This window comes from Odontesthes bonariensis, chromosome 22 (genome assembly GCF_027942865.1).
Source record: "Odontesthes bonariensis isolate fOdoBon6 chromosome 22, fOdoBon6.hap1, whole genome shotgun sequence".
Classification (NCBI taxonomy): domain Eukaryota; kingdom Metazoa; phylum Chordata; class Actinopteri; order Atheriniformes; family Atherinopsidae; genus Odontesthes; species Odontesthes bonariensis.
This window is the reverse complement of record NC_134527.1, coordinates 30,223,843-30,358,467: the sequence shown is the minus strand read 5'-3', so window position 1 is coordinate 30,358,467 and position 134,625 is coordinate 30,223,843. Positions and strand designations below refer to the sequence as shown.

Genomic DNA, 134,625 nt, shown 5'->3' with positions numbered 1-134,625 from the left:
TCCTGTTGTCCCAAACGCTCCATCTGTAGAAGATGTCATTCAGTCTGTCTGTTCTCTCTGGTGTCAGATGGACAATGAGCCCCCCCCCCGCGACCCGATCGACGGATTCAGCGGGTATAATGGATGGATGGATTAAAATATGAATTTAACTTTTTTTCTGGTTAAAACCATATTAATGACAAAATAAATGTGTCATTTGTGAAAAAAAATAAACAAAACAGATTTAAACCAAACATTTTATTATAAAATGTCATCATGGAAAATGTAAAACAAGCCATAATAAAGAAGTTATTTTACTGCTATTTATACTGTTGGGTAGATTAATCTGCAACAATGAACTGTATTTGATCAAATTCAAGGGTTTGGACATTGTAGAAAAGTTCTGAAGTCCTAATGAGGGTTGATCCATGACAGCAGCGAGCACCACATCTGCTGACCTCCCTGACAACAACAAGAGAAATTAATAAATTCATTATCACAGCTGCAAAGTCATGCTGAAAAAAACTTACTTAATTAAAGACCAGTCAGCTAATGCCTCACTATGCCAAAAATGTTGTAATTTAATCAATTTACCGGAGAAAATACGTCAGAAATACCAAAAATGTATTAAATATTTAGTATTTTGGTAATGTTTTAAAACCTAACAATCAAAACAACTTTACACAATGTCACCTGACAATAAAAAGTTAACGAACTTTAGTGAAATGATCACGTTAAGTACCTCACGTTAGCCTCCGTTACCAAGCTTTAAGCTAGGTCCCTAAATCCATTCCATTTTTAACATCAACATCGACATTTCATGCTAACCAAATGTAAAAATAACAATGTCTAAGAGTATACTTCTGATAGATAATGCTTAAAAATGTAAAAAACATTTAAAATACTGTTATTTTATTAACTTACCAGTAATTGTTCTTGACGAGCAATTGAGGTTAACGGAGTCTATGGGAGTGTCGCCACTCTCTTTTTACACCACTCTGGGCGTAGGCAGAAAGCAGAGGCATCTGATTGGTTTTTTGTAGGCGCTCCAATTGGATTGGTCAGCTTTTTCTCAGTCCTGCAGCTGCCACAGAGGTCTGATTATTTTCGTCCCTTTTTCTAAATACATCTTGTATAGATTTCTCTCAGGATAGACGGACCATTTCACCCAGTATTACAAAATGTGTTTCTGAACAGGATTACCAACCATGTCTTTAAGGTAGAAATGTTACATAGTATTGCTTTAACTTCTCTAAAGTATACAGTCTGTTATATCCCATCTTATAGACAGCCTCAGTGTTGTATCTCCAGTCCAGTCTGCAGTCCAGGTAAACTCTCAGGTAGTAGTCCTCCATCACCTTTACCTCTTCTCCTAGGATGGAAAACCTAGGATGAAAATACAAAAACCTAACCATGACTATGAAAAAACTTGACTTAGGTTAAACAAAACTAAAAAAAACCTGACAAAGACAAACCTGATTCCAGCATGAGTGACGGTGGCATGGATGACGGTGAGGATATGAACAGACTAAATACCAGGTAGGACCAAGTCATTATTTTGCAAGTCACAAGTAAGTCTCAAGTCTAGAGTCAAGTCCCAAGTCAGTATTAGCAAGTCCAGAGTCAAATACAAGTCCTCAACACTAGGTTTCAAGTCACAGCCAAGTCATCACGAGCTCTTCATCAAATACAGGTTTTTTAAGTAATATTGAAATTTTAAGTTTATTACCATTTATTCAAGCAGAGTATTTCATCAATTAACATATAAAAAGCTGATGTTTTGTTACTAATTTAATGACAACAACTTAAACAAATTATGACTAAAAGAGTTCAGATTTGTACAAATAAGAAATCAAAAGATTAATCTTTTATCAAGATTACTAGTAGCATTGCTGGCATTGGCTTTGAGGTGGGTTACACTCTTGATCTGTACACCGAACCATTAGCACTCCGCCTGCAGCAATTTAAATCACATATGACCCTGACATGCATGTCTTTGGAGTGCAATATATTTGTAAAGTTAAGTTACTGTCAGCAGTGACCGTGTTTAACCATCAAGTCACAAGTGGTAAGCTAACAGCTGGACATTTCTCATTAGTATATAGAACTACCCTTTAGTTCAGTTAAAGTTGAGAGTCTTCTGTCACATTTAAACTTTGAATGATTGTTCTGCCCTGAATATGTTTAAAAGACACTCAAAACGACTTTGAAATGTTGATTGAGTTTTCTTTCTTTATATGCATTTGCGGCGCCTTTATTTTGAAAATCTCGCGACGAACCGGATGTAGGAAGTCAAAACGTAAACGAAGAAAAAGTACGTGTGCATCGTGTTACAGCCGCATCAATGCAGTTAAACTCCCAGAAAGCAATGGTTGCAAGTGTTACAAATTGTTTACAGGTTTGATAAGATGTGTTAAGGACTTTTAAGTATTTTGTGTATGAAAGTAACAGTATAATTTCGTGGCTTGTGGGACAGCGGTGTCTGCTAATTTGCCTCGTTTTTTAGCATGCTGTGCTAATACTTGTTGAGTTAAAATTAAGCAGTTGATACTGATATTTACAAGGCTGTTTATTAAGACATTTTTTTGTATCTGTCTTTTCTAGTTTTACACCGAATTCAATGCAGTCAGAAATGCTGACTTATGTGTGAGAAGATATTAAAGGAGCAAGCCGCTCACTTCCTTGCTCTTTGAATAAGGAGTTTGGCTGGCTGTTTATCTGTGTTCACGCAAGAGCAAAACACATAGAGAGAACAGTACAATGATATCTTTATGATGTTGTATGGCTGAGTTATGAGGCCTCCAAAATAGGGCAGTTTTTGGCATTTGGCGCAAAAGTGCCTTCTCTTTCTCTCCTTATGACCTTGAGTTTTATTACTGATGCGTCTACCTGGAACAAACCCTTTAGTTCAGTTAAAGTGGAGAGTCTCCTGTCACATATAAACTTTGAATGATGTCATTGCACACCGATGGAGGTCGTTGCGCACGCAGCGGTGGGCTTTTTATGCCGGTCGGACCATCGGTGTCAGACTAGTAGCGCGCCGAAATTCATGACGGAAACGGAAAAATAACTAGAAAGAGCTGTTCCTGCGAAACAGCTGTGAGAATGCAAGAGCTGAATTACCATGCTAAAATATCTTAAGAAGCTAAAAAAAAAGCTAAAACAGCTGAAGAAGCTAAAGCTGAAGTAGCTGAAGAAGCTAAAGCTAAAGGAGCTGAAGAAGCTAAAGCTAAAGGAGCTGAAGAAGCTAAAGCTAAAGGAGCTGAAGAAGCTAAGAGCTAAAGGAGCTAAAGAAGCTAAAAGAAGCTAAAAGCTGAAGAAGCTAAAATAAGCTAAAACAGCTGAAGAAGCTAACAGCTGAAGGAGCTAAAGCTAAAACAGCTGAAGAAGCTAACAGCTGAAGGAGCTAAAGCTAAAACAGCTGAAGAAGCTAACAGCTGAAGAAGCTAAAGCTAAAGGAGCTGAAGAAGCAAGCAGCTGAAGGAGCAAAAGAGTTAGAGTTAGAAGTTAGCTAAAGAAGCTAAAAAAGGCTAAAACAGCTAAAGAAGCTAAAAGAAGCTAAAAGCTGAAAGAGCTATGGAAGCTAAAAAAAGCTGAGAAGAAACAGGAGTTTGAAGTTGAAATGACATTTAAAAGATGAAAGTGTAATGATTTCGAGCTAGAAACAGTTGAAATGGCTGAAAGTATGCTTAAATAGTTACAAAAAAACTTTTTTTTTTAAATTTTGAGCTAACATGCTGGGGATTGAACCCGGGCCACCTGCACGAAAGGCTGGTAGTGTTACCATTAAGCCATTTCGTTGTGTTACACCGGAAGTGCATTTGACCTAGTTAAAGACTACACAGACAGACACAGAGCTAGCTGCTGCAGCCGCGGGACAAATCTGAGGCGCAGACTGTCTTCTAACGCGTCTTGTGAGAAAAGTTGAGCAGCTAGAAAAATAATTTGAACACCATTAGAAGCAGAAGGCTTAGAGGAACTTAGCAAAGTAGTTTTACATCTGTGGAGTCAACTATATTTAAATCGAAGCAGTTTGAAACACTTGAAGCTGATTCAAAAAGGGCAGATTTCCTCAGAATTTGACAAGTTGTTCAAGCTTAAAGGCTCATAGTTCAAAATCTGTCCATGTGAGCTCTTTAAGAGTTACATTGGCTGAAAGAGGACAAGTTTTCCTACATTTTAAGGTATAATTTGTTTCTCTCAGTTAAACTGTATGAAAGTTATAGTAATTTGTTTGAAAAGTTGAAACTTATCAGCACTGCTGAATGTCTCACTCTAAAATCCAAGAAGGAACTTCATTTTCATATTTTTTAAACTGTCATATTTCAAAATTGGCTGAATATTTTTAAAAGATGAAACAATTGGTAACAGCTGAATGTCTTATGAACATTTTAAAATTTGAATGGTGTCTCTAGGTTAAAGTATGCTGAAGCAGTTACGATTTGAAAAGATTTGAGGGTTTTGAAGGATTTGAAAGGATTTAAAGATAAGGATTTGGAGAACTTAATTTTCATATTTTTGAAACTGTCATATTTCAAAATTGGCTGAATAGTTTTAAAAGATGAAACAATTGGTAATAGCTGAATGTCTTATGAACATTTTAAAATTTGAATGGTGTCTCTAGCTGAAAGTATGCTGAACTAGTTAAGATTTGAAAGGATTTGAAAGGATTTGAAATGATTTTAAAATTTAACATTAGTTTCAATGGGAAAAAAGTTGAACAAAAAGCTTAATATCTTAAAAAGTTGAAAAGTTACAAACACCAAAAATAATAGCAGGAAAGAGCTGAATGAGCTGAACATTTTGATACCAAATTTGTTGAAATAGCTCAAAGTATGCTGAAGTAGTTAAATGCCGAAAAACGGCGGAAGAATAATAATAAAGAGAAACAGAAATGTAATAGTGAGAATGCTTAATGCATTCTCACAATAAGAGTCTGGCAACAGATTAGTATGTGTGTCTAATGCCTTCGGCATTGTGATGCCTCTGACTTTCTCACATATCTCAAAGATATGTCTGCGGAACAATCAATTAGTAAATTAGGCTACCCAATAGGCTATTCATGCTTTGATAGCACTGCAGTGATATTGTTCAGTATTAAGACTATTGCCAGTCACCTAAATATTTATCCATTTGTAAATAATATTTCTCACTTTACAATGATGGACTGCAGGTAGATTGGAAATGATCTTATAAGCCTTCCCAGATTGATAGACAGCAACAATGTTGTCTGTTCTTTCTGGTATAGTGTTTAAATGAACAAGCCCTCCCACCGTAGTTTTTTCCTCAAAGTGCTTACAATCCACATTCACACTCACACAGCATACCTCATTCTATACAATTTCATAGCTACACTGTGCTTTTTTCCACTATCATGCATCGGTAAGCAGTCTAGGATTCAATGTCTTGCCATGGAAAACTTTGACATGTGGTCAGGGGTGATTTGATGAAAAAAATGTGAAGTACTGAAGTATTTTTTCTCCAGCCAGGAAGTGAGATCACTTCTCCAACTGTCACGTCTCCTATATCCCAACTTTTAAGACAACACTTTACAAATTTGCAAAACAGCAGCTACAATTTGATCAGGTTATTACTGTTAAAAGCTACCATTTCATGAACCACACCAACAGCTTTCTCTTCATCAGACAACAGTGATGTTATTTGTTGTTTTTTTTGCAGTTATTTATTTGAAAAAAGCATGGGCACAGATAATTAATGCAAGCACGGATCACCCCCTGAAAACACGAACGTAAAGAATCTATCCAGCTGAACAGTTACAGTTTAATATGTCCATTAGCGAACTAATGGCTGGCTACATTAGCAAAACGACAGACGTGACCACAAGTGCTAATAACACCCCTTCAAAGACGCCCCTTCACGTTATTAGATGAAAAGGCATACACATTTGTGTGACATTCTATGCTTCCAGACAGAGGATAAAAATGTAAGGCTTACTGTTCACTTCACTTCACGCCGGAGTGAATGGTCGCTGTGTTGGACAGGTTCAAAAAGTCTGCTACCAGGACGCCTTTTCCCTAATCAATCGATATCAAGGAGAGTCTCCTTAGTGCCTGACAAATTCGTCACGTTCCATTTCATTGCAGCAGCCAATGAGCGCAAGTGGATTCTGATTACTCCGCATGAATGTCAGACTTAAATTCTAAAGTGGTAGTCTAAATATTTTTTTATTATTATTATTATTTAAATGCAAGCATGCAATCTGTAGATTTCCCCATATGTCAGACTTAAATTCTAACGTAGCCTATTTTTTAAAAGATAAATAAATGAATAAATTAATTAAAAAATCAGTGACCCTGGCATACCGGGGCACCTCAGGTCTACAGGGGGGCACGTGCCCCCGTGAAAAGGGTCTCGTGACGCCGATGGAGCCTCAGCATCTGGATGCAGTTCACTTGCAGTCAGAGCATCTGCTGGGATATAGGGGAGCTTTGCTTGATCTAGCGGCTCAAGGCATTTCTTGCAGGAGTTAAGGTAGCCTTAGAAAGTGGATTTATTCTTTACCGTCACTGGCTATACAGAGGTTTATACTTTCTTCATCATGTAGTGATAAAAGTCGGTTTTGACCTGTATGCCAATCAAATATTCAGTCAGTGCTGTCTTTAAGTGTATCTATTGAGTACAGTTGTTAAGCACATTTATGGCTATAGTTAAAGTTATAAGCTTTTTCTTAAATGTGCGGCAAAGAACATTTTAGGGCTATTTGATTTGCGCAAAAGGGTAAAAAGAACAGAATTGACACTCCAATCCAGTCATCTATTCATTGGAAATCTGTTTAGACTGACCCCATCTTTTCATCAATATTCCTGTCTTACTCTCATCTGGTTTGTATGGTCAATCCATGCACTAATTTAAAATGAATTTCAGCTTCTTACTTCAGTCCCTTCAATAGTCACTGGAGTTATGCCTAAAGCAGAAGGCCTGCCTTGTTTGTTTACACATGCAGAAAAGCCATATTTCTATATATATATATCTATATATATATAGATATATATATATATATATGACATACAGGATACAAATTTGATTTATATTAAGGTTATAACAAGATATAGAAATTACAGATGGATATAGAGAATATACAAAACAGATATGTGCAACAGCATATGAGAATATGGATACTGTACACTGAAAATTATTAATTATTATTAATTACGCACATGGCCATAAAATGTAAATGAGACTAAAATGACTGGCTAGGCGTGAGTTAAAAGACTGTAGATTGTAAAGTTTTGTGCCAAATAAGTTGCAGCGGCGGTGGACTGCATCAGTGCCACAAGATGTCGACCTGCAGCTGGAGAACTTAACCTCGACCAGAAGAAGTTCAGCTTCTAAAACCTAGAATCAGCCAATGCTGTGTGTGACATCATCATCTAAGTTTTTGCCAAGCTACATAAACAATACCTCGGTCTATTCATGTTGATATCTGAAGATTTCAACCACATCTCTCTTTGCCCCATTTTGACTTTCCAAATTTTGTAAACTGATTTTTGCTATATCAGTAGCATCTGTACACATTTTATTGTTCTTCTCTATCTGTACATAGTCTTGCACATCAGGGCGAACATGGGGCTCATTGTCTTGTCCAATGACATTTTGAGATGAGGAGAGACTGGGGAATCAGTTAGTGGGCGATCAATCAATCACTGAGCAACAAAGTGGACTACTGTCAGTCAACATCTGGTGAAAATGAATCAGCATAACTAAAATTCAATTAAATTCAATTCAGTTTTATTTATATAGCGCCAAATACAACAAATGTCATCTCAAGTAGTGCTGGGCGGTATGACCAAAAATACATATCACGGTATTTTTTCACAGTATCACGGTATATCACGGTATTTTTTTTTCATGCATAATTAGGTGTTCACAGCATTTTCTACAGATTGAGAACAGAATTAAAAATTAAAATAAAAATTCTTCAAAATAATTCCTTCGTTAATAATTGGTCACACAGAACTTTATTGTATTAATATTCACATCTTCATTGTAAACAAATGAATAACATTAATTACACTAGTCGGACTGTTCAGCTCTGTTTCAGACTGATACCTCCGGTTCAGGCTGCTCCTCATCCTCAACACGTCTCTTTTTCAATCGCGGAAAATATTTTTCAATACTCATCTGGATTGAAGCAGCAAACATTCAGTGTAATAGTTTAAAAAACCTACTGTTGGGGCGGTCAGTTTCAACTGGAGCACAAATGCGTTTGCAATGCCCGCGTGGAGGGAAATGTGTCCTTTTGGGCAACGTAGACAAATGACAAAAAAATCATGTGAACTTTATATTCAATATACTGCACCACCACCAGAAGTTTGTCTTGTGGTTAAGCAGTGCTGCAGATTAGCTATGATCTATAAAAAGTAGCTAGAACTGCCCTTTTGCAATATGAAATTAGCCATGAAGACACATTTTCTGAAGATCAGCGTGTTGTGTATGATATGACGTCATGCGGAACATCATGACGTCATCTAACAGCTTCTAGCAACTTTTCAGAAAGCCAATAGCGACTTTCTTTGGGTTTTTTTCAACACTGGCAGCACTGCAGATTAGCTCAGATCTCTAAAAACTCACTAGCACGGCCCTTTTGCATTATGAATGTAGAAACATTTTCCAGAGATCAGTGTGACAATGTGACGTCATGAAAGTTGGCCATCCTGACAGTGTTGGCCTCCAAATTTGTTAGCGGTTCGTGCACCTATTTAAGTGTTAACACGCAAGATTTTGTGCAAATCTGCTCAATCATTTGGAAATCATGGCTGAAACAAAATGCTGGCCATCTTGTAAGTCGGCCATCTTGAAGGCGTTGGCCTCCAAATTTTTAGCAGATCATGTACCTACCATAGAGTGTTAGCACACAAAATTTGGTGAAAATCCATTCAACCGTTCAGAAGTTATTGCATTGACACAATAATATAATATAATTTGGACGCCATCTTGAATTTCTCAGAAAGCCCAAGGTGGATTCCCGGGGACTTTTAGTATGTTGTTCCTAAAGGTATTCTGAACATATTCTGAGAAATCCAGCTTGTTATGAATTTGTTCCGGGTTTGACCTAATTTTGAGCTAATGTTCTTGGACTAATTTATAATATAGTCCAATTCAAGCCAATTGGAATTCAATTAATTGTAATCATAATTATTCATAAATAATCCAATTCGTTCATATAGAGCCAATTCAAAAACACTTTCCTAGCTAAGGAAACCAACAGATTGCAGTGAAACTTGTCTTCAGTCCAATCTCCCGTCCTGAGCGTGCCTGAGGCGACTGTGGAGAGAAACGACTCCCTTTGAACAGGAAGAAACCTCTGGCAGAACCAGAACCAGGAAGGGTGGCCATCCGCCTCCACCAGCTGGGCTTTGAGAGGACAGAAAGGGGGGGAGGGGGGACTGTAACACCATTCAAAGGATATCTGTTGCAGAGTCCTGCAGCGGGTCGGGTACCCACGGGTACCCGCGGACACGGGTAAATAGATGCTGAAACGGGTGGGTTTTAAACATACAGAAATTTCACGGGTGGGTATGCGGGCGGGTAAGTTAAATACGGGTGGGTAGCACGGATAGCACGTGAATAAAAACAGTGGTCCTTTTTAGTGGGCTATTATTTGCTAACCGTCCCTTGAAATATGTAATTGTCCAGCAGGCTATTTACAAACAAAAATCGTTCGATGTCCTTTTGTGGTGGAAAGAACATCAAGAGGATTTCCCCAACCTGTCAACAATTGCGTGAGGTGTCCTCTCAATCCCCGCATCCAGCGCTGCCAGTGAGAGAGATTTTTCCTCCGCTGGATTTGTGATCCAAGAGCGCAGAACGCAGCTCAAACCTGGGACTGTGGACGATATATTGTTCCTGCACAGTAACCTAAGATAGATGGCCTTTCCTCTTGTACGAAATTTTAACCAAAAAAAATGTCTCATGTCAGCAGTAAATAGCTTGGCACTTATTTCCTATAGAAGCCTCGTTGGTGCCACGTTGTTATTTTTTTTAGAAGCGCATTTAAAAATAAAGTGCTCTATGGGAATACGTTCGATTTGTGTGATTTTTCACGGGCATGGGTGGGTAACGGGTAGAATGTTAACGGGTCCGGGCGGGTACGGATTTAACTTTGAAATAACCACGGATTCGCGGGTGGGTGAGTGCTGTACTCTGTGGATATGGGTGGGTGCGGGTCTCAAAAACGGACCCGTGCAGGACTCTGATCTGTTGGAACAGGGAAATACGAGTTAATGACCACAATAATGTCACATTTACATAAAGAGAGTAAAGTGAGGAAAGGTGTGACAGATGAGGCCCCCCAGCAGTCTGGGCCTATAGCAGCTTAACTATGAGATGTTTCAGGATCACCTGAGCCATCCCTAACTATAAGCTTTATCAGAAAGGAAAGTTTTAAGCCTGGTCTTAAAAGTGGAAAGGGTGTCTGCTTCCCGGACATTTACTGGCAGCTTATTCCACAAGAGAGGGGCCTGATAACTGAAGGCTCTGCCTCCCAAACTGACAGCTGGTTCCACAGAGAGGGGCCTGATAACTGAAGGCTCTGCCTCCCAAACTGACAGCTGGTTCCACAGAGAGGGGCCCGATAACTGAAGGCTCTGCCTCCCAAACTGGCAGCTGGTTCCACAGAGAGGGGCCTGATAACTGAAGGTAGTGCTGGGCGGTATGACCAAAAATACATATCACGGTATTTTTTCACGGTATCACGGTTTCACGTATATCACGGTATTTTTTTTTCATGCATAATTAGGTGTTCACAGCATTTTCTACAGATTGAGAACAGAATTAAAAATTAAAATAAAAATTCTTCAAAATAATTCCTTCGTTAATAATTGGTCACACAGAACTTTATTGTATTAATATTCACATCTTCATTGTAAACAAACAGGGGCGGTCCTAGGGGCGGGGGAGTCCATCCATCCATCCATCCATTATCTTCCGCTGGTCCGGGGATCGGGTCGCGGGGGCAGCAGCTTGAGCAAAGAGACCCAGACGTCCCTGTCCCCGGCCACTTCCTCCAGCTCTTCTGGGGGGACCCCGAGGCGTTCCCAGGCCAGTCGAGAGACATAGTCTCTCCAACGTGTCCTGGGTCTTCCCCGGGGCCTCCTCCCAGTGGGACGGGCCCGGAACACCTCACCGGGGAGGCGTCCAGGAGGCATTCTCACCAGATGCCCGAGCCACCTCATCTGACTCCTCTGGATGCGGAGGAGCAGCGGTTCTACTCCGAGCCCCTCCCGGATGACCGAGCTTCTCACCCTATCTCTAAGTGAGAGCCCAGACACCCTGCGGAGGAAACTCATTTCGGCCGCTTGTATTCGCGATCTCGTTCTTTCGGTCACTACCCACAGCTCGTGACCATAGGTGAGGGTAGGAACATAGATTGACCGGTAAATCGAGAGCTTCGCCTTCTGGCTCAGCTCCTTCTTCACCACGACGGGCCGGTGCAGAGCCCGCATCACTGCAGACGCCGCACCGATCCGCCTGTCAATCTCCTGTTCCATTCGTCCCTCACTCGTGAACAAGACCCCGAGATACTTGAACTCCTCCACTTGGGGAAGGATCTCATTCCCGACCCGGAGAGAGCATTCCACCCTTTTCCGGCCGAAGACCATGGTCTCAGATTTGGAGGTGCTGATGGTCATCCCAGCCGCTTCACACTCGGCTGCGAACCGCTCCAGTGAGAGCTGAAGGTCACGGCCTGACGACGCCAACAGAACCAAATCGTCCGCAAAAAGCAGAGACCCGATTCTGAGGTCGCCAAACCGGACCCCCTCAACGCCCTGGCTGCGCCTAGAAATTCTGTCCATAAAAATTATGAACAGAATCGGTGACAAAGGGCAGCCCTGACGGAGTCCAACCCTCACAGGAAACATGTCCGACTTACTGCCGGCAATGCGGACCAAACTCTGACACCGGTCATACAGAGACCGAACAGCCCATGTCAAGGAGTCCGGCACTCCATACTCCCGGAGCACCCCCCACAAGAGTCCCCGAGGGACATGGTCGAACGCCTTCTCCAAGTCCACAAAACACATGTAGACCGGTTGGGCGAACTCCCATGCTCCCTCCAGGATCCTGCGGAGGGTATAGAGCTGGTCCACTGTTCCACGGCCAGGACGAAAACCACACTGCACCTCCTGAATCCGAGATTCGACTATCCGGCGGATCCTCCTCTCCAGTACCCCCGAATAGACCTTACCAGGGAGGCTGAGGAGTGTGATCCCCCTATAGTTGGAACACACCCTCCGGTCCCCCTTTTTAAAGAGGGGGACCACCACCCCGATCTGCCAGTCCAGAGGCACTGCCCCCGATGTCCACGCGATGCTGCAGAGGCGTGTCAACCAAGACAGCCCCACAACATCCAGAGCCTTGAGGTACTCAGGATGGACCTCATCCGCCCCTGGGGCCTTGCCACCGAGGAGTTTTTTGACCACCTCGGCAACCTCAGCCCCAGAAATGGGAGGCCCCAAGTCCGAGCTCCCCAACTCTGCTTCCTCATCAGAAGGCGTGTCGGTAGGATTGAGGAGGCCCTCGAAGTATTCCCCCCACCGACTCACGACGTCCCTAGTTGAAGTCAGCAGAGCCCCGCCCTCACCATACACGGTGTTGACGGTGCACCGCTTCCCCCCCCTGAGCCGCCGGATGGTGGACCAGAATCTCCTCGAGGCCGTCCGAAAGTCGTTCTCCATGGCTTCCCCGAACTCCTCCCAAGCCCGAGTTTTTGCCTCAGCAACCGCCGAGGCTGCGTTCCGCTTGGCCTGTCGGTACCCATCAGCTGCTTCCAGAGTCCTGTTAGATTCGGTTCTTTTAGTAGGAGGCTCAAGAACGGACCGCAGTAATTCAAGTGAAAATGAAGTGTTTATTGGTAGTCACACATCAAAGCATATCAGCGCTGGGCTCAGTGGAACAGAGCTCCCGCAGGAAGTCTGTCAGACTGGCCCTGATTTCCGGTTATCATCTGTACTTATTGCATAGGTTGGACTCACATTCGACCGAGTATGATTGGACATGAGTAGGTTCAACATGCTTCGTCATATTCTCTGGATCAGCCCAAACCAATGTGTGTGTGTGAATCTGCCCTTGCTTTCCCAGGCTTTCCTAATTGTTTTGTCTTTCTACTCCTGGATCACTTTAGGTCATATGGAAAAGTACTGAGACCTATTTCATTCATAATGTCTAAGAACAAAGCCAATTTTAACAGTCCCACTGGCCAAAAAGGCCCGATAGGACTCCTTCTTCAGCTTGACGGCCTCCCTCACCACTGGGGTCCACCAGCGGGTTCGGGGATTGCCGCCACGACAGGCACCGACCACCTTGCGGCCACAGCTCCGGTCGGCCGCCTCAACAATGGAGGCACGGAACATGGCCCATTCGGGCTCAATGTCCCCCACCTCCCCCGGGACATGGTTGAAGCTCTGCCGGAGGTGGGAGTTGAAACTCCTCCTTACAGGGGATTCCGCCAGCCGTTCCCAACAGACCCTCACAAAACGTTTGGGCCTGCCAGGTCTGACCGGCTTCCTCCCCCACCAGCGGAGCCAACTCACCACCAGGTGGTGATCAGTTGACAGCTCCGCCCCTCTCTTCACCCGAGTGTCCAGGACACACGGCCGCAAGTCCGACGATACGACTACAAAGTCGATCATCGAGCTGCGGCCTAGGGTGTCCTGGTGCCAAGTGCACATATGGACACCCTTATGCCTGAACATGGTGTTCGTTATGGACAGTCCGTGACGAGCACAGAAGTCCAACAACAAAGCACCACTCTGATTCAGATCGGGGGGGCCGTTCCTCCCAATCACGCCCCTCCAGGTCTCACTGTCATTGCCCACGTGAGCATTGAAGTCCCCCAGCAGGACGAGGGAGTCTCCCGGAGGAGCACTCTCCAGTGCCTCCTCCAGGGACTCCAAAAAGGGTGGGTACTCTGAACTGCCGTTCGGTGCATAAGCACAAACAACAGTCAGGACCCGTCCCCCCACCCTAAGGCGGAGGGAGGCTACCCTCTCGTCTACCGGGGTGAACCCCAATGTACAGGCGCACAGCCGGGGGGCAATAAGTATAACTACACCTGCTTTACGCCTCTCACCGCGGGCAACTCCAGAGTGGAAGAGAGTCCAACCCCTCTCGAGGAGGCTGGTTACGGAGCCCAAGCCGTGCGTCGAGGTGAGTCCGACTATATCTAGCCGGAACCGCTCAGCCTCGCGCACCAGCTCAGGCTCCTTCCCCAGCAGAGAGGTGACGTTCCACGTCCCAAGAGCCAGCTTCAGTAGCCGAGGATCAGACCGCCAAGGTCCCTGCCTTCGGCTGCTGCCCAGCTCACACTGCACCCGACCCCCATGGCACCTCCCACGGGTGGTGAGCCTGTCGGAAGGGGGACCCGTGTCGTTTCTTCGGGCTGTGCCCGACCGAGCCCCACGGGCACAGACCCGGCCACCAGGCGCTTGCCGGCGGGCCCCACCCCTGGGCCTGTCTCCAGGGGGAGGCCCCGGTGACTCGCGTCCGGGTGAAGGAACACGGTGTCCAATTTTCTTTCTCATCATAGGGGTTTTGTGAGCTGTTCTTTGTCTGGTCCCTCATCTAGGATCTGTTTGCCATGGGTGACCCTACCAGGGGCTTAAAGCCCCAGACAACATAGCTCCCAGACTCATTGGGGCACGCAAACCCCCCCACCACGGTAAGGTGACAGCTAAAGGGGGAGGGCAGGGGAGTGAAAAAAAAAAAAACAAAAAAAAAACGAGGGGGGGTTGTGTATTCGTGGTTACGTTTAGGCAGAGCGGGCGGCGCCCCCATCTTCCCCTCCTCCCCTTGGCCAGTCTCAGACTCAGATCACACATCATCAATACACGTTTCGGCCACAGTTGTTTTTCGGCGCCCCCATCTTCCCCTCCTGAGACTCTCACCTCTCGTGTTAGGTGAGCAACGCAGCACAGTGCAGAGTTTGTGCAGGGGGGAGGGGAGATGATTCAATATTTAAAAAAAATAAATTATTAATGAATAGTTTTGAATGAGAGTGCATTATTATTATTACTGTTATTATTATTATGTTTTTTTTTCCTTTTGTTGATTGTATTTTTCCCCTTGGTCGGTCATTTGTGATTTCAAGCCTTCCATTCACTCACAGGGTGATAACAAAAAAAAGTGTCAAGTGTAATCATTATCATTATGACACAATAAAGTATTAAAAAAAAAAAAAAAGATTTGTTCTTGAATGTTTGTACTTTACCGTAGCACCTGATTGTATTTTAACTGCCTTAACCCCTTAGCATTCCTGGTGATTTGCCTGAAGGAACGCCTGCAAACTGCACTTTTTCTTAAACGATCACTGTAGATTATTCTACAGGAAAAACTTCATATGAGCCTTTTCCTCATGGCTTGAAGGAAGCCTCTCTTTGAGCTGGGCTCCGTTGACCAATAGGAAAGAAATGCGATGGAGCGAGGGGAAGCGCTTTACGCAGGGCCTGGCCATCATTGGCTGAAGCTGTTGTAGAAATCACCCAGCAACCTGACTGCTGAAACGGGACATGTTTAGTGAGGGGGATGAACGCGCGCGGCTTTCAAATAAACACAGAAAACAGGATGTTTGATGGCATTTCGTGTCGTGTGGATGGAAATAATTAATTACCCAAAGAAACGTCGTGTTATTTCGATGCAGCAACATTTACGCTGCATATTCATGCCTTTGGTGGACCTAAAGTGAGGATTTTGACCAAAACATTTGTACTGGGCTCGTTCTCCTGATGGATACGGACAGAAAGATATTGGAGGTGTTTCTGTGCCAGAGGGCGACGAACGTGGTATCAATAGTAGTACTAATGGGAAAGTGAAGAAGACAGAATGAGCCAGCACAGTATTAGGCTACAGGTGGTGATGGACCAAACGGGTGAAAACGGACGGAGAAGGAAATAATGACAGGTCAGTCTGCTAACCTAACACTACACTACACCGATGCTCCCACCACGACGCACAGTGAAGTGCAACATCTCTCTGTGAGCAGTAGGGGGGTTGGGGGTGCCAGCTGTAAATCAGTGTCGGACCGCGACTGCGTTGCGGCCACAGAGGTGCCGACAACCCAACTACATTTTTTTTTTACGGCAAACTTGCGACTAGTTAACTTTATAAAGAAGGCATAATCGCTTGTTTGCTATGGGTCGGGTTGGGACGGGACAACATTGTATTAAAAATATAAAATATTTTTATAGGACTTTTAAATGTGTGATTTTATAAAGTTGCACGTGATACCAACCTTTTGTGAATTTCGCCAGCCGTCTTCTTTCGGTTGAGCTAATCTAACGCGACGCTGAAGCTAGCAAGCTTCCAGGGATGATCACAGCCCTTTTACAGACAGCCGTTCCACTTCCTATTCGCCCCATTATAAAAAATTTGGCTGCAGTTCAGTTGATTTTCTCTGGGGGCGCTGGCGAGCGAGTGCAGAATGACCATTGGCCATAGGGCTGGCGCTAATAACTCAAAAAATGTCCCCGCTAGCGGCTGAAACCTGAAAATATTACTGTGATTTCTGACAGAGGGATTTAGATTTATATCAAAAGTACAATAACCTGGGAGTTATATCTTTCTGTTTTCTTACAGGTCTGGCATTTGCGAGTCAGTCTCCGCTAGCATTTAGCTAACGGAATCTGAAGAACGCACGGCAGATTACGACCGGCTGCTTTACGGCACTTGTCCACTGTGCCAGAGTGCTAACCTGGTGCTGCTAACAACAACCAAAGCTAAACCAGAGGCTAGTCAGAGAGTATGTAAAAGGGCTGTGCTGAAATCTGTAACTATTTGAGCTAACACCCAGGGGTGTATCAAGCTTTCCAAAAGTGGGGGTGTTCTGGAACAGGCGAAGAAATCATTCCAAATAGCGATGATCAATTATATAAACTTTTACATATATCAAGGCCTACAAAATGGAATAAATGCGACTGGCTTTAAAAACTGGACGATTATATTAAGATAATACATTAATACACAGTGTAAATAAAGATGGTGTGTATTATTAATATTCATGTCATTTTCAATGTGTAATAGAATTGTCATATATCATTTTGAAATCACAGCTTTCTTTAAAACTTGACATCCATTCTGGTCCAGAAACTGAAGTAGGCCTAGTGTTCCCTCCATATTTATATTTTTTAATTCTCCTCTAGACCTACTGTCTTTTTGTTGCCGCTGGCTCTGTTGCTGTTATATAAACTATTGGGGTATTGTGCTGTTGCACTTTGTACAACCAGTAGATGGCAGTCACAGACCACACATGAATCGGAGTAGCACTTTATCTATGTCAGTGGAGTAGCCTGTTCAAGAAAGGGATGTGACTTGACGAACACGAAATCTACGACACTCGAATAGAACGCACTTGTTCTAAGAGAACGAAGAAATGTAGCCTAGTCAAACCTGTGCATCCCAACGGCGGTAGCACTCGACACAGACAACCAGAGACACGCTTGCAACTTGCAAGCATGTCAATGTCTGCAGAGGGGGAGTGGAGAAGACAACTTACTTGTTTTTTCTTGAAAAAGCTGTCTATTGTCCCGTCTTTTCCTTTTCTGCATCATTGGCTATATTGCACGAAAAAAGAGGACAGTTTTAAAACTAAAGTAGGCTATATAAGTCAGGCCAGTTAGAAGAATGACTGGGAACTTTATGCTAGTAGGTAAACTTAGCCTAACTGTCATGAACTAGCCAGGAAACTTGTGTCTGTTAATGGCTTAACCTATGATGCCTGAAAATTTTGCCTTTATGGCAGGCAGTGAATTTTGCTGATCTAAAACAGTGATTAAATTCTACCTTTTCAGCGACTCTTCATTGAAGGCGTCAAGTGGGTATATGCAGCACCACGAACAGCACAACGACCTGTGAGAAATTGTTTGAATGACTGCGCTGAGCTCTCAGCACTCAGACTCAACACCAGTGTTGCCAGATCTTCAACGCGAAATAAGCGAACGGCGTCCTGAAAACAAGCCCAAAAGAAGCGGCCGAAGACTAATAAAAAAAATAAAAATGAAAACGTGGGGTATAGGCTATGCCGTCAGTTGAGTGGCTGTTCAGAGACGACCTTGCTTGTTTGGTAGCTAAAATCCACGTTTGTGCAGACATAGAGAGTGGGACTTTGTTAATAGGCTAACATTGTTAATAATAATGTTGTAGGGCAACTTGTAAGGATGAGTGAGAAAAAACGAGTTGCCATTGAGAAACATTAAGTAACAAACATCCAAACACATTCAAATCACCGGCAGAGCAGAAACAAACATCAAGCCCATTCCAACCCTTAAAACAATAAGCCCCAAAAAACGCAACCCGCGACTGTACAAAATTGCCTAGTCGGCAATTGGCAACCCTGGTCAGCACCGCCGCAGCGCTTTCGGCAGGATGCGCAAGCTGTTTAGGCTATCCTAACCTCACCTGTTGCGCTGGGATTTACAGAGTGATATAGGCCTAACGACAGCAACTATTTTTAATTTCCTACAACAGACGAACGTTTACTATTTTATTACAAAAGTAGATTTTAGTGAGGTTTTGACGGACAAAAGTGGGGGGGTTGGAATGGCCTTCCAGTAGAAGTGAGGGGGATGCATCGTACTCATCCCCCCCGTCGGATATGCGCCTGCTAACACCTCTCTGCTAGCTCAGCGCTAGGACTGACCATGCCGTAAAGTGATGCCACATGCGTGACGTCACTTGTGAGGCAATACTGACAATAAATGTGTATTTTAAACAAATCTAGTGAGTCTAAAAAATCAAACCAAGTGCCGTTTGAAAGGATAATTTATCCTGCCTTTAGGAAAATTAAAATGAAAAAATATAAAAAATTCTATCCAAAGCAATGGCTGCATCTAAGGTGGATTTCATAGTACCACCATAGAGTTCGGTGTGCTCTGCACTGCTTCGTTGGCGCCCCTAGAGTGCAGTACCACCCGGAAAAAGCCGCCAGCTTTCCCTCTCCTCATAATAGAGACTCTCTGGGATGATCTCGCTGATGGAGACACACGCGGTGTGCACGGAGAGGAGGGGCTGTGTGTGTGTGTGTGTGTGTGTGTGTGTGTGTGTGTGTGTGTGTGTGAGTAGGCTATGCGAGAGAGACGCATGACTGACAGAGACGGAGGGAGAGCAGGGAAAGGAAATGCAGCTTAACGAATACGAGTATTTTTTGAAAAGCGTTAAAAATAGACGGTAAACATGCGTATTTAGAAGTGCAACACTGAAAAGGGTCCCGTCTCAAACAATGTCGCGCGACGCAGCGTTCCCCCCGTTGTGTAATCAAATACACCGGTATGGCGGTATATTAAAAATTAATATCATAATGAAATTATAAACCGGTATTCGGTGTGAACCGGTATACCGCCCAGCACTAACTGAAGGTTCTGCCTCCCAAACGGACAGCTAGTTCCACAGAGAGGGGCCTGATAACTGAAGGCTCTGCCTCCCAGACAGCCCAATAATAAAGAATTACAGTAGTCCAATCCTGAAGTAACAGATGCATGGAGCAGTTTTTCTGCATCACTCTGAGACAAGATGTTCCTGATTTTAACAATATTACGAAGATGAAAGAAGGCAGTCCTAGAAACCTGTTTTATATGCGAGTCAAATGATAAATTCTGGTCAAAAATAACTCCAAGGTTCCTCACTGTAGAACTAGAAGCCAAGGAAATACCATCTAGAGTAACTATATAGCTAGACAGTTTCTCCCTGAAGCGCTCAGGTCCAAAGATAACGACTTCAGTTTTGTCTGAATTTAGAAGCAGACAGTTCTGAGTCATTCAATGCTTATGTTGCCTTTATTATTTTACATTCACGAAAGACAGAGTACATTAAATGATCTGTGATTGTTCAGGCCTTTTAAGGGGCCTGAACTTGACTGTTAAAACTCTATTGTCAAGCTAATTTTTTGTCATGAGACTGGCAAAACACATACTGCGATCCATACAATGAGAGCAAAGTACAACCCACGAAGTGAAAAATACGGGAGTGCGTTTTTATTTATTCTTCATTGTAATTGCTTTGGTAAACTAAGAAATTGAGAAAGAATTAAAAAAAAAAAGCTAAATTTGAACACATTTTTACTTGCCCTTTATGAATGCAAAAATATTTTTAAAAATCCTATATTTATGAGAAGATTAGGGTAATTTCCAATCAATATCAGTCTTACCCAGCATTATCAAACATTTTGATTTCCAGGACAAATACCTTTTTTTTTTTCTTTTTACATTTTCACAGAACAGACTTAAATATAAACTGTACACCAACAACATTTAAAAAGAAACCTGTGTTCAAAAGATATTGTACTTCTACTTTTAATTAAATTAATTTAAGTAAAAAATTCAACAGTTTGTGAGAAACCTTTTCTTTCAGCAACAAGCTTCTCCATTTTCTGGCTTACTAAGATGTCTCACGGACGGTTATTAAAATCACAGATCATTTAAAAAAAAATAATACTTGTCATTTTAACCACCTGAAGCAAACAAAACAGACTGTACTGAAATTTTTCTTGTGTGATCAGCTACAACTGTGGTAATGGTTACACCTGGTTCTTATTTGTTTGAGCTGTTAAAACTCTCTGTTATTTGAGAGTTATTATTACAGTAATTTTTACGTTTACCTGTTGGTAGAAGGACAACATGGCCTTGCTGCCAGTCAAAGCTAACTGCGAGTTACAAGAAGTTTTAAATTGAACACTTTTCACTCTTCCTATTTTGCATCTCAAAAGGAACTTTTCCCTTTTTTATCCCAAGACATTTTTGCTTATTCCCCAAATAATAACAAACCATCGAATACAAGGTGCAGATTTAATGGAATTGAACCACGTGACTGCACTAGAATTCAACCTTTCTGTGAGAAGACACAGCTAACCTGAAATACTTCAAATGAAAAAAATAAACATCTTTTATTCATCAAGACCACATGACGTCACAGTATTTTCATGCCATATATTTCACAACATATTTGTGTCCTTCGCACCACTGAGGTCACAGGTTACAGCGTTGTCACGTTGCCAGAACAAGTGAAGAAGGAGGAAAATCAGCGAGAGACCAAAAATTTACTTTACAGAACACTCCTCTCCCAGTTCGCCGCAAAACCCAAGGTGGCCAGATGTGACATAAGCAGTCTGGCATGAGCCTGAGTTTTTTGTGGGGACTGAGCTGCCACCCTTGGGCTTAGTGAAAGGCTGAACGGGAGCACCAAATACTCGTACGTTATGCCCTGAAAAGCAAATCGGAGATATTTTCTGTGTGGGGGGTGAATAATGATGTGAAAGTATGCGACTTTCAGGTCTATGGACATGAACCAATCGCCCCGGCGCACAAACTGTAACAGAGCCGTGTGGGTCAGCATTCTGAACCTGTACTGTCTCATGTATCTGTTCAGAGCGAGCAGGTCTAATATGGGCTGCAGACCCCCCCCCTTTCTTCAGGACCAGGAAGTACCTTGAATGGAAACTGCTCTGTCTCTCTTCTGAAGGCACTATCTGGACAGCTCATTTGTTCAGCAGGGAGTCTATCTCCTGCAATATGCAAGCTTTGTGCCCTTGCGCCTGTGATTGCAAAACTCTGTTGAATCTGGGCGGAGTGGACGCGAACTGAATCTCTGGTTACGGTCTTCAACACCCAATCCGATGTCACGCACGCCACTGCTGGGCCCGCTCCGTCAGCGGACCTAACAGTGATCCCGCCACCATGGTATCTGTGGACAGCGACCTGGGTGGTGCCTCGCTTTTTCTTGCCCTCGTGAGTGACTCCCGGGGCAGGCTGGCTCCCCTGCATCACATTTGGAGTAAACGGCTTCTAAGCACATGCGCCTTTCGGATCTGGTGGTTTGCTCTGGGCAGACGTGGAGGTCTTGGCGGGGGTTTCCGGCCAATCAATGCCCAGCTTTGCAGCTGCCCTCCTGCAGATGTCGTGCAGGTCGGTACCATCGGGCAGGTTTGGGGAGCCGCCACTCACTTCCTCCCTGGGGGCCGACTTTGCAGTCGACGAGGGAGCAAAAGAGTCCTCCATGTCTGAGTCGTCTGAGTCGGACCCCAGGCTGATGGACTCACATCCACGATGTCCTCCTCTGCCGCCAGCAGGCATGCTCCGGGGACATCATGGACTGACAGCGGGGCAATGGCATCAAGCTGGTCACCCCAGCTTGTGGCCCCGGGGATTGTGTCTCCCCCGGGGCACTCCGTCTCTGACTCCTGTGGTGGGGGGTTGGGTATCTCCAACATATGGTCGGTAGTTGACAGGCTGGCCAGCCACTTTTTTGAAAGTGACTGGGGTTGCCAGGGCGGCCTGAGCGTGTTGTAGCCCAAGGCAGGCCGAGCAGGCAGTATCCGCCCCGGATATTTTCTTGCTGCACACGCACAACTTGGTTGCAGATGTGGACGCCTCCATGGTGAAAAGCAGCAGCTACTGTTTGGGGACAGACTAGCTCTCACTGTTGGAAAAAACAGCTACTGTTTGGGCACAGTCTAGCCGGCTCTCGTAGTTTTGCAGCTGCAGGGGAGCTAACGCGTTAGCAGTCGGCGAACGAGAGTTGCTTCCAGGACCGAGAAGAGGTTTTAGACTGAATAGATGACGGTCTTATAAGGAGGAGGAAGTCCCTCCTCCAGGGAGCGAGTGTCACATCTGTCTGCCAGTCAGGACTGGCGTAGTAGAAAATTGCTTGACAAGCGCAGGGGGCATGTCCCATAGTGGGATACCAAAACAAATGTTGATAGAGAATACTGGCTCTAGTCCGAGCCCCTCCCGGATGACCGAGCTTCTCACCCCATCTCTAAGGGAGAGTCCAGACACCCTTCGGAGTAAGCACATTTCGGCCACTTGTAGCCACAATCTCGTTCTTTCGGTCACTACCCACAGCTCGTGACCATAGGTGAGGGTAGGAACGTAGATTGACCGGTAAATCGAGAGCTTCACCTTCAGGCTCAGCTCCCTCTTCACAAGTTGTTAATGTTGCTGCAGACAGGTGGCAGCCATCTTTAATGTTTAAACTCTTTTTCTTGTGTCCTGCTGATGTCATCAGAAGCCCACTGTTATTAATGAACATGGTCTGGCAGCTGGAGTTTAGGTTTCACCGCAAGTTCAGACCAAAAATGATTCCATAGCTTCCAGTGATCTCAGTAGAGGGAAAGAAGGAGCTCTACATAAAACAATAAACAAACCAGAGTCATGAATGAGGGGGAAACGGCTCATATTACAGGCCACTGCAGAGACATGAAACTTACTAACTGAACACAAGCTCTACAGTCCAGTGTTAGTTTTTCATAGTCATTACACAGTTAAAATGCAATTTGTGCCTTTTAAATTAAATAGGAAAAAAAACGTTTTGTTCAGTTCAATTCAGTTTGATTCATATTGCGCCAAATCACAGCAAATGTCACTTCAAGGCACTTCAAAGATACAAATACAAATACAATACAATTATCTGAAATACAGTCATAATTCAATTCAATAAATTCCAAATTAGTCAGATACATACAGAGCCAAGTTAAAAAAAAAGTAGCCAATCTAAGGAAACCAACAGATTACACCGAAACTTCTCTTCCAATCTCCCGTCCTGAGCGTGTACGAGGTGACAGTGGAAAGAAAAACTCCTTTTAAACCGGAAGAAACCTCTGGCAGAACCAGACTCAAGGAGGGCGGCCATCTACCTCGACCTGCTCGGGATTAAGAGGACAGGAAAGAGGGGACAACAAGCACCATAATACCAGACCATGGATACTTGCTGAGAAAGACACACAAGTTAATGACAACAATAATGTCAAATGTACTGTTACGGGTCATGAGAAAGAGCAGGAGGTTGAGGACCCAAATGCAGGACTTCCCGAGGGAGGACAGCAAGTATTAATGAAGGCTTTTATTTGAATAAACAACAGGCACTGCCAAGGCAGGATGTAATCCAAAGGATCCAAAGACAAAATGTAAAATAACTTCCTAACAAAAACCAGCAAGTTGACTGACTGGATGGAAACAGAGGAAGGAGACGTCAATGAACTGGCACAGAACAAAGGAAAACCTAGAATATATACTAAGGGAGGTGATACCAGATGAGTTTCAGTCGTGGCTGAAGACCTGAACTGAAGACCCGGTGTGCACAGAAAGTAAATACAACTGAATACACCAGGGGTTAAACAAAATAAAATAGGAAACAAGAAATTAGAAAAGTAAACCAAGAAACTAAAAGACACAAAAACTCATAGACCATGACATGTGCATAGAGAGCAAAGTGAGGAAAAGTGCATCATGGGAGGTCCCCTAGCAGTCTAGGCCTATAACAGCATACCGATGGGATGTTTCAGGGTCACCCCTAACTATAAGCTTTATCAGAAAGGAAAGTTTTAAGCCTGGTCTTAAAGGTAGAGGGTGTCTGCTTCCTGAAGCCAAACTGGCAGCTGGTTCCACAGAGAGGGGCCTGATAACGGAAGGCTCTGCCTCCCAAACTGGCAGCTGGTTCCACAGAGAGGGGCCTGATAACTGAAGGCTCTGCCTCCCATTCTACTTTTAGAAACTCTGGGAACCTCAAGTAAACCTGCAGTTTGGGAGCGAAGTGCTCTGTTAGGAAAATATCTTATAATGAGATCTTTAAGATATGATGGAGCTCGGTTATTAAGAGCTTTATATGTAAGGAGAAGAATCTTAAATTCTATTCTGAATTTAACAGGGAGCCAATGAAGAGAAGCTAAAACTGGAGAAATATGATCTCTGCTGTTAGTTCTCATCAGAACTCTGGCTGCAGCATTTTGGATCAGCTGAAGGCTTTTCAGAGAATATGTGGGACAGCCCAATAATAAAGAATTACAGTAGTCCAACAACTTCAGTTTTCGTCCGAATTTAGGAGTAGAAAAATTCAGTCATGTATGTGTCTATGTCTGTTTGCAGGTTTTTATTGAGTATCAGCCACTAGAAACATAATGAGAACAACAGTCTGGTTTCACACTAAAACAACAGCATGGCTTGTGTCACTGAAATGTACTTACACAACATATGTTAGCATTTAAATTAGAATGCCCTCAAGGCTGTAGCAATGATGAGACTCATAAGAGATTATTTCTGGCAACACATAGGTAACCGTCTATGTTATCCATCTCACCCCATACACAGTGAAAGATTTTTGATATTCAGCAAATGCAGACAGACTTACTTTCAGTCCTCCAAAAAAACTAACAGTGCGCAGGATTTAGAGATTATTCTAGAGCAAATGTTAATTTGTTTAAACTTAGCTTGAGATTCAAGTGGCTGACAAACAATGTCATTACAAGGAGGATGAGGTACCAGAGAGGATGAGGGCCCATTCTATTTCCAGTATCTTATTATCCTGAATTATTATTAGCATTAATATTATTTTGTTGTGTCATTTTCATTCTCATTCTAGAATGCACAGGACGGTAGTGGCAGCAAGTTGCAGAAGCGCAGATTGTATTGTGTGTAAATATTGATTTACTCAGAGAGAGAAGCTGTGCTGCTTAATGCTGCGTGTACACCAAGAGCTACCAGGTAGCGGAGGTCGCTGGAGAAGCTTCGCTTGAGAATTTGCTTTGGTAGCTTTGGTAGCTCGTGACGTCACATTTAGAATGTTCAATTCTTAAAGGCCCCGCAGCTGTGCAGCACCCCCGCGGAAAAAAACATGAGGAAAGAGAGATCAGGGACACGAATAAACGTGTTGTTATTTACAATTTGTAATATCAAATCAAATCAAATCAAATTTATTTGTATAGCACATTTCATGTACAAACAGTTCAAAGTGCTTTACATAAAATAAAAGCATTGCAGCAGGGAGTGCAAGAAGCATTAAAAATACATAAAAGAATATAAAGAGAAACAAATAAAATCATTTAAATGAATTTAAAATCAGGCAACAGTCTAGATAAGTTAAAAGATATTTCATGCATAGACACATGAGAAAAGAAATGTTTTTAACCTGGATTTGAAAATGTCTACATTTGGTGAAAGTTTAATCTCCACTGGCAGTTTGTTCCACTTATTTGCAGCATAACAGCTAAATGCTGCTTCTCCATGTTTAGTTTGGACTCTGGACTGGACCAGCTGACCTGAGTCAGTAATACAAGATATACATCACGTTACAAATTATGTAAAACTACATTAGGTACACCTAAAGAGCAGGAATAGTGAACTGTGAAAAATAAAATAAATTCGAAATAAAATCCGAAATAAAAAAATCACGCTGAAACTATGAAGCTTTAACATTGGCTTTTGCCTCTGTGTCCAGAGCAAATTAAATGCTCTCCCGCTTAGTGGAGCACGCGACGTGTTCCATAAATTCAGACTCGCTGCTCCAGTTATCATCATTCTCAACATGGAAGACCAGGACATCGTTGCTTGCGTCGGTTTGCTGTACCTGCAGCATCTTCAGAGCACTCGCCGCAGGAGGAGGAGGATGTGGGTGCATGACATTATTCAGGCTCGTGAGCAGTATGGCGAGGGCTACCGTCTGGTGCAGGAGCTGCGGCTGGACGGGGGTAGGTTCCAGGGTGCCTTCAGGCTGACAGTGGAGCAGTTTGACAGCTTGCTGTCAAAGGTCGGACCGCTGATCACGATGCAGCGGACCAACTACCGTCGCCCGATACCCCCGGATCAGCGCCTGTACATCTGCCTGCGGTTCTTGGCCACAGGAGACTGCTACCAAACGATTGCCAACAGTTACCGTCTGGGGAAGAGGACGGTGGCAAATATCGTCAACCAGGTGACCCGGGCCATCTGGGATGCCCTGGTGGAGGAGTACATGCCAACACCGACAGCCGAGGACTGGAGGAGCATCGCGGAGGGCTTCCGGCGTCGGTGGGACTTTCCCAACTGTGTCGGTTCCATTGACGGCAAGCACGTCGTGTGCAAGGCCCCGGGTAAGTCCGGTTCCTTGTTCTTCAATTACAAGGGCTCGTACTCCGTCGTCCTGATGGCTGTGGTGGACCACAAGTACTGCTTTCGAGTGGTGGACGTGGGTTCCTATGGGAGGACCAGTGATGGTGGCGTGCTCGCGAACTCCAAGTTCGGCAAGAAGCTGCAGAAGGGACAACTGGACCTGCCCAGGGATGCGCTGCTGCCGGGAGCGGAGCACCTGGGACCACAGCCTCACGTATTTGTGGGTGACGAGGCCTTCCGTCTGCGCCGCAACCTCCTGAGGCCGTTCCCGGGTCACCAGACTGGCAGCCACAGAAGCATCAATTTCAGGCTGTCGCATGCGAGGATGGTCGTGGAGAACACCTTCGGCATTCTCACGTCCCAGTGGCGTATTTACAAAGGCGTCATTGAGCTTAGTCCACAGAATGTAGATGCCTGCGTTAAAGCAACCTGTGTGCTGCACAATTATCTGCGGCGCACCGCCTCTCACGACCTGGCACTGATGACGGCTTTACCCACGGATGCAGACAGCGATGCAGCTGGCCTCCAGCCCGTATCCAGAGTAGGCAGCAACAACGCCACTCGTGAGGCCATTCGGGTGAGGGAGACGTTCCTGGTCTACTTCGCCAATGAGGGGGGCGGTCACCTGGCAGCCTTGACACCCGGCACCACAACGGCACTTTTAAGAGCCACACAACGGCTCTTTTCAGAGCCACCAAATGCATTTAAGGCATATTCCATACTTCCATGTCATTAGCCATAAAATAACCTTTCAGTTCTTCACAGGAGCGCAACCGATGCAGTTCTTCACAAGCACAACTTTAGCAGGTGCGGGTTTACTGTATATAATTTGTCATAATGCATAATTCGTACAGATAGTACTAATGATAAGATAACATAGTGATAAGATAATGATAAGATAACATAGTAGGGCCTACTAATGATAAGTGCACTTAACAGACTATAGGAAGTCTACAAAAGGTGTGGGGAACCTTTTTCATTCGAGGGGCCACTTCAAATTTTACAAGTCCTCCCTATAGGCCTACAATGAACACAAACCAGGATACAACAACACAGGCATAAATTAGACATTTGGTCAACCAGTAGACATTTGGTTATAGATGCTTGTGTGTATGTGAAAAAAACCTACACTTAATGTGTACAGGTTAATGTTTTGTGCACATTTATGGCTTGATGATATTAATGGGAAAATTGTACAATTAATGTGTCCAGGTTAGTGTTTAATGCACTCTCTCCTTAAGTGCACTCTAGAGGATCTTGCAACTTTCTCTGGGTTGTAGTCTACACCAATAACACTGCCATGCACATGGATGGATGGATAGGTAGGATGGAGATATGAAAAACTCCACAATATGGCAACTTCCCAAGACCGTTTTGCTAATGCATTACTTCCCATACATTACTGCTAATGCTTAGTAACTTGTGATTGTGCATCAGGACGCGTGTGATTTCTAGAGCTACATTTCGTCTCTCACCAGACTTACCCATTTCATTGAACCACTCCAATTGACCAACTACAGTGTTTCCCACTATACTGAAAAAACGTAAGGGCAATCAGCATGAACCAGTTTAACTATAGTATAAAGAATAACCACAATAACATGTTTGCAGATTGTAAGTAGTGAAACTGGATGTGTATGTGTATGTCATCACATAACAACAGGAATTATTTATAATATTGTTTTATTTAACAATACAAATTAACTCACTCACTCACTCACTCACACACTCACTCTCTCACACACACACACACACACACACACACACACACACACACACACACACACACACACACCTCACAAATTTCTATACTCTGGTGCCTCACCCCAGCCCTCCCTTTGCTTGGCCTCATAGACCATTCGGTAGAAATTAAATTTCAGATCCTGTCTGGTTCTTTCAGACAGGGGGCGGATCTCCTCCAGGAGGCTTTTAAAAAAAAGCGCATCTGCATCCTCACATACTGGAGGTGGGGGAGCAGGCCTCCTCGCTATTGCCTCCGTCACCTGCAGCATTCTTTCCTGCAGGTTCTCCCCCTCCTCAGCAGGCTCCTGCCGCTGCCTCTTCCTCGCCCCCTGCCTCTGCCCCTGCACCTGCACCTGCTGCCCCTGCACCTGTTGCTGCTGCTGTTGTGGAGGCTGCGGCTGCGGCTGCGGCCCCTGCTCCTCCCTCTGGCCCTGCGTGTCCTGCCCATTTCCCTCCTCCTCCTCACTTTCGTCCCCCTCCATGTTGGAGGACGTCTTCCGGTCCTCCATAAAGGGGACCACAAAGGCCATCAAAGTAAGGTACCGCCACTGCCTACTGGGACCCCCCTCAGCTCCACTCCTCCTCCTGTCTCTCTCCTTCTTCCTCTCCTTCCTCAATGTGTCCCTCAAACCTTTCCATTTTTTTTTACATTCTTCAACTAACAAACAGATACAAACAGAAAATGTAATGTAAGTAAAATGTAGGCCAACAGAATGCAAATGACAACTGACACACACACACACACACACACACACACACACACACCATAAAACGCTGTTCTTTACTCATCGTACATACACATACTATATCATTTTCAGCAAGCATGCCAGGCTGTACTCAGATTATTGAGATCTAGCAAATTCACATCAGTAACATTAAACAACATACACGTGCATGTTCTACATTAAAGTTAATTAAATAAAAAAACAAACGATTACCGATTAACACCACCTTGCATCAGTACTTTGCTTTTAAGAAAGGAGAATGCATTGACAAAAGAATGCAAAGTATGCATAGACAAAAACTGGCGGCAAACTACGTGGCGCAAAATGAATAAATCGTTTCATCAAAAACAAAAATAGCGCACAAACAAACTCACCACTCCACTCTCCAACCACCTCACTAACTCTCAACCATGCGTGGGTTTTTTTGTTGTTATCCCTGTAGGCAAATGCTGTGGGGTTGTATAATATTTCGTTGGCGGACACCGCGGCGATCAATTTTTCTGTGGCCATGTTTCCAGGACGTAGGAACTAGGAAACAAAGTTTACACGTCTGTTTCTCAATGAGATGAAGAAAACTGCTGTGGACATTGGAAAGGACTCAGAAAGGGTTGGAAAAGTTTAAATCATGTAAGATCTGTCTATCAAATTTTGGTGTCTTTTGCATTTGTGCTTTAACTTTTGCTTTTTTATTTCCTTGCTTCCGGTTTCATTTTGTAGAGTTTACCCCCTCATGTTTTCAGTTGTGTTTACTTCCTTGTCACACCTGGTTTCCATTGCTAATTGCCTCTCGTACCGCTCATTTTGCAATCGCTCTCTCAATATATAGTCTGCTTGGTTTTCAGTGTTATTGCCAGTTCATTGACCGTCTTCCGCCATAATTTATTCGTAAGCTCATCTATGTCTTTTGCTTTGGTTTCAGTTAGTTTGTCAGCTCCCCCATTGTTCTTTTTCTCTTATTCTTCGTACTTCTTAATTTCTTTTCTGTTATTTGTTCTTATCCTGCCTTGAACGCACTTTAGTTTTATTCTATTAAAACCTACTTAGTTCTACATCTGCCTAGGTCCTGTCTGATTTCTGCCTTTGGGTCCTCCTTTCACGAACCCAGTGACCTGCAGACTATTCTGTTCGAACTCATCAGGTCCCCACAAGGCCAGGACACAGTAAACCAGCTCACACTTTAGGAATTCCACGTTGTACATGTTACCGTAGATGTTTTCACACTGAGATCCGCTAACATCGCGGGTCCAAATTGCCACTTCATCCCGCGTCGAGCAATGTGAAAGCTTGGCGTATTAGGTGATCCGTGCCGCCTGAAGCCGAGTTACCATTCTGATGGGGGACTCTATAACACAGCATGTCAGAATGGCAAAGACGGAAAATAAAAGATATCTTGCCGACCATTCTGTCTACACATCCAGATGGCACGAGGATCATTGTCCACATAGGGTCTTTTAATATTCTGAGAAGGAAGAGACTGAGATCCTCTGAGATCCTGAAGAAAGACTTTTCTCTGCTGTTGGAGAGACTGTGTCACTATGGAGCACACCGGGTCTCCATTTCAGGCCCCATTCCTACTGTAGGTAAAGGAATTGAACTTTTCAGCAGACTTCTTGGCATAAACACATGATTGTCAAATGCATGCATCGCCCATTGGATTAAGTTAATTGATAACTTTAATATCTGATGGTGTGCATCCCAATCGAACTGGATGCAGATTACTTGGTGCACACTTAAGTCATGCTGTTGGGTAGTCAGACTACTGACAGCTGTTCTGAGAACAAGCTGGGGCCCAATAGGATTCCTGTATTAGTTAGTAAAAGAAGGAATCGAAAACAGTCAGCCTGCTGGGTGAATCTATCTAATCTGTTAAAGGGGAACTCCGGGGCATTTGAAGCGCATTCTCATTGCTAGAGGTTGTCAAATACTGACAGTAGGACACAGACTGGTGCAAATCGGCGCTCCCTGTGCAGCGATTGCGCTGTTCGCTCAGCCTGTCATGTGAGGCTAATACGTGGTGGCTAAGGGGCAAGTGCTAACCCTTCCACGTAAAACAACAACTTGCACACAGCAGAAACGTCACACCACTTTATAAACCATCCGACAATAAAGTCACAAGCCTTACCATCAAAACCATATGCATGGTTCTCACATTACTGGCATGGGGACGTTACAAAACAACTTTATAAACAGCATGTCACTTACCTCTTGTCGGTAGGCGCGCGCATGTTAAAGCCCAAAACAGTCAATGGACGATAATCCCATTTACAAAACAATTATCTTCTCTAGAAAAACTGCGTTCAAGTATTTAAAACATTACAACAATACATGCCCAGTAATATTGTTGTAATGTTTTAAATACTTGAACGCAGTTTTTCTATCGAAGATAATTGTTTTGTATTTTTGGTTTTGTATTGTATTTCCATTGACTCTTTTGGGCTTTCACATGCGCGAGCATACCGACAACCGGTAAGTGAGATTCTGTTTATAAAGTTGTTTTGTAACGTCCCCATGCCAGTAATGTGAGAACCATGCATATGGTTTTGATGGTAAGGCTTGTGACTTTATTGTCGGATGGTTTATAAAGTGGTGTGACGTTTCTGCAGTGTGCAAGTTGTTGTTTTACGTGGAAGGTTTAGCACTTGCCCCTTAGCCACTACGTATTTGGCTAGCATGACAGGCTGCGCAAACAGCGCAATCGCCGCACACGGAGCGCCGATTTGCACCGGTCTGTGTCCTACTGTCAGTATTTGACAACCTCTAGCAATGGAAATGCGCTTCAAATGCCCCGGAGTTCCCCTTTAACGGTACCACGTACAACTCAGAATACATCAGAGACCAGTGTAAACTCCACAAAGCTGGCATTACTTAATATTAGATCTCTGTCCAATAAGTCACTGTTAGTTAAGGACTTCACACAATTTAGATTTCCTTTTTCTGACAGAAACATGGTTAACAGAGAGCACAAGTGCTACTGTTCTTAATGAAGCAGCCCCCCCAAACTTTAGTTTTATGGATAAATGCTGAAATGGGAGGAACGGTGGGGGAGAAGCTGCCTTATTTAAAGATACATTCCAGTGTAAAGAGATCTCATTTGGTGAATTCACTTCTTTTGAATATCTTAGTTTTATTTTAAAGGGTGTTCCTAAAATCCTGTTCTTAATCATTTACAGATCTCCAGGATACTGTGCAAGTTTTATTGATGAATTTTCTGAATAATTGTCTGTTATCTCGACTGATTTGAACCATTTTATCTTGATTTTAACATTCACATAGATAATATGACGGATGGTGATGCCAACAACTTTTCTTCTGTGCTGGACATATTTGGTTTGTGGCAACATGTAACAGAACCTACCCACCTTCCAGGTCACATTCTGGACCTGCTCATTTCTGAAGGTGTTGATATTTCTTCTGTTGTGGTTATTGATTTGGCCTTTTCTGACCATTTTTGTATTTTATTCGATTTATTGATCACTCAGAATCAGCCGCGGCTATTCAGAGACAACACGGGAAGCCGGACAGCCTCTCCCATTCTCTGGAGAAACTGCTCCATCTTCAATGTTAAATTGACGATAAAACAGTTATTCACAAAACACAAGATATGCCCAATACTGCATTTACTTTCATAACTACAACATGTTGTCCTGTAGCTTAATGAAGTGATTTGTTCTGAAATCGCCGCCGTTCACTGAGGAAATCATGTTATGAAGCCGCCACTAACAGCCAGGCTTCCGAGCCGAGGGCTGCCCGGCTTCAGGAGGGGGCGGGAGAGTCAAGTTTTTTTCTACAATTCTAGGTCCTCATTGGCTAAATCGACAAAAACTCATCACTTCCGAGGCTGCTCGGCGTCTCTGGGGGTAGATTAGACGTGGGCGTGTCAATATGGGGGGCTGTGTCGTGATGATTGGAGTTAGCGTTTGTCCATCATGAGAGATGTTGTGGCAGCCGAATTTTTAAGTGGGGAGAAGCACGCTGGAACTTCAGTCCCAAAGCGGATACGAAAAGACACTGGTTGTCTGTGAAAGTGCTGTCGGAGTTTCACTCATTTCCCATCGTTTCCATTTCCATTAAAGGTGCACTGTGTAATACTTTTAGTTGTTTCTTTCCAGAATTCATGCTGCCCATTCACAAATGTTACCTTTTTTAAGAATACTTACCACCACCATCAAACTCTAAGTATTCATTATGACAGGGAAAAATGCTCCACAGATTCTGATCCAGCCACAGATCCAGCCATTTACAGGCCTTAGATTCCATCATACTTGATTTTGGCCTTGCTGTGTGAATTTTCAAAGTCTATACCTTCTTTCTGTGTAATTGCTGAGCATACTTGTCATACTAGACACAGCTATGTTATAACTAATTCTTTTTAACTTTGCTATCTTCTGCTTTGGGACGGCACGAGCCACTACAACCCTGAACGCGTAATATGGGCTTCCCCTGTTTTAAAAGTCAGCAGCAGCCACTGCTCAGAATGTTCAAACAACCAGCTTCTCAGTTAAGAAGAGGTACATTAATGAGAAAACAAGCGCTCAGTTTAGGGAGGCCATAGCTATGTTACCAACAATGAGCGCAGAGTCTGTGGAAGGACTGCTGGATCATTTCAACTTGAAAATTTTGAATGTAATGCAGACCCGGCGGCAGAGACAAGCTATTGGACGGGCATTTAAATGAGTAGGGGGGGCCCCTTAGCGGGGGGGTCTGGGGGTCCTCCCCCAGAAAATTTGGTATTTCTTAGATGCAATTTTCTGCATTTTAACCGAATTGTGGGCCCCGTTTCAGCCCAATAAGGAACTGTCCTTTTGTTACTAAATACGTGACGATTCCATTATTTCAAGGGACAGTTGGCAACTCGTTTAGGCAGCCCTGGCAAACACGCTTCCTTTAAAGTAGGCATTCGGAGACATCTCGAATAGCCTGCACAGTTTAATCCACTCTGTATAATCATCGGTGCATAAATTGAACGCAAAGCCCAGATCACGTTTGCCCCTTTCTAGTCGCCATTAATACTAATACACACAACGAGCAAACAGGAGCGCAACAACAACAACAACGCCCACGCACGGCCACAGTGAATTCAGACTGGCATTGAGCCGACATCAGAACGCATTTGAACATGTAGTTCAGGGTCGGACTGGGAAAAAAAATCGGCCCTGGCAATTTTCCCCGGGACCAGCCCCCCCTCAGTATTAATTAGTATCTCCAATCTAATTAGATAAAAATAAAAAACGAGCACAGACCGCTCAGTCAATGGCATGTACCCATAGAAAAAATACACACCCAACACACAACCTGACTATCGGCTAACAACCATGATCAGTAACCTACACAAACCCAGACACATAATGGCTCGGCGGCCAGCAATCGGATAAACCAATGAAATGAATCAATCCTGTGAAAGAATGAAAACAAGTGAATAAAACCTGCACTCACCCATTATGAAGTTATAACTTCATAATGAGTGGCCCCATAATCTTGCCCCTGCTCAGCCAACTCCTTGACGTCGGGTATGGTTGGTAACGTTACGGTGGCTAGCATTAGCAACGAGGCTGCTAGGCTTGCTAAATCGGTAAGCATTAGGCTACTGAAGAAAGCTAGTCTTTTTAGCTACGTTATATTATTATCTTTCTTATCGGCTATAGCCTTTGTTTACGGCCACTGGCCCTAACCTGACGCGTTAGCTTAGCTGTCAAATCACCGGAAGTTTTCACCGGAAGTACTGGCGCACACACAAAAGCTCTCTCCAGACATATCATTCTTTCATTCCGCCCAGATGAAATTTAATGCCACTCTTCGAAAATCAGAGAAATTTAAAACATTTTAAGACCTTAAAAAACGTATTTTTTATTTAAGACTTTTAGATCGTGTCCCCTCAGTGTTTGAGGCAATCTCCGGTCAAACGTCAAAGTGAACCCAGGGGGGGCACACCGGGGTGGATGGGGGGGCAATGCCCGCGAGTGCCCCCCCTTGGCGCCGGGGCTGATGTAATGGAAGCTGTTGCACCGATAAGAATCAAGAGCACCTTTATCAAACAGAAAACACCAAAGCCTGCGTAGTTATAACAATGAGCTGCATTTATCTAAAATGATTAATAAGAATGTCAACAATTCTCAAACTCTGTTTGCTATGATTGAAAAACTCACAAATCCTCCTAAACAGTCAAACCCAGACCTCCTCTCTCTTAGAAATGCAACGAATTTGCCAACTTTAGACAAAACATTCACGCAACACAGACAAACAAGAAAACTAATCTGTGTCTAAAACCTAGAAATAACTCTGACGTTATGTCACAATTTAATATTATTGATTTAAAAATCCTAGAGGAAACAGGCTTTCGGTTTGCACCCGACATGGAGAAGCTGCAAGTCTGACACGCTCTGTATATCTTCACTTATTACTTTGAGTACGAGATGACATTTTAAGATTTTGGATGCATAACTCTGCGGCGCATATATTGTAGAACCACTTGTGTGTGTTATGGCGAATAAAACTCAGAAGAAGTTGGCCCAGGCAGCGGCGCAAAGTTTAGCTAGCCCCTCACACTCAGGCAAACGCTCCTAGCTAATGCTGTTCCATCCATCCGACCGGTCTTCCCTGTGATGCGGAAGTCTCTCCTCGGAGACGTAGGAAAACTTTGCCGGTGTCTCGTGCTATATGCGGATCTCTCCCAATGGTACTGTAATCTATCTGGATGTATATTCTTGCTGCCCTGAGCTGATTTGAGTTTAAAAACTATTTAAATAAAAAACTTTTTTATCCATTTATGTCCTTCTCTCACCGAGGCAGCTTTTTACCATCTCAGAAACATCAACAGAATTAAAGGTTTCCAGGAGAAACTCATCCATGCATTCATCTCCAGTAGACTCCATCACTGTAATGCTCTTTTAACTGGACTTCCCAAAAAGAGCATTAAACATCTGCAGCTCATCCAGAACGCTGCTGCTGGAGTTTTAACCCGGACTAAGAGATCTGAACACATCACAGCAGCTTTAAAATCTTTACTCTGGCTTCCAGTCAGTCACAGAATAGATTTTAAAAGCCTGCTGATGGTTTACAAATCCCAGAACGGTTTAGGCCCAAAATACATCTGTGATATGTTCAGAGAATATAAACCCAGCAGAGCTCTTAGATCCAAGGACCCAGGTCAGCTGGTCCAGTCCAGAGTCCAGACTAAACATGGAGAAGCAGCATTTAGCTGTTATGCTGCAAACAAGTGGAACAAACTGCCAGTGGAGATTAAACTTTCACCAAATGGAGACATTTTTATATCCAGGTTAAAAACATTTCTGTTCTCATGTGTCTATGCATGAAATCTGCACGCTATCTTTGAATTTATCTGTTGCTTGTTTTTAATGATTTTATTTGTTTCTCTTTATATTATTTTATGTATTTTTGATGGTTCTTACACTCCCTGCTGCAATGCTTTTATTTTATGTGAAGCACTGAATTGTTTTGTACATGAAATGTGCTACAAATAAATTTGACTTCACTTGACTTGACATGTCACTACTCCACTAAGAAAAACTAAGGCAGTATTTCTGTAAATAGCGATTGAATAAACTGTCAGTATTATGTAGTAACCAAAAATCTCTTGATTAATGGTAAGTTAAAGTGAATGTTTGCCACAGAGCCTCACAGTTGCTCATTGTTTGTTAAAAGCTTACTTTTCTCGGCCATTCAAACCTTGAATTCCAGAGCAGTCAACGTTAAAACCAACAAAACTGTTCCACAACTGCATCACAAATGAACTCTTTGGACTTAAACCAGTCTCAAAAATATTTGTACTGACTGGAAAAAGTGTTCTCAGTCCATCTCACCACCCTCAGCTTGCCACACGTTTAACTTGAACAACAGATACCAGAAGGTGGAGCTCTGCCATTAACATTGAAAGGGAGCTGCTTCTACGGATACCACAGACTTGTCTTCACTCTTGCATTCCAACCTGTCTGATCTTCCTTATCTTTCTGTTCATTTCTAGTAATTTCTTCTGTATTGCCATCACCTCTTTTGCTTTGCTTATGTTCTAATTGAAAAGATTAATTGGAAGTTATATATCCCACTGTAATGCGCAGAGACTGGAGCTGCTTACTACCCTCTATGCATTTTGACATAAACAATGGGCCTCATGTAAGAACCGTTCGTATGCACAGAAAAGAGTGGTGGAACTGTTAGCTGGAGGGGTGTCAGTCCACCTCCTTGTCTCAGCTGAGGTGCCCTTAAGCAAGGCACCGTGCTCCCCGGGGGCTTCATGGCTGCCCACCGCTCCAGGTTGGATCTGTCTCTGAGTGTGTGACCCTGTGCATGTGTGTCAAACAGGTGCCAACCTGGATGGGTTAAAAGCAGAGGACAAATTTCGTGTGTATGCATGACAATAAATCTGATCTTAATCCAGACCTGCTGTTATTTCAATCACGTTTGCTTGACTAATGGATTGTATATTTATTTACTTTGAAGCAATCATAGATAGATAAATACATTATACCCCATAATGATGCTGACATTATTCTGTTTGACTTACATTATGCACTAATTGAATGTTATTTGACTCTGTATATAACAAGGTCAATGGGAAGCGTAACCAGCGGCTGACTTGCTACTTTTGGATGCCTTAGCGTGTCAGGCTCAGCTCAGAGCGTGTAGATGTCCATGTGGAGACAGACAAATGGCCGACATCGCGATTAAGATTCCCAAGCACTGTGCTGCTGCAGATATGCAGCTTGCTGGAGCCACAACTCCAGAGAGAAACACGCCGATCAAACCCAATTCCACCACACATCCAGGTCCTCACCACCCTTGGATTTTTGGCCACTGGAACCTTTCAGAGGGAGATTAGAGACAGCTCGGGGGTGTCCCAGTCCTCTGTGAGTCGTGCGCTCCCCTTGGTCATCAAAGCTCTCATCAGTTTATCACCCATGGTACATCAGATTCCCATACACCGCTGTCCAACAAGTACAAATTAAGAGGGACTTTCATGCCGTGGCTGGACTGCCAAACATAATCGGAGCAACAGACTGCACACACATACGCATCAAAGCACCACTGAGCTGAAGGCCAGGTGGGTGTGTCTCCATACAGCGGGGGGCAAACTGCTCTATAGCCCAGAGAAGGCATGCCAGATTTGCACAATATTGCCATGAACGAGGGTCTCCACCTGAACCAGCCCAGGCAGACCAGAAGGTGTGGTGCCAGAAGACCCCCCTCATGGACCACCCCATCAAAGAGCCATCATAATGAGGCAACAGCTGATTGCACGGCTTTAGTTGCAGTCATCGAGCGCCTGGCCATGGCGAGACGTTTTTTTAAGCCATTTTCATATCAAACCATTTCTTCTTTATTTCGGTGACATTATGAACTACAGGTGACACAGAATTAACAGCACTCATAATAACTTCCCATTTCTTGGCTTTAGCAGGTCCTGTAATTCCACTGCTGACACTGCTAAAAATGACAGATTTTCCTTTCTGGATCTCTGAAAGCAGAACTTCAGTCTCAGAACCCGCAAAGTTGTTCTTTTTGCGTCTTGATGCCATTCTCATGACTCAACACTTCCTGGTACAGGAGAGAGGAAGCACAGCCTTATATGGTATCATTTTGGGCGTGGAGTATGCAAATCTACTATCCTCGTGCACGTGCACTTAAATACGCACGGGTGGCATTCATCATTTACACAGGTCGTTTACACACTTTTTCCCAAGTTATAAGCGTTTGTTGAATCTGACGTGGCGTGTTCGTACGAGACCTTCTTACGAAAAAAGTGAGAAATTTAGAAAAAAAATACGAAAATGTTCTTACATGAGGCACATTGATTGAAAAGTTTATCTTTTTTTTTTTTAACCCTGTCCTGCCCAGCATCATGGCAAGCAGAAGGATGGTCCGAATGCCGTGTTGTGCCAAACATAGCTTTGTGGATATCGACCTCCTCTTGATGCTTAAGAACTATTTCTTCATTCATTCATTTTTTTTTAGTACATATTAATGCCAAACGTGACAGGGGGACCAAGGAAAGGGTGAAAGCAAAGAAAAGAAAAACGAGACAGCATTGATGGAAGAAAACAATATTATAAGAAAAACAAGACATCCCCCACAATAGAGGAATGGAAGGATATAGTTAATGAAGTATACATTATGGAAAAAATGACTTTTTCACTTCGCCTACAAATGAACAGATTTATTAAGTTATGGTCAGAATGGGTCCCCTATGTACAACAGTCACGGCCAGATTTCATGGAGTTCACAAATTGATAGATTTGGTTTTTATGGTGGTGTTTTTTTCTTTTTGTTTGTTTTATTTATTTGTTTTGTTTCAGTTTCTCATAATCTGACACACAGCTCTACTGTCTAAGGAAAAGGTTGCTTGGTCTCCTCTTTATTTTATTAAATTGTTTAAAGAAACCCAGATGTTAATGTCCCAACATACCATGTGCATTTCTGTTACATCCCTCTGTTCTTTTTATTTTAATAAAACAAAAAAAAACAAACAAGACAAAACCGGACAACCAGCTAGAGAGAATTAACAGGATACAATCCACAGCATCTGTGGGGAAACTAGGCAGAGAACCATCAGGAGCACCTATAAAAAGACAAACTACTGATGATAAAAAATTTAAAACACAGCCGTGGCTGAAACAAAGTGCTGTTCATGAATAACAACACGAAGTATAAGACATAAAACATGTAAAAACAATAATAAACAATAACAATATTAAAACAAAAGCAAAAACAAAACAAGCAAAAACAGAAACAGAGTCTCATGCTGGGTTAAAAGCCAGGGAATAAAAACAGGTTTTAAGACGAGTTTTAATAATGGGCAGTGAAGGGGCCTGTCTGATGTGCAATGGGAGGTCGTTCCAAAGTTTAGGACCGGCAGCGGAAAAGGCTCTGTCTCCTCTGAGTCTCCGTTTGGCCCTTGGTACCTCCAGGAGCAGCTGATCAGCTGACCTGAGGCACTGGGCAGGAGTACTGGGATGGAGCAGCTCAGAGAGGTAAGGCGGGGCGAGACCATTTAAAGATTTAAAAACAAATAAAAGAATCTTAAAATGGACTCTAAAATGCACAGGCAGCCAGTGGAGGGAGGCTAAAATGGGAGTAATGTGCTCCCTCTAACCTGTTCCAGTTAGGAGGCGAGCGGCAGCATTTTGGAACAACTGGAGACGTGCCAGGGAGGATTGGTTGACTCCAAGATAAAATGCATTGCAGTAATCCAGCCGAAATGTAATGAAGGCGTGGATTACAGTTTCAAAGTGCGTATATGTGCAAGGAAGGGCTTCACCTTTGCCAGCTGCCTAAGATAAAAAAAAGCTGCACCAATTTCCATATATTCAAAGTTTCATTCAACATATTCAAAGAATAATTTCCTGAACGGCATGACAAAATATATATACATATATATATTGGTATTTATACGTATCTATGTATATATCTGCAAATATTTTAAGAAATGTTCTTAAAACATGTTACCTTTTGATTTTAAGTACGCCATATCAAAACTCTCAATCATCTGTAAAATGTTTGCCTGTAACTCCGAGGCCAAGTGTGCCCAAGTTGGGGGGCAGGTTTCCAAACTGCTGACATCTGTCCCAGCCTGTATCTTCTACCTGACTGAACTCAAACCACAAGCAGTTTTTGTGTGCTGCTGTGTAAACGAGTTACTTATTTTACGATCAATTGTTTGGCAAAGAGGCGACTGTTTGTCTTTCACCCAGCAGCTCAGCGGCCTGGAACAAATGAAGTTATTCCACTCAAGTTCACCCACAGCTCATACAAAGAGGAGGATGGGATTTGTTGCTTAGTGAGTAAATATTGCTACTTTCTGTCAGTCATGAAATCAAATTAAGAGATACAGAACAACATATACTGTTTAGTGACCCTGCATTTGCATCTCATGTCACGTATGAACTTTACAATCAAAACAGCATTTCCTTCAATGCTGAATTCATATCTGAGGTTGCAGAAGCCATATGAATTGTGTGGTTCATTCTTTACTGTGTACATGCAGGTGTGTGCGGATGTGTATTGTGTATGAGCTGTTTGAGGATCAAATGTTTTGAGGGTCAGAGAGTGGAGAAACATTCGCTAAAAATTAAGATTAGGCTTGGTCTGGAGTTCAAATAAAAAAACTCTTAGACTAAGGGTTAAAGGGATAGTTCGCCTCTTTTGACATGAAGCTGTATGACATCCCATATCAGCTTTATCATTTATGAACATTGAGCTACCCCCTGCTGTGTCCTGTGAGCAGAGTTCCAGCCTCGTTTTGGTGTTGATGAAGGTAGTCCGGCTAGTTGGCTGGGGTTTAAAAAATAAAGCGTTTTGCTTCTCAAAACATTATGCGTTCAACAGAGTAATACATTTGCATCACAAAATCGTTGTCCAGGAAAAAGTCAGACCTCACAATCGCTTGGCACTATTTTTGCCTCCCTTGATATCAATGCGTCCGATGTAAACTGTGCAGACCGAAGAGCAGACCGAGCAGTCCCCTGCTTCCGAGCAGCAAACACCGTAACAGGTGCAGCTGTCGCTAGGCTGAACGCATTGATATCAAGGGAGAGAAAATAGCGTCAAGCGTTGTGAGGTCTGACTTTTTCTAGATCGACGATTTTGTGATGCAAATGTATTACCCTGTTGAACGCATATTGTTTTGAGAAGCAAGACGCTTTATTTTTTAAACCCCAGCCAACTAGCCGGACTACCTTCGTGGACGCCAAAACGAGGCTGGAACTCTGCTCACAGGACGCAGCAGGGGGTAAGTCAATGTTCATAAATGATATTGCTGATATGGGATGTCATACAGCTTCATGTCAAAAGAGGCGAACTATCCCTTTAAGTAACAGTTGGTCTGTGTTGCTAAAACTTTTAAGATTTACATGTGTACATTTGGCCATTCTTTTATCCAAGCGTCAACATTTCACCAAATGTCATCAGAATAGCCTTCAAATATATTTATTGCTAAAACGTATCTTGGCTGCACAGAGGTGTGATGGTTAGCACATCACTTCACAGCAGGAAGACATGTTGTCCCCGAGTATGGGTGGAACAACCGCCCAAAAACATGCATGTCAGGTTAAGTCTGGGCAGGTGAGCCTAAATTGACGAGGAGTGAGTGATGAGTTGTAGACTGGCGACCTGTCCAGGGTGTACCCTGTCTCTCGCCCAATGACAGCTTGGGTAGTCTCCAGCCCCCCGGCGACCCTGAGATTGATGATGTGACAGATGGATGGCACATGTATCCACAAAATAAAACAATGTCAACACTATTTGCACAAAATGCAGCATGCAATCTTATATCATGCTATACCCACAGGATGAAATATATATTCTATGTGTGTGTGTTTCACAGGCCACGGAGGGCCCATCTTGAGATGTTCTAAATGAGATGTTGTTCTCCATAGCAACAATTTCCTGTTTGCTAAGTTCTGAAAAATGTCTACAATGACACCGCGGTTGATAGGAATATCCTTCTCAACTGACAGCAAGAGAAGATCTGATAGCCTATCCTCATGACAAAGGGTGGAGAGATTTGTCTTCACCAGCTTCAATTTTGAGAAAGCCTGTTCCACCATCCCTGCAGACACAGGTTCAATTAAATTAAAGTAATTTATATAGCGCAAAAGCCCAACAAATGTCATCTCAAGGCACCTCAATGATACAGTCCAATTCAAGCCGATTGGAGTCCAATTCATTGTAATCATAATCCAATCAAATCCAATTACATTTATTTAAATTAATAATAAGTAATTAATACAATTATTAAATTAATTCAACATTAGTCCAATTCATATATACTAAGTCTAAAACAGTTTCCTAGCGTAGGAAACCAACACATTGCACCAAAACTTCTTTTCGGTCCGATCTCCCGTCCTGAGCGTGCCTGAGGCGACTGTGGAGAGAAACGACTCCCTTTGAACAGGAAGAAACCTCTGGGAGAACCAGACTCAGCTGTGGTTTGAGAGGACAGAAAAGAGGGGACAACAAACACCGTAACACCATTCAAAGGATACCTGTTGGAACAGGGAAACACGAGTTAATGACCACAATAATGTCACATATACATAATGTCATATGAGGAAATGAAATAAAAGGGGGAGAAAAGAGAGCAAAGTGAGGAAAGGTGTGACCAGTGATTGGCAGTAACGCGTTAAGCCTGATTTATGGTCGGTGACGCAAGACGCAATGCAAGACGCAACACAAGCCCTTGCACGGTTGCAAGCCCCCCCTTGCGTGCTTGCCTGTGTCACCTCAATTTTCTAAACTTCACGCAAGACGCAAGACGCGAGCGCAAGCCACTATCTACATCACATCCGGCGGCGTGTTCATCTTCCGGTTTCATCCCCTAATAAAAGACCGCTGTTTTCAAACGCCAAGGTAGAAAGCGAAGAAGAAGAAGAAGAAGCATGAATCCCATAGACATAATATATATAATATATCATGTCTATGATGAATCCACTCGAAGAGAGACTTGCCGAAAAGGTCCGCAGGTACGAACATCTTTACAACCCGTCCTGAAAAAACCCACTGCTCCACCTACTGTCCTGGCGGTGAATCGCCACGCAGCACACGCAACCGCCGACAAAGCAAAATGAAGCATAAACGCCTCGAGCCATTAACGCAAGCGCAAGACGCAAGCGCAAGGGCGGTTAAAAGAGGTATATATCAGGCTTTAGAAGTAACGCATTACTGTAATCCGATTACTTTTTTCAAGTAAAGAGTAAAGTAAGGGATTACAATTGCAAAAACAGTAATTAGATTACTGTTACTTTCCCGCAAGCAAGCTGCGTTACTGCACGACTAAACCGTGATTTTGTTTGTGAGAGTGTCTCATGACAATCACGTATGAGCGGTGCGACCTCAGTGTGTGTAGATCAACAAGAGATAACATGGAGCGGGAGAGAGCAGGACCATGCAGCATTTAATGCTTGGAAGTACCGACATAAAAAGTGACAAAAAATTCCGCTGTGCACTCTATGTGGGAAGAATTTTTTTATCAACAGCGAAAAATTCCACTTCAAATCTGAGCAAGCACCTAGCAAGCCGGCACAGGAACGTGAAACTCATTGAGAAACCCCCGGATCCCCCCACTGGCATGACCGCTGCGGCTACCACATCCAGTTCCACCGGGCAAACCTCCGACAGCCCCTCTCCTGCTAAACAGGTGAAAATAGACTTTAGAGCGACAGGACTTAGTGCCACTGAACTGAAGCAGCCAGTTGCTGGCTATATTGTCGAGGACATGTTGTCCATTTAATTTCCACTGTAGACTGAATCATTCCGACGGATTGTAGAAAAAATACCGACCAAAAGCTACAGCAGAGCGAGCAGAGAAAGTCATTTGCAGGATACCTTGAGAGAGAATACGACATAATGGTTGTTATGTTTATTATTAAGTTATATTTTTTCAATTCTATATGATGGAATATGCAGAAAGAATAGAATTAGGGGGGCGGTCGGTGGCGTAGTGGGTTAAGCAGCTGCCCCATGTACAGAGGCCACAGTCCTCACTGCAGCTGGCCCCGGTTCCAGTCCCGCACTGGACGGCCCTGTGCTGCATGTCTTCCCCATCTCCCTGCCCCTGCTTCTTGTCTTTCTCCAAACTGTATATCCATTAAAGGCATAAAAAGCCCCAAAAAAATATTTAAAAAAGAAGAATAGAATTAGGCTGAAAAGTCTATTGCTTTTGCTATTCAGGGTCCCCTGAGCCATCCCTAACTATAAGCTTTATCAAAAAAGAAGGTTTTAAGCCTAATCTTAAAGGTAGAGAGGCTGTTTGCTTCCTGAGGCCAAACTGGCAGTTGGTTCCACAGAGAGGGGCCTGATAACTGAAGGCTCTGCCTCCCAAACTGGCAGCTGGTTCCACAGAGAGGGGCCTGATAACTGAAGGCTCTGCCTCCCAAACTGGCAGCTGGTTCCACAGAGAGGGGCCTGATAACTGAAGGCTCTGCCTCCCAAACTGGCAGCTGGTTCCACAGAGAGGGGCCTGATAACTGAAGGCTCTGCCTCCCAAACTGGCAGCTGGTTCCACAGAGAGGGGCCTGATAACTGAAGGCTCTGCCTCCCATTCTACTTTTAGAAACTCTGGGAACCTCAAGTAAACCTGCAGTCTGAGGCTACGGCTACACGAAAACGTTTTTCACTGTAAATGATACTTTTGCTTATCGTTTGGCTGTCGCGGCCACACGGAGCCAGCGTTCCCACTACCCCAAAACGATAGTTTTGGAGAACGGGTTCCAGAGTGGGAAGATCTGAGAACGGCGTCATTTCGTTTCCATTGTTACAGCCAAAACGGATTTGTTTACATCTGCGTCATAGCCACATGGCCAACGCCAGTGACGTATACACATACGTCAGTGACAGAACAAAAAGCGGCTTCCATTCAAAAGCCGGAAGAAGACAACACAACAAGGACAGATAACGATCATCATGGACCCCACAACATTGATAGCAGCACTGCTGCAGACACTGCTAACTACAGCGGCGTTGTTGAAGGAACAACGTGAGCTTCGCGCTGGTAGAAGTAGGGGCGTACACGCATGCGCATTGCTTCTTCTATTGTTCTGGTGTAACCGGTGGGGGTGGCTTACAGCGCACCTAGAGGTGTGGCGTTTGTACTGCATCGTTTTCAGCGTTTTCATTGTTTCCAGCTTTCCTGTGTGGTCGCAATAATTTTCGTACCCGTTTTAAAAAAAAAACTTGTTTCGTTTCCGTGTAGCCGAAGCCTGAGAGCAAAGTGCTCTGTTAGGAAAATATCTTATGAGATCTTTAAGATATGATGGAGCTCGGTCATTAAGAGCTTTATATGTCAGGAGAAGAATATAACACACTGTGGCACTTTTATTTGCTTATTTGTTTCCATGCCTGCAGGTATTTCAAGTTGAGCTGATGCTCGTTTTTATATTAGACACTGTTGCATTGAACTACAATGTGAAGAATTTGTTTATTACTTGATTACTTTTTTTGTTCCAGCTACCTCACAGAAGTGCTCTGTTTATAAGTGTTAAATGATAAAATAAGTGAATAAAATAAAAAATCAGGGACATCCTGGATCTGTTTCTTCGCCGTTCTTCATTTTTCTAATGTACTGTGGAACTATCGGATCAAGACTCGGTATCGGCAGATACTCAAAATCAAAGGACTCAAACTCGGGGGCAAATAAACCTGATCGGGACATCCCTACTGACAACTGTATAAATTAATGTCTTGCTTTATTTCAACAGCATTTATTGGCATTATAATCTATTACAAGTCATTTATATTTTTTTGTATTTTTTATGATTATGGCAGTTTCAGTCGTCCATACAGCTCAATCTTATAAAGTTGCCAGTCTCACAACTCCTGTGTTTTGGGGTATTGTTGGACTATACAGGGCTTTTTATTTAAATTTTATAAATAGAAAAATATCTTTGTTATCATTTCAAAATTTCCTGTCAGAATTTTTTTCTGGTGATTTACCAAAACAACACCAGAATTCAAGAGAATGCACCGTTTATTTGAAGAACAAACAGATTTGGTAAGTTGGCAAATTCAAAAGGAATCCTTGATTATGTCCTGAAATAATAAATGGAAAAATAAATAGCAAAGCAATACTAACTTGCACAGACATACTTCAACACAAATACTGTGACAAATAGTTGAAGGACATTTCTTTTTGTACTTTACAACAGAGCCCCATGGGCAATTAAACAGAAATGTTTTGGTTTATTGTACATGCAACAATGGCTGATAGTGAGAAATAAATACTTACTACCCATATTAACATGCAAAACTGGACGTTTCTCAAGAATGGTAAGTACAGTTGGAGCATTATTTACAGTCAGAAACAACTGTTTGATTGCTCAGAGATTGTTTAATTTCTATATCAGAAAGGCTTGGTAGTTAGCTGAAATCACATAATCAAAACTGTATTTGCCTGATTTTCCCAATAAACAACATACAATTTTACTCATTTACCTATTCTTAAAGCAATACAATGTAACTTCTCAAAAAGCCCAATTTGGAGCTCCCCCTACAGGCTGTTCCGAGAGCAACTCCAGTCCGGTCTCTTGCTTTGTCGGCCTCTCTCTTTCTCTTCCTTGCTTCATCAGTCAACGTCTTCTTCTGTTTCTTCGGTGCCTCTGCCATGATGATCGTACTGACAATGTCGCGCTAGCTTAGCCTTATACCTGGGAGCGTGAGAGGGTTCCATTTGTTTTTGCGGTAGGTGTGCCAGAAAGCAAGTCGAAGTACTTCCGCTCAGCTCCCGGGCTGCTACCGGGCCGCTCCAGCAAAGTTACATAGCGCAGTTTTTCCAACTCAGACCCCCAAAGGGCATAGGAGACAGGCCAATCGTAATATTAAAACTCATTCTAGCACAATTTTTTTCAAGCTGTTATTTTAAGGTAGAAATGTTACATAGTATTGCTTTAAGAGAATATTAGAAACTAAGAGAAACATCAATCCTAATGTTGAGAGTTTTATTAAGACAACATCTTCAAAAGATCCGAGTCAGTCCCACCTAAAAACACTTGGTATTTATACAGACATTGACTGCTATTTGTCAAAAAAACTTAACCCACCTGAAAAGCCAAATCGGCTGCATATAAACTCCAAAACTTATGTTTCAAGTATTCCCTTTTCTTTGGCAGGTAGAGGTCAGTTTGATCTTCTTGATTTATCATGCCTTGCAGGTAGCCTGGTGTCTTGTGTCTGCACAATTGTATGCTTGCTGCCAGTGGTTTGGAAGAGGATATGGTGGGCGGCATGTCACCAATGATGACAGGGGTCTCAGGAAGCAAAATAGGAGCTTTGCATGGAGTAAAGGTGGTCAATGGGGTTCCCTGTCGGTGCCTTCAGGGAACCTGCATCTGAAGCAGCCATGAAGCAGTCACTTACACTTGTCAGAGAAGTATCACTGTCAATGTCACGAAAGATGGTGTCAGTACCTGATAAGGTTGGAAAGAACAGAGATAGAGAAGTCATATATGACAAATATATGATAACATATTGATAATATGACCCTATTCTGTAGAAGAACACTTAATTACACTATCACTGCCTTTATTACAAATGATACACTAATTACATTGCAAAGACGCCCTGTGAAGCTAAGTTGTGTGATACATTGTAAAACAAACAAACTTCCCGTTGCCATGCTGAGAAAAACTATGATGCTGTTTAGGAAGGGGGAATATTGTGGATGTTGATGAAAGCAGAAAGTTAAACATTGTCCCAGACAACAGTGTGCAAACCTAATCTGATTTGTTTGGTTTGTGCTTAGATGCATTATGCAATTTGTCTAGAAATGTGAAAATGAAGGCAGCATTGGAAGGATCCAAGTTGACATAATGGACGAAGATGCAATTCTGTGAGATGGTAGCGCAAGCACTCTTACATGCTAAAATGACAATAGCCTCGGAACATAATGTGTCTTATGCTGCGTGTACACTAAGGGCGACCTACGATACCTGGTAGCGGAGGTAGCTGGAGAAGCTTCGCTTAAGAATTTGCTTTGGTAGCTTTGGTAGCTCGTGACGTCACATTTAGAATGTTCAATTTTTAAAGGCCCCGTGGCTGTGCAGCACCCCCGCGAAAAAAACACATGAGGAAAGAGAGGGCAGGGACACGAATAAACGTGTTGTTATTTACAATTTGTTATACAAGATATACATCACGTTACAAATGATGTAAAACTACATTAGGTACACCTGAGAAGAGCAGGAATAGCAGAGGCAGCTGTGAAAAATAAACTAAATTCGAAATAAAATCCAAAATAAAACTTAATTGCAGTGAGAAAGGTATGCGTGGGGTTACTACACTATTGTATTGAAGCACTCGAGACGGCAATTGCAACAGTCTCAGGATTAAACGACTATTGTTTGGATAGGAACCAAAGTTTACACGTCTGTTTCCCCAAACCCCGCGGATTGTCGGACCCCTGCAATCTGTGGATTGTCATTGGTTTTCGCCGAACCGCGTCATAGCTCATTACCATAATATTAGCTTGAGTTTAATCGCTGGAATAATAACAATAATAATAATAAATTTATTTGTATAGCACCTTTCACAGAAAATAAAATTCACAAAGTGCTTCACAATATGATGCAAGTCAACATTTCATATACACATCATATACACACATAAGAAAACACAGTAATTGCAGAAAAGCACGAGGCTACAGAGCAGATGGGCACTTTAAGAACAGATATAAGCTATTTTAAATGGGTGAGTCTTCAGATTCTTTTTGAAAATGTCTAAAGAAGTTGCAGACCGTAGACAGAGGGGAAGAGAGTTCCAAAGAGTTGGAGCCACTACCTCAAAGGCATGATCACCCTTTGTCTTTAGACAAGAGCGGGGGACAGTCAATAAGCTCTGGTCTGAGGACCTAAGATACCTGGTTGTGTAATAGGGGTGGATCAGGTCACAGATGTAACCGGGTGCCTGATGATTAAGGGCTCTGTATGTGATGAGAAGAATTTTGAACTGGATCCTGAACCTTATAGGCAGCCAGTGTAAGGAAAGTAGAATGGGTGTGATGTGAGTCATCCTGTTGGATCTAGTCAGTAACCTGGCTGCAGTGTTTTGAATAATTTGTAGACGGTTCAGAGATGATATGTTAAGACATGTGAATTACAATAATCTAACCGGGAAGACACAAATGCATGAATAATCATCTCCAGCTCAGGCCGGGACACAATGGACCTGAGTTTTGCTATGTTTCTGAGCTGGAAGGAACAATTACGTGCTAATGATTTTATATGCTCCTCAAAGTGCATGCTTCGGTCGAAGGTAACCCCAAGGTTTTTTAGCTTTGACTGAGCAGCTGATGAAACAAACCCAATACTCTGGGCAATTTTGGGGGCTGAGTTCTCAGGTGCAATAATTAAAACCTCTGTTTTTTCAGTGTTCAGCTGGAGGAAGTTATTTGCCAACCACTCACTAATGGCACCCAAACAGTCTTGTAAAACAACAAAGTTGGATTGGTTTTCTGGATTGCAGGAGATATATAACTGAATGTCATCAGCATAGCAATGATAAGATACACCACTGAATTTATTTATAATGTGCCCTAATGGAAGCATGTATAGAGCAAATAACAATGGACCCCAGACAGACCCTTGGGGTACGCCACAGGAAAGAGGAGTATTTTCTGACGTGAAAGGCCCAACAGATACAGAGAAATTCCTATCAGAGAGATTGGAGGAAAACCACTTTAGGGCAGCCCCAGAGACCCCAACCCACCGTCCAAGCCTATCAATCAGAATTTTATGATCGACTGTGTCGAACGCTGCACTAAGGTCCAACAAAACCAGAACAGAGCATTCACCTACATCAGAGGACATCAGTATATCATTTGTGACTCTGAGAAGCGCTGTTTCTGTAGAATGCATCTGACGGAAACCAGACTGAAATTTATCTAAAATGTTATGGGCAGACAGAACTGCAGTGAGCTGATTGGCGACAACTTTCTCTAAAAAATTTTAAATGAACGGCAGTTTTGATATAGGCCTGTAGTTATTTGGAGCAGATGGATCAAGGTTTGCTTTCTTCAGAAGTGGTTGGACAACTGCATGTTTAAAGTAAGTTGGGACACAGCCTGATAACAGGGAATTGTTTATGATGGTGACTAGGCTTGGACCAATAGCTTCAAGAGTATTTTTGAGGACAGATGTAGGTATGATATCAACTGAACTGGTTGAGGAGTTAAGGCTGCCGATTAAATCAGTGAGGTCTTGCAGGGAAATCGGGGTGAAGGCATCCAGAATCGATGGCCCAAATTGATGGCTGGAGAGGGGGTCGGAGGAGGGTATAATGCTATCCCTGATATTTTTTATTTTGTCTACAAAAAAGGAGAGGAAACGATTGCAGTCCTCATTTGACAGAATTGGCAAATCAGGAGGTGCAGGAGAGACAATGTTGTTAATGGTGTCAAATAGGACTTTAGGATTGAGTTTACTAGTTGCAATGAGATTGGCAAAGTATGAAGCCCTCGCATCTTTGATTCTGTTGTTTAGTTCAGTTAGAAGATCTTTGTAAAGGAGCCGATGTACTTGGAGGCCAGTGGATTTCCATTGACGCTCCGCCTTCCGACATTTACGCCGAAAACAATGAATAGAATCGTTTAACCAGGGGGATGATTTGACAGAGGAGCTGAGCCGAGATTTTATAGGGGCCACAGAGTCTAGCACAGATAGGCAGTGTGAGTTGAAGGACTGAACTAAGCAATCTACATGTGCATCATGAGGCAACACTGTATTTGGTTCAAATGCTGCTGAAAATTTTCCAGCAGTAGAATCCGCTCTGGTCGCTCAGTTCGCTTCGCCCCTGGCGAATCCGCTCTGGTCGCCCAGTTCGCTCACCCTCCATAGAGAAATAATGATTTCCGGCGCTCAGGGAGCGTAGGTCGCTCTTGGTGTACACGCAGCATTACTCTTCCTCTGATGCCTTTACTTTTTGTTGAAGACTTGGTTTATCTTCCTGTTGCCTTTTTATAGACCTTAAACATGCCCCTATGTGTCTGCACAGTTGGTGGTTGTGTTCAATCAATTAGTTAAAAATTTAGTCATTTAAAGGATAGTGCTTTGAAATGGCAAGGAAGTAACACCATGATATATTTCTTTGTCAAATCTATACAAGTGTTTAGTGTTTTGCAGATCACTGTGTGTAATGTTTTCTAAAACGTGAGGGGGTAGAAAGCAAAAATGAACTCTTTAACCCCTCAACGCCTATTGTCGCATATATGCTACAAACCATTTGACTCAATCAACCAGCTGAGATAGCATCTTTTTTCCCCCAATGCCGGTTAGTCCATATTCACTACGGACCTAGGAACCTTTATATAAATAAATATGTAAAAAAAAAAGGGTGAATAAAAAAACGTTGTTTTTTCACTGTTATATTACTGTGTTGTTGTTATCTTATTATTGACCAGGATGCCTGTTGTCACAAATTTGCAACATACCAAAATTTCTATTTATTTTTTGTGCAAAAGTGAAATTAATAATCTCAGCATTATTTACCATCTACTTAACCCTCATACCTGATTTAAAACACAACTTAATTTCTGAAAAGGGACATTTTTGTCCCCTTTTAAAACGACCTAAAAACATCATATGTTAATATTTTTTTCCGCTTTTTTTTTCATAAATCTTTTCTTCCACTTCAGTTCTGATCATAACTACCAAGTTTTCAATTGTTTTAAAAAATTTAACCCTTTAAATACCGGTTTATATGACGTAAACGCCAATTTCTGTGAAAAAAACTCACAAAAACTGCTATATTTTCAAAATATAGAATGCAAAGTGGAATTGTTGAGGGGGGATAATTAGGGTCTGGGATAAGTCAATGATTAGCAACAACATTGATTTTTAGGGATTTTTAATTTTTTTTTATGCCTGATTTAAAAAAAAAACTCCTTAATTTCTGAAAAGGGACATTTTATTTTTGTCCCCTTTTAAAACTACCTAAAAACATCATATATTAATATTTTTTTCCACTTTTTTTTTCATAAATCTTTTATTCCACTTCAGTTCTGATCATAACTACCAAGTTTTCAATTATTTTCAAAAAAATTAACCCTTTAAATGCCAATTTGAACTTTTTAGCCCAATTTTGAAGCCTTTAGGTGCCAGTATTTTCAAAATATGGAATGCAGAGTGGAATTATTCAGTAGGGATAATTAGGGTCTGGGATATGTCAATGATTAGCAACAACATTGATTTTTAGGGATTTTTAATTTTTTTGTTATGCCTGATTTAAAAAAAAACTCCTTAATTTCTGAAAAGGGCCATTTTTGTCCCCTTCTAAAATGATCCCCAAAATACCATATGTTAATATTTTTTTCCACTTTTTTTTTCAGAAATCTTTTCTTCCACTTCAGTTCTGATCATAACCATCAAGTTTTCAATTATTTTCAAAAAATTAACCCTTTAAATACCAGTGTATATGAGGTAAACACCAATTTTTGTTAAAAAACAGACACAAAAACTGCTGTATTTTCAATATATGCAATGCAAAGTGAAATATTCTATGGGGGATTATTAGGTCTGGGATATGTCATTGATGAGCTACAACATCAGTTTTATCAGCTTTTTAGTTTTTCTGCAATGGCAGATTACAGAAACGGCTCCCATAGACATCCATTATAATGAATACAGCATTAGTCTATGGCACACACGCACGCGCAGTCCAGGATTAGTTGGGGTTTTCGGTGCTCATCCTCGCTGACCACTGGGTCCCTGTGCGCTGTGCTGAGGAGGAGAACATTTTCCACCTCTTCGGCACATATGACATGCGATATGCAGATTACAGAAAGTTTGTGTTGCAGTGAAGGCCAATGTTGAGGAGCGCACAGGTCTGTGGCTCGCCTGCAGATGGACTGGGGGAAGCTCAGGCTTATTCCTTCTAATGGTCCCAACCATGGCGAGTTTTCATTTGAGCAGATCTTCATTCCAATACTTGAAGATAGAAATTTAGCTTATTATTTATATATTATTATTTAGCTTTTTAGCCCACGACGTAGGCCGATACATTTTAACACAGCGTCTAAAGCTCGCCACTCCCAAACCCTTCATCGGTAAAACGGCCGATGTACGACCGTACTGAAACATTCATATCATTAGATGTCTTTGGAAGGCTATGAGCTGCGCACGTCACAGGCAACCCACACTTTGATGCCATATTTTGGGGGTTTGCTGGGGATATACTGCAGAAACGCGCAGCGACCCTGAAAGGCCTTCAGCTGCTCATCGATGCAGACTTCTCTGCCCGGGGTGAAGAGGTGGGCGAGTCGGCTCTCCCACTTCTCCCAGAGAGCTGCAGTCGGAGCCAGTTTGCCCTCTCGCTGTCGATGGTCACGTCAGCTGGTCATCAAACAAGGGATTCAAATCTTGTGTGTGCCATGGTTTGCCTGAACATGGCCCATCCAGTGCATCCCACAGACTGAGGGTGCTCTCACCTCGTGAGTGATGCACTGCGGCGAGGATGAGCGGCCCGAGGAAGGCCTGCAGCTCTCCTTTGTCGGTGTCCCTCCAGGCCTCTGTGGTGCGTCTGCCTTCCAGGTTGGTGAATTGAATGATCAGCTCATCAGTCAGAAAAAGATCCCAGGTGGGCTTCACATCGGTTATGCGGGCGCATGCGTAGGTGGTCGGTTCAGGGCGAGCACAGGGCGCAGGCAGGTATCGGAGGGTTTTGGCGTGGTTGTCAGACCAGGATATCTTGCCATTTTTTGACACCAACAGAATATCCAGGCCAGCAGTCTCATCAGTTTCATCCTCCGTGCTGTTATAATCAGAGCTGCTAGAGGGAGGGTGAGTTCCCATTCTTCATCTGAGGAGTCATCAGAGGAGGATGAATAGAGAGAGTCGCTGTGCCCTGGTCTGAGGACTTCCTCCACGGCTTGGGCAACGCTGAATTTTTGTGCCATGCCTTCCAACCTTCAGGAGAATGAGAAATGTGCACAGCTCTCGTATTCTCATGCTGGTGGATCTGTCGTTGACAAACGAGGGTGCTTTCATCATGTTACCTCAAAGACACCTAAATTATTTTATTATGTTACCTCAAAGAAACCCAAACTATTTCTCAGTCTGACGACCTCATAACATCACTGGGGTCACACAGGTGTCCGTGTGTGTGTGTGTGTGTGTGTGTGTGTGCGTGTGTGTGTGTGTGTGTGCGTGTGTGTGTGTGTGTGTGTGTGTGTGTGTGTGTGTGTGTGTGCGTGTGTGTGTGTGTGTGTGCGTGCGTGCGTGCGGGTGCCATAGACTAATGCTGTATTCAATATAATGGATGTCTATGGGAGCCGTTTCTGTAATCTGCCATTGCAGAAAAACTAAAAAGCTGATAAAACTGATGTTGTAGCTCATCAATGACATATCCCAGACCTAATAATCCCCCATAGAATATTTCACTTTGCATTGCATATATTGAAAATACAGCAGTTTTTGTGTCTGTTTTTTAACAAAAATTGGTGTTTACCTCATATACACTGGTATTTAAAGGGTTAATTTTTTGAAAATAATTGAAAACTTGATGGTTATGATCAGAACTGAAGTGGAAGAAAAGATTTCTGAAAAAAAAAGTGGAAAAAAATATTAACATATGGTATTTTGGGGATCATTTTAGAAGGGGACAAAAATGGCCCTTTTCAGAAATTAAGGAGTTTTTTTTAAAATCAGGCATAACAAAAAAATTAAAAATCCCTAAAAATCAATGTTGTTGCTAATCATTGACATATCCCAGACCCTAATTATCCCTACTGAATAATTCCACTCTGCATTCCATATTTTGAAAATACTGGCACCTAAAGGCTTCAAAATTGGGCTAAAAAGTTCAAATTGGCATTTAAAGGGTTAATTTTTTTGAAAATAATTGAAAACTTGGTAGTTATGATCAGAACTGAAGTGGAATAAAAGATTTATGAAAAAAAAAGTGGAAAAAAATATTAATATATGATGTTTTTAGGTCATTTTAAAAGGGGACAAAAATGTCCCTTTTCAGAAATTAAGGAGTTTTTTTTTTACACAATGAAAAATTGCATTGTATATGATGTGTGTTTGAAATTCGAAAAAATAGTCAAAAATACACAACTGGACCAAATATGATGAGTATCACTATCTACAGTGTGAAATTAGAGGAGAAAGTTCACCCCAAGTGGACAAAAATGTCCCCAATCAGGGATTGGGGTTAAAGGCTAAAACACACACAAAACATTTTTTTTATATACAGCTATATAAATTCAGGCGTTAAGGGGTTAAATGGTCTTGCTCTTGTGTTTATTCCTTTATTTTCAATATCTGGACCTATTGTAGAGATACAACTGTCAGATGTACAAACTAGTTTCCAGAAAATTCCAGACAGTTTGAGAGAGGGTGGTTTGTGAGAGAAGTCAAAGAAGCCATCTATGTTAAACTAAAATGTTTATATATTGAAAATATACTGCTTGCAAATTCAGAACCATTTAAAGACCAGCTAACAGCTATACATCTGTTGGCATTATAGAGTACAGATGAACATTTTGACAAGTGTTCAGCGGTGGCACTCACTGAAGTCTCCAGCCACAGTCATGTGGGTGAAAATCAGAGGAATGCAGAATAACACCTAGAATAATGCCCACACTGCAAAACATGAAACAGTGGGTGCTGTGTATGCTAACCATATGGGTTCATGTGGTCACCAGGCATCTGTGGTGGGGTAAGGCCCTGCTGGAAGGGGTCTGTGTTGTAGCCACTGTACTTGATGGTCACCAACTGCTGCTGGCTTGAAGGTAGAGGCCCAGAGTAGGAGCTGAACAGGCCCTCCATACAACCAGACACCACCTCTGTAAGAATAAATGGAAAAAGTGAGAGCCTGTTTCATCCTGCACCTTCTGCATTTGTGAGGGCATCTTACAGATTCATTTACCCATCTTTACCAAACAGATATTAAACTTTTACATTTTAGCCATTTATCAGTGTTGGGCAGGAATCCATTACCTAAATAAATGTTAGTCATGCCAAATCTGACCAGTGATGACATGTTTAGCCGCATGTCCTCCTTCAATCGCTGGTTGTCTAGATGGTGTCCAGCAAACAACGTGGGCTACAGAGATAATTGGCAATCTGGAGAAAACCTGGTCTGATGAAGAGAGACGGCATCCATCCCACTTTGGATTTCTAAAAATATGGACGAATTTATTACTCATCCAAAAACATGACAACCCAGGGTTGAGGATGCAGAGTTGTAGTCTTACACACTTCTCTGCGGCTTCCCACCTGCTGCTAACCCCCCAATCAATTAACACAAAAGGAGCTAATCCTCTTGTGCAAAAAAAATTAAAACAAAAACTTTCACTGAACAAAAACATCAAACTATTAAATGTGATTTGCTGAATATTAGATCTCTCCTTTCCAAGTCTCTGTTAGTGAATGACTTGATTTGTGATCATCATATTTAAGGTAAACACAAGAAACTTCTGCTAAAGTAAAAACATGGACCAGACTCAGTGAATAATTCCATATAATCCCTATAATATAGATCAGTGAGCAATGCTGACCAACATCTCATTGGGGTCATCACGTGGGAACCTCCGTTCATCAGTGTTTCGTCTAGTTGGGCCCACGACACCTCCAGGAGACTAGACAATGATCACTGGCGTCCCAGAGTCACCCCCCTAATGCCAGCCAACACTGCCCCTAACACACAACAACCATCTTTTTTTTTTTCACAACCACAAGCTACCCCAGCCTCTCACCAACTGCACACCAGTCACAGCGGGGTGGGGGGGACAAAACCTGGTTCAGGTAGGGGGTAATGAAAGTATAGAGGGTGACCGAGGTGGCGGCAGGACAAGACACACAAGCAGATTCAGAAGATGAGCTCACCTAAACAGTCCTACAGTCACTAACGATGCCAGCAAAAACAAAGCCATACAGGCCAACTCACCTAAAATGGCCGTCTGGTTTCAAAAGGCTCACATGGGCCACAACCTCCACTTAAATATCTTGAACTTCTTCTTTGCTTTTTCAAGAGTCTGTTTACCCAAGTGCTCCCCCTGCTGGGCCCCCAGCTGCTATTGCTTCTTCTAATCCAAATCCACTGGCTGGACTTTACTGCCTCATCTGACACTTCCTTCACTATTTTCCTCACACTCTGTCCACTTACACCCAGCTCCCTCAACAATGAGACAACAGACTTTGCAACAAATTCTCTACATCCTACTTCCACTGGACAGATTCTAACTTTCCATCCTCGCTGCTCTGCTTCTGCCCCCAACTCCACACACCTAAGCTTTTTCCGTTCATATGCTTCTGCTACTAATTCCTCCCAAGGAACAGTCAGCTCTATGAAATAGACTCTCATTCTACTCCTAGACCACAAGACTATATCAGGCCTTAGGTTTGTAGAGGCTATTTCCTGGGGAACAACAAGCTTATTTCCTAAATCTACCTGTATCTCCCAATCACAAGCATCCTCCAAGCTGCCGTGCCTCCTTATCGTCTTTTTAACTTTCTCCCCCTCTTGAACAAACGGAATTGCCCTTCTCTTCACCTTAGACCTTCCTAAATGTACCTGCCTTTGTTTATCTTCTATACCTGCAGCTAAGCTTCTTAATACTTGGTCATGTCGCCATGTATACCGGCCTTGTGACAGACTAACCTTACAACCTGACAAAATATGCCTTAGAGTTGCAGTACTTGAACATAACGAACATAACGGGTCTCCATTTACCCAGAGTTTTAGGTTCTGGGGAGTTGGCAATACATAATTTGTTGCCCCTATCAAAAATCTAATACTCCTTTCGTCCATACTTCACAGCTCTTTCCAACTAAGCTTTTTCTTCTCTACACCTTCCCAATTCAACCACCGTCCCTGCTTAGCCTGAGCCACTGCCTTTGCACCCCTTAACATTTCCTCCTGTCTACGAACCTGCTCAACAACTAGCTTTCTCTTCTCCTTGGGACCTGCTCTACTCCACACTGGTTTGCCTGGGCCAAGCCCCAAGCCTCCCCGGCCTATTTGCACATTACCCACAATCTCTGCATGTGTAAGAGTTGCTTCTGCCTCCTGAGCTGCCATTCTTGGATTCTACTTCCTCCCCTTAGTTAGGTTTGGAACCACCTTATATGACTAATGCCCCTTTTCCACCGAACATTTTTGTACCAGTGCAGCTCTACACGGTCCCACTCTACCCTGATTGGGAGCTTTTCCACCGTGGGTTGAAGGTGGGACCCGTTACAATTTTTAGCCCCGGCTAGTACCTGTTTCAGAGGTGGGTCTAGTCGGTACTAGTCGGTGCTAAAACGTCACGTGTTCAGTGTTGTCCACTGATTGGTCAGGTGAAATTACGTCATACACGCAACGAAGCTCGGGGAGCTTTAAATAATCACCCGCCATGTATGAAAACACACCTGCGAGAGCAACAGAGAATAAACAGAATTGCAAATATGGGAGACCAGAGAAGGAAAGCCAACCCATGGACGATGAGCGAGGTGCAGACCTTTCTGTGTGTGGTGGCTGAGGACCGCATACACAGGCGCGAAACTACCAGGGTGGCACGGGGTGGCAGCCGCCACCCCACCTGCCACCCCAGTAAAAAAATACCAACTGATGATTTATTGGATAATTATTATTAATATCGTTTTAAGATCAAATTAAATGGAAAACAATCCGAAACGGTGTCAAACTGCAGAATGTTAAATTTGAAAAAGAAAAACGTTGGTCCACCCCCCTCCCCCCCATCACGAATGGTTGCATCCATATCGCAGAATCTCTTTGCCTTGACGTGGAGTCAGTGCGTACACAAGCTGTCAGCCTGTTCACAGGTGGGTAACATGCATCAATGTGTAATATGGTTTCGAAACGTTTTTAGTTCCTCATAGATGGAAGGCGCTGTACAAAATAAAAGTATTGTAACGACCCAGAATTAAGGTAAAAGCACACGGACTGGCTTGTTTCCTCCTCTCCCTGTCAATCACTGGACCGCAGGTCGTGATTGAAGGGAGAGGAGTGGGCGTGGGCCAGTCTGTGTGCAGGTCTGGTGCTCTCCTGGGGTTGGTTGTGGAGCAGGACTGAGAGTCACCTGTGTTCTTTGATTGTACTGCTAGTGTGAAACTTAATAAAGAGCAGTTCGGCAACCGCCGGTCTCAGAGCCTCCGTGAAGTCACTACAGTATTATTATTATTATTTTCAAGCCAGTTCGGGTCTCATTCATGAAACGGATTTGCACAAAAAAATCTCCAGATAACCGCTAGCTACGTTTTACCTCATGTCACGGTTAGCCACAAGATAGCTTTTCAAGCCAGTTCGGTAACTAGATAGCTGGCGCTACCTAACTGAAAAATGTTGATAACTAGCTAGCTACTGGCTAGCCTTTGACATATTGAACTGAAACCAATTGAAGTTGTGGCATTTCATATCATTGTTGTTCTATGAACCATTCTTAAAAGGTCTGCTAGTTGGCATTGGCTAGTATGCTAGTGGTGGCTAAGGCTAGCAGAATTTCTGTGTTTTTTGGAACCATACAGAGGAGTTTTTCAGCTCTTAAACTCATCAAAAATCACCTGCGTTCAACTATGTCAGAGAACAGACTCACAGGTTTAGCAATTCTCAGTATTGAGTCTAAACGTGCAAAAAATTTAGATTTGGATGAGTTTAGATTGGATAGTTTAGATTTAGATTGTTCTAGAATGCGCCGCTGAGGGTGGCAGCACGTTGGAGTAGCTCTGTACCTCAAATTGAGATTTTCTTTTTTTTCTAAATTTCACTCCTGTTTTTTCTTGGAAGAAATTGCATTTTTTGGACAACTGTTCCTTCCTGCCTTGGATGCTGTGCAGCTGGATTGATTTTTTCCCAATACTTTTGTATATTTTGCTCTTTTGTTATGATGCATAACCATAGCAACAGGGTGGTTTACAACAGGGAGCAGCTGATTAACATTGGAAAAGCAGAAATAATTCGACAACTGAAGCCAGAAATCCCACTGGAATTGAAAAGGAGGCGTCGTGGATGCAGAGCAGGAGCAAAGAGGAGAGAAAGAAAGAAGAAATTCAAACCATCTCTGCCATCCGTCATCATGGGCAATGTAAGATCGTTAACTAACAAGTTGGATGAACTTCTAGCCTTGACAAGGACTCAGCAAGAATATCGGGAATGTAGCATTATGTGTTTTACTGAGACATGGCTGCAGGATCATATCCCCGACTCCAGCGTCTCTCTGCCGGGCTTCCTGACTGTACGAACAGATCGAGATTTAAAGAGTAGCAGGAAAAGGAAAGGGGGTGGATTGGCAGTGCTTGTCAACAACAGATGGTGTCACCCAGGACATGTTACTGTGAAGAGTCGTCTCTGCAGTCCTGACATTGAACTATTGGCAGTAAGTTTTCGTCCATATTATTTGCCAAGAGAGTTCACCAGTGTTGTTTTGGTGGCTGTTTACATTCCACCCTCAGCTGTTGCCGACACTGCATGTGATGTCATCAGTTCCGTTGTTGCTAAGATACAAACACAACACCCCAATTCTTTTGTGGCAATATCTGGTGATTTTAATCATGCCTCACTCTCTGCTACACTGCCAACTTTTCAACAGTTTGTCAGCTGCTCTACCAGAGAAAACAAGACATTGGATTTGTTTTACACAAATGTCAAGGATTCATACATTTCCAAATCAAGACCTCCCCTGGGTAAATCAGATTACAACCTTGTTTTTCTCTGTTCAGCATATAACCCCCTTGTCCAGAGACTACCTGTCACAAAAAGGACTGTTAGTGTCACACCCATGGACTCACGTTTTTAGTTTCATGTTTTAGGTTATGTTTGTGTGTCACTCCATGTTTAGTTTTTGCCATTTTAGTTTCCCTGCACTCTGTTTATCAGTTTCACTCACTTCACCTGTGTTTTTCCCTCAGCTGCACTCACTCCCCAATCACTCTCACTCCCTATTTAGTTTACTGCCTCCCCTGTCAGTTTGCCGGATCTTTGTTTAATGTCAGTTTGTATACCCATGCCAGGATTCCTGCTTCCCATGATTACCACGTTTTCCAAGTTTTCCAAGCTTTCCAAGCGAAGTATTTATTTTTCCATGCCGTGTTGAGTTCCTTGTTTTTGTTTTCAACTACGTTTTTTCCGGCTCAGCCGTGTTTTATATTGATACTTTGTTTTTCTTAGTAATAAATCTACCTTTTTTGTAAGTCCGCATCCGTGTCCTCACTTCCACACCACCATCCTGACAGAAAGATCCGGCCACCAAATGGACGCGGCGGACTACTCAGCCTTCTGGGAGCTGGCTGGGAACCTCTGTTGCCTCTCATCGAGCTGCACCTCCTGGGAGAAACTGAACTCTGCCAATGACCTAATTGACTTTTTTGTACAAAAGCAGGTCCTCCAGCAGATGTCAGGAGTGACGCACATCTGGGCAGAGGTGAGGTGTGTACAGCGCGCTGCTATGCTGGATATCTTTGGCATGGAGCCACAGAAGGTAGCTGCGCTGTACACACCCTCCCTCACCACTCCAGCATCCCAGTCCAGGGTCCCAGCCGTTCCAGAGTTGGCCCCAGCCGTTCCAGAGTTGGCCCCAGCCGTTCCAGAGTTGGCCCCAGCCGTTCCAGAGTTGGCCCCAGCCGTTCCAGAGCTGGCCCCAGCCATAGAGGCTGCGGGGCCTGACCAAGAAGCCACAGAGGCCATAGGGCCTGACCAAGAGGCCGCAGGGCCTGACCAAGAGGCCACAGAGGCCATAGGGCCTGACCAAGAGGCCATAGGGCCTGACCAAGAGGCCATAGGGCCTGACCAAGAGGCCACAGGGCCTGACCAAGAAGCCACAGAGGCCATAGGGCCTGACCAAGAGGCCATAGGGCCTGACCAAGAAGCCACAGAGGCCATAGGGCCTGACCAAGAGGCCGCAGGGTCTGACCAAGAGGCCGCAGGGCCTGACCAAGAAGCCACAGAGGCCATAGGGCCTGACCAAGAGGCCGCAGAGGCCATAGGGCCTGACCAAGAAGCCACAGAGGCCACAGGGCCTGACCAAGAGGCCGCAGGGCCTGACCAAGAGGCCGCAGGGCCTGACCAAGAAGCCACAGAGGCCATAGGGCCTGACCAAGAGGCCGCAGGGCCTGACCAAGAAGCCACAGAGGCCATAGGGCCTGACCAAGAAGCCACAGAGGCCACAGGGCCTGACCAAGAGGCCGCAGGGCCTGACCAAGAGGCCGCAGGGCCTGACCAAGAAGCCACAGAGGCCATAGGGCCTGACCACGAGGCCGCAGGGCCTGACCAAGAAGCCACAGAGGCCATAGGGCCTGACCACGAGGCCGCAGGGCCTGACCAAGAAGCCACAGAGGCCATAGGGCCTGACCACAAGGCCGCAGGGCCTGACCACTAGGCCGCAGGGCCTGACCAAGAGGTCGCAGGGCCTGACCAAGAAGCCACAGAGGCCATAGGGCCTGACCACAAGGCCGCAGGGCCTGACCAAGAAGCCACAGAGGCCATAGGGCCTGACCAAGAGGCCGCAGGGCCTGACCAAGAGGCCGCAGGGCCTGACCAAGAAGCCACAGAGGCCATAGGGCCTGACCACGAGGCCGCAGGGCCTGACCACGAGGCCGCAGGGCCTGACCAAGAGGCCACAGAGAACGCAGGGCCTGACCACGAGGCCGCAGGGCCTGACCAAGAGGCCACAGAGGCCGAAGGGCCTGACCACGAGGCCGTAGGGCCTGACCACGAGGCCGCAGGGCCTGATCCCGACCAAGAGGCCTCTGGGCCTGACCCCGACCAAGAGGCCGCAGGGCCTGACCCCGACCAAGAGGCCGCAGGGCCTGACCCCGACCAAGAGGCCGCAGGGCCTGACCCTGAACCCGACCAGGAGGCCGCTGGGCCTGACCACAAGGCGGCAGGGCCCGACAAAGCCTCAGAGCCCATGGGGCCCCAGCCCATGGACTCACCTGTTCGAGCCCCTCCCTCCCACCCCCAGACTTTGGGGATGTCTGGGATCCATCCCTTGAAGGGGGGGCTCCCCCCCCGTCGGAGGTCCGGCCGACCGTGGGACGGTCCCCGGCTCCTCCCGCCACGCAGACGGAAGTCTGGGTGCCAACCAGACCACCGCCTGCTGCCACGTCATCGGGGGTCTGGGCGTCCGCCGGACCACCGCCTGCTGCCACGCCATCGGGGGTCTGGGCGTCCTCCAGACCACCGCCTGCTGCCGCAGCGCCAACGGAAGTCTGGGTGCCAACCGGACCACCGCCTGCTGCCACGCCATCGGGGGTCTGGGCGTCCTCCAGACCACCGCCTGCTGCCGCCGCGCCAACGGAAGTCTGGGTGCCAACCGGACCACCGCCTTCTGGCACGTCATCGGGGGTCCGGTTGGCACTCACTCCCCAATCACTCTCACTCCCTATTTAGTTTCCTGCCTCCCCTGTCAGTTTGCCGGATCTTTGTTTAATGTCAGTTTGTATACCCATGCCAGGATTCCTGCTTCCCATGATTACCACGTTTTCCAAGCTAAGTATTTATTTTTCCATGCCGTGTTGAGTTCCTTGTTTTTGTTTTCAACTACGTTTTTTCCGGCTCAGCCGTGTTTTATGTTGATACTTTGTTTTTCTTAGTAATAAATCTACCTTTTTTGTAAGTCCGCATCCGTGTCCTCCCTTCCACACCCCCATCCTGACAGTTAGAAAGTGGTCACAGGAAGCTGAAGAAGCCTTACAGGGTTGTTTTGATGCAACCGATTGGATTTCTCTTTGTAAGCCACATGGAGAGGACATTAATGCCATGACTGAGTGTGTGACTGACTATATAAACTTCTGTGTGGACAACACCATCCCCACCAGAACAGTGAGATGCTTCCCTAATAACAAACCCTGGATCACCAGTGAGCTAAAGGAACTATTGAACAATAAAAAAAGAGCCTTTAGGGAGCGAGACAGGGATTTACTGAGGAGTATACAGAAGCAGCTCAAAGTCAAGATCAGAGAGAGCAAGGAGGTGTATAGAAAGAAGCTTGAGAGTAAACTATAGAGGAACAATATCAGAGATGTGTGGTCAGGAATGAAGAAGATCACAGGCCTCAAACAGAGCGAGGATCGGATGGATGGAAGTCTGGACAGAGCAAATGAGCTGAACACATTCTTCAACAGGTTCAGTTCAGGAACAAGCTCACCATCCTCCCCTCCTGTTCCCAGCAGAGGTGGAAAGAGTACTGAAAATTTGTAATCAAGTAAAAGTATCTTTACTTTGCCTAAATTCTACTCAGAGTAAAAGTAAAATTACCCATCTCAAAATTTACTTGAGTAAAAGTACAAAATTACTTCATTTAAAATGTAATTTGAGTAAAAGTTACTTAATTACTTTCAGTTTCTTAATGCAAAAAAGGATGAGTTATGAATCAAATTCAGTACAAGTTATTTTAATCTATTTCGAGGTGTATTAAAGTGCACATCCACACTTGCAAAAGATCAACTGGGCTCAGGAACATACTTCCTCACAAGGACAGTCACAACTTGTACCATAATTATGGACAACCCTGAACATCCTCTCCATGAGACTGTTATCGGAAAACAGAGTCTCTTCAGTCAAAGGCTTCTTCAGTTTGGATGCAAAACGGACCGCTACAGGAAATCTTTCCTGCCCACAGCCATCAGCATCTATAATAACTCCTTGATTTAATTGAGCTACATCAACATTTAATTTCCCTCTGGGATAAATAAAGTATTTTTGAATTGAATTGATTAAGGTCCAAAGAATTTTCAGTCCTATTGTCCAATGGACAACACTATGATAAGAATAAAGAAATTTAAACTACAATCAAAGTATTAAAAAAACAAAATGCACACAACATTAAGTGCCCACAGGATACCCCAAATCAAACTAAAATGCCAAAGGATCCCACTATTCACAATAAAATGCCATAGGATCCCACATCTCAAAATAAAACAAAATGCTCACAGGATCCCACTATACAAAATACAGTGCCCACAGGATCCCACAAATCTGCCTATAATCTACAATTTTGGACCGGAAAAGCTCTTGTTCAATTTCAGCAGCAGCTGATTTTTGAAGTTTTTTGCTGTAAGTCTTGCTCTCTTTGCTGTGAAGAGCAACCCGGCTGAACTAAAAAGCCTCTCACAGGCAGCTGAGGCTGGAAGGCCTGTGTTGAGTTTCAGAGAAAGCTTCTTAATGTCTGGGAAGGAGTTCAGCAGGTCCATGCTCTCCGACACACAGGCAAGGTACCCCTCCAATTCCCCAGAACCCTCTGACCTGCGGGACTTCATTGTGGAATAACAATAAAAAATGTTTATGTTTTGATAAAATGCCGAGATCCAAATATCCAAATACTGACGTCGGAGCCCAGTCCACTGACTCGGTAGCCAACAACGCGCTGGGGCAGCCTTCAAAACAAAGCCCAAATGTAGCCCGTATTACATTACTGTTGATTGGCATTTAACAACATAATACTTTACTGCACTACTACAAAACAATTAGATTTGGCACATACCTTTGACGAAGTGGTCACCGCAGACACGAGCATTTGCAGATTCAGTTCCTCCAGTCTGTAAACATAGGTTAACTATCCACTTTTTACGGCGTTGTTCTGTGAGTTTTTTCCATTTCTCACCTCTATGGGCGATTACCTTAGGTACTCGATAGTAACCCTTTCCCTTCTCTCGGTTAGAGCGATTGCAACATCCAAAAACGGCACAAAACTGAGGCATTTTGGGCAAAAAAGTGGCAGACAAAACACAGTGTTGTCAATGGGACCCAGCTCCAGTTGCCCACCATTTAGGTTCGCGCGCTTAGAAAACACAGAAGTGACGTCAAGTGAAACCCAGCTATTGACTTTCAGTTCCGGGACAGCTGTTTAAATTTCCGCCCGCATTTAATTTTTCACCATAAATATTTGTTTTACTCAGTAACGTGAGGGGTTTCAAATGTAGCAAAGTAAAAGTACTTGGGTCAAAATGTACTTGAGTAAAAGTAAAAATTACACATTTCAAAAACTACTCAGAAAATGACAAATTACTCATAAAAAGTACTCAATTACAGTAACGCGAGTAAATGTAATTGGTTACTTTCCACCCCTGGTTCCCAGCCAAAGAGACATCCTACCCTCCTCTGACCCACAGCTTTCCTGTAACATCTCCACCTCCACCTCAGTCATGGATTCTTCTGCTTCCACTAGTTTGTCTTCAACCAAATCAGGAGATGCTGCTGTCCCCTTTGCCTCCCCCTCCCACTTATCTGTTTCTAGAAGTCAGGTGAAGAGGCAGTTGGAGAGACTGAACCGGAACAAGGCTGCAGGTCCAGATGGTGTCAGCCCCCGAGTCCTGAAGGCCTGTACAGAGCAGCTCTGTGGGATTCTGCAACACCTTTTCAACCTTAGCTTGACCCAAGAGAAGGTACCACTGTAGTGCTCATTTCAAGGGGTGTTGTTATTTCAAACGTGGATGTTGTCGATGTTGCTTTATCTGATCATTTCTGTGTTTTCTTCGACCTATCTGTTACACCCAAATCAGCAGCTGGGTCTGCAGTTGTTCGGGGAAGACTCATAAATGACAGAACAGGGACACAGTTTATGGAAATGATTAGGTTTGAGAACACCCTGTATTCTGATGTTGATGATCTGTTGAACTCTTACACATCAAGTCTCTTAAAGGGGAACTCCGGGGCATTTGAAGCGCATTTCCATTGCTAGAGGTTGTCAAATACTGACGGTAGGACACAGACCGGTGCAAATCGGCGCTCCCTGTGAAGCGATTGCGCTGTTTGCGCTGCCTGTCATGCTAACCAAATACGTGGTGGCTAAGGGGCAAGAGCTAAACCTTCCACGTAAAACAACAACTTCCACACTGCAGAAACGTCACACCACTTTATAAACCATCCGACAATAAAGTCACAAGCCTTACCATCAAAACCATATGCATGGTTCTCCTATTACTGGCATGGGGACGTTACAAAACAACTTTATAAACAGCATGTCACTTACCTCTTGTCGGTAGGCACGCGCATGTGAAAGCCCAAAAGAGTCAATGGACGATAATCCCATATACAAAACAATTATCTTCTCTAGAAAAACTGCGTTCAAGTATTTAAAACATTACAACAATACATGCCCAGTAAAATTGGCTGCAGAGTTTTGAACCAGTTGAAACTTATGAAGGGATTTGTGAGGGACACCGAAAAGGAGTGAGTTGCAATAATCTATGCGGGAGGTGACGAGGCTGTGGACCAGGATAGCAGTGGTGTGAGGAGTGAGAGAGGGGCGGAGACGATTAATGTTACGTAGATGAAAATATGCAGACCGGGTAATGTTATTGATGTGGAAGTGGAAAGAAAGTGTGCTGTCGAGGATGACACCCAGACTCTTAACCTGAGGGGAGGGGGACACGGCGGAGCTGTCTATGGTGAGGGAAAAACTGTCAACTTTGGAAAGGGTGGATTTGGTGCCAACAAGGAGGAGTTCCGTTTTATCACTGTTGAGTTTAAGGAAGTTTGCAGTGAACCAGGATTTAATCTCAGAGAGGCAGTGGGTGAGGGAGGAGGGAGGGAGACTGGCGTCAGGTTTACTGGACAGATAGAGCTGGGTGTCATCCGCGAAGCAGTGGAAATGTATACCAAATTTTCGAAAAATATTGCCAAGTGGGAGGAGGTAGATGATGAAGAGGAGGGGCCCCAGGACGGAGCCCTGGGGAACACCTGAAGTGACAGGGGAGGGCTGAGAGGAGAAGGACTTGAGCTGTATGAACTGAGTGTGGCCTGTGAGGTAGGAGTGAAACCAGTGCAGGGGGGTGCTGGTGATGCCTAAGGAGGAGAGTCTATTGAGGAGGATGGGGTGAGAAATGGTGTCAAAAGCTGCACTTAGATCGAGGAGGATGAGAATGGAGATGAGACCGGAGTCAGCTGCCATGAGGAGGTCGTTGGTGATCTTGATAAGGGCTGTTTCTGTGCTGTGGCATGGACGAAAACCAGACTGGAATTGTTCATAAAGGCTGTACTTGGTGAGATGGGAGTGAAGTTGGGAAGCAACATTTTTTTCCAGGATTTTGGAGATGAAAGGAAGGTGAGAAATGGGGCGGAGGTTATTAAAATCGTTGGGGTCTGAACCAGGTTTTTTCAAGAAGGGACTGACAGCTGAAGACTTGAAGAGAGCGGGAACAATTCCAGTGGACAGTGAGGAATGGATTCAATTCAATTCAATTCAATTCATTTTTATTTATATAGCGCCAAATACAACAAATGTCATCTCAAGGCACTTAGACAGTAAGTCCAATTCAAGCCAATTGGAATTCAATTAATTAATAATAATCATAATTCATAAAATAATCCAATTCGTTCATATAGAGCCAATTCAAAAACAATTTCCTAGCTAAGAAAACCAACAGATTGCACTGAAAACTTTTTGTTTTTCGGTCCAATCTCCCGGCCTGAGCATGCCTGAGGCGACTGTGGAGAGAAACGACTCCCTTTTAACAGGAAGAAACCTCTGGCAGAACCAGGCTCAGGAAGGGTGGCCATCCGCCTCGACCAGCTGGGGTTTGGGAAGACAGAAAGGGGGGGGGGGGGGGGCAGGGGGCCACCGCGGCGGCGGCACTGTAACACCATTCAAAGGATATCTGTTGGAACAGGGAAACACGAGTTAATGACCATAATAATATCACATATACATAGAGTAAAGAGAGTAAAGTGAGGAAAGGTGTGTCAGATGAGGCCCCCCAGCAGTCTAGGCCTATAGCAGCTTAACTATGGGATGTTTCAGGATCACCTGAGCCATCCCTAACTATAAGCTTTATAAAAAAGGAAAGTTTTAAGCCTGGTCTTAAAAGTGGAAAGGGTGTCTGCTTCCCGGACATTTACTGGCAGCTTATTCCACAAGAGAGGGGCCTGATAACTGAAGGCTCTGCCTCCCATTCTACTTTTAGAAACTCTGGGAACCTCAAGTAAACCTGCAGTTTGGGAACGAAGTGCTCTGTTAGGAAAATATCTTACAATGAGATCTTTAAGATATGATGGAGCTCGGTCATTAAGAGCTTTATATGTAAGGAGAAGAATCTTAAATTCTATTCTGAATTTAACAGGGAGCCAATGAAGAGAAGCTAAAACTGGAGAAATATGATCTCTCCTGTTAGTTCTCATCAGAACTCTGGCTGCAGCATTTTGGATCAGCTGGAGGCTTTTCAGAGAATATGTGGGACAGCCCAATAATAAAGAATTACAGTAGTCCAATCTTGAAGTAACAAATGCATGGACTAGTTTTTCTGCATCACTCTGAGACAAGATGTTCCTGATTTTAACAATATTACGAAGGTGAAAGAAGGCAGTCCTAGAAACCTGTTTTATATGCGAGTCAAATGATAAGTTCTGGTCAAAAATAACTCCAAGGTTCCTCACTGTAGAACTAGAAGCCAAGGAAATACCATCTAGAGTAACTATATAGCTAGACAATTTCTCCCTGAAACGCTCTGGTCCAAAGATAACGACTTCAGTTTTGTCTGAATTTAGAAGCAGACAGTTCTGAGTCATCCAGGTCTTTATGTCTTTAAGACATGCTTGTAGTCTGACCAACCTATTGGGTTCATCTGGTTTTATAGATAAGTACAGCTGAGTATCATCAGCATAGCAATGGAAATTTATGCCATGCTGTCTAATAATGTTACCCAATGGAAGCATGTATAAAGTGAAAAGAATCGGTCCAAGCACAGAACCCTGAGGAACTCCATGACTTACTCTGGTGTGTGAGGAAGATTCTTCATTTACAAGAACAAACTGAAATCTATCAGATAAATATGACTTAAACCAGCCTAATGCAGTTCCTTTAATCCCAATAACATGTTCAAGTCTGTGTAATAAGATACTGTGATCGACCGTATCAAATGCAGCACTGAGATCCAACAGGACAAGCACAGACACAAGTCCGCTATCAGAGGCTAAGAGGAGATCATTGGTAACTTTCAGCAGTGCAGTTTCTGTGCTATGATGCACTCTGAATCCTGACTGAAACTCTTCAAACAGATTATTTCTGTGTAAGTGATCACAAAGCTGAGCTGCAACTATTTTTTCAAAAACTTTAGACATAAAAGGGAGATTGGATATAGGTCTATAATGAGCCAACACTTCTGAATCAAGAGTAGGTTTTTTAAGTAAAGGTTTAATTACAGCAACCTTAAAAGTCTGAGGTACATATCCTGTCAACAAAGAAAAATTGATCAAATCCAATATGGAAGTGTCAATTAAGGGGAAAACCTCCTTGAACAGTCTGGTTGGGATTGGGTCTAAAACACAAGTTGATGGTTTAGAAGAGACTATTGCTGTTGTTAGTTCAGAGAGAGCAACTGGACAGAAGCCGTCTAAATATAAATCAGGTTCTAAAGATACTTCTAAAGCTGCTGTACTTGATGATACATCAGTGATAATAGTGGGAAGGACTCCATCAATCTTCTCTCTGATAGAAACAATTTTATTAATAAAGAAGCTCATGAAATCATCACTGCTGAGAGTTAAAGGAATAACTGGCTCAGCAGAGCTCGGACTCTTAGTCAGACTTTGCGTGGGAAAAACTGAGAATCAGATATTCAAAAGAGCTCAAACTAATCTTGGGTCTGGGACTGATGAGTAACCCTGATCTGAAAATAGCTGCCACTCCTCCTCCTCTGCCTGTGGTTCGAGGAACGTGAACATTTAAACAGTCAGAGGGAGTTGCTTCATTAATGCTAACATGATCCTCCTGCTGCAGCCAGGTTTCTGTAAGACAAAATATATCAATATGATGATCACAAATCAACTCATTCACTAACAGAGACTTCGAAAGGAGAGATCTGATATTCAGCAAACCACATTTAATAGTTTGATGTTTTTGTTCAGTTAAAGTTTTTGTTTTAATAATTTCTTTTTGCACAAGAGGATTTGCTCCTTTTGTGTTAATCGATTGGGTGGGTAGCAGCAGGTGGGAAGCTGCAGAGAAGTGTGTAAGACTACAACTCTGCATCCTGGTCTGAACCCTGGGTTGTCATGTTTTAGGGTGGCAAATAAATTCATCCATATTTCTAGAAATGAGAGCTGCTCCTTCCAAAGTGGGATGGATGCCGTCTCTCCTCATCAGACCAGGTTTTCTCCAGAAAGATTGCCAATTATCTCTGTAGCCCACGTTGTTTGCTGGACACCATCTAGACAACCAGCGATTGTAGGACGACATGCGGCTAAACATGTCATCACTGGTCAGATTTGGCAGGGGTCCAGAGAAAACTACGGAGTCCAACATTGTTTTGGCAAAATCACACACCGATGCAACATTAATTTTAGTGACCTCCGATTGGCGTAACCGGGTGTCATTAACGCCGACGTGAATAACTATTTTACCATATTTACGTTTATCCTTAGCCAGCAGTTTTAAATAGGATTCTATGTCGCCCGCTCTGGCCCCTGGAATGCATTTGACTATGGCCGCTGGTGTCTCTAATGCCACGTTTCTGACTATAGAGCTGCCAATTACCAGGGTTTTGTCCTCAGCGGGTGTGTCGCTGAGTGGGGAAAATCTGTTTGAAGCGTGGACAGGTCGATGGTGAACAACGGGCTTGACTTTAGAGCTATGCCTCTTCCTGACAGTCACCCAGCCACGATGTAATCCTGGCTGCTCAGGTTCTGCTAGGGGGAGGCTAATGGAGCTAGCTACGCTAGGTGGCTCCACACTGGCAAAAGGGGCCTGGCTCGCTATCGGTTGATTTTCAACAGTGCAGAGCCGAGCTTCCAATTCAGATAACCTCGCCTCCAAAACTACAAAAAGACTACATTTGTTACATGTACCATTATCGCTAAAGGAGGCAGAGGAGTAACTAAACATCTGACACACGGAGCAGGTGAAAGCAGGAGAAGGAGGAAGAGAACCGGTAGCCATGCTACGCTAGAGAACCAGACACACCGCTAAAAAGTGAGAATAAAGATTAAAGATCTGTAGGAGTGTGTTAGAACAGAACGGTAAGCTATAGAGTTTAACTATGCAAAATTGTGTAAGTTATAGATCGAAATAAAGTGATTATCAGTACTCCAAGCGGAGCAAGAAATTCCACAGTGCACAAGCAAGGTAACAGGAAGTGATGCAACACGTCTTACCGCAAAGCGTCACAGCGTCAGCAAAAAGATCTGTACCCTGGATGATGGCTGATATGAGGGGAAGCAGAGAGGGAAGGCAGGATTTGACCAGGATTGTAGGGAGGGGGTCAAGAAGACAAGAAGAGGGTTTGGACTTGATGATGAGGTCTGATATTACTGAGGGATGTGGGAGATCAAAGCTGCAAAATGGTTGACAGGGTGGTAGAAGATCAGAGGAGGGGAGGGGAGAGGTAGAGGAGCCTAGGTGCTGGTGGATTTTTTTAACCTTCTCATTGAAAAACAGGAGGAGAGAATTGCAGGTTTCGGAGGAGTAGAGGTGGGGGGGTAGGGAGTCAGGGGGTTGAAAGATGCTGTTGAATACGGAAAAAAGAGTCTTGGTGTTGCCTGCATTAGAGCAGATAAGTCCGGAGTAATATTGTGTTTTAGCATGAGAGATGGAGTCCTTGTAAAGAGAGAGCTGAGCTGTGTAAATGTCTTTATGGATGGAGAGACCAGATTTCCTGTATAGTCGTTCAAGCTGTTGATTTTTAGATTTCATGGAGCGAAGATCAGGAGTGAACCAGGGAGCAGACCGAGTAAAGAAAACAGAACGGGATTTGACAGGAGCAAGTGAGTTGAGAATGTTAGTAAGACCATTGTTGTATTGGGTGACAAGAGCATCAGGGGCGGAAGAAGAATCCAGATTCAAGGTAGCAATATGGGAGGAGAGGGAGTCCAGGTTAATGTCCTTGATGTTGCGGAAAGAGATGACACGGCGTGGTTTGGAAATGGTGAGGCGGAGAGTGACATTAAATGAGAGGAGGAAGTGGTCCGTAATATGGAGTTCATCAGCAGTACAGTTGGAGGGGGTGAGACCAGAGCAGCAAATTAAGTCCAGGGTGTGACCTTTTATGTGTGTGGGGAAGTCAGAGAACTGTTTGAGGCCAAAACTATCAAGTGATGAAGAAGAGTCTATGGTGAGGGGAAGAGCAGTATTGTCCATATGTATGTTGAAATCCCCCAGCAGAATTATATAAGGTGAGAGAGAGGAGAGGTGAGTGAGGAGGGCAGAGAATTCATTTAAAAAGTCTTTGTGAGGCTTAGGGGGACGATAGACTGTGGCAACGATAATGGGGGTGGGTCCAGAAATTTGACAGACAAGGCATTCCAATGAGGAAAGAGGTGGCACAGCCACCGGGAGGACCTTCCACTTCTCGCGGTAAAGAATCGCGAGACCGCCTCCGCGACCCTATCCACGAGGTTTACAGGAGTAAACAAACCCCGGAGGAATAGAGTCATTGAGCTGGGAAAAGTCACCAGGAACTTGCCAAGTCTCATTTAAGCAGAGAAAGTCAAACTTATGGTCCGTTAGGATATCCTGGATGAGACGTCCTTTGCCCGTGAGGGAGCGAATGTTCAGGAGACCGAAGTTAACACCGGTGTTGTCATGGCTGAGAGGAGCGTTTGCCGACCTAGCCAGGCTGGCTAACACGTTGTGATCAACAGTCCGGTCGGTGTTTCTCGGTGCCTGGCGAGTGGAGGACCAAAAGGAGGTAATCCCTTTGGAGCTGTCAAAGTGGAAGCCCCGCCGAGATCCACGGTGGATGTACCTCTGGTGAGGCAGACGGGCGATGTCCAGGTGGAGGTGCAGTGATGCCGGTGGAAATCCGGACCATTGTGAGCGGAGCCTGAGAAGCTCAGCGACCGAATACTGGAGGAGTCCTCCCACGGGTAGATGGAAGAACGATAGGACAGTCTAGACCAGCAAAGACCACACAAAGACATTGATGGCCCACATTATAGAGCGCAGAGGCAACGGCGAGTAGCCGGATGGTGTGCTGAGGAGATAGGCAGCGTTCGCCAGCTAAAGCAGAAGCACGGAGTGATGACAGCACAAATGAGGATCATCAAACAAAAGAAAGGATTAAAATACCATTTTGAGTTAAAAAAAAAAAAAAAAACGGTCAATTTGTGGCTGGAGTGCCGTAGAAACACGATTTTTAAAAGAAGAGTTACGGGTGAGTAGCGGCAACAAAACACGCCAGCGTTCACTCAGCCCTAGTATCAGCTTCTGGCACTTTAGCGCTTTGGCGCTTTAGGCCCCACCACAGCACTGAGAGAGCTCTGATCAAGGTGACAAATGACATCCGCCTGAACACAGATGCAAGTAGAGTCACAGTCTTAGTTCTGCTGGACCTGAGTACTGCCTTTGACACAGTTGACCATGCGATCTTATTACAGAGGTTAGAAGACTGGGTGGGAATCTCTGGTCATGCTTTAAACTGGTTCAAGTCCTATCTGGAGGACAGGAAATATTTTGTTGAAATTGGTAACTGTGTCTCAGACCAAATGGCTATGACCTGTGGGGTTCCCCAGGGGTCAATCCTGGGATCCGTATTGTTCAATCTGTACATGCTTCCATTAGGCCAGTTAATACGTAGCTATAATGTGTCCTACCACAACTATGCAGATGACACTCAGATCTACGTGTCACTGACGGCAGGAGAACACGGGCCTGTAGATACATTGTGTTGCTGCATCGAACAGATCAGTGTGTGGATGCAAAACAATTCCCTCCAGCTAAACTCAGACAAAACTGAAATCATTGTCTGTGGCCCACAGAAACAAAGAGAAAGTGTTATCAGTCACCTTGAGACTCTCTCTCTAAAACCTAACTATCAAGTTAGAAATCTCGGGGTAATATTGGACTCAGACCAGGGGTCCGTTTCACGTAGCAGGTTCAACCAACTCTGAGTCTATTCCTGATCTCTGAGTTGATCTACTCTGAGATAGAAAACCCTGAGTTTTCGGTTACAGAAACGCTGATTTGAGTGAGGTTAATCAACTCTGAGTAAGTTCACCTTGAGTTTAGCGCGTGCACCACAACTTTAAAAAGCCAGCATCAATGGAGCCCCGATTCGACGAGTCACCTTGGCAACGGGGAAGAGGAGGGGCTACGTTTTTCACCAACCTCGAATTGGAAATCTTAATGCGCTCATACGGCGAGTTTCAATACATTTTTAGAAATAAGTGCAACACCGTTGCAGCAGCAAAAATGTAAGTTTAAATGTAGTCCTTTGCAATCACAATAATATTACTGGGAAACTGCTTGAATGGTAGCCCATTCATTTATTTCATTTAGGTGCAATCCCGCAGGGGAGAAGCGCTCTTGGCAGCAGTTTAAGATGAAATATAAAAACATTGTTCAAACAGGTGAGACCTCGGCATGGAGGTACCTCATTTTGATCATGTTTTACACTGTAAAATAAATATTAAGTGGCTATTTGACTGTGCAGTTATTTTATTCCCAACATAATGCTGTTTTCACACACATAAACTATGTCTTCTCATCTATACCATCCATCCATCCATTATCTATACACCGCTGAATCCGTCAGTCGGGTCGCGGGGGGGGCTGGAGCCTATCCCAGCGGTAATGGGCAAGAGGCGGGGTACACCCTGGACAGGCCGCCAGTCCATCACAGGGCCACATAGAGACAAACGAGACAAACAACCATACACACTCACAGTCACTCCGAAGGACAATTTAGAGTCATCATCTATATCATGTTCTGTTAAATAATTAAGCCTATTTAAACTAACACAGACTTCTACTGAGCCAACAGAAAGAAGGCAGATGCCCGTAAAACGGGTGGTGCCCAGCACCACCACCTCTAACGGGAGGGCAGTGGCTGAGGGAATCCCCAGAGGGAATCCACTCCCAAGACACGAGTGCCTTTATAAAATATAATAGGCCTATATATGTCTTTTTTAAGCCTATTCATACAAATATTTATTTGTCTTTTATGTCTTTTTTTTCTTTTGTCCCAACACATTCTGATGGTGCCGCTCAAAAAGATAATTATCTGTAAATGCAAAAATCTATGCGCGGTCTGATAACCATCTCCGACGAATATTTATTTCTCTGCGCAATAATGCTGCTCCTTCATCCACGGGATCGTTGTCAAAAGGACATGTTGGTGAAAAAAGTTGCCTCCTACTGTGCCTAATGGACTTATAGAAGTAGAAGAACTCGCTCTGCTGACTGAATGAATGAGGAAATCAAATGGCGTGTGTGGCTGAAAGAGGGTGGAGACAGAAAGAAACTCAAGGTTTCTTGAATAAAACCTGGTCCCGACCAGGTTAGGTTCAGAGAGTCTGTTACTCCGGTAACTGACCGTGAGGTTAAGTTACCTCTCTTTGTGAAACAGGCTAGAGTTACCCCTCTTTCTCTGGGTTGAGTTACCTCTCTTTGTGAAACAGGCTAGAGTTACCCCTCTTTCTCTGGGTTGAGTTACCTCCCTTTGTGAAATGGAAAACTCAGGGTTTCCCTCATTTCAGGGTTAACCTACTCAGAATTTTCACTAAACCTGCTACGTGAAACGGACCTCTGAACTTTAATCGCCACATTAAATCTGTAACATCAGCAGCTTTTTACCATCCAAAAAACATTGCCAGAATCAAAGGAATAGTGTCTAAACCAGACTTAGAAAGACTGATCCATGTGTTTGTCTCCAGCAGGTTAGACTGCTGTAGATAATTGGCAATCTTTCTGGAGAAAACCTGGTCTGATGAGGAGAGACGGCATCCATCCCACTTTGGAAGGAGCAGCTCTCATTTCTAGAAATATGGATGAATTTATTTGCCACCCTAAAACATGACAACCCAGGGCTCAGACCAGGATGCAGAGTTGTAGTCTTACACACTTCTCTGCAGCTTCCCACCTGCTGCTACCCACCCAATCGATTAACACAAAAGGAGCAAATCCTCTTGTGCAAAAAGAAATTATTAAAACAAAAACTTTAACTGAACAAAAACATCAAACTATTAAATGTGGTTAAATGTTCACGTTCCTGGAACCACAGGCAGAGGAGGAGGAGTGGCAGCTATTTTCAGATCAGGGTTACTAATCAGTCCCAGACCCAAGATTAGTTTGAGCTCTTTTGAATCTCTGATTCTCAGTTTTTCCCACGCAAAGTGGAAATCCCAGAAACCTCTTGTGTTTGTTGTTGTGTATCGTCCACCTGGCCCTTATTCTGAGTTTCTGTCTGAATTCTCAGAGTTTTTATCCCAGTTAGTGCTGAGTACAGATAAAGTCATTGTAGTGGGTGACTTTAATATTCATGTAGATGTTGAAAATGACAGCCTGAATATGAACTTTAATTCTATATTGGACTCTATTGGATTTTCTCAGAGTGTTCACAGACCGACTCACTGCCTTAATCACACCCTTGATCTTGTGCTGACTTATGGCATTGAGAGTGAACAGTTAACAGTGTTCCCTCATAACCCTGTCTTATCTGACCATTTTCTGATAACCTTTGAGTTTACATTACTTGACTATGCAGTTTCTGAGAAGAAATTTACGTATAGAAGGTGTCTATCAGAGGATGCTGTAACCAGATTTAAAGAATTAATTCCATCATCCTTTTCTTCACTGCCATGTGCAGATATGACAGAGGACGACTACCTAAACTTTACTCCAGCAGCACTTGACTCTCTTGTTGACAGCACTATAGTTTCAATGCGTACAGCACTGGACAATGTTGCCCCTCTGAAAAGGAAGGTAATCAGTCAGAAGAGGCTGGCTCCTTGGTATAATTCACAGCTGCGTGCTTTAAAGCAGACTGCAAGAAAGCTGGAGAGACAGTGGCGTTCCTCTAATTTAGAAGAGTCTCAGTTAGTCTGGAAAGATAGTTTAACAATGTATAAGAAAGCCCTTCGTAAAGCTAGAACTGCTTATTATTCATCATTGATAGAAGAGAATAAGAATAATCCCAGGTTTCTTTTCAGCACTGTAGTCAGTCTGACTAAGAGTCCGAGCTCTGCTGAGCCAGTTATTCCTTTAACTCTCAGCAGTGATGATTTCATGAGCTTCTTTATTAATAAAATTGTTTCTATCAGAGAGAAGATTGATGGAGTCCTTCCCACTATTATCAGTGATGTATCATCAAGTACAGCAGCTTTAGAAGTATCTTTAGAACCTGATTTGTATTTAGACGGCTTCTGCCCAGTTGATCTCTCTGAGCTAACAGCAGCAATAGTCTCTTCTAAACCATCAACTTGTGTTTTAGACCCAATCCCAACCAGACTGTTCAAGGAGGTTTTCCCATTAATTGACACTTCCATATTGGATTTGATCAATCTGTCTTTGTTGACAGGATATGTACCTCAGACTTTTAAGGTTGCTGTAATTAAACCTTTACTTAAAAAACCTACTCTTGATTCAGAAGTGTTGGCTCATTATAGACCTATATCCAATCTCCCTTTTATGTCTAAAGTTTTTGAAAAAATAGTTGCAGCTCAGCTTTGTGATCACTTACACAGAAATAATTTGTTTGAAGAGTTTCAGTCGGGATTCAGAGTGCATCATAGCACAGAAACTGCACTGCTGAAAGTTACCAATGATCTCCTCTTAGCCTCTGATAGCGGACTTGTGTCTGTGCTTGTCCTGTTGGATCTCAGTGCTGCATTTGATACGGTCGATCACAGTATCTTATTACACAGACTTGAACATGTTATTGGGATTAAAGGAACTGCATTAGGCTGGTTTAAGTCATATTTATCTGATAGATTTCAGTTTGTTCTTGTAAATGAAGAATCTTCCTCACACACCAGAGTAAGTCATGGAGTTCCTCAGGGTTCTGTGCTTGGACCGATTCTTTTCACTTTATACATGCTTCCATTAGGTAACATTATTAGACAGCATGGCATAAATTTCCATTGCTATGCTGATGATACTCAGCTGTACTTATCTATAAAACCAGATGAACCCAATAGGTTGGTTAGACTACAAGCATGTCTTAAAGACATAAAGACCTGGCTTCTAAATTCAGACAAAACTGAAGTCATTATCTTTGGACCTGAGCGTTTCAGGGAGAAATTGTCTAGCTATATAGTTACTCTAGATGGTATTTCCTTGGCTTCTAGTTCTACAGTGAGGAACCTTGGAGTTATTTTTGACCAGAACTTATCATTTGACTCGCATATAAAACAGGTTTCTAGGACTGCCTTCTTTCACCTTCGTAATATTGTTAAAATCAGGAACATCTTGTCTCAGAGTGATGCAGAGAAACTAATTCATGCATTTGTTACTTCAAGATTGGACTACTGTAATTCTTTATTATTGGGCTGTCCCACATATTTTCTGAAAAGCCTTCAGTTGATCCAAAATGCTGCAGCCAGAGTTTTGATGAGAACTAACAGGAGAGATCATATTTCTCCAGTTTTAGCTTCTCTTCATTGGCTCCCTGTTAAATTCAGAATAGAATTTAAGATTCTTCTCCTCACATATAAAGCTCTTAATGACCGAGCTCCATCATATCTTAAAGATCTCATTGTAAGATATTTTCCTAACAGAGCACTTCGTTCCCAAACTGCAGGTTTACTTGAGGTTCCCAGAGTTTCTAAAAGTAGAATGGGAGGCAGAGCCTTCAGTTATCAGGCCTCTCTATCGTGGAATAAGCTGCCAGTAAATGTCCGGGGAGTAGACATTCTTTTCACTTTTAAGACAAGGCTTAAAACTTTCCTTTTTGATAAAGCTTATAGTTAGGGATTGTCCAGGTGATCCTGAAACACCTTTCCTAACTTTACTCTCTTTTCCCCCTGTTTAATTTTTTAAATGATATTATGTACATGTGATATTATTGTGGTCATTAACTCGTGTTTCCCTATTCCAACAGGTATCCTTTGAATGGTGTTACAGTGTTTGTTGTCCCCTCTTTTCTGTCCTCTCAAACCCCAGCTGGTGGAGGCGGATGGCCTCCCTTCCTGGTTCTGGTTCTGCCAGAGGTTTCTTCCTGTTCAAAGGGAGTCGTTTCTCTCCACAGTCGCCTCAGGCACGCTCAGGACGGGAGATTGGACTGAAGACAAGTTTCAGTGCAATCTGTTGGTTTCCTTAGCGAGGAAATTGTTTTTGAATTGGCTCTATATAAATTAATTATTTTGAAAATAATTATGATTGCAATGAATTGAACTCCAATTGGCTTGAATTGGTCTATATTATCTAAGTGCCTTGAGATTACATTTGTTGTAATTTGGCGCTATATAAATGAACTGTGTAGAGAAGAAAAAGCTTAGTTGGAAAGCGCTGTGAAGTATGGACGAAAGGAGTATTAGATTTTTGATAGGGGCAACATATGATGTATTGCCAACTGCCCAGAACCTAAAACTCTGGGTAAATGGAGACCCACTATGTTCGTTATGTTCAGGTACTGCAACTCTAAGGCATATTTTGTCAGGTTGTATGGTTAGTCTGTCACAAGGCCGGTATACATGGCGACATGACCAAGTATTAAGAAGCTTAGCTGCAGGTATTGAAGATAAACGAAGGCAGGTAAACTTAGGAGGGTCTAAGCTGAAGAGAATGGCAATTCAGTTTGTTCAAGAGGGGGAGAAAGTTTATAAGACGATAAGGAGGCACGGCAGCTTGGAGGATGCTTGTGATTGGGAGATGCAGGTAGATTTAGGAAATAAGCTTGTTGTTCCCCAGGAAATAGCCTCAACAAATCTATGGCTTGATATAGTCTTGTGGTCTAGGAGTAGAATGAGAGTCTGTTTCATAGAGCTGACTGTTCCTTGGGAGGAATTAGTAGCAGAAGCATATGAAAGGAAAAAGCTTAGGTATGTGGAGTTGGGGGCAGAAGCAGAGCAGTGAAGATGGAAGGTTAGAATCTGTCCAGTGGAAGTAGGATGTAGAGAATTTGTTGCAAATCCACCTCAGTCATGGATTCTTCTGCTTCCACTAGTTTGTCTTCAACCAAATCAGGAGATGCTGCTGTCCCCTTTGCCTCCCCCTCCCACTTTTCTGTTTCTGGAAGTCAGGTGAAGAGGCAGTTGGAGAGACTGAACCGGAACAAGGCTGCAGGTACAGATGGTGTCAGCCCCCGAGTCCTGAAGGCCTGTGCAGAGCAGCTCTGTGGGATTCTGCAACACCTTTTCAAACTTAGCTTGACCCAAGAGAAGGTACCACTGTTGTGGAAGACATCCTGTCTGGTTCCGGTACCAAAGAAAACTCACCCTTCAGACATCAATGACTACAGACCTGTTGCCCTGACATCCCACATCATGAAGGTCCTGGAGAGACTCCTGTTGACCCACCTGTGTAAGCAAACCAGCACATATCAGGACCCCCTGCAGTTTGCTTATCGCCATGGAGTTGGAGTTGAAGACGCTATCATACACCCGGTTCAACAAACCCACTGTCATCTGGACAAAGCAGGCAGCACTGTGAGGATCATGTTCTTTGATTTCTCCAGTGCATTTAACACAATCCAGCCTGATCTGCTTCCTCTGAAACTCCAGAAGACTCAGGTGGAGGCCTCAACAATCACTTGGATTAATGACTACCTGACAAACAGACCACAGTTTGTCAGACTGAAGAATTGTGTGTCTAACCAGGTGATCAGCAGCACAGGAGCACCACAGGGGACTGTACTCTCACCATTCCTTTTCACTCTGTACACTTCAGACTTCCAGTACAAGTCAGACTCCTGTCATCTACAGAAATATTCAGATGACTCTGCAGTTGTCGGGTGTATCAGAGATGGACAAGAAGCTGAGTACAGAGAGCTGGTGGACCGCTTTGTGGCATGGTGTGGGAACAATCATCTCATCTTGAATGTTAACAAAACAAAGGAGATGATTGTAGATTTCAGGAGAAACAGGGTCAGATCAAACCCTGTTTCCATCATGGGAGAAGAAGTGGAGGTGGTTGAGGAATATAAATACCTTGGTGTTCATCTGGACAACAGACTGGACTGGAGACACAACAGTGAAGCCATCTACAAGAAAGGACAGAGCAGACTGTACTTCTTGAGGAAGCTAAAGTCCTTCAAGGTTTGCAGCAAGATGTTGCAGATCTTCTACAAGTCTGTTGTTGAGAGCATAATTTCCTCTGGTGTCATCTGTTGGGGCAGCAGCATCAGAACCAGGGACCTAAAAAGACTCAACAACCTGATAAGGAAGGCTGGTTCTGTTCTGGGGACGACTGTGGAACCTCTGGAGACAATAATGCAAAGAAGGATTTTGCATAAAATCAAGAGAATTGTGGACAACCCTGAACATCCTCTCCATGAGACTGTTATCGGAAAACAGAGTCTCTTCAGTCAAAGGCTTCTTCAGTTTGGATGCAAAACGGACCGCTACAGGAAATCTTTCCTGCCCACAGCCATCAGCATCTATAATAACTCCTTGATTTAATTGAGTTACATCAACATTTAATTTCCCTCTGGGATAAATAAAGTATTTTTTAATTGAATTGAATTGAAATCCTTGTGGTTGTTGTGCTGTGAGGAGCAGTGATGGCTGGCATTAGGGGAGTGACTCTGGGACACCAGTGATCACTGGAGGTGTCGTGGGCCCAACTAGACGAAACACTGATGAAAGGAGGCTCCCACCTGATGACCCCAATGACATGTTGGTCAGCACTACTCGCTGATCTATTATAGGGAGTATAGGGAATTATTCACTGAGTCTGGTCCATTTTTTCTTTAGCACAAGTTTCTTGTGTTTACCTTAAATCCTGCTGCTTATATTCTCTGGTGAGACCTTTACTCAACGCTCAACTCAATCGTTGTAAGGAGTTACAACATCTCTTGTGACACAGAGATGACATAACTCTATCCATAGAAAGAGTTGAGTGCACACAGACTTATCTTTTTACAAATTGTCAATGACATATGTGCTTCAGGCCATATCATTACCCATTTAAAAATGTTGAACCTTTTGTTGTCAAGAATAGGAACTGATCATTTCTCAGCACGTCTGGTAACCAGGCCCAATATTTACGTACTGGAATTTATTATTTACCGTATTACCATAATTGGTAATCAGTTTTAATCACTGTCCCAGGCTTGCGTCACTTATGTCTTGCACGGTATGTTTACAGTAGGTGTAAATTCTGTAAGTTCAGTATAGTGACACTAATGTCACTACCATCTGTCAATGTTGCAAAATAAGGAAATCTGAAACAAAGAAACATTTCAAATTTGTTAATTTACATTTTTCACAAGCCTGTCTTAAAACTGAAATTTGAAATAATGTTCAAAGGGATACAAGGTAGTTTAGGGGCAGTATAGCGATCTCTATTGGTCAACCTGAAATTCTACACTGTCGTAAAAATGCCCACCTTTGTATTATACACATCCACAAACTAAACATCGTGGCGAATGCTGCCGTTGTGTTATTTAGTCAGTGCAGTTAGGTCATATGATTCACAAGTGTAGACTGCCCACGTAAGATACTATAATCAGAGATTTTCTGAAGCGAGAACTCAAGATAAAATGCTATAATCCTGTTGCTGGAGGAAGTGGCCGGGGACAGGGACGTCTGGGTTTCTCTGCTCAGGCTGCTGTCCCCGCGACCCGATCCCCGGACAAGCGGAAGATAATGGATGTATGGATGGACTGTTGCTGATCTTGAATGGGATTCTTCCCTCATCATGGTGTATTCGTGGAGTGATTCCTTTGTATTAGCAGACACTTACAAAAGTTACATCTTAGACAGATGCACGCAAGCACTACCAACACACGCCGCAATAAACGCAGACTAGCTCTACACTATTCCGATTACAATCATAATCATAATTAACATAAATTAATCAATTTTCATGTGTAGATAACAATTCTTGTTCGGATCAAAACGCTATTCTTATTCTAATCAGGTCAGTCCGTGTATTTCTGAAGCTAGGCTACGTCTCGAACTCAGGAGGAATTAGAGCACCATCATCACATGTTTCTTTACGATCTAAAACACAGATCACTATGGTAGATGAACAAGATCACGCTTGGAGAAATTTCACAAAGATGGGAAGTGCCAACATCGAACGTTTCATATTCAGTCTGTGAAAGGCAGAATATGAAACGCTTGGTGTTGGCTCTTCAACGCAAGCGAACACATAGCCTACAACTACAACTAGCATACAGTACCTAGCTAAGTGCCGTAAACACAAACGACTCTTCTCGCGCATCACGACACTTCAGAAGCGGGTCGCTCCTGCCGAAGTTACATATGGGAGTTTCAGCATACAGACCCCTGTTGGGAGCGAGACAGGCTTCATTCGCTTACCATTAACTTGTTTAACCTTTGGTAAACTCCTGAAGGCTATCATTTTAGGTGAAAATGCTACCTAGTGCCCCTTTAATGAATCTTTTATTTCCTTACTAAATAGGTATTTTGAAATAATAAAAATTTTAATTTTTAAGAATTTGATCACATTCTCTTGACTGCCAACAGCAGTTCTGCTCCCTGAATGTGCACTCTTCCAGCAGCTTACTGTTTGTAACCAAGAAACCTGTTTATACACTCATCCACCCGCTGACCCTTGAGGATTAATTTCTGTTTTGCAACCTGCATAACATTACAGTAGTAAACAGCCTATATGTTTGTTAAATTTTCCCACATGTTTGTAACAGTTGGTTAACATTGGTAACCAAGCAGCACACCAGCTCTGTTCTCGACTGGTTCTCCTTTCACCACAAATCAATTTCTCTCTGATTGTGGTTACTTCTCTTAATCCCTTTCCATTCCCTGGTCTCTCTGTTGCATATCAAACTCTAGTGTCTATCATGTGTCTTTATATTTTTCAAGTTCTTCAACCACAAAACTCTTCTGTGTACCAACATTTCATTTTGTTAAACTCTCCCTCTTGCTACATAACTGCACTTATATGAATTACAGAAAAAGGACAGTCAGTGGGGTCACATGGCACTGAAAGGATCGGATTATTGGCTAAATTATAATAAGAATGAGTTGAGCAAGGGTAATTCTCCTTGGATATATGGCGGTGAATGAATGGAATCAGAGGCACAAAGCGTGTCATACCCCGGTATGATAGGTGGCGCTGTACCCATTCCAACTGTTGCTAACAGAGCCACTTCCTGTTGACCTCTTCACCACCAACAACAACAAACTCAGGCATTGGAGAAAGATGGAGAACGCAGAGCAAGATGAAGCTACGTCCCTCTACATTTGGTCTGTGATGAGCTGCTTGTTGCACAAACTCGATGCCCAACGGAGCATTCTCCATCGCGTTGTTTGTTTCTTTCTGACGGCGACAACAACAGGAATATCGTCTCCTTTGACTTCCGGGTCACGACCCCGGGAAAAAATCTCGAGCATGCGCAGAACGCAAAGTCTGATTCACCACGTGCTTCAGTGTCTACAAGCAGGTTTAGTGTGACTTTCCACCCCTGTTATCTCGGGGTCTGAATCTGACCGTGAGTAACCCGATCCGATCCAATTTCTTGTCAGATTAAGGTGTATACATGCACTTAATAACTCAATCTTATTGTAATCTAGCCAATTATTCGATCCTTTCAGTGCCATGTGACCCCACTGAGTGGCTCTGAGCCCAAACATGCCTAAAGATGTAAGAATACATTACATCCATATTTTTGTAGTTTCCTATGTAAAACATAAAATAAATTTACCATCTAAACTACATTGCAGCTTTCACCCGAGGACGGCTGCATCTTTTTCTGACATCAGCTTCAAATAATCCTCTTTAGCTGGTTTGCTTAGCTCATTTGGTTATCAGCAACAGCGTCCGCTATAATAAACCTTGCTCTACTGCCAATATTGACACGCTGGAAGTCCCTGAACAGACAGAGGCAGTATTTGCCAAAGCAGCTACATACTTATCTAAACTGTGTGCTCATATCCGCAGCAAGATCGTGGTGGCAAAAAGCCAACTAATCATGAGGAACTTTGCTACAGCGAGAATCATGGCTCTCACTTTATAGCTCTGCCATCAGAATAAATCTGACTTACCAGCAGAGATTTTGCTCTGGCTTCTGAATGATGGGACTCATTCTAAAGCTTACAAAACTGGGTGTGTTTGCTGAGTGATTATACTCTGTTTACTGTTCCTATTATTCATGTAATATTTCAAGCTGTTTCTTCAAATAATTCATAAATTACTTAACTCTCAGTAATCACTGTAATATCAATTACAATGGATACATTCCAGATGCAGAAGAACATTAATGTTTTTCTCTTTGTCAAATGAGAGATATCAGCTACCTAGTACACCTAAAACACCCCCCCCCCCCCCACACACACACACACAGATGAAATAAATCATCACCTTGGCCAAGCCTTTGGCTGTTTTGTTGCTCCTGCTGTTGCTGTTGTCTACGGGCTAACTTCTTCATCTGTAGATAAATAAACAAATACAGAAAAAGCTTCATGTGTAAATGACAGGCAGTTGCTGACGGGAGAAGCAGATTCAATGAAGGACCCAAAAACATCTCTCCTTCTTTCATTACCCTGAACAAATTGCTGGGCAATTTCTTGTCTGTCATGTCATGTCTGTAAAGTCTTGTTTGTTTTTAGAAAAGTTTTTTTGATTGTCTTTTGTATCTTAATTTTCTTTCTTTTTTTCTTGAATTGAAATCATCATTGACACATGTGCAGCAACACGTTCCTCTTTAAGACCCTGGGGAGTTAAAGTCGTCCCTTTGGTGAGTTCATTTACAATTAAAGGGATAGTTCGCCTCTTTTGACATGAAGCTGTATGACATCCCATATTAGCAACATCATTTATGAACATTTTCTTACCCCCTGCTGCGTCCTGTGAGCCGAGTTCCAGCCTCGTTTTGGTGTTGACAAAAGTGGTCCGGCTAGTTGGCTGGGGTTAGAAAAATAAAGCGTCTTGCTTCTTAAAACAATATGCGTTCAAAAGAGTAATACATTTGCATCACAAAATCGTTCTCCAGAAAAAGTCAGACCTCACAATCTCTTGGCGCTATTTCTCTCTCCCTTCGTATCACTGCCTGCTGTGTAAACCGTGCAGACCGAAGTGCAGAGCGAGCAGTCCCCTGCTTCCGAGCAGCAAACACCGTAACAGGTGCAGCTATCGCTACGTGGCTTGACGCATTGATATCAAGGGAGGCAAAAATAGCGCCAAGCGATGTGAGGTCTGACTTTTTCCTGGAGAACAATTTTGTGATGCAAATGTATTACTCTTTTGAACGCATATTGTTTTGAGAAGCAAAACGCTTTATTTTTTAAACCCCAGCCAACTAGTCGGACTACCTTCGTCAATACCAAAACTCAGCTGGAACTCGGCTCACAGGACGCAGCGGGGGGTAAGTCAATGTTCATAAATGATATTGCTAATATGGGATGTCATACAGCTTCATGTCAAAAGAGGCGAACTATCCCTTTAAACTCTAAACTTGGAGCTCGGAACAATGTGACTCCAAAGTTGAGCACTCCCAGCGCATCCCAGCCTTACAAACATACAAAAAAAGCGTGTTACTGTTTACGTGAGTAGCTGATAGCATTAATTCTACGTAGGGCTGGTAAGATTAATCCGACTTTCTGAGCCGGAGCCGACTTCACATGGGGTTCAGATTAAAAATCTAACTTGGATCTAGGAAATTCAGACATCCGTGTACAACTGGAACGCATCATTAGTTGTAGCACACAAACGCCGGCTCTCAATGCACGCTGCAATGTAAATTAGTCAAAGTAACGGGACATTAGTCATCTGTTTCATCAGAAATGTTTGCCGCCTTAAGTATGGACCGGATTCCATGCTTCTGGACCATTGTGTTCCTCACAGGGACGTCTTCCCTACACACAAAACAGTCTCAGTACAGATTGTTCTCATTTGTGGTTCCATGATGGTGGAAGAAGCTATCAAATGCTTTAAGAGCAGAAATGTCCCTCGAGCCCTTTGAAAACTCATCTCTCAGAGAACGCCTCCTCTCCTAACACCTCAAACACCCAACACACCTTACGCACACTCTCTGGCGCTTTTACATCTTATCTACTTGTACTCATTTAGACAGATATATCTTAAATTAGCTCTTAATGTAGATAATTTCTGACTGCTCTGAAGCTTAAGTGCTGTTTCTTTACTCAAGTAACTATTGAAAAAAGTATCTGCTAAATGACCAAGTGTATTGTTTAAAGATTGCATGACTTACACACTTAGAGCTGACTATGGTAAAAAAAATCTTGTAAAAAGTCAGACTTTGACAAGCTTATTCTCCTAAATGACACCAAGCAGAGTGAATAGCAGATTATACATTCTTAATCCACTGATCTTAATTGATGAAGGACTGGTTAAGATATTTAAGCACATTTGGCAAATACAGGGCCAAATTTCAGTGGGAGAGACGTGGGTTATCTAAAGGCTCGTCAACATGTAAATTACGGTTTGTGTAATCTAAATAAACAGCCTGAGGCATCATTAGGTTCATTTCCATCAGCCTTGCAGGTTAGCAGTAATGTTACTGGAAGAACGTCAGGCGCACAGCATTACCTGTGTGTACTGTGGAATTCAAACAGCTTGTTTTGGTGACTGACCTTAGCTCTCTGGTTCTGAAACCAGACTTGGACCACACGTATACTTAATCCAGTCTCTGCAGCCAGGGTTTCTCTCACCTGCATATCATAAGAGTCAGAGTCATCCATTATTTTACACACTAAAATCCTGCGTGGGTTAGTGTTGGGAAAATTTCCCACACGTCAAAGAAATATTGTACAATCTGAACGTGTTGCTATTGATCTCAGACAGCAACACAGTACACAAAAGAATATTCTTACATTTCCTTGTGTCGTCAGGTTCTAATGTTTCTTTGGAAAGCAACCGATCTGTACACATGCTATGCCAAGGATTTACTGAAACCGAGTAAAGTGTAAGGCTCCTCGGTAATGTTGTGTTACTCTGAGGGTAAAACCAAGTAGCTACAAGATTCCACATGCTCTACTTGAGGTCTTTATAGATCTATGCTTCTTTAGCAAGTCATTTATTGTTTCATGATACATAAAGAACATTTTCTGTTGAATGCCACGCTGCTTTTAATTATTTAATTACAATGCTTTATTTTTAAAAAGTCCATTCTGTCCCTGAAATGCTTTGATTTGTGTTCATGTAACATTCATAGAGCTATACATTTTAATGTTGAGAATTGAATTGGGACTGATAAGATTTATAGATCTATTCACAATCACACCCTATCCTTTTCTCAATAATCTAAGCCAGTGGTTTTCAAAGTGGGGGCCGCCAGGGGGCGCTTGGGGGGCCTCAGAAAATTGGAGTGAAGATAAGGAAAAAATGCAAAAATGCAAAAATAGAATTAAATTTTTTTTAAACATCATTATAAAAAATGGTCATTTTTTAAATCAGTATTGTAAAATTCAATCTATAATAATATATCATATCGAAATGTTATTTGCAATGCTTGTCTTTCTGATTGGCTGCCAGTCAAAACATTGTAGACCTGGCGGTTTGCGCCTGTTCTCAAGCTGCTCTGCTCCTCAAGCTAGCGTGTAGGTAGCTTAGCCAAAATGGACAGGTTTTTGACTACGAAGAGACCGAAGGAACAGACCAACAGCCCTGCTGTGGAGGACACTGCTGCAAAAACAAACTAAGAACTGGCCGACTAAAATCAGAAAGTATGAGGCAGCATACATTAAGTTTGGCATTACAGCCGTACAGAAAAATGGCCACGATTGCCCGAAATGCGTCCTCCTTCTGGAGACCCTCTCAAATGAGTGTTTAAAACCTTCAAAACTTCAGCGTCACTTGATACAAAAACATCCGTCAGACTTCTTCAGACGTAAAGAAGAGCATTTAGTCAGGCTGCATTCACACAGCGAGCTACTGTCCGTGAAGAAAAGAAAGAAAATACGTTCTAAAAGTTTCTTTACATATTTTGTAGCATTGTCTGTGGTTTGCAAAGGGGGTCTGTGTCTTATTTTCCAAATGATCCATTATATATAGAATAGAATAGAATAGAAATAGAATAGAAAAATACTTTATTCATCCCCTAATCGTCCGTCCAGAAAAAGTCAGACCTCACAATCGCTTGGCGCTATTTCTCTCTCCCTTCGTATCACTACGGGCTGTGTAAACCTTGCAGACCGAAGTGCAGATCGAGCAATAAACACCGTAACAGGTGTGGCTGTCGGCAGGTGGCTGAGCGCATTGATATGAAAGGAGGCAAAAATAGCGCCAAGCGATGTGAGCTCTGACTTTTTCTGGAGGGACGATTTTGTGATGCAAATGTATTACTCTTTTGAATGCATATTGTTTTGAGAAGCAAAACGCTTTATTTTCAGGACCCCAGCCAACTAGCTTCGTCCTGAACGAGGCTGGAACTCGGCTCACAGGACGCAGCAAGGGGTAAGAAAATGTTCATAAATGATATTGCTAATATGGCATGTCATACAGCTTCATGTCAAAAGAGGCGAACTATCCCTTTAAGGTCTTGGTCAAAGTAAAATTTTGTTTGTGCTTTTTAAAAACTTTTTTTGGCTGTTGAACTACTTGTTATGGGGTTCTTCTGCAGCTTTTTGGTTGCAAATTGACTGAAATATCTTTGTAGTCATCAACATCACTGATTAAACCTTGTCTCTGGGATTTAGAAAAAGAAATGCTGAATAGAAACGAAAGCAGAATACCTCAGATCTGATGACCAAGCAAGGTTTTATGATTGTACTGTTTTATAAGAGAATAATTCTATGTATGCTCTTGCACATTATTTATAAGACACTTGCTAACCTTTCTGCAGGGTTTTGATGAGACCTCGAATGAGGCCTTAAAGGCTCTCCTCTGCTGGGTGGTGAGGATGGTGCGTGGTCGTTTGGCCCGGCGAGGATTCTTGCTGTCATTGCTTCCCTTTCCTACTACAAGGAATGCTTCCGACTTCATATCCAAATCCTCATCATAACTCTTATCTGTCAACAGACACAAAAAGCTCAAACAGGATTGTTCTTTTACTGTTGACAACTTGACTTGCGTCAAGTTTCTTGTGAAACTTTTTTACTGCACTGCAAGTAATGTTGAAATGAATCTGTAATTATTCTAATGCAAAGCAGCTGCAGGCTTGAAGATCATTCAAATGTATACAGTAATTAAAACAAGAGATTAAGCACCAGTCCCACCTGAGTCTGAGTTGTCTGGACTGACTGTACTGAGCAGGTTCGTCTCTTTCTCATAGTCTCTCTTGCACAGCAGCTGACCCTCTTTTAGAACAAACTCGTCTCCTTTGCACAGCTGGCGTTCACAGACACAGCAGCAGAAGCAGCTGAGGTGGTAAACACTCTCCAAGGCTCGCATTACAAACTCCATTGGTGCTATTTTCTCCAGACATCCACAGCACTTTGTTGAAAATAACCTGAGGACAGACATAAGTGAGAGGATTATCAAAAAATCTCATCTCATTATCGTTTAGCTTTAATAATTTGTGGGTAACTGGAGTAATTAATAACTGACAGCAGCTAAAGTCACCAATGCCATTGTTATTGGGTATCTAACAAGAGAAAGTAGGGCAGCCAGGGCAGACCTGTAAGTTTCTATTCTAATAAAGTGAAAGGGAGACAGATAAAAGATTTGTTAAGACATTCATCAGTGTCAGGGGTCCTGCCATCAGATTTACAACACAGTAGTTTACTGACTGGACACAAATCCAAAGTAAAGCTTGTTATTTTAACCTTACCTCACTGAGATATCAGCCTTAACATATTGAAGCAGAGAGAGGAATTAATTGGTAACAAGAAAGAAAGAAAGAGGTGAGTTTTTAGCAATCGTTTGCTTAAAACGAAGGCACTCACACAACCTGTAGGCTGCGGCCTGATGCAAACTTCAGCAAGGAGTCAAAATAATCGGGCATGTGTCCAGAGGTCCGTTTCACGTAGCAGGTTTAGTGAAAACTCTGAGTAGGTTAACCCTGAAATGAGGGAAACCCTGAGTTTTCCATTTCACAAAGGGAGGTAACTCAACCCAGAGAAAGAGGGGTAACTCTAGCCTGTTTCACAAAGAGAGGTAACTTAACCTCACGGTCAGTTACCGGAGTAACAGACTTTCTGAACCTAACCTGGTCAGGACCAGGTTTTATTCAATAACCCTCGAGTTTCTTTCTGTCTCCGCCCTCTTTCAGCCTCCGCCCTCTTTCAGCCTCCGCCCTCTTTCAGCTGTCCCACATATTCTCTGAAAAACCTTCAGTTGATCCAAAATGCTGCAGCCAGAGTTCTGATGAGATCTAACAGCAGAGATCATATTTCTCCAGTTTTAGCTTCTCTTCATTGGCTCCCTATTAAATTCAGAATAGAATTTAAGATTCTTCTCCTCACATATAAAGCTCTTAATGACCGAGCTCCATCATATCTTAAAGATCTCATTATAAGATATTTTCCTAACAGAGCACTTTGCTCTCAGACTGCAGGTTTACTTGAGGTTCCCAGAGTTTCTAAAAGTAGAATGGGAGGCAGAGCCTTCAGTTATCAGGCCCCTCTCTGAGGAACCAGCTGCCAGTTTGGGAGGCAGAGCCTTCAGTTATCAGGCCCCTCTCTGTGGAACCAGCTGCCAGTTTGGGAGGCAGAGCTTTCAGTTATCAGGCCCCTCTCTGTGGAACCAGCTGCCAGTTTGGGAGGCAGAGCCTTCAGTTATCAGGCCCCTCTCTGTGGAACCAGCTGCCAGTTTGGGAGACAGAGCCTTCAGTTATCAGGCCCCTCTCTGTGGAACCAGCTGCCAGTTTGGCTTCAGGAAGCAGACACTCTCTCTACCTTTAAGATCAGGCTTAAAACTTTCCTTTCTGATAAAGCTTATAGTTAGGGATGGCTCACGTGACCCTGAAACATCCCATAGTTAAGCTGCTATAGGCTGAGACTGCTGGGGGATGTCCCGTGATACACCTTTCCTCACTTTGCTCTCTTTTTTCCCCCGTTTAATTTCTCAAATGATATTATGTACGAGAATCAGCACCTCCAAATCCGAGACTATGGTCGTCGGCCGGAAAAGGGTGGAATGCCCTCTCCGGGTGACCGGAAGAATGAGATCGCAAATACAAGCGGCCGAAATGAGTTTCCTCCGCAGGGTGTCTGGGCTCTCCCTTAGAGATAGGGTGAGAAGCTCGGTCATCCGGGAGGGGCTCGGAGTAGAACCGCTGCTCCTCCGCATCAAGACGAGTCAGATGAGGTGGCTCGGGCATCTGGTTAGGATGCCTCCTGGACGCCTCCCCGGTGAGTGTTTCCGGGCCCGTCCCACTGAGGTGCTGTTTACACATACCCGGGTATTTTGATAAACGAAGACCTTTCCCTTCGTTTGTGCCTTTCGTTTATACACAAACGGAGTTTTTTCCTCCGAAAACGAAGCTAAAAAAAAACTCCGTTTAGCGTTTGTGTGTAAACTGGTTTAAAGAGACAAAAACGGAGTTTTGGGAATGGAATGAGGAGTTGTCGTCATAGTACAGAGCCCCGCCCCTATCCGCCATGTTGGCAGGATGCTAGCGTGAAAACGCCATTCTCTCCGTCCATTGTTTATCTGGCAAGCATGGAGGTACTAGCAGCATTTCTGTTGTTGAGAGCTATACTCGCTTGTGTGATTTTGAAAATTACAGTCATACAATGTATTGAACAACAAAGACATTTTTCACGGCTTTAGCAGTTTTATAGTCCAGCGCAACGTGTAAAAGTAGCTCAGTCTCGCTATCAGTCCACACACATGAGCCTGGCGCCATATTTTCTTCTTGAAAAGGATCAGGAAGTTCTTCCTGTCAGCGGTTCTCTATTAGGCTTCTGATTGGCTTGTGTAGAATTCTCATTGTTCTAACACTGCCACCGTCAGGCTTGGCGTAATTTAACAGCTCTTGATAGCGTATTTATGCGGATCAATGTAGACGTGTTTTTTTTTAAAAACGGGGCTGTGTGCACCTAGTTTTTTTTGCAAACGAAGGTTAGAAAATATGCGTTTATCAAAATACCCGGGTATGTGTAAACAGCACCTGAGAGGAGGCCCCGGGGAAGACCCAGGACACGTTGGAGAGACTATAGCCCCTTTCACACTGCGACCCGCTACCTTAGCGGGTCCAAATTGCACCTTCGACCCGCGTCGAGCAATGTGAACGCTTGGCGTGTCAGGGTGACCCGTGTCGCCTGAAGCCGAGTTCAGGGGGCGTTGCCTAGTGGCAGAGCGTCACACGAAACACATAAAATGCTGGGCGTGTACAATGACGTAGGCACAAGCCATGCGTCGGAGGTAGGGTTAAATACACCTTGAGGACTCGTTTTTGCAATTGTATATGCAGTTCATGGAGATGTTATTTTACGGGGTGTGGATGGTTACAACATGGGATGCCGCCGAAGAACATATGCGGAGAATACAAGAGCACTATAATCCCCGAAATGTGGCGGTAAATAACGTCCTCTGCTCGGGGTCTGAGGAGCTCGCGGACCTCCTTGTCTCCCCAGTTGGCCATATTAAAAAATGTCTCGAACTTGATGTAGGCTAAAACAGAGTGAAACTTGTCCTCACCTGTCGCTGTTGTTCTGATTCAGCTGTCCATTCTGTCTTTTAAACTCCTCCCATCACGCCATGCCCACGTCCGACCCGCATCGATTGCGTTCACACCAAACTCGGCTCGGCAAAAAGACTAGGGTCCGACGCGGGTCGAAAGGCGAGTCGAGTTGACGCGGCAGCCCGGGTCGGCAGTGTGAACGCAACAGCGGACACGCTAAATTCGCGGATTAAACGCGGGTTATTCGTCAGTGTGAAAGGGGCTTGTGTCTCTTGGCTGGCCTGGGAACTCCTCGGGGTCCCCCCAGAAGAGCTGGAGGAAGTGAAAGTGCTTAAGCTGCTCCCCCCGCAACCCGATCCGCGGAGAAGCGAAAGATGATGGATGGATGAATGGATATTATGTTCGTTTGGCATTTCTGTGGTCATTAACTCGTGTTTCCCTGTTGCAACAGGTATCCTTTGAATGGTGTTACAGTGTTTGTTGTCCCCTCTTTTCTGTCCTCTCAAACCCCAGCTGGTGGAGGCGGATGGCCACCCTTCCTGGTTCTGGTTCTGCCAGAGGTTTCTTCCTGTTCAAAGGGAGTCGTTTCTCTCCACAGTCGCCTCAGGCACGCTCAGGACGGGAGATTGGACTGAATACAAGTTTCAGTGCAATCTGTTGGTTTCCCTAGCTAGGAAATTGTTTTTGAATTGGCTCTCTATGAATTAATTGGATTATTTTGAATTTAATTAATTGAATTGGATTGGATTATGATTACAATAAACTAAACTCCAATCGGCTTGAATTGGACTGTATTATTGAAGTGCCTTGAGATGACATTTGTTGTAATTTGGCGCTATATTAATAAAACTGAATTGAATTGAACTACTTAGTGAGCTAGTGCACAGGTAATGATGAAACAATAAGAGTAAAGAAAAAAATAATATCTAATAGGAGTAACTGTTATGTTATTCTTAGTAACTGTTATGTACTATATACAGTGCATTATTATTAGGCTTTGCAAAAAGAGTTAATAATGTTTAAGTTATAAATAAATGTTATCCAATATTAATCAATGACTGATTTAGCTGTTTGTTGTAATGATTTAATTAATTACATGACTGAATTGGGTCTTACTTTTTTTTAAATTGGGAACCTGTGTACTGTTTTATTGTATATTTAAAAAATTTTTGTCGCAGCACTGGGTCAGTTTTTAAATGTGCTATATAAATAAATAAATAAATATATAAATGTCATTATTAGATCTTCATGAGATTTGATGACGAGCTAATCATTAGGTATGGTTTGTTAGCAATTAGTCCCTTATTCATTTTGCAACCGATGTAACTAAGCAAAATTTTATGGCCCTTTTAGTAAAGTTTTATTCCCTTTCGCCAGAAAATGTGAAAGGACTTCTCGAGAGCCAGTGTTTGGTTTGTCCCTTCTTGGCATCAACTAACAGGGCAACATGTTTGCAAAGTTGAAGGGGATGATCTGTTCTTAGGTAATGATGAGAAAATGAAAACAGTTATTTTTCTGTGTATTTTGTTTGAGCAGTAAATGGTTTTTAAAAATCTAAGGACATTTTCATTAAGTGTCAGTAGCCAAACTCTTGTAATGATGATGGGAGAAGGAAGGAGCTAAATGCAAGGGAGGTACAGAAGGGCTCACTGTTTGAACAGCTGCACTCCTCATCTCCTAATGATGCTACCCTCCTCTATTCAACAGCTCGTTCTCCCTGTTGCCCATCTCTCACACTTCTTCTCTTTTTAGTCTTTGTCTTTTTGTCAGCCTACTCAGACATTTGCACAATGAAATTAAAGATAAGAGGAAGAAGATTACATCAAGCAAACACAAGATATTTTTGTAGACACCAATACTGTAAATTTATCTATACAATGTCATCCATTTCTACAGTGATGAGAAAATCATCATCCAATTGATGGTTAGAGTATAAAGTTGTTGTTTCTGTGCTTGCTTTACCTAAAAATTGAAGTGTTTTCACGCCAACTAACTTTGATTAGTCTTTTTTTCTGCCATCAAGTATTGGTGGGACTATATGTCATGATGTTCAAATGTGATCCTGAGGTCACTTGGGAACTAAAACATTGACAGTGTTTAGTGTAGTGACAGCTATTTCTTTGTTGATTGGTCTGTCTGTCTGAATCATATCAATGTAACATACAATCACAAAATGCAACGTTAATGGTGTGAGGCTGACATCAATTTGAAGTTAGAGTTTAAAAATCTAGTCAAGGAGGATGACCACCCTTCCCGAGTCTGATTCTGCCAGAGGTTTCTTTCTGTTAAAAGGGAGTTATTTCTTTCTACACTTGCCTCATGCAGACCCAAGATTTGGGATTGGATCGAAGAGAAGTTTTGGTGCAATCTGTTGATTTCCTTAGCAAGGCTACTTTTTTTAAAATTGGCTTTGTATGTATGGATTGGATTTGATTGTATTACAATGAATTAGATTGTAATTGGCTTGAATTGGATTGTATCTTTGAAGGGCCTTGAGATGATATTTGTTGTAATTTGGCGCAATATAAATAAAGTTGAATTTAATTTAACTGAATTTTACATGATGCACTATTGGGGTTGTCATGATCACTACCTGCATTTCCTGTTCTATTTTGAAATCCCAGTTTATTTCTGGTTTGCAACAACCCTTACAGGGTCCAGCGTCACCTGCAATCATTCTAATAATTTTCATATGTGCTTCCCCTTTATAAGCCGCTCATCCAAATTCACCCTGTGTGAAATTGTCTGCTATGCTTCCAGATAGTGATGTTCCAGCTCTGTTCTTCTGAGGATTTTTGATTCTGCTTCTGCCAACTTCTAGTCAACTATTCACTCTGGACCTCTGGGGATTAGAGTATGATCTTCCACATTGGACCATACAGAGCCAATGCAGCTGGGCTGGAACCGTTTGAGTTCCAGAGAGAAAGACGATTTAAACACAATCTTTTGCCTATATTGCGGTGAGTTTGGCCACATATTGCATTTCTGTCCAGTAAAAGACAGGGCTCAGCAGGGCATGGGAGGTCACTGCTGAGCTGGTCCTTGTCAAAACCAGCCACCCCCCAAATGCTTATCTTGGTCACATTAGAATCAACCCAGACTCAGTTCTTTGTGGACTCTGGAACAGTTGCTAATTTTGTTGACCACCAGTTAGCTTTGAACCTCAAACTTGAGCTTCTTCCCCTAAGGAAACCTCTGGAGGTTCGAGCTCTGATTAGCCAACTGCTCCACAATGTTTAGTTTAAAACTAAGCCTCTTCACTTAACCTTGGAGAATCACCAGAAGAAGGACCTCGTTTTTGGTGATCAGCTCTTCATTAGAACTTTTGGTCCTGGAATTAGCTGGCTGGAGCAACATAACCCTCATATTCACAAAATTCTTGGTTGGAGTACTACCTATTTGTCTACTTGTCTGAGATTTGCTTCTGTTCCATCTAAACCTCAAGAGAATCATGAAACAGATTTTCCCGACATTTCCAAGGTTCACATTCTTGGTACCATGCCCCATAGGGGATGCCTCTATTCCTTATATACTTCCAAGAACAAAGCCATGTAGAAATATATCGGTGAGTCTCTAGCTGCAGGTCTTATTTGTCCTTCTTTTTCGCCTACTGAGGCTGGCTTCTTTTTTGTAGGCAAGAAGGATGGTGGTCTTCGACTTCAGAGGCCTTAACAACATCACTGTGAAAACTCGCTATCCTCTTCCTTAATTAATCTTTGTATACCTAGACAACATTCTGATTTTCTTTCATTCTGAAACCGAGCATGTCCATCATGTGCGGATGGTTCTTCAGTGGCTACTGCAGAACAAACTGTTTGTTAAGACAGAGAAATGCGAATTCCATAGCCCACTGTTTCTTTCTTTCTTTCAGCCAGGAGTATTAAGATGGACCCTGAAAAAGGTGGAGGCGGTTCAAGCCTGGCCTGTTCCTGAGAGTTGTAAGCAGCTTCAGAAATTTGTAGGTTTCCCTAACTTTTACTGCCGCTATTGGCTGTAGGGGGCTGAGCAGCCTTTTCTGGTGTTAACAGATCATAAGAATCTTGATCTCCTGAGTGCAAAACTCTTGAACTCCCGTCAGGCTCAATGTGCTCTCTTTTTCGCCAGGTTCAATTTCTCTATGTCCTACTGACCTGGCTCTAAAAACAGAAAGGCAGATGCCATGTCTTGTCAACGTCAAACTGTTGGTATCAATGGAGGATATGTAACATCACCCGGATTAAAGTTAACAAACAGATTTTTACCACTGTCAGAGCCAAATGTGACTGAGTGTAAATGGAGAAACAATACAAAGCAGCAGATGGACAGAATAGCTGCGCCGTGTGTCAAGGTAAAAGATACTCTTGTGCTTGGAGACGGAGCCATATCTAATATGAACATAAACAGAATAGTTACTTGCAGCTATCCAAGTGCCGCTGTCTCTGACATTGCCAAACTACTACCTGAGGTACTGGCAAAACACCAAGGGGTGGAACAGCTGGTTGTGCACGTGGGTGCAGTGGACATCAGAGAGAATCAGTCTGAAATCTTAAAAAAAAACTTTGAGAAACTATTTGAGAGTCTTGATCAGTGTTGGTCAAGTTACTTTTAAAAAGTAATTAGTTACAGTTACTAGTTACTGCTCCCAAAAAGTAATTGAGTTAGTAACTCAGTTACCACATTGTAAAAGTAATTAGTTACTCAGCAAAGTAACTGTGGTGTTATTTTTTATGTTCTATAATGCTGTTGCATTATCATCTTTAACCTCAAATATGTTTATATTAACTGATTGAAGAATAAAAACACTATATACAGTAATTTAGAACATTCTGTATTTATTTGAACTCAATAGATTGCAGCCTGCAATTTGATGCATAGAAATAAAAAGATAAATATTGAATATAAAATGGTGATGGTGGTCACCTGTTTCTCATGGGCGCCAAGCGATTGTGAGGTCTGACTTTTTCTGGATGAACGATTTTGTGATGCAAATGTATTACTCTTTTGAACGCATATTGTTTTGAGAAGCAAGACGCTTTATTTTTTAAGCCCCAGCCAACTAGCCGGACTACCTTCGTCAACACCAAAACGAGGCTGGAACTCGGCTCACAGGACGCAGCGGGGGTAAGAAGATGTTCATTAATGATATTGCTAATATGGGATGTCATACAGCTTCATGTCAAAAGAGGCAAACTATCCCTTTAACATCTCATTTCAGACTGGGACATTTCCAAAGGCCTTAAAAACTGCTGTCATTAAGCCTCTTCTAAAGAAGAGCAGTCTTGATGCCACAGTACTGAACAACTACCGGCCCATATCAAACCTGCCATTCTTGGGCAAAATCCTAGAAAAAGTTGTATACCAGCAGCTTAGTGACCTTCTCCTGTTTATCAATGCTGTCTCACCACAGCGCTGAGAGAGCTCTGATCAAGGTGACAAACGATATCCGCCTGAACACAGACGCATGCAAAGTCTCTGTCTTAGTTCTGCTGGACCTGAGTGCTGCCTTTGACACAGTTGACATGCAATCTTATTACAGAGGTTAGAAGACTGGGTGGGAATCTCTGGTCGTGCTTTAAACTGGTTTAAGTCCTATCTCGGGGACAGGATAGCCTGGGTGCCAGCCGAACTTAGCCCCGCCCATAAAAGTTTTGGTCAGGAAGTTCGGTCTGGCTCTGCTCAGTTGGGAAATCATTATGCCCGACCAAGAATCGGTCGACCCAATCAGATTGCCAGGGCGGGCTTTATATGATGATGGACAGATGATCAACAGGGACATTATCGACTACGTCACTAAAGAGCGCTTGGTTTGACTTCGTTTGAAACAAACATGGCTGCCGCTGGAGAGCTAGGGTGTGTAGATTCTGCCATCGAGTCTGTTCTACAGGATCTCCACATTGCATTTGTTTTGAAAGACGAACAGAGGAACGCGATTAAGGCTTTTATCGATAGAAAATATGTTTTTGGCGTCCTTCCTACAACAAGTGTGTGTTGCTTAATCTACGTCACATACTACGTTGCTCTGATTGGTTGTGGGTCTATCCAATTGAGCGAAGAGGCATTTTTTCTCCTGGTTCGGTTGAAACGCGCCCCATACTCAAAACTCTATTGAGCGGTATCAGACTCACATTCTGACTGGAATCGTGAGTATGACGTAGTCAGGCTAGGGACAGTATTTTGTTGAAATCGGTAACTGTGTCTCAGACCAAATGGCTATGACCTGTGGGGTTCCCCAGGGGTCAATCCTGGGACCCCTATTGTTCAATCTGTAAATACTTCCATGAGGTCAACTAATACGCAGCTATAATGTCTCCTACCACAACTATGCAGATGACACTCAGATCTACGTGTCACTGACGGCAGGAGAACACGGGCCTGTAGATACATTGTGTCACTGCATCGAACAGATCAGTGTGTGGATGCAAAACTATTTTCTCCAGCTAAACTCAGACAAAACTGAAATCATTGTCTGTGGCCCACAGAAACAAAGAGAAAGTGTTATCAGTCACCTTGAGACTCTCTCTCTAAAACCTAACTATCAAGTTAGAAATCTCGGGGTAATATTGGACTCAGACCTGAAATTTAACAGCCACATTAAATCAATAACATCAGTAGCTTTTTCCCATCTAAAAAATATTGCCAGAATCAAAGGAATAGTGTCTAAACCAGACTTAGAAAGACTAATCCATGTGTTTGTCTCCAGCAGGTTAGACTGATGTAACGGCCTCCTCACTGGGCTCTAAACGGGCTGTAAGACAGCTGCAGTACATCCAGAAACTTAACTTAACTTAATTTAACTTAATTTAACTTAACTTAACTTGCTTTGCCTTGCCTGTTAGATAAACCTGAACAGGAGGAGAGTCCCGACTTAATTTACCTGGTTTCTGCCCAACTTGGATATTGAGCAGGAGGTAACGGATGTCCTGAAAGACACACACGCTCCTTCTGCCTCGCCAGATAACCTCCTGTATGTCCCAGATAAACTTTGCTCCCGAGTTCTGGACTGGTGTTATTCTTCTCGGTTGGTCAGCCATCCTGGAATCAACTCCCGCAGTTCACTACTAGTTTCTGGACTGAATATTCTAAAATGTCAGTTAACCATCTGGTTTCCGTCCTCAGACTAACAGCCAGACCGAGCGGCTGAATCAAGAACTCATTCTTGGACTTAGCCTTCTCCGTTCCCGTGATCCCGCATCATGGGCTAGGAATGTGATCACTGTAGCTATTCGAGGGCCAGATGCGATCCATAAAACAAGCCAAGAGATAGTACAGACTGAAACTGGAGGATTACTACACCATCTCAGTTTCCTGGCGCATGTGGCAAGGACAGCCACATATTACAGATTATCAACAGAGGAGAGTGCACACTCACTCACTCACTCCTAAGGACAATTTTTCAGAGACACCAATTAACCAAACATGCATGATTTTGGACAGTGGGAGGAAGCCAGAGTACCGGGAGAGAACCCACGCATACACGGGGAGAACATGCAAACTCCACACAGAAAGGCCAGCTTAAATACCTCCAAGTTAAAAGTTTGCAGGACCACTTTTAGACTGTAACTAAGCTATACAATGCTTTGTGGATAAAATAATTGATAAATTGAAAAAGCAGGAAGTGCAATGAATTGTCCAGTACCATTTTTGATACACCCAGAACATTTATGACCAAAAGAAATCAACAGCCCTAATTAAACATGCACTGCCTTTCATAATTCAACATGATAGTATTTCTTGCTCAAACCCAGTTCAATAAAAAAAAAAACATAAATCCAAGTTTACTCTGGCTTTTCTACCGCCTTGCAAGAACTCAGACTTTAACAACAAAAGTGTTTGGAGGAACTGGAACACTGATTATAAGCACACTAATGCAGATTTCTACAACTTAACACAATAGTTGATATAATGACTAAAACTGAAAAAATAGTGACTGTTACAGCAACATATACATAACAGTGCAGTTGTAATAGTTCAGCAATTCCCAAAAATGGCTTGATTTGACATATTTTGTTTAAGTGTTTTAGTTATGGAACAAAAGTATATATTTTTTTGCTAGAAATCTTGGGAGGATTTTTTTCAATTGACCTGTTTTTGTTTTTTTCCAACATCTCACCACCACCCTGCCCCACAGAAGGTGAATAAATTATTGCATCTAATAGATGGCTGAGATGTTTTCTTGCTAGCTAACATGCTGAAGTGAGTCCCCAGGGAATCTTTGGGCTTTACTCTGACTTCTTGAGCTTTGGCTGAGCAAACAGCACAGCCCCACTCTCTGTTGCCTGCTTTTATTTACCCATGCCTTCTTCACAATCGTCTTTTGATAACTCCAACTAATTAAAACTCCAACAAGCTGTCACCCAAAGCCACCACCCACCTACCCAGCCTTGTCCTTTAGATCATTCAGCTCCCTGAAGAGGAAGAACAAACAAGAGAACAGTGAAGGAACACACACACAGTCTATTTTTACTGCTTCAGCTTTTCTCCAGTCCTCTTATCCTATTTAATCCTGTACCTCTTTATGCTTGTTAAGCTGCTGGAGCTGTCTATGGAAGCATAGGGCACAGGGCCAGGGGTCAAGGCTCCTCCAAAGAGGTGGCCCAAAGCACTTGCGGTCTAGACTCTGGCTAATATAAACTGCAGTGGACATTTCCATGAATCTACTCTTGGAACAAACGTCAACTCACATTAAAAGATGCAGCATACAAGATTTTTTTAAAAACAAGGCTGAAAGTCTATATGCACACTAGGAGCTTTTTGTTAAAGACCAAAGCCTAACTTATGGCCTTATACGACAGAGTCAAAAGATTGGTCAGAACCAACAGCAGAATTGAGTTTTGATATTATTAAAACCTAAACATTGGAGACAAACAGATTTAGTTGCTCTTGGTCTAGTTGGGAGGATTGTAATGAGAGTGTGTCCCTGCTATGCTGAACCTTATTTCAATGTTTGTTTGTGCTTTTTGTTGTTGTTTATTTTACATTAGTTTTAACATTACAATCATTTCTACTAGTATTCTACGGTTAGCAAAATCTAACAATTAAGGGGCAAAACGTCCACTAAGATTTATACAACTTTAAGGAAGCTATCAGCCTCATACATTTTAACAAACACGACACATACTAAATTCTTGCATATATTAGCCTGAAATACATTGTGAAGATATTTCCTTGCCATTTTATGTCATTGGCTTTCAATTGACCAAACCTATGAACTATTGGTTAAACACAACCACAAAGTATGCAAATAAATGAGGTAATTTCTGTAGACTCACCAATCAGGGTTTAAATCCATTAATAACTTCCCAAGAAGAATCCTCTAGATCTATTGGCCAGATATGATCAGCAACATCAATCTTTGTAAGACAAGAACAGCCAGTAGAAAAAGAAATTAGAATAAGAAGATGAGGATGAATAGAGCTCACGTTGCGAAAACCAGCATCAAGTATCACTAGACAGGTCCTGACCAGTGTTGGTCAAGTTACTTGGAAATAGTAATTAGTTACTGATTACTTCTCCAAGAATGTAATCCAGTTACTTTACGGATTACTTATTTTCAAAAGTAATTAGTTCCTTTATTGATTACTTTACTTAGTTACTTTTCAAAAACGTGATGCACAACCTGAGTACGCTATAACGTACGCTATAGACTTTTCAGCCTAATTCTATTCTTTCTGCATATTCCATCATATAGAATTGACATAATAGCTTAATGATAAACATAATATTTTCCAAGCCCGGCTCCGCATTACATTCAACAGGATCGAATTGTTCTTCACTGATCCTGAAGCCGCTCGTGCATATGTTTCCCCGAACATTGTTCGCCATAAAGAGGGCTGAATGTTGTAGCCAAAACCGTCATTCACGATGACTGTCATGGTGATTTTTTTATTTATTTATTTTTCCGTTTCCTCACTGTTGTGCAGTAGCTTATGTCCGTTATGACTGCCAAAGCCACATTAGTTCTGTGGATTGTGAAGGCTTTGTTTAAAGCTAACTATAGGACCTTATAAGCTGCAACAGTCAATTATGAGGATTGTCAAGGCAATATGCCTACCTCTTTAATTTATTATTATTAGTATTACTCTCCTCACTGGTTTGCATTATGTTTAGTTTGGTCAATATAAACAGTTATCTGATGATGGTTATATGATAAATGACTGGTCTAATATGGCAGCTTACCATTCTTGTTAATTCTTCTCAACTTCATGTGTTGTCAATGTTTGAATTGTGGAACTTACCTCTGCTCATTTATAATTCCCTGCTGACTGCATGGCTTAGTAGTTAGGTTACCTGTAAAGCCATGTGCTATTACCTCTATTTAGGGGTTGTTTATGCGATCTCCAGCATGGGGAGAGGTCGGCATAGGGGTATAGGGTACACATTTACCTGTCTGTTTGTTTTTTTCTTTACTACACAGTGCATTATGTGCATTTTTGAATGTATGTTTTTGGTTTGCTCACCACTAAGACTTTACACTAAATCACCCAAGTTTTTATTTAGAATACTGTATGGCTTCTCAAAGTAGTGGAGCGCCCTGCGCCACACGTCTCATCAGCTGGAATATAAAGGGTATAAACCATCCAATTAAACGCACCCGTGTCCTCTCCCACTTAAAGTCCTTAAGCCCGGATATAATTTTCCTAAAGAAGACGCATCTCTTGGCTACTGAACGTGCTAAATTAGAAAGAGGCTGGGTTGATCAAAATATTCTGCTCTAACTATGTGGCCAGAGCCAGAGGAGTGTCAATTTTGATTAAAAGGGGGACCCCTTTTGTCCCATCTCAACAAATGGACGATACATCATAGTCTCAGGCAAACTGTTTGGCACTCCCATTATCCTAGCCAACCTAAAGACAAGTTTTTGACCCTTTTCCGCTCTACTTCCTAAACTCCTCCCGTCGATGCTTTCCACTTCCGTTCTGGCGGGCTCCGGTTTGTTTTGCTAGCTAGCTCCGATATCGATGCAGTGAGAAAAAGGATGGAAAACCTTAAGAAGAAAAGTGGTTCGGGAACGACATGTGCAGTAGTTGGCTGTACAAACTCAAGAAAGCACTTGAACGAGTGGTTAGATAGAGAGTGCTTTGACAAATGTCCGCATACATGTGGAAAGAGCAATCCAGAGACTGAAGATCTTTAAGATTTTATCCCAGACCGTTCCCATCATGGCACGTAAACTGGACAACATCTTGACCATCTGTGCTGGCCTAATTAACCTGAGAAGTCCACTGATCAGAATGCCTCATGAGGTTTAGAACCTTGCCTTGTGTCCCTAAGTGCATAGTATATGTTTAACAGTTAATATTGTAAATTATTATTATAGTGATGTAATTGTGTGGGGTCGTTTCGTATTTCACTTTTTAATACCTGTTAGGATTAAATACATGATCTTTCTAGTTGAAGCCATTTGTTTAATTTCCTCAAAACAATTAACTAATCCAGTGTTATTAATGTAATGAGTAATTAATGAGTTTACTATGAATGAACTGTGTTAAAAGAAATTGTAACACTCTAAGGAAGATAGGGTACTCATGATCGTAGTTTAGTGCAATAATGAAATGAAATTACATCAACCTTTATTTTCAATTTTGTAGTATATATTCAACATTATATTACATTATGTAAACAACAGACATCTGTTGGCACCCTTGGGCACCTACATAGGGCAGTTTATTTTGGTTTTAAAATGCTGAGATATTTACTGCAGAACTGTAACCTTCCCTCAACAAAATCATCAACGATTTTCGGGAGCATGTGGAAAAAGTAAAATGTACGCAGCCTTGTGATATGCTCCTGAACAAAGCCTTGGTCGTAGGGTACTTCTATTTCTAGGTGCTCAGTTTTGTATGTTATGTTGGGCCACGTCGTCACGTTATCCTCCCAGTCCTGCACCAAATTCGGGTGGGTGATAGTAACTCCATCTCCAGTTAACGTATTTAAACTCTGTTCCCATTGTAAGGACATTATTAGCTATACGATCTGCGAGTGGGCTGTCAAAGCTAGCATCATCTGTTTACATTGGCAAACGCTGCCCAAACTACTTCCGGCGGAAATGAAGTGCATTTGTGGAGGGTAATGGCGCCGCCCAGGGTTTGTTGCGTAAAATTGCCTATATGGTCCAAACTGGGACAACCCACAGTTTTTCTCACGCTTTATAGCCAAGTTACCAGATATCAACACACATCATCTAATATTAGGGGGGATTTCAATTGCGTTCTTGACCCGGTTTTGGACAGGTCCAGGGCCGGAACCCAAATCAATATTTCCAAGTCTGGAGAGGTACTTCTGTCTTTTCTAAATCACTACAGACTACAGGACCCTTGGAGAAGCTCTAATCCAACAACCAAACAATATTATTTTTATTCTCCAGTACACAAGTCCTACTCAAGAATTGATTATTTTCTGGTTGATGATCGATCTCTTTGTTTCGTTAAACATTCAAAATATCCCGGTATCGTTATATCAGACCACTGCCCTCTTCAGTTGGATCTTCATATGCCTAACAGTAGTACAAAACACAGAACATATAGCTGATGAGGATTTGACCAATTTCATTAGTAGTCAAATAGACTACTTTTTTGAAACCAATACAACTCCAGACGTGTCATATAGCATCATTGGGAGGTGTTTAAAGCGTATATGTCACACGGTGAGGTCAAGTTGGGTTTTTGTCCTGTCTCCATGTTTTGTCATTTCCTGTTTTACTTTGAAGAGTAACTCTCCTCTTGTTTCAGGTCTCTTGCCCTTCCTCATGTGTCACCTGTTGGAGCGTCTTCCCTGATTTCTGATTGTGTCCACCTGTTTCCCATTGCCCTCATGTGTCTTATAGTCTGCGTCTCCCTTTGTCTTGTGCCTGAGTGTTTCGTTTTGTCGTTCACCCGAGCCTGCCACAGTCAAAGTAAACCTTGCCTTGCTTGTTCGTATACAAAGCCACAATTCCCTGCCTCCTTGCGAGTGATTTCTTGTTTGTAAATTTCGTAATGTAGTCTTGAGTTTTCATAGCCATTTTTTGATAGCCTCCATTAGGAGTGATTTTTGTTATAGATAACGTTTCAAAGATTTTGTAGAGCCTCCGGTTTTTAGGAGTGCATTTAGTTGTTTTTGTTTCTAGTACAAAGTTGTTTTTCCTCCTTAGGGAGTGATTTTTGGTTTATAGATCATAGTTAATTGCCCTCCTCTTAGCAGAGTGAGTTTTGGTTGTTTTTTCCTCTTTTATTTATTAAGTTTTATATCATATATAGAATTAAATTTTCATAGCTGATTATTTCATCACATCGTATTGGTGGTTGGAATTATATAATAAAATCTGCCTAAATTGGATTCTCTGCATCTGAGTGCTCTTTCAAGCCCAGGTCTGACAGTATATAAGAGGGCAAATCATCTCCTACTCAGCAAACCTGCAATCAATGCGTAATTTGCAACTTAGGGATTTATCTACACAGATAAAAGATATAGACTGCAGGGCTGCTAAGATCCTGACCCCAATCTGCACAAAGAACGCCTGTTACTGCAATCAAAGTATGACTGCAGAGTGAAGACTGAAGAGACACAGAACAACTACTTTTTAAATCAAAGCAAACACATTATGAATACAGTGACAAAGTAGCAAGACTCCTTGCTCATTAATTGCAGTCAGAAAACAGCTAAGACAGCTATCCCTAAAATTCGTATTGCACCAGACAAAATCACCACCCATCCTCAGACTGTTAATGACCAATTCAGACACTACTATGCAGATATCTATACATCAGAGGTGAATGCTAATACTGGGGAGATCCAAGAGTTCCTGGATAAACTTGACATTCCACAAATAAGTCCAGAGGCAAAAACAATTATTGATGCCCCTATAACATGCCAGGAAATCACACAAGCCATCAGCGCCTTGCAAAGCGGTAAAGCTCCAGGCCCTGATGGGATATCAATTGAATTCTTCAAAACTTTTTCTAACAAACTGGCACCTAAATTAGGTTCTCTATTCACAGATCTTCTATTCACAAAGAGAATGCCAGAAACAATGAATCAGGCTGTAATTACTGTCCTACTAAAGAAGGGCAAAGACCCCCTGGAATGCAGTGGATACCATCCAATAAGCCTTCTTTGCTACGACTACAAAATTCTTACAAAAATATTAGCACGCCAACTGGAAATTGTTATCTCTGATCTCATTTAATCTGATCAAACGGATTTCATACCTGGTCGGCAATCCTTTTTCAATAGGCAATGGAGGTTCCGCGTTATTTGACTGAGCCGTATTTCGCCAGAGGAGAATACCCATTAAAATATTGGTACTCATGGGTAGCAGTTTATCCTATTCTTCACAAGCTTGCCAAAAGATATCTTCATATGCCAGCTACTTCTGTGCCATGTGAAAGGGTCTTCTCTAAAGCCGATGAGGTAGTGAATGAGAAGAGCTGCTAAAAATGACCCCCCCAAAATTCCCTTCCCAGATTCTCCAGCATTTTGTACCACTATTGTCATAACTGTCCCTAGTTGCACAAACAGTTCTCAATTTCTTCCCCCAAATTTTTGTATTTTGTAAATATATTTCTGTATTTCTATCGATCTTGCAAAAGCATATCTCTATTACATATAGTTCTTTATAATCACATTGTAACACAAGTATATCATTAGTGTCTTTAAAACAAAAAAACAGTAAAAAAATTTAAGATGTAGATATGACCTTTATTGTTATACATAGCAACGCCTTGCTGTTTCATGACACCTTGTCCTTTATTGTTCCATGCAAGTGCTATATTGAAGGTTTCCCAGCAGATGTCGCCATATTTAACTGTATTAAATGCTTCAAAACACTGGACCATTTCAACACAACTGCTTCATATTGATTTAGTGGTTCAAAAAGCTTTGGTTTGTCCATCACTACTAAAAATTGTATCAACCAGACCAGGGAAAAAGACAAGCGATGAACAGTACTACAGAGATTATCACTGATAAAGATACCAGTGATAATCTGACAAGGACTGAGATTCACAAAGGAGTATATATACTGAGGGGACAAATAAGAAAGTGACTACAGCTGTGGAGACAGGTGTGAAAGTGGAGCTGAGGACAAAATAGGAACTAAGGACAACTTGGGCTAATGACCAGAAACAAGAATCTAAACAATAAGGACAGAAACTGAAACAAAATACAAGCTATAATCCCAGCCAACATACCAGCTAAAAACACAGAACAGAGAGTAAAGCAAGGAACTAAGAAATAATTAAACCCAAAGAACAGAAAACTCAAAACACAAAAACATGGATCATGACAATATTCAGTACCACAGAGTGAAAACTGTTATTCATTTAGAGAAAATGTTCCTAATTAACAGAACTTCATTGTATCTTTTTTAAGCTGTGACCTATTTAAAAAAAAAAAAAAAAATCCAAATGGAGCAACACTTAGAACAATTTTTTTCCATTTTTATCAAAATTTACAGCAATTTTTATTAAAACACTTTCTTTCTTTTTCATCTCATGTTACGGCCAGTGGCCTTGTGGTGTGTGTGTTTCTCTTCTTTCCCCCCTCTTCATCATGCAGTCCCCCTGAGTCGCCAGCAGGCTCCATTGGATGCAGCCCTTCCCGTCTCTGATTCCTGGGTGTCGCCCACGGACTTCGTCACTGGCTGGGCAATTGAGTGCTCCACCTATCCCTGAGGAGGACCGGGATATTTAAACCCTCACTTCCTTTTGCTCACTGCAGCTGTTCCTCTGGTTGGGAACAGTTTGCCCACTTGTGTGTTGTGAGGACTCTGATCCTGAGCTTTGTTGCTTGAAAAAAAAGCTGGTTTAGCTTTTGCTAGTACCCTTTTGGGTATCCTGATTTTGCGTGGCACTTAGATTTTCTCCTTATTAGTTTGTTTTGTGTTCCAGAGCCATTTTGGCCTCGCTTTAAGTTGAGTCCCAGTTTTGTTTTGTGTGGAGTTTGTTTTTCATTAGTTTTTGTTTCTCATGTGCCACACTCCTGTTTGGAGGATATTATCTTTGTTTTTGGACCAATGTTAATCCAACAAAATAAACCCTTTTTTCTTTATCACCATCAAAACTTGTCTGGGATTATTAATGTTGCATCTCTCACCCGCTGGCCGAGCCGGGATGTAACATATCATATGTATTATTGATAGATAAATCATTTGGTCATGAACAGACAATTTACAGAAATGACTACATTTATTTTTTATTCTAAAGGGAAGATATAAAGTAATGTAGCAGTCTACACAAAATTAATGAAGTCAGACTTTTTTTTTTTATAACAGCCATCTCTTCTCCCTGAGACGGCTCAGGTCCTTCAGTGTCTGCAGTGATATGATGTGCATGTTTTATCACACCAGTGCATTGTTCTATGCTGTTGTCTGCTGGGGGAGTTGCACTAGAGACACAAACTGTAGGTGCCTGGACAAACATAACTTCAGTTATCAGGCCCCTCTCTGTGGAACCAGCTGCCAGTTTGGGAGGCAGAGCCTTCAGTTATCAGGCCCCTCTCTGTGGAACCAGCTGCCAGTTTGGGAGGCAGAGCCTTCAGTTATCAGGCCCCTCTCTGTGGAACCAGCTGCCAGTTTGGGAGGCAGAGCCTTCAGTTATCAGGCCCCTCTCTGTGGAACCAGCTGCCAGTTTGGCTTCAGGAAGCAGACACCCTCTCTACCTTTAATATTAAGCTTAAAACTTTCCTATAAGATCAAACTTATAGTTAGGGGTGGCTCAGGTGACCGTGAAACATCCCATAGTTATGCTACTTCTGTAATACACTGCTGGCGGACCTACGATGATACACTTTTCTTCACTCTGCTCTCTTTTACTCTCTATGTACATATGACATTATTGTTGTCTTGGCTTTCTCTTTCCTGTCCTCTCAACACCCAGCCATTCGAGTTAGATGGCCACCATTACTGAGTTTGATTGTACCAGAGGATTCTTTCTGTTAAAAGGGAGTTTTTCCTTCCACAGTCACCTCATGCATGTTCAGGACGAGTGATTGTATCAAAAAGAAGTTTCTATGCAACTTTATTTTTATTGTCTTTGTATGAACGGACTTATTTGAAATTTAATTGACTGGAATTTACTGAAATATGATTGTCTTACAATGAATTGGATTGTAATTGGCTTGAATTTGGTTGGCATTTGTTGTGATTTGGTGCTATATACTGTAGATAAAAACTGAATTGAATTCAATTGAAAATTTTAATTTGACAAAGCCTATGATCCCTAAAATTAGTTTGCAATGTAAATCAGAGTGAAAAAAATGTTTTGCTCACCTCAGGATCTTGAGCACAGAAGGACATTAAAGAGAAGGAATCATAAGTTTTCCAACAGTATGAGCTCATTTGCTGCAAACCACATTACTACTCCAGACATTGTCAAGAAAATGGATGCATATGATGCTATGCCAGCTGAAACTTGGGATCTTATCTGTAAACAAAAAGAGAGTACATACAAGGTCTTTGATGACCAACTTGAGAAGGAAAGGCAAGGCAAGGCAATGTATCTTTATTTATATAGCGCATTTCATACCACAGGCAACTCAATGTTTTTTACATAGGGACAAGGCATTTGAAAGATAAAAAAATAATCATTAATTAATTAATTTAAAAGTGAAGAGTGCAGATAAAATACTTTCAGGTGTCATATGCACAGCTAAAGAGAACTGTTTTCAGTCTGGATTTAAACATTGTCAGAGTTGAGGCCTGTCTCACATCTTCTGGAAGGCTGTTCCAGATGTTAGGAGCATCAAACTGAAACGCAGCCTCACCTTGTTTAGTCCTGACTCTGGGCACCAGCAGGAGACCCCTCCCTAAGGTTCTCAGAGCCCGAGTTGGTTTGGCTAGACCATGAAGAGACTTGTACACAAGCAGAGCTGTACTTGTTCAGTACTGTGGCATCAAGATTGCTCTTCTTTAGAAGAGGCTTAATGACAGCAGTTTTTAAGGCCTTTGGAAATGTTCCAGTCTGGAGTGAGATGTTGACTAGATGAGCGAGTTGTGGTAACAAACTGCTCAGCACAGACTTTAGAAATCTTGTGGGCAACTCATCATTCTTTCCTCCATGGCGCCCTTTGCCTACTTTTAACCATTCTAACGTTGACAGGAGCAATGGTATCCAAAACATTTAAGAGACTTGATGTGTAAGAGTTCAACAGATCATCAACATTAGAACACGGGCTGTTCTCAAACCTAATCATTTCCATAAACTGTGTCCCTGTTCTGTCATTTATGAGTCTTCCCTGAACAACTGCAGACCCAGCTGCTGGTTTGGGTGTTAACAGACAGGTCGAAGAAAACACAGAAATGATCAGATAAAGCAACATCGACGAGATCCACATTTGAGATAACAACACCCTTTGAAATGAGCACATCTAGAGTGTGCCCTCTGCTGTGGGTGGGCTCGGTCACATGCTGAGTTTGCTTGTTATGGGCTACATCCACGTGCACATTCAAGTACCCTGTTATAACTATACAGTCAAAAGCAGTGCACACAATTGAAAGTAATTCAGTAAAATCATCAATAAAACAATTCTGTGGTGGTTTGTAAATGGTGATATAAAGTATGGAAGATTGTTTTATCTCCATTTTGAATGAAACATACTCAAATGATGAAAAAAAACCAAATGCCTCCTGGTCACCTCCCTTTGGAGGTTTCTCAGGTACGTACAACTAGGAGGAGGCCCCAGGGCATACCCAGAACTCGCTAGAGGGAGTATATATCCCCTCTGACCTGCGAATGCCTTGAGTTCCCCATGTAGGAGCTGGAGAGTGCTGCTGGGGAAAGGGATGTCAGGGTTTTCCTCCTGAACACGTCCACGACCCTACCCTGGTTAAGCGTAAGACAGTGGATGTATTTATCAATTACGTGTTGAACTGAATGTTTGGCTTTTTTACAACAAAAGTGATACACTACTTTTAATCTACTTTTAAAGTCAAACCCTGAGCAGATAGTTTGCTGAGTGTGTCAGCTGTTGAAGGTCTTTTGTGTGCAAGAGAATAATAAACACACCCAGAGAGGACTTCTGCTCACACCAGACTAAAAGGCTTGATGACCACCTGTTTTTGATTTAACCACTGAAGCAGCAGTACACCCACACTGATTCCTGTTGTAGCTTTTTTTTTTAAATTCTTTTAGTTATTTTTTTTTCTGAAATCACAACTAAATTTTAAACACAAAAAGACGGTTAGCAATTATAGATTATCCTTTCATACAGTTTTCTCCTCAGCTGTATGTGATATGACAGCTTACCTTTATAGTATCTATTTATGTATAACTCAGGTTTGGAAAGGAAAAACAACTAAAATAACAGCATCCTGAATAACAGGATTTGGCAACACAAGCAGATATTATTAGGTCTGTTTAACATGTTAAGCTACTAAGCAAATTAACTCAAATTTACTATAATATTAACTACACTACTTTTTTTCATCCATGGGCACAAATTATGTCAAGAGCATACAGTATTGGTTCAAAAGAAAAATAAAGAAAGTGATATTTTGCCATCATTAAGTGAGTTTTCCAACAGTATGAGCCCATTTGCTGCAACCATATTACTACTCCAGACATTGTCAAGAAAATGGATGCATATGATGCTATGCCAGCTGAAACTTGGGATCTTATCTGTAAACAAAAAGAGAGTACATACAAGGTCTTTGACAAACTTGAGAAGGAAAGGCAAGGCAAGGCAAGGCAGACAAGCAGATATTATTAGGTCTGTTTAACATGTTAAGCAAAAATAAAGAAAAATAAAGAAAGTGATATTTTGCCATCATTAAGTGAGTTTGAAAACAGTAAATTGAGAGAACAACAATGAATGGTGTGAAATGGGCGTTTTTATTCTTAGGACAAAGTTTTCCATTATTCATTTCGCTGCAAAAATCTCTAGTAATGATTCAAAATTAACCTGTTGATCAACTTTGTAAAGACATGAGTCAGAAAGTTGGTCTTGGCTTCATTTAGTTTGTGTTTTGCTAAGAAGGCAGTGACCTTCCAAACTAAACCACCGTCTGCCCTGCTGACAAACTCTCTGTCAAGCTGGAAAAAGTGACCTCATCTTTGGTCTGTATGTCGTTGATGGTGTTGTGCAGTCTGGTTTCACATTTACTGTTTAAAAAAACAACTTTTGATCAAAACACTTGTCAACATATTGTTAATATCCTTCAGTTAGTTTCTCTACGCAATTCTTTGTCAACCTTTATATTAAAGACACGGTCTCGTGAAAAGGAAGTACAATTTATTTCTATTATAAGGTTTTTACATGCCAGGACAACATTTAAAAAATCATCACCGTCCTTACCAGGGGCCTGCACTACACAAAGCAGGTTCTTTATATCCAGGGTATCTTCAATTGATCTACAATGCTGATTATCAACTCAGAAAGTCTACACAGGTTTTCAGACTCTTGATATGCTCACATCCATTTAAAACAGGTAGAGCTGGTATAATTTGACCAATAACAATCTGCAAATCTAACAGACTGAAAAGTGGCACAGCTTCTGCAGCCAAAGCAGGAAGTAAAGTCAACAAAAGAGGAGAAAGAAAAAAACAAAGCCTGTAGTCGACAATGTGAATGTGTAATAAGCTGATCAATATCACTCATTAAAGCATGTCTAGATGTGATCGATTTGTGATTGTGTATTCTAGTACAGATGTATGCTTCATCTATGTGAGAGTTTTAGTCTTTTTCTGTAAGATTTAATATAGACTGTTCTCAATGCCCTTTGCAACAAACAGGCCGAAAGAGCAAACATAAAAGCAATTCAAGCCAGCCAGTGGGCTTATTATAAATGTCTAATTTTATTTGCTGTTACCCAGGCTCTAAAATGCTGAACACAAGGGTTTTAGTTGTCTAATGATTACATTTTCATTAAAAAACACCTTTTAAGATGTATGTGGATATAACCATGAACTTAAGCTTACATTGATGGAATTTTACTAATTGAGTAATTGAGTACACTCAAAACTCATAATGTAAGAGAAAAAAGCCAAGGGACTATTTTGTACTTCAGCAATGATTTTGATTAATTAAGTCATAAATGTTAGATCCAAATCTTCAAAAGTCAGTAGGAATAAGCTTCAGAGTGACCGATACCTGTTTTAAGCTACAGAAACATTCCTTTTTTATGACACATTTCTATTAAAGATGCCTCTGAATCAATGTCAAACAGCGTAATCGGTCCATTAACCGATATCCCTTTTTCTCTTTTCATTTTTAAAGAGACGTAATTGGTTGGGAGGCAGTGCTTCCACATGTGTTGATCTAATGTGAGATCAGTTGTTTTAGGTGTTATACACAGCTGAAAGTGGCACATTGTATGTCTATGTGGCATATTGCACAGTACAAACAAGACTGGCGATATCAAAATATCAAACAGCAGAAAAATGACAGGAACACTGAGTCCATGTTCTTCCACTGCTGTTTGAACTTCTTGTCCATGTTAAAGCTCAGTTTGTATTGTTCTCTCTTGAATCAAGCAGACGAGATTCAACACTGTCTCTGGATGTTCAGACACGATGGTCACAACATTTTAGTTGGTCTGTTTGGTCTCCAAAACAATGCCCCAAACCCGACATTAGCCGCATTTTGCTCTGGCCCTGCAAGTAGTTGGTGCTAGAGTATCACCAGTTATTAGGACTTGGGCCAGAGCTTTAATGATCAAAACAGAAATAACTGGTTGGAGGCTCTGACTCCAAACCAGCACTGAAACTGCTTAGGTATGAAATTTCCTGAAGTGGCTTTTATTCTCCATGTCACTGAAAGAGAGCTGTTTATATATGGTGATCATTTGCATTTCCCTGTCATTTGCATAATTGTTGCATAATTGGATGATATAGTATGTATGATATTATATTGTATTACAAAGATTCCCCACTGCAGAGTCAACAGGAGAAATATATGGTGGGGAAAAGGAACAAAGTTCTTGCTCTCACATTTTTGGTCGAACATATCACTTCACACAAAGGTAATTCCTTCTGTGTTTATACGGAGATGTTGACCTCCAGGTGAGGATGTATAACACACATACACACACAAGCATGCACACACACACAACACTGCTACAAAAAGTGGAAAAAAAGTCTTCAACCTCTGAGATGAGATCACCACATTGAAGCTGGATAATAAATGAGGGAAAGGTGGGGGTGAGGGCGGTGTGTGGAACAGAAGCGATATTTTTGTCCCAGCTCTGTTATGCTGCTAAGAAGGAGGCCCGATGACCAGAAGATCTGAAAGCACCGAAACTTTAGAAAATACTTACAAATATACAAAAGACAAGCAAATTGAGAAAACAACTATTTACTTGACAACAAGTGCACTAAGAATACACATTACATCAATTGAGTGGTGTGATGTAAATACTCTGTTTTCAGGGAACACACAAAAGTGAAGAAGTTTACTGAGACAAGCTTGCTGTGCAATGCAGTGTGACAATTGAAAGTAGTAAATTTAAATACTTTGCTAAGTTATTGGGGTCATTCATGAGTGCAACATTATGCCTCATGCAAGAACATTTTCGTATTTTTTCTCTAAATTTCTCTCACTTTTTTCGCACGAAGGTCTCGTACGAACACGAACATGAATGCCACCCGTGCATATTTAGGATAGTAGATTTGCATACTCCACGCCCAAAATGATACCATATAAGGCTGTGCTTCCTCTCTCCTGTGCCAGGAAGTGTTGAGTGTTGAGTCATGAAAATGGCATCAAGGCACAAAAAGAACAACTTTAGGGGCTCTGAGACTGAAGTTCTGCTTTCAGAGATCCAGAAAGGAAAATCTGTCATTTTTAGCAGTGTCAGCAGTGGAATTACAGGACCTGCTAAAGCCAAGAAATGGGAAGTTATTACGAGTGCTGTTAATTCTGTGTCACCTGTAGTTCGTAATGTCACCGAAATAAAGAAGAAATGGTTTGATATGAAAATGGCTTAAAAATGCGCTCGATGACTGCAACTAAAGCCGTGCAATCAGCTGTTGCCTCATCATGATGGAACTTTGATGGGACGGTCCATGAGGGGGGTCTTCTGGCACCACACCTTCTGCTCTGCCTGGGCTGGTTCAGGTAGTGGGAGACCCTCGTTCATGGCAATATTATGCAAAACGCAGCATGCCTTCTCTGGGCTATAGAGCAGTTTGCCCCCCGCTGTATGGAGACACACCCACCTGGCCTTCAGCTCTGCGTATATGTGTGCAGTCTATTGCTCCGATTATGGCATGAAAGTCCCTCTTAATTTGTACTTGTTGGACAGCGGTGTATGGGAATCTGATGTACCATGGGTGATAAACTGATGAGAGCTTTGATGACCAAGGGGAGCGCACGACTCACAGAGGACTGGGACACCCCCGATCTCTCTCCAATCTCCCTCTGAAAGGTTCCAGTGGCCAAAAATCCAAGGGTGGGGAGGACAATTCAATTCAATTCAATTCAAAAATACTTTATTTATCCCAGAGGGAAATTAAATGTTGATGTAGCTCAATTAAATCAAAGAGTTATTATAGATGCTGATGGCTGTGGGCAGGAAAGATTTCCTGTAGCGGTCCGTTTTGCATCCAAACTGAAGAAGCCTTTGACTGAAGAGACTCTGTTTTCTGATAACAGTCTCATGGAGAGGATGTTCAGGGTTGTCCATGTTGACCTGGACGTGTGGTGGAACTGGGTTTGATCGGCGTGTTTCTCTCTGGAGTTGTGGCTCCAACAAGCTGCATATCTGCAGCAGCACAGTCCTTGGCAATCTAAATCACGATGACAGCCATTCGTCTGTCTCTACAAGGATATCTACACGCTCTCTTCCAAGAGCCTGCTGGGCTAAAGCCCCGTACACACACGTCGCTGCTATTTACTCGCTCAGCGAGTGAAGTCAATAGAATGTCTATGTGTTCACGCGAGGCGAGGAGGCGAGTAGGCGAGGAGAGTACAAGCGATGCGATGTGGGCGGATTCCGAGATGAACATATTTCAACTTCAAGCGACGCGAGTAAAGCGAGTAAAAGCGAGTAGCCAATTAAAATGCAGAATACAGATTATTGACAGGTGACGTTCCCCCAGTGTTCTCCAAACAGTGGCCACCCAACTTCTACACACCATCACACGTGTAAGCACCCAAGCGAGTGGCGAGTAGGCGAGTGAGCGAGTAGCGAGTAAATAGCAGCGACGTGTGTGTATGGGGCTTAAGGCATCCAAAAGTAGCAAGTCAGCCGCTGGTTACACTTCCCATTGACTTTGTTCAAAATAATCTGAAACAGAATAATGTCAGCATCATTATGGGGTATAATGTATAAATCTATTTATGTTTGCTTCGAAGTAATTGAATATACAATCTATTAGTCAAGCGAACTTGATTCGAATAACAGCGGACTATTTTACGAAACTCCTAAATTCTGTAAATTCTGTTCGTACCTGAAAGAAAAATTGGTGAATGCGCAAGTTCTCTTAAATCAGTTGTACGCATGACTTAAGAACAAATCTGTTCGTACGAACGGTTGTTGCATGAGGCCCATTGTTTTTAGAAGAAAAAACTCAACACCACGTTGTTATTCTGATGGATAGAGTCCTGTGCTCGGTATCACTGTCCTGATAAGTTAGAATGATCATAGACAGATCAGGTTTTTATATCAGATCAGGTGGTGTTAATGGGTGTGTTCCTTGTCTTTTTTACAACTTGATGCTTCTTTTTGTGAAATTCAATATTTTTAGTGAAAAAAAACACAGCTCCACTGATGTATCTGACACATTAGTGTGTACAGGCATCAGTCAACTATCGTCCAAAATACCAATTTTTACTGATGTGTGAAACTAAGTGTCTCAGCAGCTATTACTTTACCCTGTTATTCTGTGAAACTACGAAGTAACATGTTCATATAAACCTTTTTTGCTACAGTGGTAGTTTTACAATATCAAAAGCATTAATGTATCCATTAATTAATGTAATAATGACTTTTTTCCATCACTCTTGCATTTATATTTACACGTATGAAGAGATTGCATGAATATTGATCAGATATTATTCTTTTCAGCAACCAAAATGAGCATTGTTAATGATATCACAAGTTCTACATTACATAAAAACATTTGCTCCAGTTGTTGCCCTGTTTCAAAGCAGGTTATTAGTGACCACGATGTTACAATCTCACAAATCTGAGCAAAATGCAGGTTCAAAATTTAAAAGAAATAAAAAAAAAGTTTAAAAAAAAAGTAAAACTCCCATTGTCAGTTTGCGTCACAGACTCTACATATTCTGCCTAAAGAAAGAGCCCAAAGACAAACATAGTGTATGGAGACATCTGTCGGTAATTACAATTAAAATTCACACTACTGTCTTTAGTGTAATTAGGCAATATCAGTAAAGTAATACTGTCACCATTGTGCTAAAGCTGCTGTCATAGTCATTTTCTTCCTCCTTCTTCAGGAAGTAAACAAAGAGAAAAAAGATGGATTAAAAAAGAAACATAGAGCAAGAACCAACGGAGAGAAATAACTGTAAATACAGACTGAAGGAGTATGTGTCTGTGTGCCATGAGTTTGAATGACTGAGAACTGAAAAGAGCAGGATGCCAATAAAGAGGACAGCTTGGAGCAGGCAGGTTTTGGATGAGCCCTCTGGGTGTTGTGTCGTCTCAGAGTGTTAAATGCCAGCCAGATTCTTAGGAAAGATGCACAGTGCTGATAAAACAAGACAGCAGAGGGAGGGGAGGGAGACACAAAGCCAACTACAGATTGGCTAATGTGTATCTGTCAGAGCAGGAAGCTGCTGTATTGTCCAAGCTAAACAACAGAATCCTCATCTTTGCATACATTTTGCCATGAAAGAAACCAAGTGCCGCCTATTAAAATCCACAACAGCTTTTTCTGTGAGCAGATATATATATATATGATGATGTAGCTATTGTAATGAATTATCTCTTATAATTATGGAATGAACGCATCTAGCCTTGGTTTATTCAATAACCCTGCCCACACTGTGATTGTCTGTTTTGGGGGGGGGGGTAAAAGAATGTCGCTGCATGGTGGTTGATGGATGTGTGTGTTAGAATGTGGAGCTGTGACAACCCCACAGACCTTGAGATGGAATAATACATACACAGCAGACAGGGTTGCTGCAGCTCACCCTGGTAAGCTTAATGTTCTTACCTCCTCTGATGGACTGCAAAATAATAATATTATTTCATTGAAAAAACAGCAGACTTTTTTTTTCTCCCAAACAGCTGACAAAATGAAGTAGGAGCCTGAAAAGCAGCAAATAACATCAGGACTTCTGGTGGAAGTCGACTGTACCGTATCCAACCACTGACAGTAAATAATGATTACCTTTAGTTTGATGTTGATGTTTGATGTGTGTGTGTGTGTGTGTGTGTGTGTAGGGGGGGTATGGTTAATTGGTCTAATATCCTAATTCCTCAGTTATATCAAGAGTGTTTTTCTAAAGTGTTATTAGAAACAATAGTGAATTAAAAAAGGCCAAGTTTCCATGGAGTGAAGTTTGTACCAAAGGTATACATGCCTAAAAGCAGCCAATTGATCATAAAACTAGGCAGCAACTAAAATGCCCTCTTGCCAGTAAAATCAGTGTACCTAAATAATAGGCAAAGCCTTAAGCCTTTGAGACGTATGAAACCTTTGTGTACACTATGACGTCCATCAGTCTGTCTTCTATGAACAATTTTTAAGAGTGACAGGGAGGCCCTGGTTCAGATTTTCTCTCTAACTTCTCTCTAACTAGTCATAAAAATAATTAATTCAACTACCTCCTCTGACATGCTGTCCCTCCCTCGAGTGTTCCATAAATCTGGCAGTTATGACCCATACTGCAAAGTAGTCTGTGCCCCCCACTTCCACCTCCACTCCCTGGTGGTTCAGCGGTTTGGCTCTGCTGGTATGGTTCACTCTTTGATCCCCAAGCCCATTACGAGTACACTGCACAGACTGCAGGTCAGGGACTATTTGAGAATTGCAGCTTTCCATGGCAAGACGTGGATGTGGAAACACAAGGGTGGAGAAGTAAATGTTCACCAGTAAAACAACGAGCAGTAAAAATGTGGTAGGTCCACTTCAAAATAAGACCCAGTCACAGACGGCTTTTGCAGTTATTGCCTTTAAATAACACAGAGAATACTTAAACACACAGTCCTGATGATTCATGTGCTTTTCTCCTTCTTATATCATAAATATGACACATGAAACAAGCTGAAGAATATACCAACCACTATATTGAAATCATTTTAATTGTCACGTTGTTTCCCTGTCATCTTGTGCTCCTCACAGACCTCACTGTCACCCTTTTTTACGGGGAAGGTGTTTGCAGTGTGGTCTATAGCGCATGCCTGCAGCATGTTTACTTTATACTCGTGAAAAGTAAACATGTTTACTTCATACTTATACTTGGGAAAGTACAAGACTGAATACTGTTCTTCTCCATTTTATGGTTGGAGGCAACATTTGCTCTTTGATATTTGAGTTTGAGACTTACTTTAACCTTTCTTTACAGATGTAAATCAGATTCTGAACAAAGAAGTCCTTTATATGTAACAATAAAACTAAATGAAGGCAAATAAAATATATTCAGATTTTTTTCACAAACAGATTGATATGAGTATACATCTTGTATAAGAAATAATTCATTTCAATTCTATCTGTAAAGAGTTAATGCGGTCACAATAACTGAATGAATATCCTCTTCTTTGAATGGTCTTCTTCTTTGATCAAATATTTTCCTCTATTGTAGCATCTCTCCTAAGACCAGGCTGTTTAGTAGGGCGGGCCCGAGGGCCATGGTTTGAACAAGTGAGTAGCGACTCACTCCTTTACTCACTTTAATGCAGTATCAGTATAGTGCTGTTTGTTAGCAATACATGCTAATAAACCTGTAATGGACAAAGCCGGAGATATACACAGCTTAACTCATAGTAATGCATGTGTACCGTTAATTACTGCGTTTAAATGTTTTGGATATATTAACATCACTAAATTATTGTACTTGGAGATCTACATCTTTATCAGAAACATGCCGATAATGTAATGTTAACACACCGAGAGGTACACGGCGTTCAACGTAGCAGCGAGAGTGAGGAGAGGACCGGTGTTGTGTTGGAAACACTTTCAAATAGTAACAGCAATAAGTGCTTAGAAGTTGGTGTACTTCATTGTGGATGTGATTGGGTGCTATATAGATTAAATTAAATTGAAACCCACATCCACAGTCTTTAGCTAACTCTGCTGGAACATTAGCCTCAGATAGAGTTTATCCACAGTCTTTAGCTAACTCTGCTGGAACATTAGCCTCAGATAGCGTTTGCTGCTGGTAGATGGAAGATGCATGCTCCTCAGTACAGCCGACAGCAGAACATTTCCACCAGGAGCTGGCTTCATCCAACCAGCAGGGTGGATGGGAGTGGGCGGGGCTTGGCAGAGGGGGCGGGGTTCAGAGGTTCAGGCTTAGCAGAGGAGGTGGAGTGAACTTGATGAGTGATGTCAGTTTACACTTAAAATGTAAATGGCTTGTTGAGTGACATATTTTCAAAACAAGGGGGCCCAAAATGGAAGGCCAGGGTTGTGTTGGTTTTTGTATTGGTGGTGACTTCAGACATCCAAATATCTGCTCTGAAGCATAGAAAAAGGAGATTTTTCTATGTCCCTTTTAATACCTTGTCTTTTTTAAAGATAGAAAATAATCAAAGGATTTAAACAATATGGAAATAATTAATTACATTACATACATTACATTATACTTCCATTTCTAGTTTGTGCCTCTTAACCGTTTCTGAAGTCGAACTGTAGTATCAGTATTCTCACTTAGCATGTGATGGACCTGGGATTACATCAAACAAACTAATACTTCGGTGTTAAACATGACTGATGGGGTACCATGCATGTTCGCGAGCTGATTGATTATCATCCTCTCAGAGTGACGAGCATGAATCAGAGTCTGCTTGTGGCCCCTTTTAACAATGATTTGTGTCTCTTTCAAATTTTAGAGCCTGTCCTGGTGTGACAGAGGAATGTCCAGCTGTTAGGTCAGAGAGAAGAGACAGAAGAGATCCCTCTCTATGTGACACCACAGTTAGTGTAATAAAGCAACAGGAAGCTGGCTGTAAAGGGAGAATTGTGTGCTGCAGCAACACATTTTCTTCTGTGCAACATCATTTTGCTGCCCTTACACTCATCCAGTGCTTTACTTGGTTTTCTCACAGCTTTTAAGGGAACACATCTTTTCATCTTTAACAGATTGTTTTGTATATGCTATATAAGACAATTAAAGGTATTTATGTTCCCCTGAGGATGAGGCACACAACTAAATTCTCCTCCAGTGCTACCAGCAGGTCAGCAAAAACTAACAGCATTCTCTCACTGACAACATGGCTTTGCCTTATTAGTGTGAATGAGCTTATTACTGCATGAACTGCTGACATAATACCACAATCGTATTGTTAATGTATACATTACATCTGCCGAACACATGTTGGAACTGTTCCAATGATCGTGTTAGTGGGTTTCTGTTAGCCTTTAGCTAAAAGCTATTAGCATACACAGACACAACAGTCGTGAGTGTATTTTATTTCTATTCATCTTTTCAATGATTGAATGATTATGTCATTTCTATATCCCCTCATGTATTTATTTAACCTGTTTCCACTGAATTTCAGCATTTATCCTTTATCAATATTCAACCTTTTTTTTTCCTTCTTTTTTTTCAATATTTTCAACTGTTGGTGTTTTCATCCAGCTGTTGATGCCTGGAGTATGTGTGACAAATTTGAACTGCATTTACAATTTCCATGTTTCACTCACCCGCTCATGCAATTTAAGGTATCGATCTGGCACGAGGGAAAAGTTTGGGTTCAGAGTCCTGAGCTGAACATGTTAGCAGTGGACCATCTGCTTTTTCTGTCACCTTTTTCCAAAGCTTGAAAAAGTAGCTGTGGGGAAGCTAACATACTTATTCATAAGTGCAGTAAAGTTGCCATCACAAGCTTGTGAAACAGCACTGGGAGTGCTGCTTTCTTCATCAGATATACCATCAGTCATTCAACAACTTATCAGTAAATCATGGCCTGTGAAACATGTAACAGATACACACATGTATCTTGCAGGCTTTTTTATCAAAGACATTCATTCATCATATTATTCATAATATTCATTCTTTCATAATTACAGAATGGATGATTGTGTGTCCGCCTCATGCATCCGGTTTGAAATCTAAGGGGTGCCCCATAATGTCATTGCATCATGGAAGCAGAGGTGTTCCTCAGACAGTGCCTGACACACTCCCTCCACAGTCTCTTGTGCTCTATGTCCGCAGACTTTTTCATGTTGCCCCTTTTTGAAGTCAAGGTGGGGTCAGAGGGGCAGCAGCATCAATCACTGCAGTTAGATAATGGTGGAAACTGTAGGAGCATAACCTGATGCTGCCTGGGCAAGATTCTTAAGAGGCGATGAAACCCAATCTGCAAACTCTTTACAAGCTTGTTTGTCTTGGGCTGGCTTTGGCCGTTGATCAGCTGAGGTATCCAAACAGAACAGTGCTTTAAGTAGCTCCTGCTGGTGTCTATGTTTTTTCTTTACATTGACTTTAGACACTGTCCTTCTCTTCTCTTTCCCCCCACTCCCAGGAGGTACAGAGCGTACTGAGTCCTCGACAGCCTGCTGTGTCTGGGTTGAGGATTTACTTTCGGATCTTCACCTGCAGGGGGTCTCTGCTTTGATTAATGCTCAACACACAAAGGTCCACTGGTGTCTAATAATAAAAACCTGCTTTGTTTTACAATGACATATCCCACATACTTCCTTGTTTAATGATGAATAATGAAAGCTTAAAATGCGGAGTAAGGAGCAAAGATCGCACAAGATGCAGTACAATGACACTTCAAATAACAACTTATCATTTTCCCATACAGTTAGGATTTGATTTAATTAGTACAAATGCAAAAAATAGATTTGTTATAGACAACCACCCAAGTAGAGAGGTGGAAAAATCCCTCCAGAATTCTTCAAAGTTTCTTTTATTGCACTAACCCCAGCATATGCAAACTGATGTGCATCTATACAGTTACATTAAATAATAAAGATCAAACGACTAGTTACTATCAGACGGGGAACAATGTTGGCCCCTAACTAAGTATCATGGTGCATGTGTTTTTTTAAAATACCATGTCATGATACCAACTCTCTCTATCAAACCAAAGGAAACAAAAACCCTTAAGCAGTCCCTGATAGCTGTGAGGCTAAAATGAACAACCTTTGGCTCGAAGGATCATAGACTTTTGGGAAAAAGTCTCTGTGTCACCATGAGGCCAGGTTAAAATCAGAAAACCTCACAATCAAAACCTCAAATGTATAGCTAAATAACAGCCCTAAAACAATAAGCCACTAATGACACTGAACCTGTTCCAAAAATTCCCAACCACAAGTCGGCCACATGTCATGCAACAGAAGTGACACATAAAACAGCTGTAGCCTTTCTTCATGTTAGGCAGCTTTTTATCTAACATGCCCTGCACACCAGCCTTCAAAGGGAAGTCAGACACTTGGATTTTAACAGCAGATTCAGACTGCTCCCGGTACGGGGACCTCATCCAGGGAACTATGGTTGAAATAAATCAAAACAGAAACAGACATTTTCAGTCCAAGCATTTTTTATTCAATACAGCTTTCTCTTAATGATAAAGAACTCTGCAGGGTGCTGCAGGTGCAACAAAAGAACAATAAGCACGAAGTAGGTTCGGAATGGTTCATTATCTAAATATGTTGTGTAATGGGACGAGTGGGATGGCTGCCTATGGGCCTCTTTAACCAGTGTTGGGAGTTACGGCGTTTAAGTATAACGGCGTTACTAACGGCGTTATTTTTCCAGTAACGGAGTAATCTAATTAATTACTTTTCCCATCATCACAACGCCGTTATCGTTACTGAGAATATAAAGTGGCATGTTACTATAGTAACAATTTGGTTGTAGGCTTTTGGCTACACATCAGCTGCCTGGAGAGAGCAGGGGTGGGGATGATGACACCGTTGCAAATGCGATGATGATTGGCTGGGTGGGCGGATACGGTGGCCGACACGTGCAAACACGCTGCAAACGGAAAAACAAATCCAACAGTAAAACGCTGCAAGAGAAAAATGCGGCAATCACAAAAACGACCGTAGCATACGCGCTGCAAACTCCAAAACACATGCACATCCAAATGCAGCTAGTGTGAGCCCCGGCGAAGGAGGCGGAGCCACTCGAAAACAAACAACACTCGATTTTTCGGGTCAGAAACACGTGACCACCATCACCATTTTATTTTCAATATTTATGTTTTTATTTCTATGCATCAAATGGCAGGCTGCAATCTATTGAGTTCAAATAAATACAGAATGTTATAAATGACTGTATATAGCGTTTTTATTCTTTAATCAGTTAATATAAACATATTTGATGTTAAAGATGTTATAGAACGTAACAGCGTTATAGAACATAAAAAATAACGCCACGGTCTGCCCACCCCTAGAACCGCCCCTGGCTGCACTGTAAAAGTATGGAAAGAGATATAAGATGTTTTCATGGTAAATGGCCCATACTCATGTATGGAGCAGCTTTTGTAAACCTTAACTGGTATTAACACTTTTTACAGACTGCACCACAGATCTTTCTCCTGTGAGACGCTCACTCTCACACCTGAGCCGAGGATCAGCTGCGGTTTGGTGATCCACCGCTCTGATAATGTTTGATAATGAGATGTACATTTCGCTGCACTATGCAGGTATTATCGTGTTTTTAGCATTCCAAAACCCTGAAGAACCATGAAGGGGATTTGCTCCGACCTTCTGATACAAACCATCAGGGCTTACCAGCAGTAACAGACGTATGAAACAGGCTGAAAAAAGAATAAAGTTTTTCCAACAGGGGATTGTAATCATGATTTGATACAAAAGCATCATCAATGAAAGGCTGAGTCTTTGAGGATCTCCGGGTTGTCAATCAATGTTTTACAACTACTTTTCTCAAACTATTCACCTTGTTAATGTCAGGAGACTAGTTGTTACACTTACTACAATAAAGAGATTGTTGAGGTTATCCGTACCCTGAGCCCCTTCATAATCTAAAACATGGTCCCCTGACGTCAAAGCATAATTACTGTGGCCCCATCAGGTGTTGGGGTGTATGGTGCAACAACTGCTGCTGTCAAATACAGCCATGAGATGGCACTTTGAAATAAGATGTCTGCATGTTTCATTAAGAAATAAGAAATAAATGAGAAACTAGAGTACACTATGAATTATACTTCTGTACGTGTCATCAAAATGTCCTTCTAATGCTGTTGTGCTAACATCTGCAATATTCCTTAACTCGTTGTAAATTTTTACTCACTATTCTTTAGGATATAGTATTTGTTACGGGAGCATCTTTTTTTAATTAAATGGCTGTTTTCTGTTATTAATATGACAACAGATAGACGGTTAAATGGTAGCATATTATCCTCTGATATTTTTTTAGCATTTTATTTTTTCAGATACAGAGGAGCTCAAATGTTTTGATGCACGATCAAACCAGAGCTTTCTGTGGAAAAGTTACAGAATCACAGAATTATTCACGTATCTGTAGATATTCTGATATTCTGACAAAAAGTTGTTTTTCAGTTTCTTTTGATTAAAATAATGAAGAAAAAATTCACAATATTTTTTGCATTGAATCTAAGTCTAACAGGCCAGTCTATTAGTTAATCAATGACTTAATTTGTTATTTATTGGTTAATTAGTTTTGCCTCTCTCGTTCATAATGAAATACTATAATTTTGAAGCACCTCAGTTGATATCACTGTTATCAGCCATATCTAATCTCCCCATTGCTATCATATGGATTAGTATATTATATAAACATATTCTAAAACCTTCCAGCCCACTATAAAGCCAAGGTTGATATATCAGGATCTGTATTTGCATACATCACAGCTACGTGCTTGATAAAATATTATCTTCACCAGACTTAGTTTTAATTGGCATTTGTACTAATTGCGCTGATGTTCTTGATTAATCTAAAAATTCATTAATTAATCTACAACATATTTTGAAAATGACATTCGTGCTTTGATTTTTCAGTCATTCATTTTTCATTTTTTCATCGCATTCCTGTGAGACTCAGTGTAAACTAGCCCTGAGACCTAGATTTTGATCTTTTTTATGGAATTTGCTCCCTGGTTCATTTGTGGCCTGCTAACCAGCTATAAGTGGAAGCCTACGCTGAGAACCTTTATGGATCTCTGTTAGTAGTTCTCAGGTTAAGATGGGGCTTTGGGAAGCAGGCCCCCTCACTTCTGCAACATCCTGTTAGCCTTTATTTAAAACATCTTGCCTTTGTTTTTTCTGGTGCATTTTCCAGCATTTCTTCCCCAGTTCTGATTACTGTTGTTCTTATTTAATTTAATCAAATGTTTTCAGGTGCTATTCAACAAAACAGTCTCACAACAAATCTTTCCCGATGAGATATAAAAATCTGTAAAACACTCAGTGCCGTCAGTGTGCTGCTGCTGGAAGTTTAAGCCGGCAGGGTCTCTGTGTAAAGCTACAGAGGGTACATGCTGCCAGTTGGTGGTCAACAGACCTTCAACCTGCAGCCGGAACACTGAAGCCGCGGCGGTGGACAAAAGGCCCTTTAAGAAGAGCAGACAGCAACACAGAGAAGCCCAGCAGAGAGATGATGCGACAGGGCCAGCTTCTCTGGAAGAAACCTCAGTGCAACAAGCACGATCCCCCAGCTCCACGGTTCCTTCCAACAACATTCACACAGTATCAGCACGTCAGACTGAGACTGATGAAGTATCCACCTCCAACCGGCTCATGCCACCGCTGCCCTGTACCTTACTAAATCAGCATTTCATATGGTTTCCTACATATTTGCACATTGAAGAATACATTCCTTAAGTAACCTGATTACATTTTGCAACCAAAACTATTCACATGTGAAGTCTTTTCATACTTGTGCTTTATACACGTGGAATTAGTACTAATAATGTGCAATTTAGATGTGAACTAAAATCACAAAAACAAAAAAATATAAAGACATTTAATCAGTTATCCATCATTTTTTGAGTGAATCCAGTTAGTAAAATGAGTAATGTGATAAGTCATAAAAAAACGTGCAGTCAGCATCAGTGCACGTTGTAACAAAAGAAACTTTCAGGATCTATCTCCTTAATCAAAACAAATAACTGACATCAATGCTCCACAGTGCACATTTATGACTGCTAATATTAATGAAAGACTGAAATGGCTGGAATATAATTGGCTGTGCCATTCTTACAGTGTGTGTTCTGACTTGTATGATGTTGGTTTCCCTGAGAACACGAACAGTGATTCTTCCATTTTCTGAACGTATCTGCGAATTGTGATCATGAGGCCTGCAGCAACAACAAAGAGGTGCTGACAGTTCCCCTTCTTTGTCCATTGGTGGTAATCCTTTTTTAGAGCGGTGATATTTTGGCAAAAGGCTGAATACATGCGAAAGGAAGCGCAGGGAAATCAAATTGTCTCATTTCTGAATCATAGTGTGTTTTTTTATATAAAGATCAGCTTCAAACAGAGTTCTGCTAACACTCTAATGGTGATAACATTTTTGTCTCTCTTTTCTGACTGTTCTATGCTTTTTTAATGCCATCTTTAGCTCCGTGCGCTGCGTGCGCGCCTGGAGGCCCGCTGAGGCCGCGGCTCCACACACACACACACACACACACACACACACACACACACACACACAAACACACACACACACACACACACTTACCGTTGGTAGTCGCTCCTGCAGAACAATTTGCTGTCCTTGAAGTAGCAGGTGGAAGTGAGCGGCTGCTGGCACGCGGCGCATTGCAGGCACCCCTCGTGCCAAGATGCGTCGTTGACCCGCATTATAAAGCGGTCTGAGATGATCCGCGCGCAGCCCGCGCACACGGCCTGCCGGGGAGAGTCGACGCCTGAGACACGGGGAGAACGGAAGGCGCGTGAGCTGCAGCCCAGAATAATAAAACAAGGTCAAATCAAATCAAACAGAATGAAATAAAACGCGGAACCAGGAAAAACTGAGGCCGTGAATGGAAAGAAAGATTGTTTTTCCCTGCATGTGTGTTGTGGTCTGCATGGAAGGCTGAAAGTAAAGCTCAACGTTGTGTTGGACATCTCCGCGCGGACAGCTTTGTGTCTCCCGGCTTGAACTAAGCGGGTAGAACGAGCAGCTACCTGTGGCCCCCGGGTCCACGCGCCTCAGGACACGTTGTGCCGACTCTACCTCCGTGTTCCCTCCTTTCAGTCTCGCGTGTTCCCGCTGACTCTGGCTGCTCTGGGGGAGCTCAAACTGTTTTTCATGTGTTCCCAGCTGCTTCTACCTTCTTTTTTTTCTTGCTCCTTATAATGAAGACAATGATGCATTTGGAAACAAACCACATCACGTTTCATTCCTTCAGAAATACTGGCCATGGCGCACTGGATAAACTCATCAGTGTGAATATAAAACTACAGATACCACAGGCTGCTGCCCACAAACAGGCCGAACATTAAACTGCCATCAGAACGGAGTTCAAGGATGAGAGAAGACTGAACAATAAAAGAAAGAAAGAAAAAAAATTCAGCCAGTTTCTTCTAAGCCCGACAGACGGCTGGTGGTCGGGCTGGTGCCTGTGGTGGGGGGCAGCCACCTCCCTCCGCTCCAGCACACACTTTAGAGAGCACTTTGAACTCACCCAGTATCACGCGCAGTGAGCTGGCATCACTGAGAAGACGGTCCTCTCTTTTAATGTCGTTCAGCATCTTCACCCACCCGCGGAGTGCTGAGCACTTGTTGCAGTTAAAGTGAGAGATAGCGGGCTGTGTTTGGTCCCTGCAGCCTGAGTGAACAGGGGCCCCAAGGAGCCAGGCAGAACGCTTCAGTAAGGCTGGCTATCAGCTGATGGGAGCCCGGAGCAGATCCTGCAGTTCTGAATGTGATGTGGCATCCTGAGTGTGTGAGTGAAGGGGAACAGCAGACAGAAACCCGCCCTGCAGCGGGGCTGCTGGACGGATCCGCCTCCACCCACTCTGCAAAGCAGAGGCTGTGCTCCACTGAAGGAAATCACAGAAAACAGCCAAAGTGCTCCCAAACAACACCGGGCTCCACAACAAGCCTGTCTCATTCCTGGGTCAGTTCATATTTCCCTTCAGTTAAAGAATAAAATCAAATAAAAAAAATGAACCCGTTATTTAGGAAGAGATATGTTTGCGTTTCTAAAGGCTGAAGAGTAAAATATAGACAAAGCCATTCAGAGCGGCATTTTCAGAAAGAATTCAAACAGCTAAATACAAACCTTCTACATCTGACTATGGACCGACTGAGACTCTGCAGTTGACTGTAATATGTAACCAAAAGTGTAATCTTACATTTGAAAACAAATGATCGCAATAAAAAGACTTTTCAGTGTGCGGTCCAATTTATCTTTTAATCTTTTAAAAAAAAGTCGGGCAACAGCCCAGTTCATGCCAAACATTGTGGAAGCGCCGTATTCCAAACCAATATATAAATGGAATGCCCCATGCGGTAATTACCCTGTTACTATTCTGTCATATGCACAGTTCTATTTAGCTGCGCATATGACACCTGAAAGTATTTTATCTGCACTCTTCACTTTTAAATTAATTAATTAATGATTATTTTTAATGTTTTTTTAATTATTTTTTATTTTAATTATTTTAATTTTTTTAATGATTTTATTGCCTTCTTGTGATTTTATGTAGCTGTGAAGCACTTTGAATTGCCTTGTGTATGAATTGTGCTCTATAAATAAAATTGCCTTGCCTTGCCTTATACACGATAAGCCTGAAATATGCACATCTGCATGAATCTGATATTCTACATCTGCTTCTGTCCTACTGGTCACAGAGTAAAGGTTAAATCTGTGCAGCCAGCTGACCCGCAGTACATGCTCACTTTTCTCTTTTAAGCCAAATATTAGGCGACCCCCAGTTATAGCCCACCTACCACCATAACATCACATCACATGGTCATGTTACATGTATGATGGCCCGGGAGCTGTTCGCCGCGTGGGGTGTTTTCCTTTGTTGCTGCTGCCAGCTCGCCGATGGTCGGAGGAGGAAACTAAAGTATCAGGAGATGCAAACGAGTCCGGTTCAGTTCAGGCTGAGGACCAGCTGGTGATCGTGAACACTGGTCAGTGTCATGTGTGTTTTTTTTTTTTTTTTGTTTGTTTTTTTGCGAGTAAATCATGACGCAAAGAATTAGTCTGGTTGGTGGAGCGCTGACCCGTGCTCCATCCTTTCATTGCAAACATATCTGAAAAGCTGAATTCGGGGAATTGTTTATTCATTTAAACATTTCGGAAGTTGTGTTTCCATCCAAGTAAAAATGAAAAGTATTTCTGTAGAACTGGAGATGTTGACTGTGAGGTGGAAACAGGCTTCCATCATACCTCTGGGATGCTTGGCCTTTGCTTTTCAGACATTTCCCTCAGTTATATTTGAGCTTTGGACTGAACTTGTGGGGAATTGGGACATCATGTTTCCTCACGGTTTTAGGCTAAGTATATTTATTGTTTGTATATTATTTGCTGTATCATTTTGTTCACAATCCAGAGCACTAGCACCAAATAATAATCTTTTTAAAGTCACCCGACTGTGTTTTATTCTCGTTCCTCCACTATGTTCTGGATCCCTGCTTCCTTCATCTTCCTCTGTTCTTTTCCCCTTGATCTTCCATTTTTTTATTTAATTTAATTTCATTCCTGAAATTAGTATTGTTCCTCCTCTCTTACCAAAACTATTTTATTCCGCATGTTTTATCAGGATTATAGGGGTGGGTTAAGAAGGCAAGGCTAAGCTTAGTGTTGTGTTTGGCTTGGTTTTGCAGGGAAAAGTTGTTTTTCTCATAGCTACCAAAAACAACCAAGAAAATACATAGAATTTCATCCAGTAGATAACCATCTTTAATACGAGGGCTCTGTAGATATGAAAAAAAAAAAATTAAACCACAACATTGAGGATACACAGTAAGAGTGATGCTTCTATTTCCATTAACAAAACCTTTTGATGTTAGTTTTTTTCTTTCTGAATCAGCCTTATATGATTTGGTTGGATGAGTCAGAATAGAAACCACCAAAAATGGAAACCTGATATGAACATATTGTGAAGTGATTTTTATTTCAGTAGCACACAATATTAGAGAAACAACTACAGAAGAAATTGTTGTGTTGACTCAGAGAACATCTGATATGATGTGCTCAGTTACAAACACCGAGCTCTGATTATCTGTTTGTTGGATGGATGGATGATTTTATCTATTCAATTCAGTTTTATCTCTATAGTGCCAAATCCCAACAAAGGTCATCTCAAGGCATTTTAAAGATATATAGGTTCTTTTTTAATAAAGTCTTAGCTAGCCTTGAGGCTCCAATCATTCCTTCATTGTAATCCACCACGACAAAATCAATTTAAAACATTCCACAGGATTCATTTGATTCAGTTTTAATGTTTACTTAAAAAATAAAAGAAGAACTAGTACAAAAAACAAAATAGCAAATAAGATTTAAAAAAAAAAAACTGTGGCTCCACTCCACGTTAACATGACTGAAGCTCAGACCTGGAAACCACACCAACCCAAATATGTACACAT

General features: G+C 42.4%; 2 protein-coding genes across 2 annotated transcripts; one reads left to right on the top strand and one right to left on the bottom strand.

Annotated features, from left to right (window-relative positions):
- The first annotated feature begins 26,280 nt into the window (after positions 1–26,280).
- LOC142372540 (putative nuclease HARBI1) lies at positions 26,281–27,579 on the top strand. The gene has a single exon (XM_075455470.1). The coding sequence runs from the start codon at positions 26,281–26,283 to the stop codon at positions 27,577–27,579; it is 1,299 nt and encodes a 432-aa protein (XP_075311585.1).
- A 20,136-nt stretch (positions 27,580–47,715) lies between these two features.
- LOC142372539 (LIM homeobox transcription factor 1-beta.1-like) lies at positions 47,716–130,880 on the bottom strand. The gene is made up of 7 exons (XM_075455469.1): positions 130,759–130,880; positions 91,712–91,944; positions 91,329–91,504; positions 89,129–89,206; positions 86,898–86,964; positions 56,427–56,591; positions 47,716–48,219 (listed from the first exon to the last, which is right to left on the bottom strand). The coding sequence occupies exons 1-7, from the start codon at positions 130,878–130,880 to the stop codon at positions 48,062–48,064; spliced, it is 999 nt and encodes a 332-aa protein (XP_075311584.1). The 3' UTR covers positions 47,716–48,061.
- Positions 130,881–134,625: the final 3,745 nt, after the last annotated feature.

What these genes read in the sequence shown, in the direction of transcription:
- LOC142372540 (XM_075455470.1), top strand. Translation starts at nt 26,281, where the DNA reads ATGGAAGACCAGGACATCGTTGCTTGCGTCGGTTTGCTGTACCTGCAG.
- LOC142372539 (XM_075455469.1), bottom strand. Translation starts at nt 130,880, where the DNA reads ATGCGGGTCAACGACGCATCTTGGCACGAGGGGTGCCTGCAATGCGCC. An exon ending in TTCAGAACCAGAGAGCTAAG is followed by an intron (nt 86,965 to 89,128) that starts GTCAGTCACCAA and finishes ATTTATCTACAG; the next exon opens with ATGAAGAAGTTAGCCCGTAG. An exon ending in TGACCACATGAACCCATATG is followed by an intron (nt 48,220 to 56,426) that starts GTTAGCATACAC and finishes CAACCTTATCAG; the next exon opens with GTACTGACACCATCTTTCGT.